This window comes from Cibotium barometz, chromosome 9 (assembly GCF_041138505.1).
Source record: "Cibotium barometz isolate CiBa-2024 chromosome 9, ASM4113850v1, whole genome shotgun sequence".
In the NCBI taxonomy this organism is placed as follows: domain Eukaryota; kingdom Viridiplantae; phylum Streptophyta; class Polypodiopsida; order Cyatheales; family Cibotiaceae; genus Cibotium; species Cibotium barometz.
This window is the reverse complement of record NC_141054.1, coordinates 60,966,791-61,110,969: the sequence shown is the minus strand read 5'-3', so window position 1 is coordinate 61,110,969 and position 144,179 is coordinate 60,966,791. Positions and strand designations below refer to the sequence as shown.

The following is a 144,179-nucleotide window of genomic DNA, read 5'->3' as shown; positions in this document are numbered from 1 at the left end:
ATAGTAGGGCCGCAGGCGACGGTAGCCATTGAGACTGGCTTCTAAAACTGCTGACTATTGAGTGTGCCGAGAAGAAAAGTGCCATCATAGAATTTTTCAATAATCTAGAATGGTCGTGTCCATCAGAGCTTTAATTTTCTGAGATAAGGGCCCATTTGAGACTGGAATAAGAGAACTGGATTTTCTTCTTTGAATATCCAGAACTTGGAGTGACGGTCAACCCATTTCTTCCTTCTCTTCTGGTGGATGACCTTGGTGATGCAAAAACTTTGGGGAAGCGTGTTTCATCCAAGGCAATGAGTTGATCGAGGCGATGCTGTAAGGATTCTTCTGGGCTTAACTTTTTTGAAATTGCAATGCGGAGACTTGGTACTAAGAATTCCATTGGGACCACTTCTTTTGTGCCATATAGTAATTTGAATGGAGTCATTTTGGTAGACTTTGTATGTTGTGGAGAAAGCCCATAAAGATGAATATAGCTTTTCATCCCAGTCGTCGTGATTTTGATTGGCCAATTTTGTGAGAATCTTCTTGAGAAATTTGTTGGTGGATTCAGCTTGACCATTGGCTTGGGGATAGTACACTGTGGATCTTTTATGGATGATGAGATGTTGGGTGACTAGCTGTTTGATGACATCATTGACAAAGTGTTTGCCTTGGTCACTAATCAACTCGATGGGACATACGAAGTGAGTGATGATCATCTCATAGAGAAATTTGGCAGTTGATTGTGCAGTGTTATCCCGGAGAGCACGAGCTTCTACCCACTTAGTGCTGTAATCTATGGCTACTAGGATATACTTGTGACCGGTGAAACAGGCTGGAGGCTTGAATGGCCCAACAAAGTCAAGGCCCCATTTTTGGAATGGTTCTAATGGGAGTAATGGATTGTGTGGCATTCTATCCCTATCTGTTGGCTAGTCGAGACATTGACAGACGTCACATTGTTTGGCCCAATTGTTGCAGGCATCACCAAGTACTGTGAACCACTAGAGTCCTGCTTGGAGGATTTTCCTTTCGGTGATATCTTCGACAAAGTTTCCTCCGCTAATCCCTTGATGTGCTTCTCTGAGCACAGATTTCTGCTTATGTGGTGGTATGCATCCTCGGAGTATTTGGTCAATCCCTTTCTTGTATAGCTAACCAGTTATGATTTGGAAATGCCTGTTTGCAGAGAGCAATCCGCTTTCGTTGATCCCTAGACAAATCATTGTCCATCAACCTCTGGCAATGCATGTTAGCATTTCATCATACCATGTCTAGGGAATTGGTATGACTGCATTAGTTTGTGAATAGCCCGGCATCCAGCAGGTCATCTGCTACTCTCCAATTTGGGGCTTCTTCGAACTCCAGGCGCGGGAAAGATAGTCCGCCACTGTATGATTGGCACCTGGTGTGTGGACTATTGTGAAGTTAAATTCTTGGAGTATTAGTATCCATCTAGCCAATTTTCTTGTTATACTCTACTTATCTACCAAGTACAATAAGGCAGAGTGATCAACATGGAAGGTAAATTTATTACCCACAATACTTGAACTTTGTAACTGAGTAGATCATACCCAGGGCTTCCCTATGTGTGGTGGAATAGTTCTGCTCAGCATTAGAGAGCCTTCTACTGGCATAGTAGACACGCTGGAACCATTTCTTCTCTGCTTCTTGGATGAGTGTATTGCCAATTGCTACATCAGAGGCGTCAATGAAGACATGAAATGATAGTTCTTCCCAGTTTGGGGCTTGGACCATTGGGTGCACTAGATAGCATAAACTTGAGGTGCCGAAATGCAATGTCGCATTCCGTTGTCCAATTAAAAGAAACCTGCCTTGACTGATTTGTGAGAGTTTTTTTTAAATGGACCATCTGTTGATTCAAAGGGACTACTACATGGGCGAGGTATCTGAGCATTCTGCTATGCCATTTAACTTGTCCTAGAAACCTTCTCAACTCTTTGTCATTTGTTGGAGTTGGGGCTTTGTGGATCACCTCGACCTTATCTGGGTCGACTTATGTTCCTTTTTTAGAAATGATGTGGCCTAATAGCATTCCGCTCTGGACGGCAAAAGCACATTTTGCTGGATTCAAGCTTAATTTGGAAAGTCTACATTTGTCCAAATAGAGTTGTAGATGCATCATATGTTGAGATATTTTGCCAAAAACATTAAAGTCATCAATGAATACCCTCATAAAGGAGGTGAGAAAATCAACAAAGATTTCTTGGACCATGCACTGAAATGTAGCAGGAGCATTCTTCAAACCACAGGTCAAGGCATTTAATGCAAAGGCTCCCCATTTTGTGAGATAAAAGTGATCTTTTGTTGATCTTTCTCGGGGCCATTTGAACCTAGTTGTATCCACTGAACCCATCTAGGAATGAGTACATATTGTGGCTTGCCACTGCATCAAGCAAAGAATCTGTGTGAATGGCAAAGGAAAAGGATATGAAATGGTAGTAGTATTTAGCTTTCGGTAATCTACACATACCCTTAACTTCTTATTTTTATTGGGGATGATCATGATCGATGATAGCCATGTTGTCTCTGTACCTGGCATTGGCCGATGCATCTTTACTGGCAAGGGCATTTTGCCTTCTTCTTTTTTTCGGGTTCATTTCCAGAACATTGATTTGGGATTCCGGGTCATAGATTGGCTTGAGTTTTTCTAGGTCTTTTCTCTGTAGTGCCTCTTTGGCCCACTCCTCCACCCAAGTCGAGACTTCCATCCAGACTTTGTGTTGTTCTTGCTAAGTGACTCCTTTTGGCTTGCCCTTCTTTTCCGGGGTCAATTTCTGTGCCACCTCTGGAGTCTTGGACTGCATGGATCTGGTCACCGTCATGGCTGATGATTCGGCTGCTTCTATGGTTGGGTGGTTTGCTGCTTGCGTATCCAGAGCTTCGATTTCCACCATGTTGGACTTCAAGTGGACCAGACACAGAAGTTTGAGCTCCCTCCAATTCTGCTTTATGCTTTTTCCATAGTTCACATTCTAATTTTCGATGACCTTGGCCACAACAATAAAAGCATGTAATGATGGGCCAGTCGCGTCTCTGGGTGAAACATTTTCGCGTTGGTGAAACTATGGTGTGCGCGAAACTAGTCTTGTGTGGCCAGTGGGGCTGGGTTGGTTGGATTGTAGCTACTACTTGGGGTTGCATCACTGGTTTTTGCGGAGGTGCCCTCTTGCCATTGTAGTGGCATGCTTCAGTTGCATGTATGGAAGTTCTGCAAACGGCACACCAAAGGTCATTTAAGTTGTAGTCTTCGGCTCCATATCTCGGATTGCGACACTTCACACACCAGATATTTGACCGGATGGTAGGATTAGGCTTTGCACCTTCAGTGGCCAACTGAGCCATGACTGCAGCCAATTCTTTGGTTGTTTTCTTTGCCTTCTTGCTCTTGGACCTAGTCTTGTGCTCCTCCTCCTCCTCCTCTGATTCGTCATTGGCTGTGGAATCATTCTGCTCGTCCAAAGATTTAGATGAGGACTGTTTGGACTTCTTTGTATTTTTAGATTTCTTCTTAATTTTTACTACACCTACTAATACCCACTCTGCTCTGAGAGCTGAGTCTACTAATTGTTCCATGGTAATGGTAGACAAGTCCACTCCGCCTATAGAGTGTTTGATTTGCTTGTTGAGGCCCTTCATGAAATAAGAATTTAGAATTTCTTCTACATGCTGATTAGCTACATGTAATCTACAGAGAAGTTTGTGGAACTTTTCAACATAATTTTCCACTGTCATTTTCTTTTGGGTCATTCTGGACACCTTCTCCAAGACATGCACAGATGTCTTGTCCTCTTTGAAGCGTTGAAGGAATGCATCCCAGATGGCATCATAGGTGGCGAAATGGGCATAGTCATACTGAGCTACCTAGAGAGCGGCACTTTTGTGAAGTGTGGGCATGAAAGCAGCTTTCTTAAGATTCTGGTCCACTGGTGCCAGGAACATTGACATGCCAAGTTGTGTTAAACATTAGGATATGGGCATCGGGATCACTGAGGACTTGCCAGAGAATTTGGGATACTTTACGGTGACAATTGGTCGTTGCATGTTGTTTTGGTAAGTGAAGGATTGAGGCTATGGGGGTGGTGGTAAGGTTGGGGTGGGGGAAGTTGGTGGTTCTACTAAGTGGGATGGGGATTGTTTATGGTGAGATTCTTGGGGATGAGGGGTGAGTGGTTCTTCTTCTCAATGGGGGGCAGGTTCTTTTGGTTCTGATTCAGCGGGGTGGTTATTAAGATTGGCGAAGAATTTTTGCCGAGCTTGGTTATGCTCCAAGTAGCGTTGTTGGCGTGCTGACATGGGGGACGGGTTTGAAAACAAGGGGGAGAGCTTCAAACACAACGACAACTAGACATCAGGCAAAATGACAGCAATAGGAAGCAGCAACAAGCATCGTGGTTAGTGAAGAAATCGACCTCTTATTTCCTCAGCAACCTACTAAATGGAGTTCATTGGTTATGTGCGCAACATCACCAGACTAACATGGCATAATTAAATCAAAGCAACAAAGACAGCTTACAAGTTACTTGAACAATTATTGGATTGCCTATTCACTTAATAACGGAAGAACACAATACTACAGAGCTGATTTCAATGGAGTTAACAATGACACAGACATTAAGACTCAGAAACATAACACGATGACTCATGTACAATGAAGCTAAAACCCAAAAAGGCAACATTCTTGCCAATATATATATATGTATTAAGAAAAGGAATGATACAAAATCGGGAGCAGCCAACCTCTGAAAGGCTTAGGACTCATCCTTTTATACTACTTGCTTGCTACATCTGTCTCAGTACTAAGATTTCTTTTGGTGGATGGTAAGATGCACCAGTGAGGCGTGTAGGAGGTGCCGTTGAGTAATAATGATCTTTTAACTACCATCCGACTATCGCTGCGCAGTGCTGACTTGCAATTGTGGCAAGGCGACTATCTAGCTACTGCTGCTTTGCCGGTCTTCATTAGTCCGTGCCCGCCCTTAGCCTATGGCTAACAAAAATCTTTTCTGTTGATCTTGTGTCGCTTTCAAGACACTTGAGCTTTAAGAGTAGCTCGCACAGTAATTTGGATAGGGTCCTTGTTAGAATCCAAACGAATCCAAACGAATCCAAACGAATCAAATTCGGAATATGCACGTCTTTGTTAGAATCCAAACGAATCCAAACGAATCATATTCCGAACCAGATTCGGAATATGCACGTCTTTGCTTCTTGCGATGACGAGTAAATTTCCGCTCAAAATCTTCTCTTTGCCTCTTCTCACTCAAGAAACTGAGCTTGAAGTACGTTTACTTGATCTTAGATGGTAGGTGGTTTGTGGATAGATTGCCATTGTAGAAGAAGCAAGTAAAATAATATGGAAATGTAGAAATAAAATAGAAAAGGTAGCAAGCTTATCTGACTCCTGTGTATTTCTAACATGACCCAAATTCAATACTTGAATTTTTCATGCTCTGATCATGAAGATTAGAATATTTCACAAATTTGATAATCGAAGAAATAAACCATAAGCATCATAGTACAATTCAAGAGCATGAAAATCAAAGAACACAAGATTGGGTGCAATCTCCCCCATGATGTGCCACTCCCACACGCGGTATTTAAATCATATTTATAAATTTAGCCCTTGGAGCCATAAATAGCATAGCTTTGCCAAAATTGAGCCTTTACAAAATTGAACCTTAGTCTAATGTTTTTAAAGTATCTCATAAAAAATAAACCTTGCCCAACATATGTACAATGGGTCAAACCATACAAAATCAAATATTTAGCACATGTGTGCTTGACTAGATAATTTCGTCCAATGTCAACCTTGGTTGTTCCAACTCATGATCTATACTTGACATAGTCTACAATGTTAGATCACAAATACTTTGGAATCACTCACAAAAATAATTTTAACAAATGGAAAACATTCACTACCATGCTTCACACATGAACCATGCATCACACATAATTAATTGGATTCACTCCCATGACAAAATATTCTAAAAAATCTCACTCCCATGATAGCTAACATCTGACAGGTCTCTAGCTGTCAGCCCAGAGTTCATAGGCTTCAAACAAGACAAAATATATTCTTTCACAACATCAACTGATTAATCCAGACACATAGCTGACAAGAGTTGACTAAAAAATTAGAGCTTTTTGACATAGACCTGATTCAACAAACCCTAGATCCTCACTCACATGAATTTCTTCAATAATCTCAAACCAAACAACAAAAAGTAGAGTATAATCAACTCATCCATCCAAACACATAAGGGGCCTCTTGCATAAAGATGATTAATGAGCTTGTCTCAACAACAACCCTGATACATGGGGTTCAAACTATAAAGAGAGAGAGCCTCAAGAACAAGGGGAGTCCACCACAGAAAATCCCATAAAAACTCTTCAAGTCTTTTTCTTCAATTCCACAAGAACCAGTAACAAAGGGCTCTGCAACCACACTCTGCAGGCCTTCACCCTCAACCACAGCAAGAAGAATTTAGCAAAGCCTTGGACCCACCCAAGTTTTAATAGAGCTGCAACACCCAGAGGTCCTAGGGCACCACAACTTCCTACAAGACCCTCAATCTCTTACACCCTTTGCTTTGGATAGATCCAAGCTTCTTTAGTCAATTTCCACGCGTCTTCTTCCCAAAAACAGAACAATCACAAGCAAGCTTCTACAGAGCTCTCTCACCAAAAGACCCCTTGGTTTTCTCACACCACTTCTCTCAAACCATGCTCTCCCCAATGCAACTCTTTTCCACAATGCTTCCCCACAACTATGTGCTTCCTTGTCGGCTATTCTCCATTCCCTACACATGCAAAAGTTCTCCCTCCACTTAACTCGCATGACATCAATTAGTTCTATTTATAAGGTGGTCAGGCAAAGACCACTTATTTTCCTAAGGTTCTAACTATACTCGACGGGTTTATCTTATTTCTAGGGTTTAGGCAAGCACATCTATTGGGCACAATGGTCTTGACACCAAAAAACCTATCATAGTTTGCCCAACCCCCCTTGGTTATGCTCAACCACATGTTGGTTCACCAAAACAATCCTCAAAGAAAATTACATCCAGGTCTCAAGAACTATTTGCTGCATCAGCTGTGCTGCTGCAACATCTGTAGAGCCAGTCCCCACTTTTCAAAGGCTCTATATGATACGATACTCTTCCTCAGTTCATATTGTGAAACCCTTCTGCCTTGTTTCTGATAGGGTTCACAGCTTTTGCACCAGTGATATACATCTTTTCTCAAGCTAGGCCAAACATTCCTAGCTGTCAAAACTTAAATAAGTGTTAGCTTTAGGGCAAAATGTCCTCCACAGACACCTTCATGGAAAGAGGCCAAAATAACAAATATCTCCTCCTTGTTTGGAACCCTCTCCTCAAAATCAAGCCCTTGCCTTTCATGTACAACTAATCATTCAGAATGATGTACTGCAAAGCTTTCCTTATGAAACCATATTTTTGCCTCTTGGATAGATTTAAAGGTGCATGGCGTGTATGTAAGAAATCTTCAATCTCTTGCGATTTCTCTCTTCCAACATAACTGGGATGGGTAACAGTGATGGCAAACATTTCCAAGTCCTTGCCCAACCCTCCTTTTGCTAATGCATTTGTAGCTTGATTTAGCTTCCTCTTCACATGTTGTGTTTGCACTTCCTGGAATCTGTGCAGCATTCTCTTTATCTGAAAATTCCATTCTTTCAATTTAGGATTTTTGGCCTTCCAAACAGCTTGAAGAAACCATCCTCTGCACTCTCTTTTCCCTTCCATTTGCTCTGCACACAGTCATGATTGAAGAATACCATCTATATCCCCAAGAGCAACATTCCCACTCTAGAAAATCCCATCCCCAAACCTACAACTAAAGTACCATCTGAATGTACACCCACCCCCCCTAAAGAAGCCCACACTTCCCATCGCCCATAGCCCATAGCTCCTTCTTCTATTCTTCTCCCAGACCACAGTTACCATCATGCCAAAAAGAAGCCCACAACTTACGGAGACCATCCACAATCTCAAAGCAATTTCATCGATGAAGGACAAATATCAAGGGACGCTAGCCAGTATCCTTACAACAAAGGGACAAGCCACCAGCAACCACATAGAAAACCATTTTTCTCACCGCACTAGAGATCATCGAAGTACAAAAATTCACTCTTGGATAGCCTAGCAATCAAAGTTCGAGGGACAAAGATAGTTACTATGAAATGAAAGGGCAAAGAAACAGCCAACCTGCACGAGGAAGATGCATTACCAATAACACTAGCCGAAGAGTGCAAAGAAGACAATATAGTTCTGAAGGTACCAACAACACTACAATCTCCAAAGGAGGACAACACAAGAAGGCACATATTCAAGGATCATGGGCAACACCTTTGCTGCCCATCTCGGTACTCCTACCAAATGTAGCGGGTATATCACTAAAAGAGGCAGATCCATCCTCACCACAGCCAGAAGAGAGAAGCCCCTCAACAACCAACATAAGAAGGTTGCAGTTGTTGGAAGCACTGGAAGAATATTCCACGACTCTCCAGAAGCACTATGACCAACTGCAAGATCAACTATTCACCATCATGATGTCCTCCAATGACCAGTCAAGCAACATGGGAAGAAGTAAGTACTACACCGGGATTCCACTTCTAGGAATCAATCCCCAAAATTCATCTCCCTCATGGAAGGCATCCTTCAAATTCCGCCTTCCGGATCTTGAAGTCTAAGGTGTAGCTACCAAGACCCCATAACATAAGAGGCTTTTAACATTCCGAAAACTGTCACAACAATTTTGGGTTTGAGTCATTGGATTGGGAATCCGACTCACCGGGCGTGCCAAGTGTTAGCCGTAGGCTAAGGGCGGGCACGGACTAATGACGCCCGTAGGCAGTATCCGGATAGCCGCCCTGCCACCACAGCTGCAAGTTAGCACCACCAGCAAACAGCCGGATGGTAGTTAAAAGGTCATTATTACTTAGCAGTGCCTCCTACACGCCTTGCCAGTGCATCTTACCATCTAGGAGAAATCTTAGTACTGATAGATGCAGCAAGCAAGTAGTATAAAAGGATGAGTCCTTAGCATTTCAGAGGCTGGTTGCTAATTTTGTATCATTACTCTTCTTACACACACACACACATATATATATATATATTGGCAAGACTGTTACCTTTTTGGCTTTTAGCTTCATTGTACATGAGTCACCTGTTATGTTTCTGAGTCTTGATGTCTGATTGGTTGTTAAATCCATTGAAATTAGCTATGTAGTATTGTGTTCTTCCATTGTTAAGTGAATAGGCAGTCCATTAATTGTTCGAGTAACTTGTAAGCTGTCTTTATTGCTTGATTTAACGCCATGTTAGTCTGGTGTAAGCTGCGTGCATAACCAGTGAACTTCAGTAGGTTGTCGAGGAAATAAGCAGTCGAGTTTCTCGCTAACACTTTTACTTTTTAGGATTCTGATGGCAAAAAGGATGCACACGTCATACTCGCATGAATAAGCCAGCTTGATGATTGTTTTTCTAGAAAGAAATTTTCTGAGAAGATAAGGGCTACTAATGATTTAGTAGACAGTGCAGCTCTTTGGTGGAATGTTATTAGACAAGGCAAACGTAAACCAAAGTCATGGAAAGAATTCTAGAAGCTGATCAAGAAGGATTTATTTACTCTGTCGTATAAGAGTAAATCCAGATAGCAATGGGATATTTTTAGATAGCTCAAAAAGGAGAACATATTAGCCTCTGTTATGACAGATTTTGGCAAACTTTATTGCAACTTCAAGCTATAGAGAAAGTTCATGAAAAAGAGAAAAGGAGGAAGTTTATAGCAGGTCTGAAGCCAGTCATTAGAGCAGAAGTGAACATGTTTCATCCTCGTTCTCTTAGCAATGCCATGTCTCTAGTAAAATAAACTACAAGAAGAAAATTGGATTTGAGGGACACTACAGTGACAGATTCTCATATTCCTCAATTTTCTCGATCTAAACATTTTGAGAAGTTTCAGCAGAAAGATAAAGCAAAGAAGCATAATGGTTCACAAGTGAATGGGAAGAAAACTGAAACTGCAAAGAAGACCAACAATGGAGATTGAAAATCTCATGCGATTACGTGTTACAGGTGCAACAAAGAAGGACATTATGCATATGAGTGCCTAGAAGAGAGAAAGAATCGAGTTGCAGTCATGAACGTGGTTGAAGACGAAGACAAAGGCAACCAACCTAATTAAGAGGGTACTACCAATCATGATTTCTACCACTAGAGAGGTAAGCCTAAAACTCATATTTATGCATTGTTCAATTTTGTAAATTAAAAAAAACTATATTTAAAATTCAAATATATTGGTCAAGATAATTCAATGAATGATATGTACTTTCTACACGTGGAAGAAAATACATATTAGACCATTCACTATTAGGACTTGAGTGAACTAACAACAATGATGCACATATATTTTTCGGCCGATCTCACCGAAGAACTTATTGTTATTTCACATTCAACCTTTAAACTTTAACACCATTTAAAACACTTTCTTCAAATTATTATCGTGAGAGATACTTGTGTTGGTGTCTATGAAAGATACTCTGTTGGTGTCTGTGAAAGATACTCATGTTAGTGTCTGTGAAAAATACTCATATTGGTGTATGTTAAAGATACTCCTTGGATATCTGTGAGATGGATAACTTATCACAATCTAGTGTTGAGAGGGATTCTATCTGGTTGTGAGACAGATATTATATCATGACTCTCTTCACTTGCTAATATGCAACTCAGGGATGTTAAGGTAATTAATTTATTATTGGGTAACCCAATAAGTGAAAAGATATCTTGGGTGACCAGTGTGATTAAAGAATTATTTGGTTTTGTGAGTGAATTCAACCAACTGTGACATGTGTGACGCGTGTAAGAAATGTGTGAGTTGGATTATGAGTGAATTTGTGATCAACTCTTTTGAATTAATTCTTGATGAGGGTGACCTTAGTTGGTTGTGAGTGAATCCAACCAGCTGTGACACGTGTGAAACGTGTGGTATACTCTGTGAATACGTGTGACACGTATGAAAACATTGTGAGTGAATCCAATGTAGGAGTTTGATTGTGAGTGAATCCGATCAACTCTAAGACACATGTAACACGTGTAAAGGTTCTATGAGTTTGATTGTGAGTGAATCCGATCAACTCTAAGACAAGTGTAATGCGTGCAAAGATTATGGGAGTTTGTTAATCCCACTTTAGATTAATAAATATGCTCCTCCATTTGAGGACATTAATAAGTGTCATGCAAAGGCACTATAAAAGTTGTACATGATGAGATATTGGCCACCCAAGGCCTTAGTTAAGTTTTGGATGCCCAAGTGTGAATAAGGACCAATTATTTATAAGGCATTTTCTCATAATAAATGGACCCAATCCCCCTTTTGTGCTATTGAGAGATCTTGTTTGCGTCTTGAGAGAGAGCATTCTACCACTTATGCCTCTTCTATACTTGTATGTTGCATGCTTGTGTTGGAATGAGAGAGAGTGATTACCTTATGTGGTGGTGCGAGCAACTCTACGGTGACAACGTGGAGGTGGAGCTTGGAGAATCGGAGCTTCTCAAGTGAGCTTGGAGGCCTCAAGGGACACAAGTTCTCGAAGCATTGGTAAGTGCCCTATGACAATTATGTTCTATTGCTCTTCCCTAAGGTGAATGCATTGAGTTTCCTCTTGGAGAGGTGTGGTAGCCCATAACATTTTTGGTGCCGCTGTCGAGAAAACACCTTTGTTTCTTCCATCCTCTTTGAGTTTTAGCTCCCATTACATAAGATTCATCATTGCCTTTGCATCTTGGGGGGGTCACTATATGTAGAATACCCCTATCGCGTGCGTTCAAGACCTATATTTTAAATCCTTTATTTGTGAATTTTTTTATCCATATAATATCCCCTTTTCTTTATGAATCTATAAATTTTTTTGAAAAAATTTTAAATCATACCCCTATGTAAATATATTTCTGTAAGTTTCATAAATTAAAAATATGCTTCTGTTGAACGCACGTGATATTTATATTTTTTTGTGAGTGACCCCCCCCCCCCCCCCCCCCCCCCGAGCTTTGCATTCTAGTAGTGCATTGTGTAGGAAATGAATGGATAAGATTTGAGTGGAAGTGAAAAATTGTGAGAAATTGGTTGTGTTTATTGTGTATTTGTGTGGTGGAGTGGTCTTGGAAGAGAGCTCCACTGTTTTTTCTAGTCAATTTTGATGTTTGCATCACCGGAATCGTCAATGTGAACGAGAAGGGTGGTGTTCTATTTTTCCTTCTTTTCAAAAATTTACAAAAATCGCAAAAAATAAGGAGCCATTGATGGGTGAATGCATTGAAAAGATGCAGGGGAGAAGAGAGCTTGAGCTCTTGCAAGCACACACACACACTCACAAAACCCTAAAAGAGAGCACACAAGGTGAGAGGCTGAAAATCTTCTTCTTCTTCACTCAACACTCAACACACCATATACAAAGATAAGAGTACACACCATATGAAATGGTACTCAACCAGATACATACTGGGTTCTCTATAGTGTGAACCCAACTAAATGAGCTGGCGCTATAACTATGCCAGTCTCTCTAGAATGGCTCACATAGCCTGTCATCCCACTGGCCGCATATCACCCATGATCTCACCAACCATGCCAGTGGTGTAAGTGTGGGGCCTATCCCCTAGGCGGGTCATCAGTGTCCACCGCCTCACTAGATGAGCTCGATATCTCAACACTCCCCCTCGAGCTCAACTCCATCTCATGTACACCAAGCGAAGCCCTGAATCTGCAGAGCTTCTCTGTACCCCAATGCTTTAGTGAAGATGTCAGCGACCTGATCCTGTGTGCTGACATAAACAAGGTCAATGTCTCCTGCCAAAACCTTCTCTCTGACAAAATGATAGTGGACCTCTATATGCTTTGTGCAAGCATGAAAAACTGGGTTCCTGGCCAACTGTATACTGCTAATGTTGTCACAGAAAATGACAACTTGTCTATCCACTTATAGACCAAAATCTGCAAGTAGCTTTCTCAATCAAGCTACCTCACATATTGCCATAGCAGCACCTCTGTACTCGGCCTCTGTGTACTGGATAGAGCAACCGTAGGCTGCTTTTTGCTGCTCCAAGTCATAGCAGCACTCCCCAAAGAAAACATGAAGCCACTAGTAGATCTTCTATCTGAGATACTACCAGCCCAATCAGCATCTGTGTGCCCATGTACACATATCTCTGTCCCAGTTTCATAAAATAGTCCACAATGTAAAGTAGACCTCACATACCTCAGTATGCGTCTTAATGCATCCAAATACGGCTTCCGAGGAACCTGCATAAACTGACTCACCAACCCAACAGCATAGCTCAAATCTAGCCTGGTGATCGTCATGTAGATCAAGCTTCCTACTATGCGCCTATACATAGTAGGATCCTCCAAAATCTCTCCTGAATCTGCACTCACAACTTGCCATTTTGATCCAATGGCACTGAGATATAGGCTTACAGCCTGTCATACCATACTTGGACAATATGTCCAAGCCATACTGTCTCTGCAGTAATCCAATACCATGTGGTGACCTAATCACCTCAATGCCCAAGAAATATCTGAGCTCCCCCAGATCCTTCATCTCAAACTTCTGTCTGAGCAAGATCTTTACATCAAAGATCTCTGCATCATGGTCCACCGTAATGATGTATCCCTTTTGCTCAAGGGAATACCCAATAAACACACATTTTCAGCTTTTGGATCTAGCTTAGTTCTCAGCTCATCTGGCACATGCACATATGCAATGCATCCAAAGACTTTCAGATGAGAAAAATCAGGTTTTCTGCCAATAAACCTCTCCTCTGGAGTTACATCATGTATGGCTGCAGTTGGAGTCTTGTTCATGATGTAAACTGCTATAGAAACAGCCTCAACCCAATAGTTATGCGGCATATTCTTCTTTTCCATCAATTCTCACGCAATCTCAACAATGTGCCTGTTTTTCCACTCAGCAACTCCATTTTGCTGCGGAGTGTATCTGCATGTAAACTGTCTCCGAATACCATTCTTCTTCAAAAATTCAGAGAACTCATTGGAGAAGTACTGTCTCCCTCCATCTGACCTTAGGCACTACATATTTCCCTGTTTGCTATTCAACCATAACTCTAAAATTCTAAAAATGAGTGAACACCTCACCCTTCTCCTTCATGAAGTATACCCACACTTTCCTTGTGTAGTCATCAATAAATGTCACATAGTACCTGCAGCCTCCCATAGACATGGTCTTTGTAGGACCCCATACATCTGAATGCACAACATCTAGTGCATTTTTTCTCACATTTTTGTTACGTGGAAATACATGCTTTGTTTGCTTTCCAAATTGGCATGCTTCACATATTTTCTGCATACCTTCAACTTTAAACTTTGGCAGCCCCGTCACAATTCCTTTAGTCTGCATAGACTTCATTCTCTGCACATTCACATGTCCAATTCTTTTATGCCAAATGTCTGTGTCTGCAACAATTCCTAAACCATTTGCAAACATCTCAGCACTCACTTCAAGCATGTTTACATTCAATGTAAACATTCTGCCCACTCTATTGCCTTTTGCAACTAACTTGCACTTGTCTTTAAAGTCTTTAACATAACAACCATCAGGGTTAAACCGAACCTGCAAAACCCTACTCAATCATCTGGCCAACTGAAACCAGATTCTTTGTTACATTCGGAACATGAAGTACATCTGCAAGGTACTTCACTTTGCCATCCTCCATAGACAATGGCACATCTCCAACAACATGGGCAATTGGATGAGCAGTGTCATCCCTTGTTTCCACAAAACCTGCTCTTTCAAGGTTTTTCATCTCCTTGAACTCCCCCATGACTTGTCATGTGGTTCGAAGCACCTGAATCAACGTACCATACATCATCTTTATGTGCTGCTTCAACATTTTCAGACATGGCATTAACGACATGCTGCATAACAAACAACCTTTCATTATCCTCATTGTTTCTGCTCGAGGATGCATAGTTGTTTTGCTGCAATTTCCCATTTTGCATGTCAGCCTGCTTCTTATAACAATCTGCCTGCACATGTCCAGGCTTACCACAATAAAAGCATCCACGTGTATCATTATACTGCCTTTGCCGATTTCCACGACCTCTTTGACTCCCCCTGCCTCTGAATTGGCCTCTTCCACTCTCTCGCTCGCTCTCTCTCTCTCTCTCTCTCTCTCTCTCTCTCTCTCTCTCTCTCTCTCTCTCTCTCTCTCACACACACACACACACACACACACACACAGAGATTAACAGGGTATTTCCATATCTACTTGAGGCTATTTCCATATCTATCCTTGGTTTTGTTTAATGGAAGGCAGAGAAGATAGTATAGAGCCTTCAAATCAGGAAGGATGTACTGTTGCGCATTTGATGGTTGCAAGCAACTCTTCACAGGCACATTTCAAGCATGTTCCCATTCTTCAAGAAGAAATCAGCTTCTCGCGCTGAAGATGAACAGGATGCAGTTAGAAGGTATGAAGCTTTACACGAAGAGGGAGCATCAAAAAAGGCATCAGTTATTTACAGACATTGAATTAAGGAAACAAAAAGTGCAGAGCACGTAGTTGAGCACATTTTGATAGAGCTAAAACCTTATGGGAAAAATGACAAGGCAAATATCGTTAAGCAAGTCAGTAATGAACAGATTCTACCATATACATAGGACAAATCAAAAAGTCCCTCTCTTTTGGTCTCTGCAACAATCAATAGCTCATTACAGGTGTTGAAGACTCCACAATCCTCGAATGAATTATTTTTGAAGCGCGGCACTCTAACAATGCTTATTCATGGATTAAATCACGTTTTCAGATATGGTGACAAAGAACTCAACCTTCTTCAAGATGCAAAGCTTCTTAACATTCACCCAAGAAACCTTTATGCTATGGTAAGTAGAGCTAGTAGTGATGCTCATGCTTCTCCATTGCTACTAGAAGCATGTAAAAGAAAGAGTTTCCATTCTAGGCTAACTGAAGAGGTTAAGGAAATAGTAGTGAAATTTTGGACGAAGCATACAAGGGTGTCTCCAAACAAGAAAGATGTTTGTCGGCTTTGAACTGGCTACAAGCAATCAATCGAACATCCGATACACTTGTTGGATGAATCTTAGGTACATACCTCCACTGTGGATAAGAGCGTAGTTTGTTATTCATGTCTTGCATATCATGGTGTAAAGGGCATGGATTACTCATTGAAGAATGCTATATAGCTCACAACACCCTGGTAAAGCACATTAACTAATGCACAGGGCTATTTTGCATGATTATGTAGTAAATAGCAGTCTCTACGAGCTATATAGCATAGTTAACCAACTACATAGCACATGTTGAATGACCATCCCTAATATAGCATGATCATGTAGTAAATAGCACTCTCTACGAGCTATATAGCATAGTTAACCAATTACATAGCACATGTTGAATGACCATCCCTAATATAGCATGATCATGTCATAAATAGCACTCTCTATGAGCTATATAGCATAGTTAACCAATTACATAGCATATGTTGAATGACCATCCCTAATATAGCACACGTCATTAAATCCTAGGGTTCTATTGCATAGCCATGTACTAGTTATATAGCATTGAACCAGTTATATAGCATTTGTACAATGATGTATAAGTCTAAGATTCACAAATAGCACTGTGCACTAGCACTGTGCACGGGCTATATAACTGAAAGAATTACTCATAGAGCACATGATCACTCAAGCATAGAGATATGATGCATATCAATGTTTTATGCAGCACTATCATTGTACCATCTTTGTGCTATATAGCTCACAACACCTTGGTATAGCACATTGACTACTAACCCCAAGGCTATTTTGCATGACCATGTAGTACATAGCAGTCACTACTACTACGAGCTATATAGCATAGTTAACCAGTTACATAGCACATGTTCAATGGACCACCCCTAATATAGCACACATCATTAAAGCATGGGGTTCTATTGCATAACCATGTACTATATAGCACTCTCTACAACACACTCAATCAGATATATAGCACTGAACAAATTATATAGCATTTATACAATGATGCATAATTCTAAGATTTACAAATAGCATTGTGCATGTGCTATATAGCTCACATGTACTACATAGCAATCAGTACGAGCTATATAGCACAGTACTAATGCATAACCATGTACTATATAGCTGACCTGTTTTGTGAATAGCATTGTGCATGTGCTATATAGCACTGTGCATCTACTTATCCTCATCTACAAATGCTTCTTGGTCTATGTTCCCGCTCATTCGAGAAGCTCAAACCTTTCTTTGTGTGCAAGCTAAAGGGCTAGAACACATGTTACTGTGTGTACCACATACAAATGTTATACCTAAAAGATGCCTTCAATCGGACGTGCGCATATGCTTTTGGCTTTCATGGAAGCTTGTGCAAATGTCATTGTATTGTTTGCAAATCAGTGGGGCAGCTAGGGAAAATGTGTTGCGCACGAGCACATCATGTCTAGAATTACATAACTATGGGAATCTTGTCTATGCAAAAAGAAGGAGGATTCCACATACCATCAGTTCAGATGTATCATGGGGCAATGCAATAAATGTGGTGTTAAAAAGCTACGCTTGTGTCCACATGAAGAAAAGGAGACAACAAAGATAGTCATTGTTCAGGTCTTTTGAGGATATTCAAGTTCAAAATAGACATGAAGTAACCAGACAACAAAAAGTGTTGTCCATCAGGCAGGTTGTTATCAAAGAGTTATTAGTGATGCTGAAACACCACACATCAAAGTTCATTAAGCATAACTTCAGGTACAAATGGCAAGCTGATCAGTATAGGGAGTGTCTCAAGAATTTCACTACAGATGTCATAGTATCTGTAATAGATTTTGCTGAGAACTACTCATTCAAACAACAAAATGAAATACAGTCTATGCATTGGCACTCAGATCAATGCACAATCCTTGTTCACATTACATATAGGCATAGTACAAGCAATGACCAAAGCATAATCAAGGAGATGCATTTCTATATCTCTGATGTGATAAGAAGCATGATACTCTCTTTGTGCAACATTTCTTCCAACTTCATAATTGGTTGCTTGAAGACCAGGGTTTGAAATTTCAAAAGCACTCGGTGTGGTCTGATGGTGCGGCTTCATAGTTTAAAGCTGTTGCCCGACCATTCTATTTTGTTGGTTGCTTTTACAAACTGACAAGTGTGGTTGCTTTTATAAACTGACAAGTGTGGAGATGACTTGGAATTTTTTTGCTTCAGGCCATGGCAAGGGAGAACATGACGGTGCTGGTGCAGTAGTGAAGAGGACATTAACGCACGAACTATTGAGATTCAAGCTCGATGTCAGCTTGTGTCAGTGGCACTATGTGCTGGCGTGTTAGGTAGTAGCATGTGTGAGACACAAATGACCGCGTCCAGCTGGTCATAGTTGTGTGGACAGTAGCTAGGGTTAGTTGTGTGTGGACACAACACAAGTAGTGTGTTGTAGCTTTTGGGATTATGGCTTTATGCATTTGTGTGCGAAGGGACATGGCTTCCCTCTATGGTTAGGGTTTGACTAATACATTAGGGTTTGCTCCTGTGTGTGTGTTTCCTCTCCCTCTACCTCTTTTTCATCATGGTATCAGAGCCTGGTGCTCTCTATTAGGGTTTATGAGTGAGTGAGAGAAGAGGGAGAAGAAGCTGTGAAGAAAAGCTGTGGAGCTTGCCATTGGAGCTGTGAAGCTTGGAGCACACCAATTTTCACCAAATCTCAGAGCTTGGCCTATCAGGTAAGGAAAACTAAACATCCTTGAGTGGATTGCAGGTGCAAAATCACAAACAATATCAGATTTGAGTTGCCTAAAGCAAAGAAAATTTTCTGTTTTGCAAGCTCTCCATTGAAGCTTGATAGTGGTGAATGTATGATGCAAATGGTTGCAAATCTGGCAAAGATTCATGTATTTGGAAATGGGAATGTGTTGGCAACTCATGTGCAAGCCCTAGAGTGAATTTGGAGCAAGTGTGATGCATTGAAGTGATTGGAAAAATACTGTTTTGAAGCCCTCACAAAAACAGTGAATAGAGGTTCATTTTTTATGCAATTGGAGCCGGTTTTTTGTAAAAATCATCATATTGATGGCTTAGGTGCATGCCTAGGGGTGTTGGGAACTCCCATATAGCATCATTAGCCACAAACAACTCCCCAAATTCCCCTAATTGCAGGCGGCGCAGCTTGGAGGCTAAAACAGGGCAGAATTTACCTAATCTTGCATAGTTGAGGTCTAATACAAGCTTGGGTGGTTTATTATCTTCACAATTCTCTTAGTAATACTGTGATTCACACAAAGAAGGATGCTATGTGGTTTGTTGGAGCAATTATGCATTTGGGGGCCAATTATGAGCTCATTAAGAATGCGACAAACTGTGATTAGTGAAACAGATGGTCGTTAATCGACTAATTACTCCCTTAACTTTTACAATTGGTCTAATTCCTTTTACATGGAGTTAGTAGACATCGTTAGTAAGCTAATGAATTCCTAGTCTCTCAATTTAAGCAAGAATTGAAGAAATTAGAGCACTTTTCCTACTGGTTTTATTGGTTTTTCTCAAAACAGAGAAATTTATGGTATGTATGCACCTTGGTTGGTGTTAATATGCAACATTGAGCTTTTGTCGGTGTCAATGCAAGTTATCCACACTTGATTGAACCACTATATTGCAATTTGAAGCATTTGGAAGCCTTGGAAAGCGCGCCAAAACAAGGTACTTTGGATTGCGGATGCCAGTTCAATTTGAATGCAATCAGTGTGATTTTCTACATCAACAATGAAGTTGGTTGAGTACTTTGGAGTATCTGGGACACTTATTAGAGTGTGGTTGAGCTGAGTAAGGCTTATTTATAGAATTGGACATGTGTAGAAGGTTCATTTGAGCAAATATGTCAGACAACCCAGTACTACAGATTGTAGGTGAGAAGATGGATAGAAAGAACTTCCAAGCATGGAAGTACAAGATCAAAAGCTTGCTGAAAGGAAAAGGATTTTGGAATCTTGTTACAAGTGCGGAGCCAGAGCCGACGGATCTACCCCGACAACCTACACAACAAGAAGTTGTAGCTCATAAACAATGGTCAAAGAGAGCATACAAAGTTTTGAATTACTTGTCTATATGTATCTCGGATGCTATACTCATACATATACATGATGCTGAGAATCCCAAGGATACATGGGATACTTTGGTAAAGCTGTTTGATACAGTCTCAGTTGAGACAACAGATTCACAATGTGAAGTGGAAAGGAAGGAGTATTCATGATTATGTACAAGAGATTAAGAAGTATGCTGATACATTGGCAACTATCAATGCCCCCATGCCTGATGATGATTTGGTAGACATTGCCTTGCATGGTCTTGGCAAGGAGTACAAGTCTTTTGATAAATCTATCTATGTTCGGAGTATAGGTTTACAAGATTTTGATGAGTTGGTTTCACTCTTGCTTGTTGAGGAAATCAAACTCAGTGACTCTTTTCATGATGCATCTACTAGCCATGATGATCATGGCAGGAATTAGGCTTTCTATTCACAAAGGGGATTTAGAGGCAAGGGGAGATTTGCATCACGAGGTCGTGGTAATGGTCGTGTATGGCAGGATAGGACACCACAACAGAATTTTCAACCTTCATATGGTGTTAGAGGAGGTCGTGGATATACACCTCAAAGAGGTAGAGGTAATCCTCGTGGAAGAGGACGTTGGCAAGGCCAACAAGCATCTATGCAAAATGTGAAATGCCATTACTATGGAAAGTTTGGTCATATGGCACGTGACTGTTACCGCCACAAACAAAAGATTTGAGAGGGGGTAGAGCACAACATGGTGGAAATTATGCAAATAGTGGAAATTTTGCACAACATGGTGAAAATTATGCAAATGGTGGAAATTTTGCATCAAGCAGTCATGATGGTAGTGCAAATCACTTGTTTGCCATGAAACGTGTCATGGGGTCTATGATGACACATGGTGACAATGATGACACTTGGTATATGGACTCTGGAGCATCAAACCATATGACTTGTCATGGCAAATGGTTTGAACATATGAAGCCAATGGATGTGAAAGGCTATGTGGAGACAGTGATGATTCTCAGCATGCTATCACTCATGTTGGGAGTGTACCATTAGTGATGCAAATGGTTTGAACATATGAAGCCAATGGATGTGAAAGGCTATGTGGAGACACGTGATGATTCTCAGCATGCTATCACTCATGTTGGGAGTGTACCATTAGTGATGCACAATGGTGAAACAAAGTCTATGTCGTCAGATTTCTTATATGTGCCCTCTATTACAAAGAGTTTGGCCTCACTTGGTCAAATGGTTGAACAAGGTTTACAGGTTCGTTTCAACGAGCATGGTTGCTTCGTTGAGGATTTCAAAAATGGATGTAGAGTCATTGCCAAAGGCAAGAAAGAAGGTAGGTTATTTAAATTGGATGCTGGGATTCTTGAGTTAAGATTGGCTACGTTCTCTAAAAGCCGAAATGTGATACAAGACATTGAAATGTGGCATAAAAGGATTGATGAAAAACAGGTAGAGGGAGAGGAGACACACCCACAGGAGCAAACCCTAATGTATTAGTCAAACCCTAACCATAGAGGGAAGCCATGTCCCTTCTCACACAAATGCATAAAGCCATAATCCAAAAGCTACAACACACTTCATGTGTTGTCTCCACACATAGCTAACCCTAGCTACTGTCCACATACTATGACCAGCTAGACGTGGTCATTTATGTCTCACACATGTTACTACCTAACATGCCAGCACATAGTGCAACTGGCGCACAAGCTGACATCGAGCTTGAATCTCAACAGCCCCTCTCAAGCTCATGATGTACTGCCATAGATAAAGATGTAGATGAGCTTGGGCTATCAAAGCTCTCAACACTCCCCCTTAAGCTCATCCCATGTACTCCTAACATAGTACGGAAGTACTCAAAACTTCTCCCTCCTAAGTGGCTTTGTAAATATGTCGACCACCTACTCTTCAGTCTTCACATAATTACAAATGCACTGTACCATCCAACACTTTCTCTCTGACAAAATGATAGTGGACCTCTATATGTTTGGTCCGCGCATGAAAGACTGGATTCTTGGCCAACTGTATGCTGCTCATGTTGTCACAATGAATGACAACCTTACCATCAATAGGCTCACCCAAATCAGTCAAGAGACTCTTTAACCATACTCCTTCACATGTAGCTATGGCCGCTCCTCTGTATTCAGCCTCTGTATTAGATAAAGCAACAGTAGGTTGCTTCTTACTGCTCCAAGTCACCACTGCACTTCCAAATGTAAAGGCATAACCACTAGTAGACCTCCTGTGTCATACGAGCTACCTGCCCAATCTACGTCTGTGTAGCCGTGTACATCCAAGCCTTTACCATGCTCTAAAGAAGACCATAATGTGCAGTGGTCTTTACATAGTGCATAATGCGTCTCACTGCATCCAAATGAGGTTAAAAACATAATAATTATTGTTATTTATTATTTATTTAAAAAATTAAAAAAGAGGAGAGAGAGAGAGGGGGGGGGAAGAAGAAGAAGAAGAAAAGTAGCAAGAAAGAGAGAGAATAAGGGTGTAAGAGGGTGCATGAAAACATCCCTCGAGAAGAGAACCGTGAACAGAACCTAAAAAAGGAGAAGAGTCGGTAATGCAATAGAAGCCGAAAAAGGGCCCTCAATCGGGCGGCTATGCCACTCCCTCGAGAAGAGAACCTAAACAAGGAGAAGATTCGGTAATGCAATAGAAGCCAAAAAAAGGCCAAGACTCAACAGGGCTATGCCTCTCCCTCCACAAGGTGCAAAACATGCCTACAAACGAGGTAGAGATGCTCACATCAATGTAAAGCTATATCCCATGGTTTGCATTGTACGACAAGCCACCGATCATTTATCAACGTACATGCCATACTGGGGTCCTAAATTATTCCATTCTCATGGACATAACCCAACCTCGTTCATTAACTAGCCCCTCTACACATCAACATTGTATTCCCTACCTCAAACCATGTGTAAGAGTCAAAGGAAGCAGATATGTCAAGGAAAGTAGTACATTGGATTTTTCACTAGAAGGTCCTTCTACATGGACCCAAGTTTTTCCCAATGCCCATGCACGACACCTGTAGACATAGCAATAGGCATCTATATCTCAAGCACCTGCATTAAGCGTCAAGCACCTGCATCATTAAGCCTCATCATTGAGATAGTTGTCTAGGTATGTTTCTAAATAGGGGGACCATGGCAAGCACAAGCCTGGCCCATAGTACAACCCATCACTTGGACCTTCTTCAAATCAGTAGGAATTTGTGGGGGCCTCTTCTTCGACACCACCATTGATCCACATTGCCTCTAGCCCTAATTCTTGTACTAACGCCAAATCTCTCAAGCCACAAAGGCCGCTTAGTGCCATTGAAACTATGGGGATCAATAATCTACTGATCTTGATTCTCCAAGAAAAGGGGTGTCAAGAAAATGTTAAAGAAAGTAGCAAAGAGAGTTGAAGAAAGAAATTGAGCTAGATAAATCTGCAAGCTGGAGGAGTACACACATAGCAACACACGTGCCACCCATTGTCCATACATTACACCATGGGTGCATCACATTGTTTTTCATCTTGCATCTCATAGCACACACAAACACATGCACATTCCTCATTAATGTCGACCCTCTAGGTACATATTTGGATAGGGGGACCATGGCGGCGGGGGTGTAAGCTTAGCCCATGGTTGACCCAGAAGCCTCGACCTTACAAGTTCCTCCAAAGAGCTTTAATGCATGCAACCTCTTCTTCGACTCCACTTTCACATAAACACAACCTCACCCTAGTCTAAATATTTACCATGAAGAAGCCTATTCTCTAAGCATCATGCTATGAGATCCGAGTATAATCCCCTGCCGAGGCTGAAGAAGAATCCTACCATCTACCCATGCCAATCATTTCATGATGGTGATCTTGGCCATGAAGAATCCTACTCATGCTATGAGATCCTAGCATTATACCTTGTCAGAACAATATTTCATATACCACCATCTACCCATGCCAATCATTGCATGGTGGCCCTGGTCCTCATTCTGTCAATTATAGGGTGCGGACCGCTTTCCACTAACTCCCTACTTTTGAAGAGTCTACGCCACTTCCACAATTAGAGGAGGAGGAATCTCATGAATAACCTCTCTATTGCCTATACCTTTAATGCGGCTTCACCAAGCTACCTACCACGAGGACAACCCACAACTTCTCACCACTTTTCCCTACCTGCGTGTTAACCACTCCATAGGTTATGGTTTCACCCGCCCGACCTACAGTAAGGTGCTTTGCCATCTTACTCGCTCAAATGGACACTTAACTTTTGTAAGATAGTATTTGAACATATAAAGCAACCTTATCCTATGCTTAATGTCAAAGAGGGAAATTCTACAAGATTCGTGTAAATAGGTGCTCAAGGCTAATAAGGTTCAGGGTTCCCCATCGACCAAGGGTATAGTGACCATTCCATGAGGAAGCTTGAGTGTTGCAGTTCTTTTCTGCTCTGATTACATAATCAGTGGGGCTGTAATCCATCCCCTCCCAAAGGATGATGCTCTCTTTCACTATACTTGTTGCAGCAGGGGTCACATAAAATTTGCAAGATGCAGGTTTAGTTCCAAATAAATTCAGCTTTAAAACAACCAACGGTCATGGATTGGGAATTGTCAATACGTTAACAGTTGCTGTAGCTATAAATTTTTCTCATGGAACTCGAGCTTAAGGCTAGTGAGTCCCACTATTAGTTCTATTTTAAATACGTCGAGCACGAATAAAGATATGATTTTGGTATCGTCCAATCATAAAAACCTTGTCTTAAGCTTATGTGGAAGAGTTTCCATGGTCGCACCAAAATGTGAATTCAATCCTCGGAGCACTCGACAAGCTCTGGGAGGGGCTCATATTCTCAGTCCTTGTGTTCTCCATCTAACATCTCTTTTGCTACAAGCTTTATAGATATCAATTGACGTGTGTGTCAGACTCATTGGCAAGAATGCCTCGACCCATGGGGGATGTCTTTCCTATTTTCAAGTTTATTTTCAAGGATTGGTTACTTTTGCGTATTTGATTGTTTTTTTATGGATTTGCATGTTGCTAAGCTACCAATTCAAATAATGCGTGAGAAAATATGAAAAATTATGAAATGCATGAACACAATTAACTACCCCACTCTAATCCACCTTAATAGAGCTTAATGCTTATGTTTATAGAGTGAATTCCACTCATAATCACAATTGCTAAGCTATTCCTTGGCTTAATGCAACAAGATTAAATCTTTATGGACTCTAAAATCATACAAAAAATGCCAATTAACTAGGGTTTTTCCTTCTAGGATATAAAAATAAAATATCCTTCTAAGATATAAAAATTGAATGCTCTAATGCAAATAGACTTCAAAACAAAATCAAAACATCAAACTAACACATCTAAGGCTCTAAAACCGTATGTTTTTGGATTGTGACCTCCTAATCAACACCATGAAATATTGGGTAATCCCAATAGCTTGGAGTGGATGGCTAAAACGGAGCTAAGCCCCGGTAGTAGCATCAAATATGTTGAAGTGAAGAGCTTACCTTAGCCTTGTCGAAGCATGTATGATTATGGCCTTACCTCTGAGCTTCCCCGTAACCATAACATAAAGAGATATGAGTACATACTATATGGAAAAGTACTCTCCTACTATAACTTACAAAGGTCCGTCCATGGTGTGAACCCAACTACATGAGCTCGTGCTATAACTATGCCATAACTCTAGTACACCAAAGTAATTATCAAACAACATGTAAACCACTGACAGTATATCGCCCATAATCTCACCAACTCAGGCAATGACATAGGTGCAAAAGCTATCACCCAGGTTATCCGTAACACTAGTTGAGTTCGATATCTCAACATTGTCTAGGTTAACATACCCATTCTCCATGTTCTGGCTATCACCTAGAAGAGCTAGTGCCAAGTTGTGTTGGGGGTGATGCAATAAATCCTAGTCCTATTTCTACTCCTTCTACTTCAAGCTCGTCTTTCCTACCTTATTGTAGGTGTTGTGTTCACACTAGAAGAGTAGGATTCGCTACTCACTTCAAGGTGGATAAACTCATTGTTCACACTAAAGACTAGGGTGAACTCGTTCACTTTTGTGAATGCCATGCGTTATTCACTTTTGTGAATTGACATGTAGAATACACACTTCCCTGCAAAATACAAGTTTCTTCCCTCTTTGTTCTCCTTCAGCATAACATTCACAAATGCAATGGTACGCGCAAAAGTCATATAGAAAGATGGGCACTTCAGCATAACATTGAGAAACCATAAGAGGGAAAGCTAGAAATCAGACCACAGTTTAAGATAATGGAAGGTGTGGTCCATTAGAAAAATATAGATAATGTACACTACCAAAGCCTATGATTTTTAGCCCGTAAGTACCTTGAGCCAAAATGAGGTGGTGCAGTCCAACCCTTTGCCCTTTCTCGACCATTAACTAGCATTACGAATGGGTTAACATTGGCTCACGTCTATTCCTTATTATTGGGTGGTGATTGAATAGGCGAATCCTTATTATCCCATTAGCTCACATCTAGTCCCTTGGATGTGTGGGTGGTGACAGAAGCAGTTTGATTAGAGAGCAATCGACACTCCAACTGATAATGAGAATGATTAATTTAAGATTGAAACAAACACTAAAACCTTAAAATCATATGCTTGTGGCTTTTTAATGCATACCGAGCATATCCAATTTTTCTAAAGATCCATACTCCAAGGTTATGATCATGCTGCCTTTGCAATCTTTAGAGTGGCTTTGCATGTGACCTTTGCCTTTACATTTCTATTGAATTATGGAATTTTTCCTTTAAACCAACCTATGAGAGGCGGGTGAGAGGCACTCTTCCCATGACATTGAGCTTTCATGAAAATTCCAACCTTATCTCCTCATTTAGTTTCTTAAAATTCCACATTAGGCTTTGCACCCTTACTCTGTTAATGACCTTAACATCTTTTTTGTTTCTATAGGGAAATGGCACCATCCTCTGCACTTTATTACACACTAACACGTGAACATTGCATGGTGATTTGATGTGGTAGGAAATCAACTCTTGCATTAGTGTTGGGTTTTTGGGCTCCTAATGCACCAACAGTACACACCAACCGTCTTGATCCTATCCTTATTCTACATTGAACTATGTAATGGCAATCATACTTTTATTAGTATCTTGATTCTGGAAGAAATCTAGGCAAGTGCCATTGGTAACGAAGTGCAGAGGATGGAGTGTACACAAAAACAAAAAACAATTTAAGAAAATCACAAAAAGAGGAATAGTGGTGTCAAAGAAACTAAAAGAGAAGGGAGAAATGTCAAAGAATGTAGTGAGCTATATAGTATGTGTCGGATGTCAAAAGGAAAGTAGACAAGGAAATGTCAAAGAAGGCAGACTTGTGAGAGAGGACAATTTGAAGAATGCAGCATAATAATGAAGAAAAGGTCCCATAATTTACCCCTCAAGGCCATGGTGAACCCATCAAGAGTTTTTTCATGCCCATGTGAACTTGCTAAAGACATGACCAAGAGAATCTCTTCACGAAAAGGCTCCCATATCCTTTGTCAAGAAAGAAGATGGAGGCCTCAATATAAAAGAAGGCAACTCACCCTCAGCTAAAGAAGTAGCATACCAAGGCCTCTCTACCTAGTCTAGCGCCCAACCACCAAAATTGCATCTGCAAGAAGTGAAACCCTTAAACCAATGGCCATGGCAGAAATGCAACCTAGACCCTACTCGCAATGCAGCACTTGTCGTGACTTCGACTCAATCAGCCTAGTAGGCCATGCCACAACAAGCACACATACAGACGGTACCCACTATTGGAGTCCAAGCTTAAGCACGGAACAAGGTTTTGATAAGGAGATTATGAGACTATTCCATGTACCGAAGTGTGCAAGGCTACCCTTTTATCAAGACCAACACTGAACTTGGAAACCCACAAGGGAGACAAACCCAATCGGCAACCTTATCACACAAATAATGGATTCAACAAACATGCTTAGGATGACACAGATGCAAGTGGCAGTAGCAATTAGAGTGTCAGTGATCCAATCTTAACACTCGGAACTGGTAAATTGGGCTTTTTGAGAATCAAACGAAAGTAAAATCTTTCAGCTTATGCCTCGATGCCAACGATGGATATACCTCAAACGAGAGGTCAAAGACTTCAACACTCTAACAGCTGCTCTGTACTATGGATTTCACACCTAGCGGTGGAAGATGGAGCGCAGCGCGACGATGCACAACTCTACTCAATTGAGCGAAAAGAGAGAATTAATTTGAGACTTGATAGTTCATATACATATCTAAATTTAACGTGTAAGAAATGCGAGAAAATAAACAGGTGCTACCATGTTTTCTCTTGGATTGAAGGATGTTTAGCTTCATGACCATTTGTACACTAATCCCAGTTCTTTGATCAATGTAGCAAGTTAGCAATTGAGCTACATGATTATGTGATGGAAGCCATTTCACACACACAATTGACTGGCACCACTCCATTAAAGTCTTCTTTGCACTCTCATCATCTAGGCCACCTCAAGTTGAAATGGAGGGAACACATGTAGAAGAAACGACAATTAAGGAAATAGGTGTATCACTGTTGAATGAGCTCAACCAACAATGGCGAGTGGGCCCAGCCAGGGGTCTACTTGTACCCACAAAGAGACATGATTTGGTGTGTAGTGTATAGGTTGTGTAGGTAAAATCTATTTACCCATTCCGTTAACATAAGCTTTTCAATGCTTGAGATGTGTCCAATAAGATAGTGAGCATTTGAGCATATGAGCCCTTACAGCTCATTAGAAGGTTATACATCAAAAGTGATTGCAAGCTCTCTTCTAACACAATACAATTGTCTAATAAGATAGTGAGCATATGAGCCCTTGTAGCTCATTACATGGAAATGCATCAAAAATGATTGCAAGCTCTCTCCAAACACGATACAATTTCCACGTGATCTAGTTTCTCTCTATATCCATGCTAGCGTGTCATGACTTCCGTTTCTTTTCTCTTAATATATCGCGAATAGGACTCTCTTTCTTATATTCTATGGCTTTGATCTTCCTCACAGCTTAGCTCTGCTCTCGAAAGTGATCACTCTATGTCTCCTTCACTTTCGCATCCCCTGCATAAGGCAATAGAGCTCCTAAGATTGCTTGACCAACTAATAAATACTAACCAAAAATATGATGGCAACATGCACATAGGCCTTATTCAGCAGCTTTATTAGTTGTGTAATAAAGCAGTTTGTTGCAAGGCTTGAACACTGGACTCAGTGTCCATTGTTTTTGCCTTCTTGTTCGTAGTGCAATCATTCTCTTTGTCCTTCTTATTTTGTATTTATTCAGGGATAAGCAACACCACATTCAACAGATACAGCCGACAGGGTTTGAACTCAAGCACCCGCCTCGGGATTTGAACTTGAAACACCTTACCAACTTGGCTACACAGCTGGGGACACAAACGAGGTGCCTTTTCTTTTATGTGAGGTGCATTTTAACTGTTAAACTTCTCTACATGCCCTTGCCATTTTTTTTTTAACGTTGTGATCAAATATTTCTCTTCAACCTTGTTCAACAGTAACTTGTGCAGCTTAACAGAATAAATACCGAGCAATCATAGGTAAGCTATGCTAACATACTGGCCTCATAGTGAACAACAAGAAGGATGTAAAATAAGATCTTTAAAGATCCTGCATAGACGTCTAGTAATGTCTGATACATTCCTGTGTGTGTAAAGAAGTGTTTCCTTGATGGATAAATATCCTAGATATTCAATGCCATTCATTCCTCAAAAGGGTTCGAAAAGAATTCAGGACATAATTTCATGATTAGTGCTTGGCCTCCAATACATCCCCAAACTTTTCTAAATACCAATTCATGTGGGTTGTTGCTGAGTAATGCAGTGAATGTTGCCACCACCAAGTACAAGCTCTCTGCCACTGACCATAACAACCTGGAGCAGGTGTTGAGACATTGGGTCAAACCAACAACCAAGCAAAAGCCAAGACATAACCTTGCAGTACTAACAAGATATATCTTACCTTGCGATCGGGAAAGGAAGCACTGAGAACCTCGAAGGCTTCCTTATCTCGCTGTTCGTCTCCAAAAGAGGGTGCCACTAAACCTTTGTTGACCAGAAAAAAGTTTACATAAGATGCAGCCAGGCGTGTACCTGCTAATCTTGGTTTCCCATCACCAACCTGAAGCCAACATAGCCCCAGATGTCAGTGTGTTAGGATACCCTAAGCCAATTGATTGCAACAAAAACTATCAATCACAGTACTAAACCAGGCCAAAGGTCTACGCAGACACTTTTTTCCCTTGTGTGTGTGTGTGTGTGTGTCTGTGTGTGTGTGTGTGTGTGTGTGTGTGAATAAAAATCATAGTTCTCTCTCGCATAATGCTTTCAAAGCTTTAGTACATGATGCTATCTCTCCGCTTCCTGCTCAGTTGTTAGATAATAATGACACTGCTTGGTTTCGTTTTGTGCAACAAATGCAAATAGACAAATTATGGATAATATTGCTAACGTATATCTAGCAATGGAATATGCCAAATATACTTATCAAGATGTCCTTGTTATATGCAAGTGGATGTAGCAAAAGCCTTTGATACAGTTCAATGGGACTACATAGCTGAAGACCGAGGTCGTGGCTGTAATGGGCTTTGGTCATAAAATGCGACAAGCTATTTTTTGGTTATATTAGGATAGTACTACCCAGTGTGTTTTGGGTCACGATCTCTCAGCAAAGGGGACATTGCAAAAATCTGTGCGTCAAGGTTGCCCTCTTAGTGCATTACTGTATGCGATTGCCACACATCCACTTTTGATGTATATGGATGTCTTGACTGCATACGCGCAATTACATGGTCTGTAGTTACCCAATGGTTCGCATTTTGTGGCCAAGGCAAGCCTATGCAGATGATTCTTTGTTCGTGCATAAAAATGATCCAAATGATCTCAAGTGCATCATAAGAACTTTGGAATTATTTGGTAAAGCAGCTCAACTTATATCAACTTTCCTAAGTCTAAACTGCTTCTGTTGACTTCTTGTGACTCGACTTATATCAACTTTCGTAAGTCTAAACCGCTTCTGTTGACTTCTTGTGACTGCCATGCACTGTTATGGCCAGGACAAATTATTTCACCAAGCCACCTAGTTAGACATTTGGGATATCCATTGACATGGTATATGTCTACGCACGATACCATTCATTGGGTATTGAACAAATTGAAGGCCAAGTTAGCATATTGGAAGCTGGCCTTTGTGCATCTCAAGATTGTTCAATTGATCATTCTGGACTATGTGCAATCTTACTTGCCATTGTTAATTTGGCATAAAACTGATATTGATACTTTTATGTCTAATCCCTTGGAATTGTTGTGGAAAACCAAGCATCATACGAGAGCATTGCATCTTCTGAGATGATCTTTGGTCTGCACACCTAAAATGCATGGTGGACTAAATGTACTTGATCTATGTTATCATCTCTTGGCAAGAAAGGCCACCATGATTCCCACTTTTTTTCAACTTCGGCAGCCATGAGACTAGAGCTGGCACATTTCTCAGAGGGAAGTAGTGCTTAGTAAATTTGAAGGAAACATTTCGGGATGCCCTTATGCATCTTCCCTTCTTTGTGATTGGAAATTAGCCTTGTCTTCTATTCATTGGCATGGTAGAGATGCACTGATTGGGGATTCTCTTCGATTAGAAAGTATTCATTGGTCTTAGGTGTTTCCTCAACCACTTGCGATACAGGAGTTAACACTATGGCGGATGTCATAACAGATGAGGGATATGTGTTGACTTTCTCACAAGCTTGTCCGAAACATAACTTGGGTCTGCATCACATGCGAGTGTGGGAAACCTGTTACTACATTGTTGTAACCCATCCCACCCCTGGATGATCCTCAGGACAGACTTCATGATTGACAACTTATTGGTCATACCAGTCCTCTTTGATTGGATGCACTTTTGGCAAGTAATGTGTACAACTTGTTGCGTCCTTCCCCGTGGATCCAGTCTCATGCTAATACTTCATGGGGAATGCATAAGAATACTAAATGAAGGAAACAAAGGCTTCGACTAATCTAGGGTTGTAAGCTACTTCTCAAATAGCGTCTATTCTTATGGAGCTGCCTTGTGGGAATACTTCCAGTTCCCATTTTTCTGGCAAAACGACATATCTCCAGTGATAGATGATGTGGATGTGGACGACATCCAGAGTCTGTTCTGCATCTTCTTTGGCATTGCATGGAGTCCATGACTTTCTTGCAAGCACTGACTCACAATCTCCAAGGACGTTTTCCATCCTTCAAAGGAGGAAAAATCTTTTCGATTTTTGGTGTTTTGCTATCTTGCATGGCTGGATTTGACACTTTCATAATCTCAATGAGATATTGGGCACTCTGGACTATTTGGAAGGCTAGGAACCATACTATGTTTCGACAACCTTCTCTAGATGCTCATGCTTTCTTTTGAGCCAATCTTCACCAGCCCCTACATGATTGTCGACAGCTAGAGGCTATTGATACCCGACAGTTTGAGGTCTTCTTCCACTGTTTCTAGCTTTCTTCATTCTCCTTGAAGTACATCCTCCCCATGTGCATTGCTCCTTGGTAATGATTTTTTACATTTTTTTAAAGTGTGTAAATGAAAGCAACATCAAAACGAGTACGTCACACAATCAATCAAGAAGGGGAATCATCATAAGGAGAAAGGGAGCTACACATACAAGTATACAAATCATTACTTTTATCATTTGCTTTGAGAAAATCAAAATGACCCTCAAGATAGAGCTTTGTAAGTCAATATATAGTTCCTTGCCATTTTATTTTTGTTAATAATTTCCTTGAAAAGATGATCTGCTATCTCTCTATTTTTTAAATGATTTTTCTTTTCAAATTTGCATAGAATCACCATAGGTCAAATAGTAGTACACACTTTTCTTTTCTTTTTGTAAAATCCACTACTTCTATTAGGTCAAATGTATAGAGAGAGAGGTGACCTCCCAAGGGGCAAAGGATGGGTGTGACGTGGAGAAGCTGCAGATATGCCTATAGTGTGATATGCATTAAATAGAGTTGAACGAGCATGCCATATGGTGCAATTACCCACACAAGCCTTGGGGTTGATCAGAAGCAGCGGCAATAGCTATGAACAATATTGACAGCCAACAGGCAAGCAAGAGGGAATAGCTGCAAAAGTAGTAGCAGTGAAAGGCGACAGCCAGCAAGAAGAGGCAACGGCCTACAAGAATAAGCAACGGCCCACAAGAAGAAAGAACAAGTGACGGCCCTTTGCAAGAAACAAGCGATGGCCCTCTCTCTAGCAGCAACAGGCAACATTCGTCTCACTCCACACCCACCACAGCAGGAACAGTTGACGGCCCTTTCTCTCTTCTCACACAAATACGCGCACAGACACGACCTCGTGCGCGCGCACACACACTTCTTTTTTTTAGTGAAACCACTGATTTTAATTAACTTAATGTAGAACTGCTACCACCCACAGTGGATGGAAGCTAGAAATAGTGGGAAAACACTTCTAAGATATGCAGAGAACTGTCTCTTATATGATAGGCATCATATAGAGAGGTATGCAGCGAATGCCTGAAAAATGCATACGTATCTAAGGGGGCATGCATGAAGGTCTAATGATTCCTATCATGCCAAATAGTCCAAAAGGCAGTAAATCTGACCCAAGCAAAGAAAGGGGCATATACGTCCAGCGATGAGGGAAACTTCCCAAAGAGCCAAAATTGCTTCAAGAAACGTTTTGATGGGAAACGAATCTGCAGGCATGTCGACAATACCGCAATGAATTGCCTGGTAACCGAACACTGCCATGATAGGTGTGACTGCAGTAGGAGCAATGCACACGATGCGACAATGCAATGCGTCGTTTTGCCAATGTCATCCCCACCAGTAACAACCCTTAGCAGACGACGCCACATGAAACTTTTTGCTTCAAAGGAAGACCATTCTTCCATATACAGTGTAGGCACCGAGTCCAGCATCTGAGAGGTTTATCAAGTCTCCAAAGCTGATTGGCACGTTGCTTTATCCACGGTGGGGGAATCAATAGCCTATAGGCCTTTGTTGCTGTTATTTCCTTCATAAGAATGGCAGTGTAACCACTCTCTTGCCGATCCAGTTTCCAATCATCCAGACGATTCTGCATCTCTAGCATGGGGGGAGGCAGGAAGGGTTGAAGCAACTCTCGTAGTCTATGCCAAATCGGCCGGGAGTGCATACCCAAACCATAGCGCCTATTGGCCAACGGAAAAGACATAAAAGAACCATCAGGTTGTATAACATCCTGCAAATGTTTGACTCCTTTACAAGCAAGAAAGTATGCTTTTTTGGGTTCAGCCACTGCAAGGGGCGTTTGAAACATACGACTCCAATGCACACTTTCAATGCCATGTTGTTGCCCTCCTGAGGAGGTCTCCCCGACCACCACATATATTGCAGGATCTCTTGCCAGTCTGTGATCAGACGGTTGGAAAAAGGGCTTCCAAGAATTGTACCTTTGAAACAGCCCGTGATAAAGTTCCATATCATGGTCTCCCAGTTGCCAAATGCATCAATCTGCACCTTGGTGCACATTTCAGCCAACCATAGTTGCCATGAAACGCGTTTCAAAACATATGAAATGCGTTTGAAATGAGTTTCAAAGTACTCTTTTTTTTTATGAATAAAAAATGTGCCCTACATTAAAATTGTACCTGCCAAGTATAATATCTTTTCGTTTGATGCGCCATCTTCATCTGTACCCTCACACTTGGGTTTTCCTCGAGAGTTGTGCCCTGGTTCAGCCCCAGGAGTCGGGACTTGTGTGGCCCGCTATTCAGGTTGGTTTCTTCCTATTTTTATGATTTTGTGCAATTTCTTTGTAAATTTCAGATTCTGAAATTTGGGATTTTTGCATCAGCTTGCCCCAAATCTCTCCCCTTTTGGCAAAATGCCGAGGGCAGGGGATACTGCGTGGACCCATGTAACCCCCGTTGGCAGATATGGGGGTTCAGGCACAGAAAAATAGAAATGCAAGCACTGTGACAAAGTATCAAGTGGTTCTACACTCAAGATAAGGCCCATTTCTCAGGATTGAAGGGGAAAGGGATTGGTCCGTGTCCTAGTGTCCCTGCAGATTTGAAAGCCTCTCTTCAACCATGGAAGAGAGAACAAGAGGCTATGCAAGGAATGGTGGGTGGTGGTGATGATACCCAAGATGATTCAAAGGATGAAAGCAAAAGGGCCAAGATGGAAGAGGTTCCCGATATGCAGAGTCAGGTTGATGCCTAGTTCCAACACCATTGGTGTTGGGTCTAGCTCCGCCCCTCGAGCCCTCACGTCTTCCTTGCCCACCAAGCCTACTTTGAAGAGGGCAAGCCTCAAAGCAAGGTTTCACAAGCAAGCTATCGTTGAGGGTACCCGTGAGATAACAAAGTTGTTTATTCAATGCGCTTTGTCATTTCACATTTTGCGTACCCCACGCTGGAAGAAGGCCATGAGAGCTATTAGCCACATTGGGTATGAGTGGGAGGGCCCATCTTACGAGTCTTTACGCTCCACACTTAAAAAATGAGAAAACTAGTGTGCAATTAGAGATGGAGTCTCTCAAGGAAACTTGGCAAAAGTATGGTTGTACAATTTTATGTGATAGCTGGACAGATATGCGCAAGAGGAATGTCTACAACATCTTAGTGTCCTCTTGTAAGGGCACAATGCTCTTGCGTGCCATTGATGCTTCGGTTCCAAGGACAGTTGTGACACACACTTTCATTTGGGGACATTTGCACCAAGCTTTATTAGAGATTGGCCCTCAAAATATAGTACAAGTGATCATAGACAATGGATCAAATTGTGTCTATGGGCAGAATGTTGGAGGATGAGTTCCCACAGACTGTGTGGACACCATGTGCAGCCCATAGCTTGGACCTCTTGATAGAGGATGTCGCCAAAGTGGGGTGGATTTCCGACATCTTCAACACATCTCAGAGCTTGGTAAAGTTTGTCACCAAGAGACCAAAGGTCCTTGCCATGTATTGTGCCCATAGTGATTTGGAGCTGCTAAAGCCCTCAAAGACTAGGTTTGCTTACATGTTTATTGTGGTTGAGAGGCTAGTGAGAGTCCAATTGGGACTACTCCGCACAGTTGTGCCACAAGAGTGGATGGCATGGGAGGATCGGGAGCAACCCAAGGCATTGGCTTTTGTGCGCACAGTCATGTGAGAGAATTGGTGGGATGAAGCCAAGGCACTTGTGAAGGCAACTCAGCCCATTTATAGTGTTCTCCGCATAACAGATCTGGAGGGCAGCACCCTTGGACTTTTATACGAGTTCACAGACCGCATTGGAGAGGCACTTGACCACAACACTATGCTACCTACTGCGAGGTATAGATCTGCTACTTGCTTTGTTCAATTTATTTCGTACATGGTGCCATGTGGTGCTCATTGCTACTTATAATAGACTTTGATAGGGTCTAGGACATCAGAGAGGTTTGGAACCGTAGATGGGATTGGTTTCACAGACCAATCCATGCGGTTGCCCATATACTGCACCCTCTTTGGCGGAATGAGGAGCAATATAACAATGAGGAGTTGGAAGAGGGTTGGCAGGAGTACATCTAGAGATGGACAAGAGGTGACCTTGCACTCTTGAGGCAACTTGAGGACGAGCTTCTAGTGTTTCGCAATGGGGGTTTTACTTTTGGGAGAGAAACTGCAAAACTTCGCGAGAGAGAGCTTCGTCCAGTCTCCTGGTGGGAGAAATATGGGACACACACTCCTACTCTGGTAAGTACTTTACTACTTTGTAAACACTGAAGCGGAAGTTCCGAAGTAGGCTATCTAAAGTTTCTAAATACTATTTATGTCCTCTTCATGACAGAAACGCCTTGCATTGCGGATTCTCTCACAGGATTGTAGCTCCAGTCCTTGTGAGAGGAATTGGAGCACATGGGCCCTCTTCCATACAAACAAGAGGAACAGATTGTCCATTGCTCAGCTAGAACACTTGGTCTTTTGCCATTGCAACCTCCATCTACTTGAGCAGCGAGGCAATCCCATCGAGCCGCGCCAAGTCAATGTCGACAATTTCGACATTGAGAAAGTGAAGGACATTCCTGCAGAGGAGCGCGACATCTATGCCATGCTTTACGAGGAGTTGTTGGCACCAACTCGTGTGACACGAGCACAGTCATCGGTGGATGGAGCTTCTACGAGTGCTGCAGCTTTAGAGGCTGATATTGAGGCATCATCTCCTTCTGATACAGATTCACACTCATCAGAGGAGGGAGATGATATTGCTGCTGATGATGATGATGAGTCTTGACTATTGAGGCTTTTTACTATTTGTTGCCTCTAGTCTAGACTCTAAACTTCACTCTTTTGACTCTTTTTACACTCCATGGTTTTTGTATTGGTCTTTTCAGTTTTTGTTGACAGTTGCCAGTTGGACATCTTACTTATCATGATTCATGAGACATTTGTATTGGAGTCTTTTGGACTTAGTGCCATTTGAGTTTTGAAAGCACTTTTGCAGAATTGTATGTCATCTATCATCTATCCTTTTAATTGATTTTCTCTCTTCTCAAGTTTCAACAATCATTGGTCACTCAATGTTCACTTGCAGCTTGCAAGTAGCAAGCAGTAGTAAGTACTAAGTAGGCTGCAAGAATCAAGATACATGATGATACATCATATTGTTTTTGTTTTAAACATTTATCCATACTTTGTTGGTTGCCTGGGTGTTTTTTATGCATAAAACTTTCGTATCTCCTATTTTTTGCAACATGTACCCCAAACCCCAGCCTTTCCCCCCCCCAATGAAACGTTTTTGAAATGCCTGCCAGGCTGTGAAACGTTTCAAACGTGTTTCATGAAACGCCTAACAACTATGCAGCCAACACTTTTGTCAATGGTTGCATTTGGGCAGCGAAAGTATGGAGCATGGTAACTTTCCTCGCAATCAGGTGATAGTGAATGTTCAGGATGTTGAGTCCTCCATGCATTTTAGGAGAGCATACCAGCTCAAATTTCAGAAGGCAGAGTGCTTTTTTATCAGTTTGGATTTTCCATAGACATTACACACACACACAAAAACAAACATGCATATAAAATACATAATAAAAAAGGTTTGAATTATTCAGAATTATGTCCTTTTCATAGTCATACAAAGTGCTATTTACTCTATAGAAATCTATATATTCAAGAAAAATCAAGAGTGTAAAGGAGATTACTTACAACTACTCCACTAGCCTCTTCTTCTGTCATGTAAAGTGGGCCCGGTACATGTAGCTTGATTATTTGCAAAGAGCGCCCTTTCGCATCTCTGCTTTTAACCAAAATGTTGTATGCATCCATGGAGCGCTGATATTGAGGATCATTCTTGTCATCTGTCCAGGCAAGCATCACTACACCAGGTTTCACAAAGCAACAAAAGTTGTCAACATGACCATTTGTATCTTCATCACCTGCATTCAGCAAGTTGTTTCAGTCAGAGAAATGACATCGAGCTTTTGTAAACCAAGACTAGTTCAAACCAAATATCTGTCCATAGAGTAACAAACCTTCTAATAACCACACACGAGAGATTATCGACCACTTTTTGACACCAATGCTGACATAAAACACGCTGCCCAATATACTATGAGATCCGTGGGCGGTTTCACTGTCAGTTCCATGAGGGGTTTCACCCACTTTCCAGGATCATTGACTTCTTGGACCAGTGCTACCTAGGGCTCTTCCTGATCGAGCTCCACGGGCACAAGGACACATTCTTGAGAGAGCTTAAGCCCCAACCACCCTGTCCCCTCCCTCGCCAGCCATCACTAGCTTCTTCTAGAACAAAGAGGAGGACATCCACATAGTGGGTGCGATTCCGGGTTATTTGTCCTGGCCTCAGAGTGCCCCAGGTGTTGACTACATGGCAATGCCACCGGAAGAAGATTCATCACCTACATTTGTTCGAGGAGCGGGATCTTATCTCCCATACATATCTATGTTTTTATGTGAGTAAGTGATATGGGTCCTCCACCCAGGTTGTCTCCCGAAAAAGATTTCTAATAAGTGTTCGTCATGTATGTCAGTTTTCATGTGTTTGTACCGCCTTGTGTTATAAAAGACTCCAGTATTTCAATTTATCCATGTTTAGGTCAGGGGGGGGGGGTTGTTGTTGACTTTGTCAGGGACTGATGTGAGTGAAAGTCGTGATGGTCAAGCTCTTTTGGCACCTGTTCCCTAGACCTGAGTCTCTACGCATCCATGCTTGTTAAGCCTCTGGAGTCTGAGACACGCTTGTTGAGCCTATAAGCCTGTTGTGCCAAGCTCACTGGCCTCTGATCCACGCTTACTAGCCTCTGAGTCTATAGCACGAAACATGATTTCCACAAGGCTTTTGACACAGTCCCACAGGCCAGATTGATGAGGAGACTGCAGGACATGGGAGCACCGACAGAGATGCTTTGGGGGATCCTCACACTCTATGAGTCTGTCATTGGCAGAGTGCGGGCCCCGGGGGGGGATCAGAGGACATACATAGCACTATCGGGGTGAGACACTGCTGTCCCTTATCTCCCACTTTATTTGGGCTCTACATTGATGAGGTGTCTAACTACATAGACAAACAAGGAGGTCCAGGAGCACTTTTGGCAGGAGTTTTGATACCCATTCTATTGTATACAGATGACATTGTCCTCTTTTCTCACTCACCACAGGGGCTGCAGAGACACTTGGATGCATTACATGCCTTTTGTGAGGATCGGGACCTCACCGTAAACCCTAGGAAGACCAAGGTTATGATCTTTAACACCTCCTCACAGTGGATACGTAGATCTGCAAAATTGTTTACATATAGTGGGGAGCTAGTAGAGCATGTGACCTCTTATGTATACCTTGGGATCACTTTTACTAGGCCGTGTTTCTCTATGCGGATGGCACCCGAAACCAAATTGATGCGCGGCTATGCAACCTTGGGCTCACTTGAGAGGCAGTGCTCACAGATACAGTTTTAGGAGCCGAGGATGCAGCTCTGGCTATTTGACACACTAGTCACACCCGCACTACTATATAGAGCTACCATTTGGGGTCCTAATTTATACCACAAGAGGAGACAGAGGAATGAGCCAGCTGAGACAGACACAAAGGATGTATATGATGTGTGGAAGCCGATGGAGAGGCCACTAGTAATGATGATCTCATGCATGATTAGAAGTAAGCGATCAATGCCACACGAGATTGTGCGGGCGGAGATAGGGGCTGCACCGATCGTAACGCAAGCTATTTTCCAAACAGTGGCATACTAGACAGATACCTCAGGCTCGCCCTAGAATCTTTGAGACAACTAGCACTAGACAGAGACACGTAGTGTTCGTATGCCCAAGTGAGCACTTGGTTTGCTATGCATGGCATGCAGATGGAGGCACTCCTTTCGTTCCAGTATAGCATAGAGGTGCCGCACAAAGGTCATCAAGAAGGACATCGTGAGACTCGATACTCAGAGGACTTGGCACCCACCCGTCCAGCCCCTTGGGACGAAGATGGCCTTTTACAGGGACCATTTTCTTCGCCTAACAAAGGACAGCTTCATCACGCACCCGCACTACATGGACACACATCTGTCATTTGGGGTGCGATGTGCGATTGGACAGATCCGCACCTCATCCCATAAGTTGAGAGTGGAGACAGCCAGATATGGGACAAGGGTAGCTGCACCAAAGGACACGATCTGTCAGCTTTGTCACACAGAGGTTGAGACAGAGACCCATTATGTATGCAAATGCCCAGTATACTATGAGATCAGGGGGAGGTTCCACTGCCTCTTCCGAGATGGATTTGGACCACTTTCCAAGATCATGGATTTCCCAGACCAGAAATGCTTGGCACTTTTCCTCTTGGAGCTTCGCACACACAAGGCGTCCCTTTTGCGGCCTAGACCAGCGATACCCGCCAGAGGACCAAGACAGAGAGCTCTCACTGACTTCTTCAGAGACTAGAATGACGAGGGTAGATTCACCCACTACACCCGACCTTCAGGTTGCTATGGGAGCCGGCCGAGCGGAGTGACACTAGACAGAGCCATTGAGCTATGCAAAGCCCGATGCCCTCGACCTTGTGGTCCCTGCCCACGCCCGCATCACTACAGGAGAATCAGAGCCATCGTCTCCCACCACCACCACAGGACTTTCTCCCACCGGCCCAGCTTTACTACATTGGGTGCAATGTTGCAGCATCCTATGCAGGATATTTTAGGGTGATATGAGAGCTGCACACTTTTTGTTTTGGGATCAGATCTGACATTTCAGCTCTTATTACTTTCTTTGATTATTATTTTTAGTACCCATGATGATGAATTTCATGGACATGATGTAACCTTTTGGTCTCATAGGTCATTTTGGCCTTTTGTAAACGTTAATACAACTTTCTTTCTTTCTTCTCTCTTTTTTTTTCGTAATGGTTGATTGATTAGATTACGAAAATGTAATACAAAGCAAAGGTTGCATGACCAGCTATACAAACGTGTACATAGAGGCCGTCAGACCCCACACACTAAAAGGCCACATGAGGCATGCCCACTGTACGAAAAGCATGTAACCAAGGGTCAGCCTGCGCCCTGGTGATAACATGTGCATCAATCAAAGAAGAAACTTGCCAAAGCAAACACGTTGGACATGACCTTTCACCCGTGATAGGCTAATTGTGAATCAAAGATGAAAGCATTTCGCATGAGCCAATTATGCCAAAGACCCAACCATCAAAAGAAAACAAAGAAGACCTCATGTTGCTGATTGTTTCCCCCGGGCTGATCATGTCCAAATACCCATTGCCTGGGTGACAAAGTGTGTCCAGTCACCATTTGCCACACTGAAGAGATGAACTCCCATATCTATCGAGCCACCAGGTAAGAAATAAACCTGTGCCAACTAGATTCTGGACAAGTATGGCAGAAGAAATAGTTGCTGTTCGAAAGTCTCGGACGCCGAAGGGCAGTGGCCAAAGGCAGACCCCCAACCATGACTCGCCAAATAAACACTTTGCCCTGAAAAGGAAGCTGGGAATGCCAACCACAAAATAGGATGCACTTCCACCAAGAGGTCGTTTTCTTAACATTCCGTACTTTATTAGCTTTTTTTGCAAGCCATTTCTTCTCTTGGAACAAAAGATGATATACAACATTAGTGAAAGCCTTCAACAGCCTGGTCTTGCGACCCAACACCCAATGATCCCATGCATGAGAAGAATCCATCCTAGGAAGGTGCCCCAGAGACTGCACTTGTTGCTGCAACTGCAACCAAATACACCTGTAACCTCGGGGCACACAAAATCTATGACGAGCACGACAGAATGATAACATTCACAGCCGCCCGGGCAACAAACTATCAGACATCCTCACAACACCCAGTCTCGCCATACGATTGAATTGCCATCTACAATTATTCTTCTCTGGCCAAGTACTCACTCGAGAGGTGGCCAACACCTCTCAGCAGGGATTTCTCGTCTTGACGAGAATCTGGAGGTCTCCAAGAAGTGAGCCGTAACACCTCCTGCCATGATTTAACCAAATGATCCAGCAAAGGAGAAGCAAATACACGCACAAATTGTGAAGAATTTAGAACATCCCACCAAGATGCAACAATCCGCGTCTTCCCATGCACAATACCCACATCCTCCAAAAATGCAATAGTTATCATGTCTATACATGGCTGGGAATCAACACACATAGCTTGGAGTAAAGTCCACCTACGGGCAAAACAGTGTACCCAAACATCCAACAGAGCTACCCCCCCCCCCCCCCCCCCCCAAAAAAAAAATCTCTTCGAGGTGGTAATATGCTTTCATGAAACCCAAGTCAACCCTGGATTACTGCCTTTCTTTTTCCACAACATGAATTGAAGCGGTTGGGTGAGAGCTGTCAAAGCCTTTCGATACCAAGGAAGTAAGGGCAAGAAATAAGAAAGCATAGCTAGCATAATGACCTGTGCCACTTTTAGCCGGGTGTGAAACAGCCATACCTGAGACTTCCAATACACAAACTTATTCCCAATATGGCCTGAAATTCATTCTAAAAGTTGTTTGTTGGTGACATCCACCCCGATAGGATAGCCCAAGTGACGTACAATGGTCCCACGCGGCACAACATGACCCTGCCAACCAAGCTCCTGTAAATCTCTCTCTGTGAAACTAAGAAGGGCTGATTTCCGGGTATTTATATACAACCCAAAAGCTTTCGCAAACAAAGACCAAGCTACCATTCTCTCTCAACGTTGGCTTTGTTGGCTTTAAGAAACATAAATGAATCATCAACCAATGCTTGACCCACCAATTGCTAACACAAAGGCAAAGTTAGCCCAACCACCTCCCCCTCCTGAGCCAATTGAGTAAGCAAAGTAAGCATGGGACGGGTAACCAAAGCAAATAGCAACCCATACTGTGCAGGGTGTATCAAGTCCGGCAGAAACTTGTGCAATCTGTTTGCCAAGACTTTAGAGAAGAACTTATACAAACAACCCATCAAAGAGATAGACCTCCAATGTTTTAAAGCAAAGGGAGAAGGCATCTTTGGCAACAACCGAATCACCCCCACTTTCCAAGAATCAGGCATAGCTCCAAATTGCCAGATCTCCTGATAAATGGATGTCAATGGGCCCTTCAACTAATCCGCACAGTTGGAAAACAATTCATTAGTAATGCCATCCCAACCTGGACTCTTGTCTTTGGGCAAATGAGCAAGCACAACGCCAACCTCCTGCTCTGTAATATCAGCATCTAAAATATTGGCCGAGTCCAAAGATACTTGATGTGCACCAATGCTAGAATACTAGCGCGTGCTTGATGAACATCATTAGATAACACCTCAGGAGTGCCCAAAAGCTCCTGGTAAAACTGAACACACAAATCAATGATGTTATAAGGCTCTGAAATCATCTCTCCCAATGAATTTTCAAGCCTCACAATATTCTCTCTAGCAGAAGAGGGATGCAACTAAGCATAAAATTTATGTGTCTAATAATTATTATCCTTAAGGGCCTCGAACCGGGTAGATAACTTAGCCCTCGTATAACCTACCTCCTGCCATGCAGCAACTCTACGAAGGAGCCAAGTAACAACAGTATCCACTCTATCATTCCCTGGTGATATAGCCACCTGAGATTGCAAGGCTCCCGGTAAAGATTGCAATAGTGTCATCACTTGTCTCCTTTTCGAGGCCTGATGAATACCATACTGACAAGCAAGGCGTCGAACATTAGACAAAAAGCAATCCTAGGCTGACATTCCCTACTGTATAAAACATAGCTGACAATTATCAATCAATTGTAGCATGTGTCCATGAAAGACCTCATGATCAAGAAAGCTATGATTGAAGTGCAAAGGCAACCTCCCAAGCAAAGTTTTATAAACATCCACATGCTGATATATTATGTCCAAGACCACTCGGAAATGATCCGAAAGAACATGTTGCCTCTCCACATCCACTTTCAATATCACAGGCAAAAATAAATCATCATGCATAACATACATTCTATCCAGCCTACTCTAAGTACCAGGATACTCGCGAGACTGCAAAGTAAAGCCAGAATCATAAGGATGCAGCCAGGACCAAATGTCCTGCTTAAGGACTAGAGACATAAAAGAGTCCCAAACCCGCCTTTCCGGATTATCCATTATAGAGTGAGGCGAATTAGCTTGATCAGCAGAAGAGGAGATATTAAAATCCCCCATGAGAAAACTTGGTTTTCCTAACCTCAAACATTGGTGTAGATCCCGCCAAAGAGAACAACGATCCCCTTCTGTATGGGGAGCGTACACACCAACCAACCAAATAAGTTCTTCTTCATAAGTGACCTCCACAACCATAAATCTACCACGTACATCTTGATACACAACAGAAGGTTGAAAACGATCATGGACAATCATCATCACCCCTGACTTGGTGGAAGGGTGTCTCTTGAAGAAAACATGAAAACCTCTATGTATAAATCCACCACCCGCCTAACTATGTTGTTTGTGCTCAACTGCACAAAGAACATCCCATTGATTAGACAACAATGTTTGCCACAAGACATACTGCTTCTTACAGGAGAAAATTCCGCGCACATTCCAATGAATCAACTTCATAAGGACAAGAAACAAAGTCAATGAAAGCGAATCCGCGGCCTACCCTGCCTTTCATTAGCAGCCAACGCTACACATACATCACCCATATAGTCACCCAAAACTACAAAAGCATTTTGCAAAACCCCAGAAGATGGTTGACCGGATGAAGAGGGCTGATTCCATTGTTTACCTCTTTCATTCGTATACCTTCTATCCCAAGGGGTGACAACACGGCCTTGTCTATCAAAAGCATGAGGAGAAGAAGGCTCATTAGCCCTGGTAGATCGAGGGCACAAATTATATTGCATAGGAAGAGATGTCCCTGGACACAAGGCTCCCGAGAATGAGCACCACCCTCACGTGAAATAGCCCAGTGACCATAAGTAATAGGAGGATTATGCAAATTCCCAATTTCCCCTTGGCCGGAACCCTGATCCATCTTTTTGCCTTTACAACTAACCACATCTTTCCAAGGAGCGTCCTCTTGAACTACTTGTTTTCCTCTATCCTCAACCTAGTGTACATCATCAGTATTGCATGTGTCCTCCACAACCATGTAAGAAGCCTCTTTGCCCACCTAAGACTCCACCTCAACAGGCACTCCCTGATCTTTGTCATTGAGCTTGCACTCAACCATGAAATGCCCCAATTGACCACATTGAAAACAAAATGCTATAACACCCAAAAAATTGGGGGAAATGCCCCAATGCCAAGTGAATGTTCATGTATCACCAAAATACCTACAAATGTCTATAATAGACATGCAAATAATGTCAAATTCTACAAAATCTAGAGCATTGATGCACCAAATCTGATGAAATCAATGCCAATGTTGCAATTTCAGGCTCAATGGCAGCCAATTTGCTAATTTTTAGCAATTTCTGAATTTCTGAAAGTTTTGCGAAAATAACAGTAAAATAATGGTTGCAATCGGCACAGTTTTCAAGGAGAACGCGACAGCTTCAGTTAACGGCTTCAACAAGTCAGGCAGCTTCAGTCGGCACACAGCAGCAGCAGGGCAGCTTCAATCGACACCTTCAGTTGGCACACAGCAGCAGCAGGGCAACAGTAGCGCACAGCAACGGTAGGCAACAGTGAATGGCGGTGCTGGCTCTGTAACGGCGACTGTGAAGGGCAATAGGTGCAGGTCGTTGGCAGCGCATAGCAGCAGGTACTTCTTGACAACACTGACGAACATAAGAAGGTGTGTGCACTTGCGTGCGATAGGCTGATGCATGGAAACCCCAGGCAATGAGCAACATGCTCTGATACCAATGTTGGGTAGGAGGGCAGCTAGCCTACACACTTTTTTTTTTTTGTAAAACCAGTTGAAATTGCATTATATCATAAATGTACAAAAGGGTTTGACATCAAAAGGATGTCTGAACCCTAGAACTTAAAAACAGCAGTAAAAAAGTTCTATGCAAAGATCAGGGCAGTGCTCAAGAAAAGAGCCTGTGCCCTATCCATCAGAAACAGTAAAAGAAAAGCTGAACACAAGAAACATCCAAATCTTCCTCATGCACGGCATCATATAAGGACTGCCGCAATGAGGCTCGGAAGAACTCATAAGGGTGCTGAAGGGGTGAATTCAGATATGCATGATTTCGCTGTAGCCAGAGGGTCCATAAGGCCCAGTATCTGATCCAATGGAAGAAAAGAGAATACTGTGACAAAGAAGCTGATAACATGCCAAACATCCAGAAAAACTTGTAAAACCTGTGTGCAGGAAATCTGAGAGAGAAAAAATAGGAGATCTTGTCCAGAAGGTCTCTGGAATATGAACAAGACCACAATAAATGCGGAACATTCTCAGTAGTATGATGACATCTTGGACAAAGAGGAGAGGCAATCCTTCTTTGAGCCAATTTCACTCCCACTGGAAAAATACCGACAATGCATCTCCAGAGAAAGAGTCTCTGTTTCAATGGCATTTTCAACTTCCATATCAATGTCAGTTTTGCTTTCCACCAAGCTAAAGACTTATCCAGATGCCAAAGAGAATTAGCATGCTGAGCAATCCATGGAGGAGGTAATATCAATCGATAAGCCTGTATAGAAGTCAGTAGATGCAAAGGTTGAGAGGATAATCTTGAACTTGAAGACTGAAGATGCCAATCTTGAAGCCTGTCTCTTACATCCAATGTTGGAATCGGAATGAAAGGGTGTAAGAGATCTGCAATAGCTTTCCATATAGATCTATGATGCATCCCAAGATTGTATTGTTGGCATGCTGCCGGAAAAGAAAGAATTTGCCCTCTAGTATCCACTACGTCGTCAATGAACCGGATGCCTAACTTCATAAGATTGTAAGCTCTGATTGGTTGTTGTACAGCAAGGGGAGAGTAAAAAACAGCACTCCAATGTATGCTTTCCATTCGAAGCGAAGAAGCTATAGAAGCAGGATGGGGAGACCATTTGATGCGAGAGAGCACTTTCTTCCAATCCTGAATCAAGGAAGTAGAAAATGGACAACCATGGATTTTACCTTGAAATTTGCCAAGCACTACTTCGGATGGATCAACCAACCAACGACCATAAGCATTTGTGCGCATCCGACCACACAAAATTGCCAACATGATAGACCAAGGCTGCTCTTGTTGAAAAAAGGTTTTGAGCATAGTGATCTTTCTTGCCAGCACATGAAATTTGATGTTTATAATATTCAAACCACCATGCATTTTTGGCGAGCAAAGCAGGTCCATTTTGAGCAACCTTAAAGCTTTTTTATGAAGCTTAGTTTTCCAAAAAATCTCCATGGCTTGAGACATAAAAGAAGAAAGATCTCGAGATGACCAATGTAAGAGAGGAAGGTAGAATTGGACATAAGCCAGAACAATGGACTGAACAATTCGAAGCTGTACATGTAATGGCCAAGTGGAGATCTTCCAATATTCTAATTTGTCCTTAATTTTGTTTAGCACCCAAGATATTTGTTGCTTATTTCTGATTTTCCAGCCAATGGGATAGCCCAAATGTCTTACTATGCTTTCCGGATAAATAATATGGCCGGGCCACAGGATAGCATGCCAGTCACAATGCTTGAGAGGTAAGAGTTTTGATTTCTGAAAATTAATTTTTAAACTAGCTGCCAACCCAAAATCTGAAAGAGTATCCATCAATAGACGAAGCTCCAAAGGACTGTTCTTTGGCATGAAGAATGAATCATCTGCATATGCCTGTGCAATGAAAGGCCGTGAACCAGAAATCTGAAGCCCCTCTAACTGTCTAGTATCAACCAAATGATCCATGTAAAGAAGCAAAGGATGCGAAGCAATAGCATAGAACAGAGCACTGAGAGGGCATCCCTGTCGAACTGATCGTTCTAGAGTCCAAGACTCAGACAAATGTTTCCCTATAAAGCATTGAGCAGTGGAATCTGAGTAAAGCCAATATATGACATTAACTAGCTTTGGCCCAAAACCAAGTTTAGACATGATTTGAGAAACATAATCCCACTGCACCGTATCAAATGCCTTTGCCACATCCACCTGCATGACCAAAACATCTTGAGGAGAGTATTTTGCATATTCCATAGCAATGAGAGTATTGGAGATATTATCATGTATATGCCTTCTTGGAACAAAACCATATTGCCTGGGATGAAGTCCATCATTAAGGATATCCTTTATCCGGTGTACCAACATTTTAGCAATAAGTTTATATATAACAGGCATCAAAGTGATAGGCCTCCAGTAATCCATTGTCTCACACAGAGGTTTTTTGGGCAGAAGCTTAACCAGACCATGCTTCCAAGCTGAGGGAAGATGTTGATGCTGCCAAGCTACATTAATGAGCTTCAAGATTGGACCCTTCAATTCAGCCCAGAAGGCTACAAGAAATTCAACCGTCAAACCATCCCAACCTGGGGATTTATGTTTACCCAAATGCTTGAGAGCTTCATCCAATTCAGTATCTGAAAAAGACATTTCTAGCATTGAAGCTTTTTGCAAAGAAACAATAGGAGAAACAAGCTCAATAAATCTGCTCCGAGCCAATGCAACCTGAGATGTAGAAGAAGATGGTAGAGAAAAAAGAAGCCAAAAATGATCCAGACATTGTTTTTCTAGCTGCGATAAAGTCTGGGTCCAAAGACCATCCGATTTCCTGACTCTCATGATAGATTGACTTTGTCTATACGTGTGTAAGTTTCGAAAGAAAGATTTCGAGGAGCAGCCCTTATCTAGCATAGGTTTAACTCTAGCCCTTGTCTGCCATTTGGAAAGCTTGCGTTTATCATTAGCATCAATTATGGAAGAAGCACAAGACAATGAATTCTGTTCAGAAACAGAAAGAGATCTTTGATGGCTAATCTGTACCAAGGACTGCTTGTATGATTTTGCCCACTGGATATGCTATCTGGTTTCTGCCATGTACCATCTTCCATATTCCTTAATGACATTTTGAATACGATGTACAAAAGAGTTCCAAGCAAAATCCAGATCCTCCTGAGCATGAGATAACAATGGCTTACAAGCCAATCTGATCATTTGCTGGAATTTTTCATGAGAAAGATATAATTGATTGACCTGCAAATGTCTGACTAAAGAGAGCTGAATATCATCCAAAGGCATACCAAAAGAAAGGTTGAGCCAGAGTGGAGTATGATCAGATAGTTGTTGAGAATAATCAGTCCACATTTGACATGTATAATCATCATATTGCTGAGCATGAATAAGATACCATCTATCAAGCCTGGCCCAATATTCTGTAAAAGCATTATGATGATATGTGAATCCCAAAACCGAAGGGTGAGTTGCTGTCCATAAATCTGCAGTATGAAGAGATGAAGTCATATGTTCCCATCGCTAGATTTCAGAGGGAAGCATATGGGATTTATGTGTGGTATTGTCCTCCAGTGAGGAGAATTATTAAAATCACCACAAAGTAGAGCATTTGAAGACCAAGGATATTGGTTTATGGAGTCCCACATTTGAGCTCTGGAAGCTGAAATTTGAGAGGCATACAAGGAGCCTATTTCAAAAATCTCTCCATTGATCATGCATTGGATAATCATCCATCGGCCACAAAGATCATTATATGCTACACAGGGCTGCAGATCATGTCTGGCTAAAATGCACAGCCCAGAGAATTGTCCAGATCTTGCATAAAATATATCATAGCCTGAAAAGAACCCATGCTGGCCAGCAAAAGAATGCTGATTATGCTCTTGCAGACACACAACATCTGGATGAGTATTATTTATATAATGCCATAGGCATAGTTGTCACGGTACGAAAATACGATACGGTACGGTACGATACCGTACGGGAATATTCGGTACGATATGAAATTTTGGGATACGGTACGATAAAATACGGTTTTTATTTTTTACACTTACAAGCTATGGAGCTTCAAGCTTGAATGTGAGGGAAGGTTGGGAGGGCAGGAGTCTACAGTGCTTGAGAAACCAGTACATGGATATGTGTCTCTCCCGGTTGGATCTCCCGATTGTCTCCAAAAAAGAACCTGGATGGGTAATGCAATACCAAAGGTCTCCCAGTGTAGCGTTTATGACTAAGGGACCGTCCTTGCACAAATACGAGGAGTGCATCTAGGGTGATAAGTTTAGGGACTCTTCTCTAGATCAAAATGGCCATGTCCAAATGTTCTCCCTTGTGCATAACTTGAGAATCTAATTGTCTAGCCTACCTATACCAGGGATCCCCAAGTGATGTAGCAAGATTCTCTCATCCTACCAATCAAGTGTACACTACCAGTCTACCTCGCCAGATTTTTTAGGTCTCTCCACAACCCCATATGGAATACTGAGTGGACACGAAAGTTGCGAAGTATTGCGAGCATTTGGGATCTTCGTAAAGCAGGGTTTCTATTTTTTTTAAGCATTTGGAAAAAAAATTTCAAGGAAAAAAAAAATTTGGGGGAAAAAAAAAAAACCTAACTCGTACCGTACGATATCGTACGAATTCGTACGGTATCGTACCGTACGACTCGTACGTACGAATAGGTTCGTACGCGTACGAGAAACAACTATGGCCATAGGAGCCTCCATTTATGCTGATTGCAGAGGCCCTGTATATTATAAGAAAAACATTTAAGAGAAGTACGCATGAAAATATGTACAAGAGATGAGCAGTCTTCAAAGAGAAAGGGAGGCATCAAGCCTCTGCCATTGCCACAGGGTCTTGCTGACCCTCAGAGTCCAACTCCCTGACTAAATCATCTTCTTCACAAAGTGGAATACCCTTCTTAACTGCATTAACCCATGCCTTTGAGATGGGGCTGTCCGAAGAGGTAGAAGGTTGACCAGGAGATGGAGCAGAAGCATCCCAATTGCGAGATTGGAGAGGTCTTTGTTTGAGAGGCACCGTCTTCTTTGCATTCTGCCAACCCTCGTGAGAAGATGAATTATTTTCCACTAGCTTGCTTTTTCCTTTATCCTTGTTTTGAGCTGAAATGGCTTGGTTCCCTGTATGAACTGAAGGCTTTGCTCCTTTAGCTTCAGTCTTTTCCACATAAGTCTTTTGACCTCCTTTATTAGATGGCGGAGGAATGGCAGCTAGAGGAGGCGGATGAAGGATTGAGGGACACTCAGAAGCTAGATGCCCGAACTTGTGACAAGACTGCAGTTTGAGAGAGCTTCTTCAGAGGATGCACAAGAGAAGGCAACTTCATCTTGTAGGTGAGTTCCGGAGCAGGGAATCCATTCTCTTCTACTTTGTTGAAAATCCTCATTCAACATATCAAACACATAGGAAGCATCTTCCGATGAAGGAGCTGAGGGGGGCAGAGTTTCCCTCAATTGTCTTTTAGGTTCAGGGGAAAGAGCTCTTTTGACATAAAACTTGCTTGTTTCTGCCATCGAGACTATTCGATTCAGCAGAAGGACACAGATCAAAAAAAAGGGGACAGCTCTATGGAAAACTATCTTACACAGGGAAAAAACAGAGACCTGTTGGAGGTGCGCACACACACACACACACACACAGTCCTATACACGTACACAGGTCGCAGAAGACAGGAAGAAGAGCAGATTGGCGATGAGAAGACAGCGCAACTGGGAACAAGAGAAGGGAGCGAAGAGAGCTGCAGGGCCGACACAGTCCAGGAAGGAGCCCGACACAGTCCAGGAAAAGGCGCCTCACCACACGTGCTCACCCAGAGGGGGCGAGCGGATCGTCTAGGGAGCAGGCGAGCAAGTCGAGGGAGCAGGCGAGCAGGTCTCCACCGCCACCGTCACACCTCTAAACACACACACAAGCCTACACACACACACACACACACACACAGCTCGAACAAAAAACGTGAGGGAGAGCGTGCTGCTGGAAACGTACTTGATAATGTTGTAATGAAAGTACAAAAATAAAAGTACTAAAAGCCTAGGGCTAAGTGCCCAACAGACAAGAGTGTGTTCACACAAGAGGGCTAAGTGCTCGAACAAAAAACGTGAGGGAGAGCGTGCTGCTGGAAACGTACTTGATAATGTTGTAATGAAAGTACAAAAATAAAAGTACTAAAAGCCTAGGGCTAAGTGCCCAACACACAAGAGTGTGTTCACACGGGGGAAAAAACCTGTGTCCAACCACAGGGGAAAAATGTCCGTGAGTAAGCTCGGTTCACACTTGAACTAGCCGGGAGTGGCCAGGTGGGCATGACCAACATCTCATCCATGAGGTACATCATCCTGGATACAAAATAGTAATAAAGAAAGATAACAAAAATCTAGAACTATAAAATCTGATATAGGTATATGAGCAGAGAGCTCTCATATCACCCTAATACATCCCTCATGGGCCACTGTGACATGGTGCTCAAGGTGGTAAAACTGAGGCAGCGCGAGAAGGTCCTGCGATGATGGGAGATGATGGCCCGTAACCTCCTATGGTGGCGTGGCCGTGGGCAAGGGCCATGGGGTCTAAGGCGTTGAGCTCTTTGCATAACTCAGTGGCTCTGTTGAGTGTCACACCTCTCAGCCGAGCTCCTGCACTGGCCTGTGGTCTGGGTATGGTGGGTGGATTGGCCCTCGGAGTGCTAGTCTGGAAGAAGTCGGTGAGAGCTCTCTGTGCTGGTCCTTGAGCAAGTACAGTTCATCTGGATCTCACTAAGGGCTCCCTGTGTCTGCGGAGCTCTAGAAGAATTGTCCCAGTCATCTCTGATCCGGGAAGTCCATGATCTTGGAAAATGGTCTGAACCCAGCTCGGAAGAGGCAGTGGAACCTCCCCTGAATCTCATAGTATACAGGGCATCGGCAAATGTAATGATCCTCTGTCTCGGGCTCTGTGTGACAAAGCTGGCATATCCTGTCCTCTAGTGCGGCCGCCTTGGGACCATATCTGGCCATCTCCACTCTCAGCTGGTGGACGAGGTGCGGATCTAGCCGATCATACATCTCATCCCAAAAGATAGGTGTGTGTCCATGTAGCGTGGGTGGATGATGAAACCATCCTCTGCCAGGCATAGGAGGTGATCTCTGTAGAAGGCCATCTTTGTCCCTAGTGGACGACTCGGTGAACTCCATGTCATCTGAGTATCCAGTCTGACAATGTCCTTCTTGATACCGCTCTGTGCGGTTGAGAGCAAATGACAGGGCCTCTATGCTGTACTAGAACGGGGAGTGCCTCCATCTGCATGTCGTGCATGCCAAACAAGTGCCTACCTATGCCTACCAGCACTCAGTATCTCCCTTGAGTGTCAACTCTCTCGAGGACTCCAGGGCTAGCCGGGGATTATCTATCTAGTGGAAGCTCCCATAGCCTATGCCAATATGTCATTGTCTGGGAATAGAGCCTCTGTCACTATCGGTGCAGCCCCCATCTCCACCCGCACAATCTCATGTGGCATTGATGGCTTACTCCTAATCACGCGCGAGATCATCGCCATTAGGGGCCTCTCCATCGGCTTCCACCCATCATATACCTCCTCTGTATCTGTCTCGGCCGGCTCTCTCCTCTGTCTTCTCTTGAGGTATAAGCTAGGACCCCAGATGGGGGCACCATACAGTACTGCAAGCTCTCCACTATGTAAACTGTATTTGGAGGCCAAATGGCCTATAGGACAAGAAAAACATCCATATTACATTCCACTTTGGGCATCGGTGCCATGATGGCATAAGACAAAACAAAACAAAGGAAGAAGACCTGCTTCTGGGGGAGCTCTTAGGACTCCTAAGAGCTAAAAATTACAATGGGGTCCATTACATGGGTTAAAAATAGCTATAAATCTAAGTAGGAAGTGGATTTCCTCCTTTCGGGGGTGGGGTATGGAACTCTCCGATGACTGCTTTCCCACCTCTGTATACTACCCATATTGATGGATTCTAGGCTTGGCTCTGATACCATGTTAAAATTACAGCAATGTGAATCAACATCATTAACCAAGTGATTAGCAAATAATTAAGACGTGATTAGTGAGTAATTAACTAATAGTTTAATGTAGGCATGGATAATCAAAAACCAACAAATTCTCATTAGGTCAATGCCTCAATTTATAGTGTTTACATCCAAGCATCTAATCCCACTGACTTCTCCTTGATTCACTCCACCTCTTTTTCTTGATTCTCTCCACCTCTCCCAGAATATCTCCACACTTCCTAAATCTTCTCATGCTACCCTTTATTCTCTCCCAGTAGATTCTTCTCACCTTTTCACAGGTTCTTTCACATTTACACATTCTCTTTTACAGCCTCTAACCAAGGGCTTGTTCCCGCACACACCCTATTCACTTGTATATTTCAACAGAAAGTTGGATGTCGCCGAAAAGAATTATTCAGTATATGACAAAGAGCTTTTGGGTGTGATCACAGCGCTCAAACATTGGAAGCCTTTTCTTTATGGACACGCTTTCACAGTGAAAACAGACCACCAAGCACTTAAGTGGCTTCAGACTATGCCAAGTACCCAGTGGAGTGATCGACAGGCCAGGTGGAGTCAAATATTCCAACAATTTAGAGGTATGATTGAATACATCCTTGGTAAGCATAACCCAGTAGCAGATGCTCTCAGTCGAAAGTCCACCATCCAGGCAATCCAAGAATCTACCATTCTCGAAATCACGGGGAAGGACTTGGATAGTATGAAAGACCAATATGTCGACTCCCCTAATGTTGGTACTCTGTATAGATTGGTGTCATAGGTCTCGCACCGTCATTGGGCACGTCGCTCGGTGATGATCACTCTCCCATCTCTGTACACTGCCCATTCCCTTGCCTTCCGTGCATCCAAGATGCGTGGCATGCACTCCCTCCTGTGTGCCAGTTGTGCTAGTGTGAGATCGTCTTCGAGGTAAGTCTTTTCTCCTTTTAGTGCCAACCTTTTGATAAGGAATGCTTGCCTCGCCTCCAACCCCGCAAACTTGAGGATGAGTGCGCGTTCCTTGGTGGTGTCTTTGCCCACCCTCCATGCCTCAACAAAGGGGGTATTAGGGATTTCCATCTTTCTACATAGTGCTATGGAGTCTTCTTTCGGCGAGGCTCCTTCCTTCCATCCCACCACTCACATTCAATGCCCTAATCTTCCTTCTTTTCTCCTCTTCAAGTGTGTCATTGATGATGTTTGGGGATGATGGTGGGTTCCGTTCCTTCTTGGCAACCTCAATCCAGCTGCCCACTTCTTCCACTTGTTTCTGTGTCTTCTTAATCATCTCAGCCCATGTGGTTGCCTCGTTTGCCTTCTTCTCCTCTTGTTCCTGGAGGGTCTTCATTTGCTCTGTAAGTGTATTCAGCTCATCATAGAGCGATGGCTGAATTTCTCCTTTTTCGAATTGAGTACGTGCCCTCAAGGTCTCATTTTCCACTTTAAGGGTGGCGACTTGGGCCTCTAGCTCCGTGATTAGTGAGGCATGGTGGCTGGTTTTTGCGTCCAACATTTGGACCATTTCCTCCTGCATCTTGCTTAGCTGAGTTTCCATGTGTACCTCGATGTCTACCTTCCACCTATCCATCTCCTCTTTCATGGAGGCACGCAACCCACGCATAAGGTCATCACTATCCTTGTTCTCCCTAAGCTTCTTTTGTAGGTGCTCAATGTCCGTATCCTGCATTTTGCATCCTTCTCTCATGATGGTCAGGCATGTTTTGATATGGGGGTCGCCGATGTTCTGTGTGCTTGCCCAAATTGAGCTTTATTTCCTCTCCTTCTCACCTCTAGTCCTTGTTTCCTGCAAGCTGTCCATGTTGGACTGAAGGGGTCCCCGTTCTAGTACTGATTCTCGTCCTCAGCTGGTGGCCCCCATAGGTGGCCAGCTGCAATTGGGGAGGTAGGTACAGGCGACAACAGGAGGAGAGAGGAGGCAAAGGTTCGAAGAGAGGCGGTGGCAAAAGTGGGGCAGCGAAGAGAGAGAAAGGAAGAGGGGGCAATGAAGAGAGAGAAAGAGAGACCACCAGCTGTGAGGAGGGGCAGGGGGGGGGGTCGGGGGGTCGGGGGCTTGCGCAGCACGAGCAGAGGGGAGGGTGAAGGTGAGGGTGAGGGTGAGGAGGGTCGGCTAGAAGGGTGGGTGAGAGAAAGAAAGAAAGAAAGATATATTAAGCGTCTACTAAAGACCCAATGGGCCTATGAGACCAAAGTGATACAATAATGTCCATGGCATATCTCATCATGGAATGGAAAATAAAACAAAAAGAAAACATAAACGTAGCTATCTCACTGGGGTGATACAAAACTGTCCATGGAAACGAGTAGCGAGGGCGAGAGAGAGAGAGAGAGAGAGAGAGAGAGAGAGAGAGAGAGAGAGCAGAGAAGGCGAGGAGGGTTGGTGAGGGCTAGGGGTGGGCGAGGGGGTGAGCAGCGAGGGCAAGGACGGTAGGCGAGGGGGGTGGGTGAGAGAGAGAGCGGCGAGGGCAAGACTCAAGAGGGGTGGGCGAGGGAGAGAGCGGCAAGCAGCGAGGGCGAGGCGGGTGGGCGAGGGGGGTGGGCGAGGGGGGGTTGGCGAGAGAGAGAGTAGCGAGCAACGAGGGCGAGAGGGGGGGGTGCTCGAGAGAGAGAGCAACAAGCACCAAGGGCGAGGAGGGAGAGAAAGAAGAAAGAAAGAAAGAAAGCTATATTAACGTCCTTTGGAGGCCAAATGGCCTATAGGACAAGAAAAACATCCATATTACATTCCACTTTGGGCATCGGTGCCACGATGGCATAAGACAAAACAAAACAAAGAAAGAAGACCTGCTTTTGGGGGAGCTCGTAGGACTGCTAAGAGCTAAAAATTACAATGGGGTTCATTACATGGGTTAAAAATAGCTATAAATCTAAGTAGGAAGTGGATTTCCTCCTTTCGGGGGTGGGGTATGGAACTCTCCGATGACTGCTTTCCCACCTCTATATACTACCCATTTGCCATTCTTCCTTGCTTCTCTAACTTTGACCAACTCTGCTGGTCTGTTCTTAAGTTGTAGTGGGGTTAGTTCATCGGCTATGCATACCTTTGTCCCTCGGAGCGACCTTGTCTGCTTCATGACTGCTATTTTTTCGGATTTGTCATAATATGTGATCTTTGCCTGTGTGCCCTTGACTGCAATGAATGTGGGATCCCCTAAGTCCACGAAAGGGACTACTTTGCTCAGTTGTGCTTTAAGAACATCTGTTTCTAATATGTAATCATCTCCAAGCTCTAGGGCAATGTTTTCCCTATCCCAGCTTAGGGGAAGCCCACCTATTCTGATTTGATTCTGTATGTCCTCGACCCTTTCCTTTTCTTTAATTACTGATATGACCTCTTTAACAAAATGTGTTGAGTTTGATGAATTTACCTTTAATACATGATTTGTCAATTCTGCTTGTAATGTCTCGGTCATGGGGTTATCTCTTGCTTCCTGTTGCTGTGTCTTCATGGCATGCATTTGTGCTTTCAATTCACTGATTTGTTCATCTTTCTTGATAGATTCCCTCTTTATGTTTGCCATTTCTCCTTCAATCTTCTTCAGCTCTTGCAGGAGGTAAGACTCCCATGCTGATGGTTTGGCTATGGGGGGAGGGACGGATGGAGCTGAAAGGGATATGGCTGCGGCGAAGGTCTTCTTCTTCTCGATCTTCTCCATCTGTTGCTATATGCGAGAAGGGGAGGCTGTCATGAAGTGGCCTCCTAGGAGGGTCCCCTCTCCCCCCCTAGGGCTGACTTTTTTGCCGAGAGGAAGAGGCTGTGCGCGCGGAGAAGAAGGAGACCAAGTGCGGCCTTGCTCTGCAGATCTCAACCGCACTCTCACTGTGTGAGGACTTAACTTAGTGATATCAATGTGTGGGAGGCTGTCATGAAGTGGCCTCCTAGGAGGGTCCCCTCTCCCGAGAGGAAGAGGCTGTGTGCGCGGAGAAGGAGGAGACCAAGTGCGGCCTTGCTGCAGATCTCAACCGCACTCTCATTGTGTGAGTACTGTGAGAGAGAGAGAGAGAGAAAGAAAGAAAGAAAGATATATAAACGTCTGCAAAAGGCCAAAATTGGCCTATGAGACAAACAAGTAGTACAATGATGTTCCTCCAGTCATCAAGAGGAAAATGTGGAGTGAGAATAAAATGTACAAGTATGACAACACGACCATAGAGGACTCAATGGTGGTGTACAAACGAGAGGGTGTGGATGGAGTACTGGTGCTACTAATGCATCTCTATATGCTGAAGGGGTGATACAAGTGCATGGTGACAAGATGGCTCATCATCAGAAGTGCAACAGTTGTATAGTATTAGAACCCAGTAGGATGATATTTGTCCTACGCCGTGACCCCATTGTACATCCTTAGTCCAGGATAAGTCAAGCACGAGCTACGTAGGTCATTCCTCAGCCTTAGCGAGTCAGTCAAGTCCCTTAACCCACTTGGAGAGAATCATTCATGCATATAGAGTCAGTAGAAGCCTTAGGGTTTGCATCAGAAAGCACTCTGCATCCTGCACAATATGCATTCATATGCCTGTGCATCATTTAGAACATCCCAGAAGCCTTAGGGAATTTACTAGGATTTATCTGGTATTTTTCCCATATTTTATAGTATTTATTTAGCATTTATTGTCATTTATAAATATAAACTTTATTAAATGACCAGCCAACTTGACCAACCTCCAGTTAGTATAAATAGGCTTGCATAGGGCTTAGTTTATCATTCAGTCTTTAGTGTGCTAAGAGCTTTCCTCCTCAGCCCTAGGAGTTTCCCTTGCCTTCAGCACTAGACTAGTCTCATCCAGCCCTTGGAGTGCTTGAGTTTGCTTCAGCCAACCTTGGTTCTCCAACGCATGCATCTTCAGCAGCCCTGCAGCCATAAGCGCATCAGATCAGCCCCAAATCAGCATAAGACCTGCGTTTTTTGCATGTGAACAGCCGCCTACTTTCAGCATCTATTCAGGCCAGTATTCAGCTTGCGTTTTCTGTCCAGCATCAGTATTCAGCAAGCGTTTCAGTCCAGCCTCAGTTCCACGCCAGAAAACAGCCATTCAGCCCTGCGTTTGCAGATTTCCAGCAGCCCCTTTCATGCGTTTTCAGTCCCACTGCAGTTTACATCAGTATTCAGCATCATCCAGTCATACACCAGCCCTTTGGTGAAGGTAACACAGCATTCATAAGCATTTACAGAATTCTAACATAGCTTAGAACAGTCCACCATCTCCTTTTCTCAGCCTCAGGTGTGCAGCCCTTCCTCATGCCCTAGGGAAGAGTGCATAGGCTCAAGATCAGGTCACCGAGTGTTTCTACAGCCGTGTACAGTTCAGCCAATCTCGGATCCTCCGAGATCTTGCGTTTGGCTTATCTATAGTCCACAGTCATTCTCTCTAAAGAAATAAAGCAAATACTATCTCGTTATCGGGATAGGGTGCCCTTCAGTGGGTAATTCAGGACCCAATCTGGTGTACAGTTCTCGTATCTCTCTCTCATATCTCTTTGAAGTTTGAAGTATTAAAGTGGATTGCTAAACTCACGAAACTCAGGATACAGAAGACGGTGTGAGCATTTGTGTGACAGGATCTTCCAATACAAAGACTTCCGCTGCATATCACATTGGTATCAGATTCACATTGTCCACACACACCGTATCCTAGCGTGGGGGCATCCTTGGATGGTTAGATTGCGTTCTGGCACGACCACCGACTTCAGCATCATGTCTACAGAAGAGAGTACTCATCAGCCGGAAGACGTCTCCCCCGAAGGAGACCATGTTCTTCCACCTACAGCAGACACCATAGCTCTTCTTAGAGCTCAGGACCAGCTGCTCATGGAGCGTCTCCAACTCTTGGAGGCAACAGCAGCACGTCCTTCTACACCTCCAGCAGCACCCGACTACATCTCCCTCTTCTTTCAAATGGAACAACAAAGGAGAGAGGATGAGGCCCGAAGGAAAAGAGAAAAAGCAGAAAGACGGGACTATGAGGAACCCAACGCAGGATCGACGAAGACAAGCGTCAAGCTGAACTCGCCGCTCGAGAACACCAACATGAGCTTGATCGAGAACGTATGTTACTCGAGCACCAACGGGAAAAGGAGGCCATACACTTGAGGTATCAGCTGCTCTCCTCAGTCTCCCCAATCATAGGTGTCACCAGCCAGCAGTCCGCAACAGCATCAACCACCATCATTCGCAGTCAACCAAACTTCAGTAAGTATGATGGTAAGTGTGATCATTCATCAGTTAATCAATTTATTCATCTGTTTAATGCTCATTTTCCATTAGCTAGGATCACAGACCCACAAGACAAAGTCCACTTAGCGGCTCCCCATCTCACTGGTGAGGCAGTCACTTGGTGGCAGCATTGGTTTAGTATTCATACAGACCAGGCCACAGGTGTCACAGCCTTTGACTGGGACATCTTTGTCCACGACCTGAAGACCAGATTTCTCCCGCCCCAGTACATGACCGGTCTGAAAGACGAGTTCTATGGACTTAGACAGAACGGATCCCCAGTGCTTCAGTTTTCCGGTAAGGTTATTACTTTAGCACAGCAGTTAGGGTTATTTGAGCAGGCTAAGATGGAGCAATTCATTCGTGGATTGGACTCTTAACATTCGGTTCACAGTTCGTAACTTTGAACCAAGTACATATTACCAGCCTCCCCAGCTCCTCCAGCCCCGCCTACTACCTCAAATGCAGTTCAACTTTTACCTTCCATACATCCTATGCCATCCGTGGTATTTGATGCTAAGCAGGAGGGTGAGAGCGATGCTGCTCAGAAGAGCCTCATCCAAGCTTATGGCTCTGCTCAGGGCCGACAGTTTATAGTCCTTTTCGATATGGGTAGTTCTGAAGACACCATCTCTCCCCAGTTGGCTAATAAATTGAACTGCACCTTAGTCCCATATCATCTGGATGTGGACGGGTTTACACCTGGTCTTCGCACCCACATTTCCCAGAAGGCACAGCAATTTTCCTTTGAAGTTCAGAAGGCCTCATTTCAACGAGATTTCATCGTCTCACCTCTGTTGGGGTGTGACATGATCTTAGGAATTCAGTGGTTCCGTCAGTATGAGCCTATTCCCAATTGGGGACAGGACACTTTTACTATTTGTAAAGGTTTTCCTGAGCCTGTCATGATTCGTGGGGATAGAAGCATTCTTGGCATCCCATTGATTTCACATCTCCAGGCCACACAAGGTATCCGCAAGGGAGCAGAAGGAGCACTCCTTTATGTTCGTGCTCAAACAGCCCCTCCCTCATTAGTAGCATCCGTTACATCTTCAATCCCTCAGTTAGCAGACCTCCTATCCAGACACTAGGACATTATGCTTAGGGACGATCTCCCGCCCAGTCTCCCACCCTCTCGCCTTGAGGACCATCACATTGATTTGGTCCCTAGATCAGATCCTCCTAGCAGGTTTTCCTATCGTCTTTCCAAGACTTTAGAGGGCGAGTTAGAAAAGCAGTTATCTGAGCTTCTCCGAGCCGGATTCATTCGGCCTTCTTCCTCCCCATTTGGGGCACCTATCCTATTTGTCCAAAAGAAGGACAAGTCTGCACACCTTTGTGTAGACTACAGGGCATTAAACAAACTCATTAAGAATAAGTTTCCTATGCCCAGGATAGAGTACATTTTGGAGCGTTTAGACGGTGCTAAGTTTTTCACTAAGATCGACCTCAAGAGTGGTTACCATCAGGTCCGCATTTTTGAAGCTGACATTCCAAAAACAGCTTTTCGGACAGAGCGTGGTCACTACGAGTTCGTAGTCATGCCTTTTGGGCTTACAAATGCACCCGCGACGTTCAATAAGATGATGTCTAGGATTTTCGCAATCCACATTGGGAAGTGTGTTTTCATATTCCTTGATGACATACTAGTCTTCTCAACCACTACGAAGCAGCATGAGAAAGATGTGGAGAAAGTCTTGCAACTTTTGCGAGATAATCAACTCTACATAAATGCCAAAAAGTCTGTCTTTGGTGTTAAGGAAATTCAGTATTTGGGCTACATCATCGATTCCGATGGGATTAGATCGGACCCATCAAAGGTTCAGGAGATCTTAGATTGGGACATTCCTAAGACCGCCCAAGAAATCCGTTCATTCGTAGGTCTTTGTCAGGCCTATAGTACCCATGTCCATCAGTTTTCCAACCTTGCAGCACCTCTTACCGACTAGCTCAAGGAGGTGAAGACTCGCAAGCAGAAAGTCTCAGTTACAGGTAAGGCACTTGATGCATTCCGTGCACTCCAGAAAGCTGCCTCAGAAGCACTTGTATTAAAGTTAGCATCATGGAACGAACCTTTCGAGGTCATCACCGATGCCAGCAATGTAGCCATAGGTGCAGTCCTCCAGCAGGACAATAGACCCGTGGCATATTATAGTAGAAAGTGTTAAAATTACAGCAATGTGATGAGCTATGGTGGATCAAATACTAGAATCAACATCATTAACCAAGTGATTAGCAAATAATTAAGACGTGATTAGTGAGTAATTAACTAATAGTTTAATGTAGGCATGGATAATCAAAAACCAGCAAATTCTCATTAGGCCAATGCCTCAATTTATAGTGTTTACATCCAAGCATCTAATCCCACTGATTTCTCCTTGATTCACTCCACCTCTTTTGCTTGATTCTCTTCACCTCTCCCAGAATATCTCCACACTTCCTAAATCTTCTCATGCTATCCTTTATTCTCTCCCAGTAGATTCTTCTCACCTTTTCACAGGTTCTTTCACATTTACACATTCTCTTTTACAGCCTCTAACCAAGGGCTTATTCCACCCTATTCACTTGTATATTTCAACACCTCCCCTCAAGTGACCTAGCACACGTAACTTTTGGTCTCATAGGTCATTATGGCCTTTTGAAGACGTTAATATAACATTTCATTTCATTTCATTTCTCTCTCTCTCTCTCTCTCTCTCTCTCTCTCTCTCTCTCTCAGATTTTCACATGGCTCTTCACTCTTTGGAGCCTCACATCTTCTCTTGTCTTCAGTCTTCTTGTCGTGGCAGCTTCTCTTCACGCGTCCATGTCTTCCTCTTCTTTCAGTCTTCTTGTGGCAGCTTCTCTTCTCGTGTCCATGTCTTCCTTCAATGCTTCCTTTAGATCTTCTTCTCGGTGTGGATCTTCCTCTTGGAAAGAGATGTTCTTCTTTCATGGCTGGGGCCATGAGCTTGTCCGTCAGTTCTTCTTGCTCCATGTGAGCAACATGTTTAAATATTTTGTTGACAGTTCTTTTAGGCTTTTGATGTTTATCTTGTGTCATTATGCAATGCAAACCCAAATCTATGCGGGAGGTCTTACCTCTTGCCTTATTCTGGACAAGGGCAGTGTCTGATCCCATTTTTACACTGATGTAATGTGCCCAATACATAATGCATATAGCATTCATTCTCATGCACATACCCAAATGCAACTCTCGCTGTGAATAATCTTGAATTTGAGTGTGATTTGCAGGCATTAACCAAGGGTTAAATGCAAAATGATGGTTACCACAAATTTATCAGCATAACTTTATCAAAAATTACATTAAATCAAGGGTAACCAATTTGTACGGAATGGTTGGAGTATCAAACCAACTCTGAATTGCAATCTGAAGTTATAGGGATCTGTATCAAATACCTAATGGTTAATTTGAACCCTCAATTGCACCAAAATACAGTGATTAGCACAGATTAATCACTGATTAGCAAATTAATCCTCTGTTTTGTGTGTAGAAAACAGAGTATGCGGGGAGCCCAGATCTTGGACCTTAGAGTTCAAATGAGCTCAAATCCTTTCAAGGCCATCAATAGTAATTAGTCTAGTAGAGGATTAAGCCAAGAAACACAAGATTTGACCAAACATTGAATGCTTAATCTCTGCTTTACCAAAGTCACCTGCAGATTTGATGAAGAGCTTGGATCTCACTGTAGACTTGATCAAATCAATTTCTGACTTCACTAGCTTGTAGAGAATGCTTGAAAACCCCTGGAGCTAGAGGAATTAGACCAATTTGATTTCATGAAGTAGAAATCACTGATTTTCTCCAAAAAAAAACGCGCCTGCAATTCGTGCTGCCGACCGGCGTTCTGCGCTGAGATTTGTCAATTCCTTTGGGCTGTGTGTAGGCCCTTGAGTCTAGAATGGGTACCTAAAAAGACTTGGGCAATGATTGAGCCTACAAGGAGAGAGAGCTCCTCCACTTGCTGGGGGTGCAGAGGTTAATTGAAAAAGAGATGAAAAAATTAAATTTCTACTAATCCTAATTAGCAAAGTAATTAGCAAGATAATGGACTCACAAATTGATGGATTCTAGGCTTGGCTCTGATACCATGTTAAAATTACAGCAATGTGAATCAACATCATTAACCAAGTGATTAGCAAATAATTAAGACGTGATTAGAAAGTAATTAACTAATAGTTTAATGTAGGCATGGATAATCAAAAACCAACAAATTCTCATTAGGTCAATGCCTCAATTTATAGTGTTTACATCCAAGCATCTAATCCCACTGACTTCTCCTTGATTCACTCCACCTCTTTTTCTTGATTCTCTCCACCTCTCCCAGAATATCTCCACACTTCCTAAATCTTCTCATGCTACCCTTTATTCTCTCCCAGTAGATTCTTCTCACCTTTTCACAGGTTCTTTCACATTTACACATTCTCTTTTACAGTCTCTAACCAAGGGCTTGTTCCCGCACACACCCTATTCACTTGTATATTTCAACAAAAAGTTGGATGTCGCCGAAAAGAATTATTCAGTATATGACAAAGAGCTTTTGGGTGTGATCACAGCGCTCAAACATTGGAAGCCTTTTCTTTATGGACACGCTTTCACAGTGAAAACAGACCACCAAGCACTTAAGTGGCTTCAGACTATGCCAAGTACCCAGTGGAGTGATTGACAGGCCAGGTGGAGTCAAATATTCCAACAGTTTAGAGGTATGATTGAATACATCCCTGGTAAGCATAACCCAGTAGCAGATGCTCTCAGTCGAAAGTCCACCATCCAGGCAATCCAAGAATCTACCATTCTCGAAATCACGGGGAAGGACTTGGATAGTATGAAAGACCAATATGTCGACTCCCCTAATGTTGGTACTCTATATAGATTGGTGTCATAGGTCTCGCACCGTCATTGGGCACGTCGCTCGGTGATGATCACTCTCCCATCTCTGTACACTGTCCATTTCCTTGCCTTCCGTGCATCCAAGATGCGTGGCATGCACTCCCTCCTGTGTGCCAGTTGTGCTAGTGTGAGATCGTCTTCGAGGTAAGTCTTTTCTCCTTTTAGTGCCAACCTTTTGATAAGGAATGCTTGCCTCGCCTCCAACCCCGCAAACTTGAGGATGAGTGCGCGTTCCTTGGTGGTGTCTTTGCCCACCCTCCATGCCTCAACCAAGGGGGTATTAGGGATTTCCATCTTTCTACATAGTGCTATGGAGTCTTCTTTCGGCGAGGCTCCTTCCTTCCATCCCACCACTCACATTCAATGCCCTAATCTTCCTTCTTTTCTCCTCTTCAAGTGTGTCATTGATGATGTTTGGGGATGATGGTGGGTTCCGTTCCTTCTTGGCAACCTCAATCCAGCTGCCCACTTCTTCCACTTGTTTCTGTGTCTTCTTAATCATCTCAGCCCATGTGGTTGCCTCGTTTGCCTTCTTCTCCTCTTGTTCCTGGAGGGTCTTCATTTGCTCTGTAAGTGTATTCAGCTCATCATAGAGCGATGGCTGAATTTCTCCTTTTTCGAATTGAGTACGTGCCCTCAAGGTCTCATTTTCCACTTTAAGGGTGGCGACTTGGGCCTCTAGCTCCGTGATTAGTGAGGCATGGTGGCTGGTTTTTGCGTCCAACATTTGGACCATTTCCTCCTGCATCTTGCTTAGCTGAGTTTCCATGTGTACCTCGATGTCTACCTTCCACCTATCCATCTCCTCTTCCATGGAGGCACGCAACCCACGCATAAGGTCATCACTATCCTTGTTCTCCCTGAGCTTCTTTTGTAGGTGCTCAATGTCCGTATCCTGCATTTTGCATCCTTCTCTCATGATGGTCAGGCATGTTTTGATATGGGGGTCGCCGATCTTCTGTGTGCTTGCCCAAATTGAGCTTTATTTCCTCTCCTTCTCACCTCTAGTCCTTGTTTCCTGCAAACTGTCCATGTTGGACTGAAGGGGTCCCCGTTCTAGTACTGATTCTGGTCCTCAGCTGGTGGCCCCCATAGGTGGCCAGCTGCAATTGTGGAGGTAGGTACAGGCGACAACAGGAGGAGAGAGGAGGCAAAGGTTCGAAGAGAGGCGGTGGCAAAAGTGGGGCAGCGAAGAGAGAGAAAGGAAGAGGGGGCAATGAAGAGAGAGAAAGAGAGACCACCAGCTGTGAGGAGGGGCAGAGGGGGGGGGGGACGGGGGGACGGGGGCTTGCGCAGCACGAGCAGAGGGGAGGGTGAAGGTGAGGGTGAGGGTGAGGGTGAGGGTGAGGGTGAGGGTGAGGATGAGGAGGGTCGGCTAGAAGGGTGGGTGAGAGAAAGAAAGAAAGAAAGATATATTAAGCGTCTACTAAAGACCCAATGGGCCTATGAGACCAAAGTGATACAATAATGTCCATGGCAATCTCATCATGGAATGGAAAATAAAACAAAAAGAAAACATAAACGTAGCTATCTCACTGGGGTGATACAAAACTGTCCATGGAAACGAGTAGCGAGGGCGAGAGAGAGAGAGAGAGAGAGAGAGAGAGAGAGAGCAGAGAAGGCGAGGAGGGTTGGTGAGGGCTAGGGGTGGGCGAGGGGGTGAGCAGCGAGGGCAAGGACGGTAGGCGAGGGGGGTGGGTGAGAGAGAGAGCGGCGAGGGCAAGACTCAAGAGGGGTGGGCGAGGGAGAGAGCGGCAAGCAGCGAGGGCGAGGCGGGTGGGCGAGGGGGGTGGGCGAGGGGGGGTTGGCGAGGGAGATAGTAGCGAGAAACGAGGGCAAGAGGGGGGGGTGCTCGAGAGAGAGAGCAACAAGCACCAAGGGCGAGGAGGGAGAGAAAGAAGAAAGAAAGAAAGAAAGCTATATTAACGTCCTTTGGAGGCCAAATGGCCTATAGGACAAGAAAAACATCCATATTACATTCCACTTTGGGCATCGGTGCCACGATGGCATAAGACAAAACAAAACAAAGAAAGAAGACCTGCTTCTGGGGGAGCTCGTAGGACTGCTAAGAGCTAAAAATTACAATGGGGTCCATTACATGGGTTAAAAATAGCTATAAATCTAAGTAGGAAGTGGATTTCCTCCTTTCGGGGGTGGGGTATGGAACTCTCCGATGACTGCTTTCCCACCTCTGTATACTACCCATTTGCCATTCTTCCTTGCTTCTCTAACTTTGACCAACTCTGTTGGTCTGTTCTTAAGTCGTAGTGGGGTTAGTTCATCGGCTATCCATACCTTTGTCCCTCGGAGCGACCTTGTCTGCTTCATGACTGCTATTTTTTCGGATTTGTCATAATATGTGATCTTTGCCTGTGTGCCCTTGACTACAATGAAAGTGGGATCCCCTAAGTCCACGAAAGGGACTACTTTGCTCAGTTGTGCTTTAAGAACATCTGTTTCTAATATGTAATCATCTCCAAGCTCTGGGGCAATGTTTTCCCTATCCCAGCTTAGGGGAAGCCCACCTATTCTGATTTGATTCTGTATGTCCTCGACCCTTTCCTTTTCTTTAATTACTGATATGACCTCTTTGACAAAATGTGTTGAGTTTGATGAATTTACCTTTAATACATGATTTGTCAATTCTGCTTGTAATGTCTCGGTCATGGGGTTATCTCTTGCTTCATGTTGCTGTGTCTTCATGGCATGCATTTGTGCTTTCAATTCACTGATTTGTTCATCTTTCTTGATAGATTCCCTCTTTACGATTGCCATTTCTCCTTCAATCTTCTTCAGCTCTTGCAGGAGGTAAGACTCCCATTCTGATGGTTTGGCTATGGGGGGAGGGACGGATGGTGCTGAAAGGGATATGGCTGCGGCGAAGGTCTTCTTCTTCTCGATCTTCTCCATCTGTTGCTATATCCGAGAAGGGGAGGCTGTCATGAAGTGGCCTCCTAGGAGGGTCCCCTCTCCCCCCCTAGGGCTGACTTCTTTGCCGAGAGGAAGAGGCTGTGTGCGCGGAGAAGAAGGAGACCAAGTGCGGCCTTGCTCTGCAGATCTCAACCGCACTCTCACTGTGTGAGGACTTAACTTAGTGATATCACTGTGTGGGAGGCTGTCATGAAGTGGCCTCCTAGGAGGGTCCCCTCTCCCGAGAGGAAGAGGCTGTGTGCGCGGAGAAGGAGGAGACCAAGTGCGGCCTTGCTGCAGATCTCAACCGCACTCTCACTGTGTGAGTACTGTGAGAGAGAGAGAAAGAAAGAAAGAAAGAAAGATATATTAACGTCTGCAAAAGGCCAAAATTGGCCTATGAGACAAACTAGTACAATGATGTTCCTCCAGTCATCAAGAGGAAAATGTGGAGTGAGAATAAAATGTACAAGTATGACAACACGACCATAGGGGACTCATTGGTGGTGTACAAACGAGAGGGTGTGGATGGAGTACTAGTGCTACTAATGCATCTCTATATGCTGAAGGGGTGATACAAGTGCATGGTGACAAGATGGCTCATCATCAGAAGTGCAACAGTTGTACAGTATTAGACCCCAGTAGGATGATATATGTCCTACGCCGTGACCCCATTGTACATCCTTAGTCCAGGATAAGTCAGGCACGAGCTACGTAGGTCATTCCTCAGCCTTAGCGAGTCAGTCAAGTCCCTTAACCCACTTGGAGAGAATCATTCATGCATATAGAGTCAGTAGAAGCCTTAGGGTTTGCATCAGAAAGCACTCTGCATCCTGCACAATATGCATTCATATGCCTGTGCATCATTTAGAACATCCCAGAAGCCTTAGGGAATTTACTAGGATTTATCTGGTATTTTTCCCATATTTTATAGTATTTATTTAGCATTTATTGTCATTTATAAATATAAACTTTATTAAATGACCAGCCAACTTGACCAACCTCCAGTTAGTATAAATAGGCTTGCATAGGGCTTAGTTTATCATTCAGTCTTTAGTGTGCTAAGAGCTTTCCTCCTCAGCCCTAGGAGTTTCCCTTGCCTTCAGCACTAGACTAGTCTCATCCAGCCCTTGGAGTGCTTGAGTTTGCTTCAGCCAACCTTGGTTCTCCAACGCATGCATCTTCAGCAGCCCTGCAGCCATAAGCGCATCAGATCAGCCCCAAATCAGCATAAGACCTGCGTTTTTTGCATGTGAACAGCCGCCTACTTTCAGCATCTATTCAGGCCAGTATTCAGCTTGCGTTTTCTGTCCAGCATCAGTATTCAGCAAGCGTTTCAGTCCAGCCTCAGTTCCACGCCAGAAAACAGCCATTCAGCCCTGCGTTTGCAGATTTCCAGCAGCCCCTTTCATGCGTTTTCAGTCCCACTGCAGTTTACATCAGTATTCAGCATCATCCAGTCATACACCAGCCCTTTGGTGAAGGTAACACAGCATTCATAAGCATTTACAGCATTCTAACATAGCTTAGAACAGTCCACCATCTCCTTTTCTCAGCCTCACGTGTGCAGCCCTTGCTCATGCCCTTGGGAAGAGTGCATAGGCTCAAGATCAGGACATCGAGGTGTTTCTACAGCCGTGTACAGTTCAGCCAATCTCCGATCCTCCGAGATCTTGCGTTTGGCTTATCTATAGTCCACAGTCATTCTCTCTAAAGAAATAAAGCAAATACTATCTCGTTATCGGGATAGGGGGCCCTTCAGTGAGTAATTCGGGACCCAATCTGGTGTACAGTTCTCGTATCTCTCTCTCATCTCTCTTTAAAGTTTGAAGTATTAAAGTGGATTGCTAAACTCACGAAACTCAGGATACAGAAGACGGTGTGAGCATTTGTGTGACAGGATCTTCCAATACAAAGACTTCCGATGCATATCACACAATGTGTGTGGCTGGGCTACTGGTGCCAATCTCTGGAAGAAGTCAGTCAACTGGGACTGTCTTCCTCCGCTATGATGTGCGGGTGTCTGAGGTAAGATCTCCTTGTGTCTCTATAGTGCTAGTAGTAGTCTGCCTGGCTGTCTCTGGTCCGATCTCTCCCAGATCTGTCTAAGTGATGTGGTCCCTCTAAATACCTCAGGATAGCATGCCCTGATCTCCTCCAAAGCACCACACTGGCAAACAAAATGCTCCTCTGTCTCTACCCCCGTCTGGCATAATCTGCAAATGCGCTCTGCTCGAGGGATGCGTGCTGCTCTCCCAGTCTCGATCGATGAGACCCTTAGTCACCCAATCGCTACTCTGGCTCCATGTGATAAGTGGACCTCCAAGTATCGTGGTCGCTGGATGAAGCCGTCTGTGGAGCTGCTCAATAGTAGAGCATCTTCGTCGGGAGTGGCTGACTAGGAGATAGCCAAGTCTCCTATATGTGGCCCTGCCAAATGTCATGTCTCATGACTCTGTTCCGCTCTGTCTGAGAGAGGCGTCTGTGTGGTGCAGCTAGGTCATACTGTAAGGGTGGTAATCTGTCAATATCAATCCTGTGTGATGATATCCACTGTACCACCTGGGAGTACCATGACCAGGTATGTCCCTCCTCAGCAAGCTGTCTGGATGCCTCAAAAGCAGCCCGAGATACCCGATTTAGTGGGAGCTCCCGCATCCTGTGTATAAAAGATATAGTGTGGAACATGGCCTCTACTAACATAGGTGGTAGAGCAAACTCCGCTCGAAGGATATCATGTGGTACTGAAGGTTTGCTGCGGATCATCCGTGAGAGCATCAAAATCTGAGGGCGCTCTATCTGTGTCCATGAGGATGTAGCCAATCCTAGTGCCCATACTGCTGCTACATACATCAATGCTGGAGTAACTAGTGTATCAAATAGCCACCCCTTAGTACGGGGCTCCTGGAAGTGTGCCTGGTGACACTAGCGTTCCAAAATTGCTAGTGTTGCGTACCCTCGTGTCACTCTGTCTCTGGCTGCCTGTGCCATAGAGAATCTCCCTAATGAGCTGGTAAATGTGACCCCAAGGTATACATATGAGCCCACCACCTCTACCTGTCCCCGGGCTAGTGTAAGGATAGTTTGGCATCTGACTGCTGCTAATGTATGAAAGACCATAACCTTCGTTTTCCCAAGGTTCACTGTGAGTCCTCGCTCCGCACAGAAAGTATCCAGGGCCTGTAGATGCCTTTGTAGCCCTGTCCGAGTATCCGACACAAGAATGATATCATCAGCATATAATAGAATGTGTACAGTCGTACCTGAGATGTCAATCCCAGAGCCTCCTCCGTGTATGATGTAGTCTGCTACCTCGTCGATGTATAGGCCAAAGAGTGTCGGGGAGAGAGGGCAGCCCTACTTCACACCAATGGTGCTGGCAATCATATCTGATAGTCCCCCTGGGCATCTAACTCGTCCAAACACTTTGCTCATATAATCTGTAAATCCCCCACATCATGTCGAGGGGTATGCCCAGTGTCTGTAAGCGGTGGAAGAGACGCTCTCTCGGGACTGTGTCGAAGGCTTTGCAGAAGTCCACAAAACAGCAATAGAGTCTCTGTCTCCGTGCCCGAGTTTGGTCAATCAGGCATCTCAAGGTGAAAATGTGATCAATAGTAGAGAAGGCTCACCGAAAACCTGCCTGACCAGGGGCACGAAGCCCCTCCCTCTCAGCGCGTGTGCTCAATTCTGCCTCCAGGATAGCCCCATAGAGTTTGGCCAAGGTATGACCAATCATGATAGTCTTGTAATTACCGGGGTCCAACATGTCCCCAGCTTTGTGGATCGGTACAATAGTGTGCATCGTCCACTCAGCCGGGAAACCTTCTACCAAAGCCCTGTTACGGTAAGCAATAAAAGGAGAGAGTGTGTCAGCTGCATAAATGAAATGCTCACCCTGTAAGCCGGTGTGATCCTCAGCTCTCCCATGTTGGAATCTATGTATAGCTCGAGATACCATATCGGTAGTAAAGAAAACCAATAAGGTCGGTGGAGTCTCGGTGGGGCGAGGGATGAGTGGCTGGTGCGGAACATCATAAAGCCCTTCTGCATAACTCTGCCAGCGTTGAGGATCAGTAATCGGGGTGGGGGGGGCGTGGCTCTCTGAGTCGTCGCCAAGCAGTGGCTGCATCTTTGCTCATGAGCATGTGGTAGATGTCCCAGTATTGAGCCTCCTCATATGTGTGTCGCTTACGGCGTGTAAGAGACCGCATCTGTCTACTAGCCTGCTACTATGTTATTTCCCCTTTCGCTATCTGGGCTCGGAGATGTCGATGAAGCTCTCTGCACTCATTATCATACCATCTATTCTAGGGCATGTCCCCGGATCTAGGTGGCTCCCTGTCTGGAGATGGAGTGGAAAGCTCATTAGGTGGCTTCCCTGTCTGGAGATGGTGTGGCCACCCCTTAGTACGGGGCTCCTGGAAGTGTGCCTGGTGACACTGGCGTTCCAAAATTGCTAGTGCTGCATACCCTCGTGTCACTCTGTCTCTGGCTGCCTGTGCCATAGAGAATCTCCCTAATGAGCTGGTAAATGTGAAAGCTGGGCCATCATTATGTGTGAAAGCTGGTCAGTACATCGATGGGTGCTGTAGGGTCCATACCAAAGAGGCCATCATGTACTTTTGAATCATAAACGTCTACAAGCTCCCGGGTAAAGTGGAAGATGGTGCAAGATGCCTGAGTGGTCGGGGGTGGCAGATCAAGAGAGCTCCTAAGAGAAAAAGCCAAATAAGTATGGTCCGCACAAATGGGGCATGTAGGGATAGTTAAAGAGTCTATCAGGTCTGTGCTCTCCCGCGAGCCCAATATGTAGTCCACAGTGCTGCTGCCTCCTGATAATGGGAAACATGTGAATCTTCCCGATTCTGGCCACTGTGACATCCCGTTATAAATAACGAGATGGTGTCTAGCTCCCAGGTCCAGAAGGTGTTGCCCATAACCTGTACTGTCTGGCCCACTGTCCTCTGACATCCTCGTGGTCCCTACGACTGTACTCTGGGGCTAGCTGCAATGCCTGCTGACCTGACTGCTCAATCTCTGGTCGAAAGAAGTCTGTAATCTGCCTCTGTAGGTGTCTCTCCCTCTCTGATCCCCTCCCTCTCAGGAGACCCTCTCTATGTCTACGCAGCTCCAGCAAGTACAATCCGAGGCATCTCTGATCCTGGTATCTCATGACTCTAGAAAGTGGTCCAAAGCCCTCTCTGAACAGGCAGTGAAAACGGCCTCGTATCTCATAATATACTGGACAGTGACATATGTAGAGAGAGAGAGGGGGGGGGGATAACAAAGCTCAAGCGAGAGAGAGAGAGAGAGAGAGAGAGAGAGAGAGAGAGAGAAATGAAATGAAATGAAATGATATATTAACGTCTTCAAAAGGCCAAAATGACCTATGAGACCAAAAAGGTTACAACAATCGGTGGATCTGATACAATGTCTGTGTAAGAAAAGCTAAAAACAACTAACTGAAACTGAAATAACTACGAGGAAAAGTACGATACCAGGAGCTCCTAATGGATAACATCTGGGAGGAAAACTCCAGCAACAAAGGTAAGCATCATACACATCACTATCCAAAGAAGTCTCTCATCGGTCGATGGCGGATATCCTCAATGTCCTCCATGGTGAGTACTCTGACTGGACCTCTCCCATGCCGTGCTAGTATGGTCCTGATCCTCTGTTGTAGTCTCCGCCGGTGTCGAGATGGGCCTCTCATCTTGGGGCGCCTGGACCGCCCCAGCTCTATAGCTACGGAAGACCCCAAGGGCCTATGAGACCAAAAGTAATACAATGGTACCATGGATATACTGAGCCATGGAAAACTGAAAGAAAAAGTGAAATGAAAACATCTGACAATACATGTGATCAACAGATGATCCTGTGTAGAGTGAGATAGGCCGTGATCAGCTAATGACGATACCCGCCTCAGCCAGAACTGATCTAATGGTGGAGTGAATGTCAGGCCTCTGTGATGGGAGCGTGTCATGTCGACAGAAAACCTCACAAATCTGTCTCTGTGTGGTGGAGGGACCTAATGCTCTGGGTCGGGGACGTCTAGCTCGTAGAATGGATCCAGCTCTCTCGCTAAGAACTCCTCTGGGGCGTGGAGCTGGAGCATGGGTACCGGTGGTGGGCTCTTTTGTCGTAGTAGAGGTACTCTTGTGGGTAGTGGATTCTCATGTGGATGTGTACCACAAAGAAATCTGTGATGGCTCTCAGTGAGGTGTCGTGTCGGAGCCGGGGCTGTCTCTCAGCATGTTGCCTCAACACTACATCCCTGTGTTGTCTGAGCTCCATCAAGTACATGCCCAAGCACTTTTGATCCTCAAACTATATCACTCGTGTCAGTGGTCCGAATCCCTCTCGGAAGAGGCAGTCCAATCTCCCCCGTATCTCGTAGTAAGCCGGGCAACTGAACATATAATGGGCCTCATCCTCTACTTCTCCTATGGTGCATATTGTGCATGTCCTCTCCTCATGTGGGATATCCTAAGCTATGCCAGTCTACTTTGAGGTGGTTGGAAGATACCCTGAGCTAGCCGATCGTGATACGCATAGCATGCGACATGTGTATCTGTATGTATCCCGGGATCTCAAAGAATCCATCCTCGGAGAGTCTCAAGAAGTGATCTCTATAGAACTCACACTTCTTACCAATCATTGACGGAGACACCCATGTTTGGTGTATGTGTAGCCCGAGTAGATCTAACCGGATGATTCGGTTGATCTCCTGTCGTGAGAGATCAAGGTAGGGGGAATCCAGGCTATACTGAAACGGGGGGAGACAGTCCATCTGTATGCCATGTGCATGAAACCAGTGTACCATGCATGTGTCGGTAATGTTGGTGGTCGTGCCGCTGAGGAGGGCAGTCCAGCTCGTCTCAATCTCTCCCTCTCCCTCTCGCACTATAATTGCATACAGAACTCTAGTGCTAGTCGTGGAAGGCGATCTTTGTCAAGCATGTATACATGCTGAATATAAGTCACAGCCTGAAAAGGGCATCTGTAACCAGTGGGGCCACCCCAAACTCTACATGTAGTGTTGAGATTCAAGCTCGATGTCAGCTTGTGCCAGCTGCACTAGGCATGTTAGGTAGCAGCATGTGTGAGACATAAATGACCACGTCCAGCTGGTCATAGAGTGTGGACATTAGCTAGGGTTAGTAGTGTGTGGACACAACACAGCGTGTGTGTTGTGTATTATGGATTATGGCTTTATGCATTGTGGGAGTTGGGGTTTCCCTCTATGGTTAGGGTTTGCAATATACATTAGGGTTTACTCCTGTGTGTGTGTCTCCTCTCCCTCTACCTATTTTTCATCATGGTATCAGAGCCTAGTGCTCTCTATAAGGGTTTATGAGTGAGTGAGAGAAGAGGGAGAAGAAGCTGTGAAAAAAAGCTGTGAAGCTTGCCATTGATGCTGTGAAGCTTGGAGCACACCGATTTCTATCAGATCTGAGAGCTTGGCCTACCGGGTAAGGACTACAAAACACCCTTGAGCGGATTGCAAGTGATTCAAGCACAAACAAGGCCAATCAGGGTTGCCCAAAGCAAAAGAAAATTCTGGTTTTTTGCAAGCTTTCCATTGGAGCTTGAAAGCGGTGATGTATTGTGAAAATAGATGCAATCTGACAAAGGAACATGTATGTGACAAGCATTAATGTATTGGCAACTCATGTGCAAGCCCTAAATTGAATTTGGAGCCAAGATTGGTGCATTTATGTGAGAGGAAAATCACTGGTTTGAACCCTTCACAAAAACAGAGAAATGATGCTCATTGTGGATGCAATTAAAGGGAGGTTTTTGCAAAAGTCACTACATTGATGGATTGGGCACATGCCTAGGTGCGTTGGGCATCTAAATGTACCATCAATTATCATTATAATCTCCTCAAATCAACCCTACAGCAGGCGGCACAGCCAGATATGCAGAATCAGAGCAGTTTTTCACTTTTTTACTAGGTGGAGGCCAAAAATCAAGTCTTGTGGTTGACAAATTCCAAAATTCTCTTACCAATTGTGTGGTACATACACTTGAGAAGGTTGCTATATGATTGGTTGAAGCAATTATGCATTATGGAGCTGGAAATGAGTTGATTAAACAGGCTGTCTACTGTGATTAGTGAAACAGAGGGTGATTAATTAGCTAATTACTCTCTCATCTTAAACAATTGGTCTAATTCCTTTTACAGGGAGTTAGTAGACATCAATGCTAAGCTAATGAATGCCTGGTCTCTCAATTTGGACAAGAATCAAAGGAATTAGAGCATTTTTACTACTGGTTTTACTGGTTTTTCTCAAAACAGAGAAGGGAATCTGACAAATTTGGTATGTACGCACCTTGGTTGGTGTTGATATGCAACATTGAGCTTGTTTAGGTGTCAATGCAAGTTATCCACACTTGATTGAACCACTACATTGCAATTTGAAGCCTTGGAAAGCGCGCCAAAACAGGATACTTGGATTGCGTATGCCAGTTCATTTTGGATGCAATCAGTTTGATTTTCTACATCAAAAGTGAAGTTTGTCGAGTACTTTGGAGTATCTGGAACACTTATTAGAGTGTGGTTGAGCTGAGGAAGGCTCGTTTACAGATTTGGACATGTGCGGAAGGTGCATTTGCATTGAGCAAATATGTCAGACAACCCGGGTGAAAAGTTGGATAGAAAGAACTTCCAGGCGTGGAAGTACAGGATTAAAAGTTTTCTGAAGGGAAAAGGTTTTTGGAACCTTGTTACAAGTGCGGAGACAGAGCCGGAACTACCCCGACAACCTACACAGCAACAGGTTGTAGCTCATAAGCAATGGTCAGAAAGAGCATACAAAGTTTTGCATTACCTGTCTATATGTATCTCGGATGCTATACTCATACATATACATGATGCTGAGAATCCCAAGGATGCATGGGATACATTGGTAAAGCTGTTTGATACAGACACTAGTGCTCGCAAGTCTCAGTTGCGACAACAGATTCATAATGTGAAACGGAAAGGAAGGAGCATCCATGATTATGTACAAGAGATAAAGAAGTATGCAGATGCATTGGCAACAATCAATGCCCCCATGCCTGATGATGATTTGGTAGACATTACCTTGCGTGGTCTTGGCAAGGAGTAAAGTCTTTTGATACATCCATCTCGGTTCGGAGTACAGGTTTACCAGATTTTGATGAGTTGGTTTCACTCTTGCTTGTTGAGGAAATCAAACTCAGTGACTCTTTTCATGATGCATCTACTAGCCATGATGATAATGGTAGAAATCAGGCTTTCTATTCACAAAGGGGATTTAGAGACAGGGGGAGATTTGCATCACGTGGCCGTGGTAATGGTCGTGGATGGCAGGACAGGTCACCACAACAGAATTTTCAGCCTACATATGGTGCTAGAGATGGTCGTGGATATACACCTGAGAGAGGCAGAGGTAATCCTCGTGGTAGAGGACGTTGGCAAGGCCAACAAACATCTATGCAAAATGTGGAATGCCATTACTGTGGAAAATTTGGTCATATGGCACATGATTGTTTCCGCAAACAAAATGATTTGAGAGAGGGTAGAGCACAACATGGTGGACATTATGCACAACATGGTGGAAATTATGCATCAAGCAGTAATGATAACAACGCAAATCACTTATTTGCCATGAAACATGTGGGATCTATGATGACAAATGGTGAAAGTGATGACACTTGGTATATGGACTCTGGAGCATCAAACCATATGACTTGTCATGGCAAATGGTTTGACCATATGAAGCCTATGGATGTGAAAGGCTATGTGGAGACAGGAGATGATACCCAACATGCTATCACACATGTTGGAAGTGTACCATTGGTTATGCACGATGGTGAAACAAAGTCTATTGCAAATGTCTTGTATGTGCCTTCTATTACAAAAAGTTTGGCCTCAATTGATCAAATGGTGGAACAGGGTTTACAGGTTCGTTTCAACGAGCATGGTTTGCTTCGTTGAGGATTTCAAAAATGGATGTAGAGTCATTGCCAAAGGCAAGAAAGAAGGCAGGTTATTTAAGTTGGATGCTGGGATTCCTGAGTTGAAATCAGCCATGTTCTCTAAAAGCCGAAATGTGGTACAGGACATTGACATGTGGCATAAAAGGATTGGACATGTGAACATACAAAGGTTAAAGAACATGCAGGCAAGAGGCATTGTTAGTGGGCTGCCTAGATTCAAGTATGATGGGAATATGCATGTTTGTGATGCCTGTCAGTTTGGAAAGCAGGCGAGGTTGCCGTTTCCTAAGAAGTTCATAGCGATGTATGGGGTCCTGCACAAAACCCGTCCATTAAAGGTAGCTTGTATTATGTGACATTCATTGATGATTTCGGCAGAATGACTTGGATTTACTTTCTCATAGAGAAAAGTGAAGTGTTGGGAAAGTTTATGGACTTCAAAGCTTTTGTAGAGAAGCAATATGGCTCTTGGATAAAATGTTTGAGGACAGATGGAGGTGGTGAATACACCTCACATGCTTTTGAGCACTTCTTGAGAAAGCATGGCATAAGAACGCAGTTAACTTGCAGGTACACACCTCAGCAAAATGGTGTTGCTGAGAGAAAGAATAGAGTCATTTGTGATGTGGCCAGGGCGATGCTTAATGAAAAGAGCATGCCAGACTATTATTGGGCAGAAGCGTGTGCCACCACGGTGTATGTACTTAATAAGACACCCACAGCAACCATACATGGAAGTACGCCAGAGATGCGGTTTACAGGTTTTAGGCCAGACATTGGACACCTCAAAGTGTTTGGTTGCATAGCTTATGTACATGTGCCTGACGAGAGAAGGAGGAAGTTGGATCCTAAGGCAGAAAAGTGTAAGTTTGTTGGATATGTACAGGATCGCAAGGCATATAAATGTTACATTCTACAAACTAGGCAAGTAGTTATCTCACGTGATGTGGTGTTTGATGAACTTGCTAGTTGGTACAAAGCAAAGGATGAGGGTGTCATTGATTCCCTTGATGCTGATGTGCATGTGAACTTGCCACAAGCAAGTTCTATTTCTATGTCTGGGCCAGCAGAGTCTCAGAGTAGCACTATACGTCCATGGTCAGGACGCTTGAGATATGAGAGTGTGAGCACTGGGAGTAGTGCTGTGGATAAAGGGAAAAAGAAGGTTGAAGGAATTGGCATTACAGGTAATGAGTAGTCAAGTTCAAAGAGTTTGGATGAGGAACTTAGCATACCAGTTTTACGCACACCTGGTGCAAGGCAGGATAGATATGTGCCTCCACATGCTAGGGTGACAGGTGTTTAGAGTGATCCGCATGCATTGCGGAGATCCCAAAGGGTCAGGTATCCAGTTGACAGGTTGACATATGGTGATTTTGCTATGCATTATGCATATATGACCTCTTTGGTGAAGCATGTGGAACCTACATGCTATACAGAAGCTATTGGGAAGCATGTATGGGAGAAGACAATGGATGTTGAAATGGACGCTTTGGTTCATAATGAAACATAGGATTTGGTTGCCTTACCACAAGGCAAAAATGTTATTGGTTGCAAATGGGTTTACAAGGTGAAATGCAAGTCAGATGGTTCCATTGAACGCCATAAAGCGAGATTGGTAGCTAAGGGTTATGCACAAATCCAAGGCTTGGACTATGATGAAACATTTAGTCCAGTTGCAAAGATGGGAACAGTGAGAGCAGTCATTGCTATGGCTGCAGCAAATGGTTGGGAAATGCATCAAATGGATGTGAAAAATGCATTTCTAAATGGTGATCTACAAGAGGAAGTTTATATGGCACAACCAGAAGGATATGTACACCCGAGGTATCCCACTCATGTATGCAGATTAAAGAAAGCATTATATGGTTTCAAGCAAGCACCTCGTGCTTGGAGTGATAAGATAAGCCGATATCTTATCTCCCTTGAATTTCAAGTTTCTTCAGCAGATTCTTCACTCTATGTGAAGAAAACAGATCATGGGATTGTCTTACTTGTCATCTATGTGGATGACTTGATTGTCACATGAGATCATGCTACAGATGTTATGCATGTCAAGAAGGCATTGAGTGGGCAGTTTGACATGAAAGACTTGGGTGAATTGAGATATTTTCTTGGGATTGAAGTGATCAAAGACCATGCAGGTACATGGTTAGTGCAACGAGTCCATGGAAACTCGTCATGGAATACTAAGAACATAAAAACATGGGAGCAACATCAGCTCCGAGTAGATGGTATACCACTCTCCAAAATGTCAAGCATGGGACTCGCAAGTATGGCCGAGAGGTCTCTGAAACCGGCCTCTGATAGAAAACCAGAGTGCGGTAAGAGCTAACACCCGTCCACTTGTAGTCTAGATGAAAAACCAAACACAGATTGGAGCTAGAGTGCCCAAATCTGAATACACAACGACACCTGTTGGCCCCAAAGCTTGGCGCCCCTTGCGGTATTTCTTTATTCCATTATAATAATATGTATGGCTGAGTACAAAACAAAAACCAGCCAAGAGTTTACACCTGTAGTCCAATCTGACTGCCCACAAATCCTTCTCAGCACAGAGGATCTATGCACACAGATCTGTGTCCTCAAGCAACACACTGTGCCTCCCTCTGATCAGCCAAGTTCACAAAGCAGGCCAGCCATGGGCATACATCTGGCATAACTCATAAGCATGATACATCTTCTCAGCTCAACATACATGTGCTGTTCAATCCCTGTCTTAATCCCTTGTCAATCTGCTATACTCCTCCTCTCACAAGGAGCCAGATAACACATACCTGTAGCAGACATCAAGCAATAGAAAGAGAGATGGATGAACAGAGTCAAGGCTTACCAAGTTCAGCTCGTGAAACAACTCTGGAGGAAGCAACAGCACCAATCTGTGCCTGCAGGCACTTGAACCCACAATCCTGCTTCACACGTGTGCTTGCACTTGCCTGTATCTTCCTCCTGATGCTCACTCCTATGCTGTCCTTGAAAGTACAGATCTGAAAATCAGCACTGTACTTGATTGTACCGCCTCGGGATGCGTGCCAGGCGTTGTACTTGCAAAAACAGCCTGCTGTCCACTTCTGTACCAGCCTGAATCAGAGTACACAGGCCTGTCCAGCACCTGTCTACACCACCTGCAGCACTTGTACCTTCTGTACCAGGCTGCCCGTACACTGTACGGCAGCCGTACCAGGTGTACCTGCTGAAAAACAAGCTGTGCAGCCTGCACAGGCCTTCTGCGCAGCCCCAAACAGCAACTGTCCTGTGCGCCGCCAGCAGCAGAGGAGAAAGAGAGAAAGAGAGAGTGTCCAGCACTGGCCGTACAGTGCTGTACGGCTGGTTCCTTCAGAAAAACAGCAGCACCCTGCAGCAAAACAGCCGCCTTCTCCTCTTCTTCAGCTTTCCCACGATGGAACTCTAGCGCATGAAGGAAGCCTCCCCTTTTGCTACACGACTCCCCAAAAAGGGAGGAGAGAGAGTGAAGAGAGAGAAAACCTCCTTCCCAAGTTAATCCCTAGGGCCCAACTTAATAAGTTCCCTAGGGCCACTAAGGCCTAGGGGCAACTTTTATAAACATTAAAAGTTAATGTTTTAATGTTCCCCCTTCACACCTAGGGTTGTCCACACATCTTTAAACACTGTCCGGGCACCCCCCATGTGAATCATAAAATATTCTGACCCTGCAACCACCATGCCCACACTTGTCCTGCTCCATTTTCACAGGGCCATGACATACCCCCCTCTTGAAAGATGGCAAGCGTCCTCGATTGCATTCTGGTGATGCATCAAAATATCCAAAGTGAAATATACAATATGGCAAGATCAGCGTCCCAATCTCTCTGAGCCATACACATGTATCAACATTCACTGCAAACCAATGGCATAGTAATAGTCCAAGTTGTATACCACTGTGAACCATACATATCCACAAAAATCTCCATGTGACTAGTACACATATATCATAGAAGTCCCATAAACAGATGTACTGTCAGCCTCAGTACCTTCGGATGAGATAAAATCTGCACCAAGCGACCTCTAGATGTCATCTGAGCCTGTCTGTATCAAGGGAGTGGAGGTGCTACCCCCCTCTTGAGCATCAGGTAATGCTCCAGACCCATGCTCTGCTGAACCTGAATGAGCCACAATAAGAGTCGGCTCTAACTCAAAGGCATCGAGAGAAAGCTGCAAAACCTGAGGTGAATCTGTTAAGTCACCTTCCGCCATCCACTTCGCATCCATCGGTGAATAGTTCTTGAACTTCACAAGATAGCGACGGGAAACTTTACCTCGTACCTTCCTTTCTTTATGTGCCAGTATCTGCTCTGGAATCAGAACCTCATCAAGTTCCTCAACTTCCGGCTGAGCCTCATCTGATACATCCTCAGGCACATCCCCACGGAAAGGTCTAAGAAGACTCACGTGAAAAGCATTGTGAATCCTCCAGTGATCTGGTAACTTCAAACGATAGGTTACCTCACCAATCTTTTCCAAAACCTGAAAAGGCCCATAATATCGCATACTCAACTTAGGGAATAAGCGCTCTTTACCCTTCATCTTCTTGAGTCTAGCCTTTTCAAAACGCAAAAGAACCCAATCACCCAATGCAAACTGCAAATCACGTCTGTGACGGTCTGCGGCTTTCTTTTGCTTCTGCTGAGTTTTCTGGAGGGCCAACTTAACTCTCCGATAAGCTTCATCCAAGCTCTCCACATACTGATCAGCCTCAAAGATCTTATCCTTTGTATGCAAAATGGGCGGTACCTTCTTCCCTCCTTCTACAATCTCAAAAGGCGCCTTGCCTGTCGAGCTATGTACAGTGTTGTTATATGCAAACTCCACTAGAGGAAGATACTTTTCCCATTGTTGCTTGTGCTCTGACACATAACACTTGAGAAGATCCAACACTGTAGAGTTAGCCTCTTCTGACTGACCATCTGTCTGTGGATGAAATGACGATGAAAACTTGAGAGTTGTACCCATGTTGTCAAACAACCCTCTCCAAAACAAACTCGTCATCCGTGGATCACGGTCACTAATGATAGACGTAGGCAAGCCATGATACTTGAAGATGTTCGCCATGAACAACTTCACCATATGATCCACTTTAATTGTCTTCCTCACGGGAATGAAATGAGCCTGCTTACTGAACCTGCATATGATAGTCCAGATGCCATCATTTCCCGTTTGTGTCCGTGGAAGATCAAATACAAAATCCATGGCAATGCTCTCCCAAGGTCTATCCGGAATAGGTAAAGGCTGTAATAACCCTGGTGTCTTCTGACGGTCAAACTTTACCTTCTGACATACGATGCATTGCCTCACAAAGGCATCAACATCTCTTCTCAAGGTTGGCCAATAAAAGAAAGTCTCCACTGCTTTGACCATGGCGTCAATACCTCTATGACCTGCATACGGTGGAGCATGACTTTCAATCATAACCTTGAGTCGCAATGGCCTGGTAACACACAGTCTGCCATGCATCAATAAAAACCCATCTCTGAGAGTGTAATGCTCATGCCGCTGACCCTCAGACATCTGATCATACAACCTTTCAAAATCCTCATCATGGGCATACTGCTCTTTCATTTCATCAAGCTCATGATGATAAGCAAGTGAAACTGCAGAAACCTGTGGCTTGCGTGACAAAGCATCTGCCACTACATTCTTTTTGCCTGCCACATGCACAATCTGGAAGTGAAACATTGACAAAAAGTTTGCCCAACGCATATGCTTCTCTGAAAGCTTAGTCTACGTGAGGAAGTAACGCAAGGTCTGATGATCTGTCTGAACAGTGAAATCAGCCCCAAGCAAGTAGTGTTTCCATGTAGAAAGAGCGTGAATTACAGCCAACATCTCTTTCTCATACACCTGTAAATGCTTCTCAGCATCTTGCAAAACTCTACTCTCATAGGCTATCACATGTCCCTCTTGCATGAGAACTGCACCAATGCTACTTCCACATGCATCACACTGGACAACAAAAGCCTTTCGGAGATCCGGTAACACCAATACTGGGTCCGAAGTAAGCTTTTCTTTGAGCTTTTTGAATGCTGTAATTTCCCGATCAGCCCATCTAAACGGAGTTGCTTTCTTCGTCAAAGCATGAAGAGGCGAAGCAATTTCAGCAAAGTGCCGTATGTAACGCCTGTAATAGGAACACAATCCTAGAAAGCTGCGTACATCATGCACGGTCCTCAAAGCTGGCCAATTAAGTATTGCTTCCACCTTTGCTGGATCCATACGGACTCCATGACCAGACACAATATGCCCCAAGAAATGTATCTCCTGCAAGAAAAACTCACTCTTCTTGCCATTAACCACCAATCTATGGTTTCTGAGTTCTGCAAACACAATGGCCAAATGCCTTCTATGCTCTTCCTCAGTTCGTGAATGCACAATCATATCATCAAAGAATGTGCCCACAAACTCTCTATGAGGCCTGAAAATCCTGTCCATCATTCTGTTAAATGTGGCAGGCGCATTCGTCAAACCAAAGGGCATAACCAAAAACTCATACAACCCAAACGTGGTTCGGAATGCTGTCTTATGCACATCCTCGGGTCTAATGCGTATCTGATGATACCCGCTTTTCAAGTCAATACGACTAAAAACTGTGGAGCCCTGTAAGCGGTCCAAGATGTCATCGATCCTCGGTATGGGGAATCGATTCTTGATGGTATTCTTGTTCAGCGCCCTGTAATCTATACACATGCGCCAAGAACCATCCTTCTTCGGCACTAAGAGCACAGGTGAGCAAAAGGGTGATGAGCTAGGCTGAATCAACCCCTTATTCAATAGCTCCTGCACCTGACTCATAATCTCTTCCTGTTGGGCTGCACTAACACGATACGGCGGTCTATTCGGTGGAGTACTACCAGGAATCAGATCTATGGCATGATCTTCTGGCCTCTCAGGAGGTAATTCTCCTGGCAATGACTCGGAAAAACAGTCTTGAAACCCACTTAAGTTGTAAGTATCCACCACCGCATGTACCCTGTGGCACCATGGCATCCCCAACAAAACATCACAGCCATCCAAAGGCATGATGAAGAACTCCTCGCTGTCCACATAACCCTGCAAATGAAGCCGAAGCTTCCCAATGATAGGAGTAACGGGTTCTGCATACCCTGGACAAGCCATATTAGCCTCATGTAATGGCCCCATCTCCTCTGCGCGAATCCCCAATCGGCCAGCCAAATCTGGTGAAATGAAGTTGGCTCTAGCACCTGTGTCAAAGAAGATCAAAGCATTCTGATCTCTCACTTTGCCCCATGCCCTGCACAACTCTGTAGCTTCACCACTTAGCTGCTCACCCACAAGATCAGGAACTAAGCCTGCAGAAGGCTTTTGTTTCTTTGGCTTGGGCTCTCCTTTATTGTCAGGGTCCTTCTTGGACGTTCTTTTGGGACAATTGAATGACATATGTCCCTCTTCAGTACAGTAAAAACACTTTTGAGCATCTCTCAAAGCCTGTCTTTCCTCAGAAGTCCTTTTGGGCATTGGCAACTTCTTATACTTTGTCTCTGAAGACCCTTTAGTATCTCGAGAAGCATGCCCAAATTTTTCAGCTTTCTTGCTCAATTTCTTACTGCCTTTAAATCCAGATGAACCACCTGTGAGTAACGCATTAGCTGTCATAGCATTTTCAATCATCTGTGACATGTTCGTTACTCTTGTCTTTATACAGTAATCTCGTACCTCCTTGGGCAGCCCACAACAATATTTCTCTACCTGCTCAGATAATGGCACGGCACGATAAGAAGTCACTGGGAGTAGAGCTTCCCAAAACTTCTTATTATAATCCTCCAAACTATCACACTTTGAAGCATCCAGCTTGTGCCATGCTGTCATAACATCCACCTCAAATGTAGATGTGAGCCATACAGAAGAGAAGACCTGTTTGAATTGAACCCATGTAGTGGGTGCTATGCCCTGCAAAAGAAGAGTAGACCACCACTGCAAAGCATTGCCCTTGAGAAAAGTGGCAGCTTTCCTCACCTTCGAGGACTCTGTGTAATTCCCACCAGAAAAAGCAGCATCAAACTGCTGTAAAAAGGTAAGTGCCTTCAATTTATCCTTGGCCCCACTGAAAGTGTCAAACTTCACTGCAGCTCCCCCTTCCTTGTAATCCTTCGCCTTTCCCATAGGCGTTAGATTATCATATGGAAGTGGTTTTGTGAGATTGCTGCCCCCAACATTCATACCCATCATTGGGTCAACATTTCCCATTCCAACACCAGGCATACCATACATCCCAGCCATGTTTCCATACATTCCACTATGCATACCTGGCTGCATGCCACCAAACATATTGCCTTGCATCCCAGGTTGCATGCTTCCAAACACATTTCCTTGCATACCGGACTGCATACCACCATACATATTCCCTTGCATGCCAGGCTGAAAATTGGCTCCAAAAGGCCCATACATACCCATGCCTCCCTGAGGATAACCCCCAGTCATGGATTGAAACACCGAGCCACCACCAAAATACCCTGGATGCATGTTCTGCTGAGGAATAGGTGGCTGTCCATAGAAGGAACTCTGTGGGTTAGCACCAAAAGCATGCTGCATATTCGGAAACTGTGCAAGAGATGGATCCTGTGGAGTGGTACCACTATGACCATGAGAAAGATTCTTCGAACGAACCTTCTTCTTCTTTTTCTGGGGCTCTGTGCGGGGCTCTGAGCGAGATCTCAAAAATTCAGCAAATCTCTCACTCTGAGTGAGCTACATAAAAGTATCCATAACACTAGCCAAGCGATCTTTGAACCGAGCATCATCATCCTCTTTACCATGCACATCTTCTGGCTGTGTTACATCCTCATAAGGCTCAACATCTGCAGCCTGTTCTCCTGCAAAAATATCCTCAGATACATCTCTTTCAGGAGAAGACTCTTGCTCTTCTTCTTCTTGATAGAAGTACTCTTCCTCTGTATCAGACATGATTGCTGAATTTTCAGCGATGGCTTTCTCCAAAGCAACCACGAGCTCACCCCCTTCAGAAAGTTGATGATTGGTCCCGGCAACGGAACCTTGAAACCGGCCTCTGATAGAAAACCAGAGTGCGGTAAGAGCTAACACCCGTCCACTTGTAGTCTAGATGAAAAACCAAACACAGATTGGAGCTAGAGTGCCCAAATCTGAATACACAACGACACCTGTTGGCCCCAAAGCTTGGCGCCCCTTGCGGTATTTCTTTATTCCATTATAATAATATGTATGGCTGAGTACAAAACAAAAACCAGCCAAGAGTTTACACCTGTAGTCCAATCTGACTGCCCACAAATCCTTCTCAGCACAGAGGATCTATGCACACAGATCTGTGTCCTCAAGCAACACACTGTGCCTCCCTCTGATCAGCCAAGTTCACAAAGCAGGCCAGCCATGGGCATACATCTGGCATAACTCATAAGCATGATACATCTTCTCAGCTCAACATACATGTGCTGTTCAATCCCTGTCTTAATCCCTTGTCAATCTGCTATACTCCTCCTCTCACAAGGAGCCAGATAACACATACCTGTAGCAGACATCAAGCAATAGAAAGAGAGATGGATGAACAGAGTCAAGGCTTACCAAGTTCAGCTCGTGAAACAACTCTGGAGGAAGCAACAGCACCAATCTGTGCCTGCAGGCACTTGAACCCACAATCCTGCTTCACACGTGTGCTTGCACTTGCCTGTATCTTCCTCCTGATGCTCACTCCTATGCTGTCCTTGAAAGTACAGATCTGAAAATCAGCACTGTACTTGATTGTACCGCCTCGGGACGCGTGCCAGGCGTTGTACTTGCAAAAACAGCCTGCTGTCCACTTCTGTACCAGCCTGAATCAGAGTACACAGGCCTGTCCAGCACCTGTCTACACCACCTGCAGCACTTGTACCTTCTGTACCAGGCTGCCCGTACACTGTACGGCAGCCGTACCAGGTGTACCTGCTGAAAAACAAGCTGTGCAGCCTGCACAGGCCTTCTGCGCAGCCCCAAACAGCAACTGTCCTGTGCGCCGCCAGCAGCAGAGGAGAAAGAGAGAAAGAGAGAGTGTCCAGCACTGGCCGTACAGTGCTGTACGACTGGTTCCTTCAGAAAAACAGCAGCACCCTGCAGCAAAACAGCCGCCTTCTCCTCTTCTTCAGCTTTCCCACGATGGAACTCTAGCGCATGAAGGAAGCCTCCCCTTTTGCTACACGACTCCCCAAAAAGGGAGGAGAGAGAGTGAAGAGAGAGAAAACCTCCTTCCCAAGTTAATCCCTAGGGCCCAACTTAATAAGTTCCCTAGGGCCACTAAGGCCTAGGGGCAACTTTTATAAACATTAAAAGTTAATGTTTTAATGTTCCCCCTTCACACCTAGGGTTGTCCACACATCTTTAAACACTGTCCGGGCACCCCCCATGTGAATCATAAAATATTCTGACCCTGCAACCACCATGCCCACACTTGTCCTGCTCCATTTTCACAGGGCCATGACAGTCTCCCTCAGCTATGTCGCATGGAAAGGTAGCTCGATGGCGGTGGAGCATGTCCTAGATCTAGAGCTGATGAGGTGATCGTGGCCGATGGGGGGGTCGAGGGAGTCGGGCACGCTGGAGTGCAGAGGCTCAATCCGAGGTAACTCCTCTCGGGTAAGGTAGGCGTGGAGGGTCCACAAGATCCACTATGTCGGTGTCCTCCACGGTCCACCTCCTGGGTCCGAAAGAAATTGGTGATGGTTGGCTGGCGAGGAAGAGGGCGGGGTGGCTGGGGGCCGAGGCTCTCTCAAGAAGGTGTCCCTATGTCTGCGGAGCTCAAGCAGGAAGAAGCCCAGGCAACGCTGGTCCTCGAAGTCAATGATCCTGGAGAGTGGACCGAATCCCTCACGAAATAGACAGTGAAACCTCCCGCGGATCTCATAGTATACTGGGCAACGGCATATGTAATGCTCCTCCGTTTCAACCTCTGTGTGGCATAGTCGGCAGATCCTCTCCTCTCTGGGTCTCCGTATGAGCTTCCCGGCTCTGAAGATGCGCTCAGCTCTACTTGTCTCCACTCTGAGGTGGTGGGATGAAACCCATATCTGGCCAGTCGCAATCCGTATGGCATGGGACATGTGAACACTCAAGTAGCCTAGCTGCTGGATGAATCCATCCTCAGTGAGTGTGAGGAAGTGATCTCTGTAGAAGTGCATCTTCGTGGGGAGCTCCGGAGGTGTGATCCATGTGCAATGTGTGTAGAGGCTGAGAAGATATGACCAGATAACCTGGTTGGTATCCTCATGAGACAGCCGGAGAAAAGGGGAGTCCAAATTGTATTGAGGCTAAGAAGATATGACCAGATAACCCGGTTGGTATCCTCATGAGACAGCCGGAGAAAAGGGGAGTCCAAATTGTATTGAAGGGGACGTAGGCAGTCCATGCAGAGCCCATATACTGAGAACCAAGTGGAAACTAGTGCATACCATACTCCAAAGTTCCCCTCAAGTGCTAGCTGTCTGGAGGACTCTAGGGCAAGCCTCGCGTACCTGTGGGGATCCATGTGACTAATATGCGATGGAGGTGTGACTGTCTGGAAGAGTGCCTCCACTACCATCGGGGCTGCAGCAAACTCTGCCTGGATAATCTAGCGTGGGACTGATGGTTTGCTGCGGATCATACGGGAGAACATCATGACCTGGGGCCTCTCAACTCGCTACCAATCCTCATCGGATAAATCTGGTCCCCCCCAGAAAGCTGCTCCATACATCAAAGCTGGTGTGACGAGGGTGTCAAAAAGCCAGCCCTTCGTCCTGGGCTTCTGGAAATGTGCCTGGAAGCACTGCCGCTCAAGTAAGCTCAAGGCTGCATATCCCCGCGTCACTCTGGCATGTGTTGAAGCATGGTAAAGCGTGGGCCACTGAAAGTGACACCAAGGTAGACATAGGATGAGACAATCTCCACAGGATCCCCTCTATAGGTGAAGTTCAATCTGGATGTGAAGGGGCGAGAGGTATTGAAGAGCATTACCTTGGTTCTACCAAGGTTACAAGAGAGGTCCCGTTGAGTGCAAAAGTCATGTAAGGCATCCAACTGTCTCTGAAGCCCTTCGGCTGAGTCTGAGAGGAGGACGATGTCATCTGCATAAAGTACTATGGGGATCAATATGCCTGCCAGTGTGGGACCAGCCCCACCTAATCCATCAATGAAGCTCGAGATCTCATCAATGTAGAGGCCGAAAAGAGTGGGTGATAGAGGGCAGCCCTGTTTCAACCCAATAGTGCTGGAAATCTCCTGTGATGTACCTCTTGGGACTCTCACTCGTTCGATAACGGACTCATAGAGGGCGATGATGCTCCAAACCATGTCAGATGGGACTCTGATCTCCTGTAGACGGTGTAGGAGGCGGGCTCGGGGTACAGTATCAAAAGCTTTACGGAAATCCAAAAAGGAGCAGTAAATCCTCTGATGTCATGCTCTACCCTCCTCGATGATGGCATGGAGGGTGAAGATGTGGTCAAGGGTAGAATAGCTCCTCCGAAAGCCTGCCTGCCCTAAGGCTCTGCATCCCTGGCTCTCTGCAAATGAACTGAGCTCCGCCTCTAGCACTGATCCATAGAGTTTGGCCAATGTGTGGCCAATCATGATCGTCCTGTAGTTATTAGGATCAAGTGGATCTCCGGCTTTGAGGATGGGGGTGATGGTGTTGGTGGACCAAGAGGATGGAAATCCTTCGCAAAGGGCTCTATTGAACATGTAGGCTAGTAGAGGCACCAGACTATCATGGGCATGAGAGATGTACTCGACAGTGAGTCCCTCATGATCTTGGGCTCGCCCATTGCGTAGTCTACGAATGGCCTTGAGGACCATGCCCTTTGTGAAGAAGGTGGAGGTAGTGGGGCGGGGATCTAGTGGTGGGGGTTGTTGGGGTAAAGGCGTTATGCCCACCCTTATAGTGTGTACAAGCCCATAAGTTATAGTACATAGTACACTTAGTACTTTTAATGTACTAAGTGCACTATGTGTACTAGTGCAATATACATGTGTGATAGGGGAGTCACACACTCATGCCTCATGAGTTGACTTATCCCCACAACTCTCTCTCTCTCTCTCTCCCTTGCTTCTCTGTGTATGTCTCCCACATGACCTAACCCTAATCCTCCCACATCAACTGGTATCAGAGCTGTGGTCACCAGGTTCTCCTCCCTCTTCTGCTCTGCTGGTCGCCTGCTCTTGGGCCCTGCTGATTCCTGGTCGCCCTGCTCCTTGCAGCACAAAAGGGGCTGGCCAACCAGCTGCCCCAGCCAGCCCACGTGGCTGCCCAGGCTGCCCAACCACAACTGGCGCTAGGCGAAACTAAAACGAGCAGCGATGAGCATCAGGAAGAGCAACTGCATCAACTGGTCGTAAGCGTGGAAGGTCGCAGGCTGGGCGTGAAAAGGCAGCATAAGCGGGCGTCCATCGCATACCTGGTATCCCGCTACCAGCGATAAGGAGTGTAAGGCTGGGCGTCAACACAATTAGGCGAAGGCGCCAGCGCTAAGCGAAGCGAATACTAGGCGAAGCGTGAGCGAAAGCTGGCGCTAGGCGAATACGTGGCCGCACGGGGCTGCTTGTCAGCAAGCTTGTTTTCGGTGCCTCCCCCCCCCCTCGGTAATGTTTTCGGGACCGTGAAGGAGGAAGACGCCATTGCTTCTGTCCATGAAGCTGCTCGCCTTGGCATCATCAACTTTGACACTTCTCCGTGCGATTCTGTAACCCCTCAGGAGAACCTTCCCATGGTGCGCTGAAGCTACGAAGCAGAGAAGAAAGACCTCCTTTGGTTTTTTTTTTTTTTTTGGAATCTCTTGAGGCTCTGCAGAAAAGGGGAAACCAGGAGTTTTGTCACCCAGCCGTCCCTACCTGCACAGCTGCAGGAGCATCAGCATCAGCATCAGCACCAAATTCGCCTGCAAATTGAAGAAAAAATCAGAAATTATAAGGTATTTTCCTCAATTTTTTTTTGGGACTTGCAATTGAGCAGGTGCAATCATTAATTGAGCAGATACAGGCGCTGAATTGCTCAATTTTGAGCAAAATTGGCAAAATTGGGTGACATTGGTCACAATCAGGATCAATTTGCAGGAAATTGGTCACAATCAGGATCAATTCGTAGGAAATTGAATGTCGAAATTTGGGGATTTTGATGTAATTGTGCAATTAAGCACTCATACATGCTGTATGATGTGAAAAATCGCACATTTGGGATAAATTGCAGCAAATTGCAGTGCAAATCAAGGGGCTTTTGTGCCGATTTGGTTGATTTGCATGCAGGCAATCGCATTTGATGCTGTGGATAATGTGTTGATGCCTTACAAGCACTCAATGTGCCTGTAAATCAAGGGGCTTTCATGTATTTGATGTATATGTGGCCAGGGGGAAGCATCGTGAACACTCTGGATGCCTTCATGTGCGTCAATGTACCATGTATGATCAGCAATTGATCTTAAATCAAGGGGCTTTTCAAGTTTGTATGCTTGTTGAGCTTGGCAAAGCAGCAGGCAAGACATTTATGCCTTGAATCCTCAAAAATCAGCTTGCAGTCAAGGGGCTTTTGCCCAATTTCTGTTCGGGACTGTTGTATGCAGTGTTCGGGACTGTAAAAGTCTGATTTTCACTCATTTGGACAGCCAGGAGAGCATTTATTGCTATTGTACCTGCTGGTACAGATTTGGCACAGCTTTGTGCAAGTTTTGGCATGGCTGTACACTGTTTTGAGTGACCAAAAGGTTCAATTTCAGCTGCTGTACTTGCCGGTACAGGTTTGGTACATCATTGGTGAGCACTTGGTACTGCTGTACAGTACTTTGGAAGAGCAACAGAGCACATTTAAGGTGCTGTCCAAAATCTGCAGCAACCAGATTTTGGTGTTTTCATCACATAAAGTGGGAGAAAAGTTGCATTCTTGCTTCCGCAGTGGGAGATAAAGCTTGGGAGAACATTTGTGAGCACTTTGTGTGCTTAGGGTGCAGTGTTTGCACATCAAATGTGGCAGAGATTGCAGGACTTGTATGCCCAACAAAGTGCCTCAAGCAAAGTGTATTGGTTGAAGAAACTCATAGGTCTTCAGATGAAGGAAGGGGCGTCTATGACAGCCCATCTAAATGAGTTTAATGGTATTGTCAGCCAGGTCATTAATCAAAAGCTGGCAATGGACGATGAGTTCAAAGCCACTTTTCTGTTATGCACTTTGCCAGAGAGTTGGGACACATTCAGGACAGCCACTAGCAATTCGCATGCTATGCTGTCATATGCAGATGTTGAGGGTGCTCTTCTTCAAGAAGAGATGAACAGGAAAAACAACTCTGTTGGAAAGTCCAATGCAATGAATGCACGTGGGAGATCCCAGCAAAGAGGAAAAAGCCAAGAAAGGGGAAGGAGCAAGTCTCGCTCCAAAAAGGATTTGGAATGCCATTATTGTGGCAAAAAGGGACACATTAAAAAGCAATGCTACAAATGGAAAAATGATCAAAAAGAAAAGGGAAAAGGCAAAGACAAAGAGAAGGATGAAGCCAAAGATGTAAAGCCAAAGGGCAAAAGTGGAGTCAAGATTGAAGAAATCAATGTGTCACATGCAGGTGGCAGTGAGGATGAGGTCCTATTTACTTCTTCACTTGATGCCCATTCACTTCTTACAGGTGGTCATGGTATGCACTCATGGATCATTGATTCAGGTGCCTCCTTTCATGTCACAGGTTGCAGAGACTTGTTTGTCAGGTATACTGCTGGCAATGAAGGAGTGGTTTATTTGGGTGATAACCATGCATGCAAGATTCTTGGCAGAGGTGATGTGAGGCTTGTATTTTCAGATGGCTCACAGCTTATGCTCCATGATGTCAGGCATGTGCCTGAGATCAAGAAGAATCTGCTTTCTACTGGACAGCTTGATGATGCTGATTATGTTACCACATTTGGTAGTGGAAAGTGGAAAATTAGTAAGGGCTCACTGGTTGTTGCCAGAGGCTCTAAGGTGGACACTCTTTACTTTATGCATGCAGGTGTTTGTCACCATGCTAATGTAAATGCAACCGAGCTGCCGGAAATCTCTATGTGGCATAGCCGGTTGGGACACATGAGTGTCAAAGGAATGGAGCAATTGTCTCGTTTGGGTTACTTGCCTTCTCTAAAGTTTTCAAGTTTTCAGTTTTGTGAGCATTGTATATATGGTAGGCAACTACAGTGCCCCCACAAGAAAGCTCTTGGATAGAAAGATGCTCAGTTAGAGCTTGTGCATACAGATGTATGTGAGATGCCTCAGCTTTCTTTGGGAGGGGCAAAATATTTTGTGTCTTTTATTGATGATGCCACACGCAAGGTGTGGGTTTATCCTCTTCGTTTGAAGAGTGATACATTCTCAGTGTTTCAGAAGTTTGTTGCTCTTGTTGAGAATCAAACTGGCAAAACACTGAAGGCTTTGCGTTCCGACAATGGTGGAGAGTATATGTCCAAACAGTTTCAAGACTTTTGTGATGCTAAAGGCATCAAGAGGGAGCTCTCTACTCCTTATGATCCTCCACAAAACGGGACAGCAGAGAGGATGAACAGGACCATACAGGAGAAGGTCCGTTCTATGTTGTCACATGCTGCATTACCTCATGGTTTTTGGGCTGAAGCTGTTATGACAGCCGTTCACCTTATAAACAGGTCACCTAACACGAGGCTTGGTGGGAAAGTGCCAGAAGAAGTATGGACAGGGAAGCCTCCGTCATACAAGCACTTGAGAGTGTTTGGCTGCGTTGCGTACGTGCACATACGCAGGGAAATGCGCACCAAACTTGATCCAAAGTCTCACAAATGCATATTCCTAGGATATGGTGACAGAGGTGAAATGGAGTATAAACTTTGGGATCCCATGAATAGAAAGATCATACGCAGCAATGATGTCATTTTTGATGAAACATGCATGTATAAGGAGCCTGCAAGGCAACAGGAGCCTGGCAGAGTCATCTTTGATGATGATGGACATCATGGACAACAACAAAGGGCTGTAAATCAGCCATTACAGCAGGAAAACCAGCCCTTAAATGGTGCTGAAAATGGTCCAAATGGACAGCCAGATATGGCAGAAGATATCCCTATGGATATACCACAGTTGGAGGAGATACCGAACATGATTTTTCAGCCTTATGGCATGGAACAGGAGCCACCAATGGGTGATATGCAGGCTGGACAGCAACCTGCAAATGATGGTCATTGGGTACGGAGGTCCACAAGACCCTCCAGAGCCCCTGACAGGTTTGTTCCAGGGGTTGACTATTTGATGCTTACTGACTGTGGGGAGCCCTCATGTTATAAAGAGGCTTTACAGAGGGCAGACAAAGCTCTATGGGAGCGTGCCATGAAGTCAGAGATGGATTCTCTGCATAAAAATGGAACTTGGAAGTTGGTGCATTTGCCTGCAGGCAAGAAGGTTTTGCCATGCAAGTGGGTATACAGGCTCAAAGTTGCACCAGATGCAAAGCCAAGATACAAAGCCAGGTTAGTGGCTAAGGGCTTTAAGCAGAAATATGGTGTGGACTTTGATGAGATCTTCTCTCCAGTGGTCAAAATGACCACACTTAGAGCTGTGTTGGCTTTGGTTGCGCATGATGATCTGGACTTGATTCAGATGGATGTGAAGACTGCTTTTCTTCACGGTGATCTCCATGAGGAGATATATATGCAGCAGCCAGAGGGTTATGCAGTAAGTGGAAAGGAGAAGCTTGTATGCAAGCTGAAAAAGAGTCTTTATGGACTCAAACAGGCACCAAGGGAATGGTATCATAAATTTGATACATTCATGAAATCTCAGAAATTCAGGAGAAGTGACATAGATCACTGCTTGTACACCAAAAAAAGCTTTGGATGGCAGTCTATTGATCCTCATCTTGTATGTTGATGATATGTTGATTGCCGGGAAATCTCGTAAGGAGATGGATACCTTGAAGCAGAGGCTGCATCAAACCTTTGATATGAAGGATTTGGGTGATGCAAATCACATTTTGGGTATGCGGATACTTCGGGACAGAAATCAGCATGTGTTGTATTTGTCTCAGAAGGAATACATTGGCAAAGTCTTGCAGAGATTCAATATGGACGGGGGGAAGAAGACTAGTACTCCTTTGCCTCCATATGTGAAACTCAGTGCTATGGACAGCCCACAGTCGGATAGTGACAGGGCTGATATGGCCAAGATTCCGTATGCTTCAGCTTGTGGCAGTCTCATGTATGCCATGGTTGCTACTAGGCCGGACATTGCATTTGCAGTGGGAGTGGTTTCTAGATACATGGCCAACCCTGGCAAGAAGCATTGGGAAGCAGTGAAAGGTGTCATGAGATACCTGAAGGGCACACAGGATTTGTGCATTTGCTTTGGCAAACAGGATGCATTAGTGCATGGTTACACGGATTCGGATTATGCCGGTCATCCAGATAACCGGAAGTCTACTACCGGTTATGTATTTACATTCACAGGAGGTGCTGTGTCATGGATATCCAGGATGCAGAAGTGCACAGCCTTATCTACTACAGAGGCCGAGTATATTGCAGCCACAGAGGCTTGCAAGGAGGCATTATGGCTATCTCGGTTAGTGGTTGATTTGGGTTATACAGGGGATATTCCATTGTTGCATTGTGACAGTCAGAGTGCCATTCAGTTGGCAAAGAACCCTGTCTTTCATGCAAAGACGAAGCATGTGGATGTGAAGTATCACTTCATCAGAGAGGTGATAGAGAACAAGCAAATTCAGCTTGTTAAGATTCACACGGATGACAACCCGGCTGATCTGTTGACAAAGAGTTTGCCTCCGGAGCGGTTTGCTCATTGCAGACACTTGATGGGCATTGGATGAGGCCATTTTCAGCCTTGATATGGCCTTGTATATTATCATGTACATGCTGATTTTTTCTTTTCCTTTACTTAAGGGCACTTTGCCTTTAAGTGGGAGGTTGTTGGGGTAAAGGCGTTATGCCCACCCTTATAGTGTGTACAAGCCCATAAGTTATAGTACATAGTACACTTAGTACTTTTAATGTACTAAGTGCACTATGTGTACTAGTGCAATATACATGTGTGATAGGGGAGTCACACACTCATGCCTCATGAGTTGACTTATCCCCACAACTCTCTCTCTCTCTCTCTCCCTTGCTTCTCTGTGTATGTCTCCCACATGACCTAACCCTAATCCTCCCACATCAGGGGTAGGGGTGGCTGATGGGTGGAGGGGGTTGGGGGGGGGGGGGGGGGGGGGGGGGGGGGGGTGGAGGGACAAGTGCTGTGCAGGTAAGAGTGAAAGAGAGGTAGGCATGGTCAGCTTCAAAAGGGGGTGGTGGAATGATAAGGTGTGCCAAAGCCGGAGATCCCATAAGGTAGTCGACAGTGCTAGTACCTTCTGAGTAGTGAGGGAAGGAGGTGAGGGTGCTGGAGAGAGAGAGAGAGAGAGAGAGAGAGAGAAGCCGAGAGAACTGTGGGTGATAGTGAGAGAGCTGTTTTAGGGTTTCGAATTGCTGGCTGCTGCTGTTGTAGGGTTTCGAATTGCTCTCTTATTGCTGTTTTAGGGTTTTGGATTATTGTTTTCTGTTGTTCTAGGGTTTCAAATTGCTCTTTTACTGCTGTTTTAGGTTTTTAAACTGCTGTTTTTTGTTGTTTTAGAGTTTCAACTGCTGTTTTAGGGTTTTGGGCTGCTGTTTTAGGGTTTTGGGTTTCTGTTTCTAGGGTTTTGGGCTGCTGTTTTAGGGTTTTGGGCTGCTGTTTTAGGGTTTTGTACAGTTGTATTCTGCTGTTTTAGGCTTTCAGCACAAAGAGAGAGAGAGAGAGGGAGAGATACGAGAAAGTGGGAGAGATGTCAACTCTGAATGAAGATTTCATTACCAAGACAATGCTTTGGGTCCTGACATTGACAAAGGCGAGACAAAGGATGAACTTCGTGAGCTAGGCCTTTCTAAGAGGCCTAAATGTTCTGGCAGTGACAATAAAGATGAGGCTATGGTTGTGGCAGCAACCCCGAAGACAAATATGCCCTTCTTGGGTGATGGGTCGTGTTGGGTGATGGGTCAAACAACGTTTGTAATGATGCACAGGTGGATTGGGATCTCTTGTTGGATTTCGCGAATTTCCTTCTTCAGGAATATCCGAATATGTGGAACATAATGAATCAAAGGCAATAGATATCCCTGAAGAGGATGTTTTGGAAGTGTGAATGGACACGCCCCGTGTTTTGCAGGTGTTGGCAACCTTCCATGAGAAGGCTGTAATTTTCTTTTTCACAAGGCGCTTGCCATCAATGCATATGATCCTTCAATGGTTGACTTCCCTTCTACAGTCAGATGTGGTAGATGAAATTTTTGATGGAACCAGGGGGTTTTTTGAAATTATGTTTAAAACGCCTAAAGCTCAGCAGTTGGTGCTTCAGAAAGTGCCTTTGTTTTTTGAGGGCCAGTTGGTGCATGCTGTCCCATGGAGACCCTTGGCCGAGTTTCAGGAAATTCTTAGGTTGCTTTGAAGGTTTTTGCACTCTAGTTGATGTGGTTTATGCCTATGTATTGAGCAAACACAGTGGTACACTTGGGTTATATTGCGATTCCCGCCTTGATTTAGTTACACTACCTGTTTGTACACATTTGTGACAGCCATGTCTGGGAATACTAGTGATTTGTTTGGCGTGTTGTTCGTTGAGGATAAGTTGGATGGCACCAACTATCCTATGTGGACATATATGATGCAACATGTACTAGTCACAAAGAATTTGTGGGTCTATGTATCAGGGGCTGACGCCAGGCCTATTGCTCTTGCACGAGCAGCAAATGCTTCAGGCACTATTGATGCAGGGGATGATGTATCTTCAGGTGGTGCTACATCTTCTACACCTTTGCCACCTACTCCTGAACAGCTAAGATGGGATACCAAGGATGCTCAGGCCCATGCGTTGATTGCTCTCTTGTGCCGCAGGCACATCGTTCTGCACATTTGTTCCTGCACCACCGCAAAGGGTGCTTGGGATACCTTGGCGGAGTTATATTCAAGTCGCAATGAGGCTCGTGTAGCTTACCTTTGGGGCAAGCTTGAGATTGACCGCATGCTTGAAGGTGACTCTATCGATCAGTACCTTACACATGTTAAAGACCTTCGAGAGCAGCTCATCGACATTGATGAGGTCTTGACACATGGCTATCTTGTTCAGAAAGTCTTGCGTAATTTTCCCTACTCTTATCAGACATTTGGGACTACATTGCGGTTGTTGAGTGGTAATGCGCCTAATGTGGTCACTTTTGACCACCTTGTGACTCTCTTGCACTCCACCATCAGATCGATTCTTCTGGCTGAGGCGGGTATTGTCATTAGTTGACCATAGCATATCTCACACTACACAAGATCATCTGATGATCACATGTACTGTCAAATGTTATCATTTTACTTATTCTTTCAATTTTCCATGGCTCAATATATCCATGGTGCCATTGTATTACTTTTGGTCTTATAGACCCTCGGGAGTACGTGGGAGTCAACATTCGGAGGCGAGACCTCCACATCACGAGGAGTACGTGGCTCCGGAGGGGTAGCTGTCCTTTTAGATCCCATCTCCGACAGATTCTCAACATCGTCCGGAAGGACGAGGATGCACGATATCTTTGGGTGCGGCTACAACTTAGCAGTGACAGAGTCATCCACACTGCTGTGTGTTATTTTGCACTGTGCCACTCCCCTTACACCGCTCATCATGGCCAGTCACAATACTTACCATTATATGGGGATATTATGGAGTTCTCATAGCTGGGGGACTACTCTTGCTTAGGGACTTCAACACCAGGACGGGGGGTCAACAGATCCCACTACTCGATCTCAATGACCCTATCCTACAGGAGCTGGACATCACTAACATGGGGCTGCAGAGATCATCACAGGACCGTCAATAGAGCCCTTTGTGAAGGATTTCCACCTTCTTGGTCCACCAACATCATCACCCCATCCTCAAAGCCGGAGATCCACTTGATCCTAATAATTATAGGATGATCATGATTGGCCACACATTGGCCAAACTCTATGGATCGATGCAAGAGGCGAAGCTCAGTCCATTTGGAGAGAGACAGGGATGCAGAGCCTTAGGACAGGCAGGCTTTCGGAGGAGCTACTCTACCCTTGACCACATCTTCACCCTGTGTGCCATCATTGAGGAGGGTAGAGCACGACATCAGAGGATTTACAGCTACTTTGTGGATTTCCACAAAGCTTTTGATACTGTACCCTAAGCCCACCGCCTCCACCATCTACGGGAGATAGGAGTCCCATCTGACATGGCGTGGAGCATCATCGCCCACTATGAGTCCGTCACCGGACGAGTGAGAGCCCTAGGAGGTACATCGCAGGAGATTTCCAGCAATATTGGGGTGAAATAGGGCTGCCCTCCATCACCCACTCTTTTTGGCCTCCACATTGATGAGATCTGGAGCTTCACTGACAGATTAGGCGGGGCTGGTCCCACACTGGCAGGCATATTGATCCCCATACTACTTTATGCAGATGATGACATCGTCCTCCTCTCCGATTCAGCCAAGGGGCTTCAGAGACAGTTGGATGCCTTACAGGACTTCTGCACTCAACGGGACCTCTTGATTAACCTTCGTAAAACCAAGGTAATGGTCTTCGATACTTCCTGCCCCTTCACATCCAGATTGAGCTTCACATACAAAGGGGATCTTGTGGAGATTGTCTCATCCTATGTCTACCTTGGTGTCACTTTCAGTGGCACATGCTTCACCATGCTTCCCGTAGCACATGCCAAAGTGACACGGGGATATGCAACCTTGAGCTTACTTGAGTGGCAGTGTTTCCAGGCACATTTCCAAGAGCCCAGGACGAAGGGTTACACCCTAGCCTTGATGTATGGAGTAGCCTTCTGGGGGCCAGATTTATCCGATGAGGATTGGCGGCGAATTGAGAGGCCCCAAGTCATGCTGTTCTCCCGTATGATCCGCAGCAAACCATCAATCCCACACCAAATTATCCAGGCAGAGTTTGTTGCAGCCCCAATGGTAGTGGATGCACTCTTCTAGACAGTCACATACCTCCATTGCATCAGTCACATGGATCCCCACAGGTACCTAAGGCTTGCCCTAGAGTCCTCGAGATAGCAAGCACTTGAGGGCTACTTTGGAGTATGGTATGCCTTAGTTTCCACTTGGTTCTCGGTATATGGACTCCACATGGACCACCTACCACCCCTTCAGTACAGTTTGGACTCCCCTTTTCTCTAGCTCTCTCATGAGGATACCAACCGGGTTATCCAGTTAGATCTTCTCAGCCTCTACACCCATTGCACATGGCTCACACCCATTGCACATGGAGCTCCCACCGAAGACGTACTTCTACAAAGATCACCGAGGATGGATTCATCTAGCATCCTGGCTACCTTAGTGTCCACATGTCCCATGCCATGCGGATTGCGATTGGCCAGATATGGGTTTCATCCCACCGCCTCACAGTGGAGATAGGTAGCCGAGCCCGTCTCTAGAGCCGGGGAGCTCATATGGAGACCCAAAGAGGAGAGGATCTACAGACTATGCTACACAGAGGTTGAGATAGAGAAGCATTACATAATTCGTTGCCCAATATACTATGAGATCCACAGGAGGTTTCATTGTCTGTTCATGAGGGATTTGGCCCACTCTCCAAGATCACTGACTTCCCAGACCAACGTTGCCTAGGGCTCTTCTTGCTCGAGCTCCGCAGACACAAGGACACTTTCTTGAGAGAGCTTCGACCCTAGCCACCCGACCCCTCTCTCGTCAACCAACCATCACCAGCTTCTTCCGGACGACCCAGGAGAAGGACACCCATATAGTGGATCCCACGGACCCACCTCGGGACTCGCCCCAGACCCACCTTGTCTGAGATGAGTTACCTCGGGCCGGGCCTCCACATTCCACATGATCTTTCTTTCCTTCTACAAACATGTCATGGGACTCTTCCATCTGCCATAGTTGTTCACCTATGTACTACAGCACCTTCAAAGCATACCTTTCTTCAGTTATATTGTGTGGAACACCAAGCATCTTGCCCTGGGACACATTCAAAGAGTCTATGCTCTTAGACCTCATTGGGAGGCTTATGATATCACACTTGACATTCAGAGAGGACTTTTTGAAGGTTGTGGTATATTTGGCTTTCTCTACTTGGTGGCCTTGCCACCAACCAGTGGAGATTGATCGTCGGTGTGAGCCCGACATGCCCGAGGTGTGAAGGAGCTTCAAAGACAATCTACCGGTCGTCCAAATCCTATTGCTTCCTTGCACTCCCATAAGCAATACTCAAAGACGGTCTACCATTGCATATGGGAGTGCAAGGAAGCACACAGGATTTGGAGTGCAATAGCCCATCTCCTTGGAAGGACGAGGAAGGATGCTTACACTTCTATTGGTTCTATCATTTGGCTGACACAGTCGGGCCCAAAGCTTAGGTATGAGGGGAACACCGAGGATTTGTTAGAAGTCATCTCCTGTCCAGTTTTATACACCGGGCCTTTGTTGTGGGTGTGCCCGCCCTTATGAGGTGTTTTATCATTTTTCCCCACTCTCCGCATTTTTCCCCTATTTTTCCCATTTTAATGTGGCTTGGGAGGCAGCCCATGTGCTGGCCGACTGCTGAACTGGTCCACGACTGCATCTGGGAGGTGGCCGACTGATGGTGATCTGGCCGACTGGAGATGTGTCTGGTCGTGGAGTTCTCAGGGCCAGTCGGCCTGCTGTAGGCAGCCGACTGCACATGTGGGGGCATATAAATAGGCCCCCAGCCCCCATACCACACTTGTATCATTTCTCGGGATCTTCTTGTGTACATAGAGCAGAGTTACACGCCTACATCTCTCTCTCTCTTGTGCTGTTTTTATGCCTGCGTTTTTGCTCTCGTGTTCCCAGATCTGGTCATCATCTCCGCTGCGTATTCTGACATGGTATCAGAGCCCTAGGCTCTAGATAGTTCTTGGGATTTGTGTGAGCAAGAGGGGGACTGTTTTGTGGCTGATTGGTGGACTGTTTTGGGCTGATCGGGAAGAGGAGAAGCAAGAGGAAGGCGGGCTGATTTGCTGGACAGCCACTTGCAGGTTTTAATTCTTCTTTGTTCCCACCCACCCACCCTTTTCAGAGTACATCCCCGCTATGGCAGATCTGTTTGAGATGGCCGAGAGACATGTGAAGATCCCGACACTCCCCACGTTCCCGGTGGACCGTCAGTTGGACGGGAACAACTACGGCATATGGAAGGTGATGATGGAATCTGTTCTGGAGTCTTACAACCTCGCCGATTTCGTCGTTGTTGGTGTTCCACGGCCGGAAGTAGAGGAAGGGGAGTTACCGTTGATCCGAAAGGACCGGGAGGCCCAGACACAGATGTGGGATCGTGTCAACGCCAGGGTCCGTTCGTTTATTTTCCTCAACTGCACACCACAGGTAATCAATCGTGTAAAGCACATGACGCTGGCCAGAGGTATATGGCAGCATTTGGCCTCACTTTACAACAGGGTATCGCCCATGAAGAGGATTTCCTTGGAAGTACAGATGCGGGTTATGAGCCCTGCAAAGTCGTCGACGATGCGGGAGCATATTAACAAGCTGCAGGCTTTTCAGCAGGAAGTTCTTCAGGCTGGGAAGGAGATATCGTCAGAGGACATGGCCATAACGTTGCTGTCGCACTTGCCCTCTTCGTACTCAGCATTTTACTCCTCTTTGATTACCAGTGGCAGGCTCAGCACCATCACGTGGGAGGAGCTTGTGCCCATGGTCCTGGACCAGGAGGAACGATTCACGAACCCTCCTCAGGGTGGAGGTTCAGAGGCCTTAACTAGCCAACGGTCGAAAGGCCGTAACTCGGGCAAAGGGAAGGCTTCATCGGAGAAGTCTTCTGAGAAGAAGTCCGACACTAGCCGCGAGAAACTGAAGGCAGAGAGGACCTGTAATGATTGTGGCGAGAAAGGCCACTACTGGAGGCAGTGTCCCAAGCGAAAGACCGAGAAGGGTGAAGACTCCTCAGCAACAATCATGAAGACTCCGGCTTTTGTGCACCTGGAGGTGATGGACACCGATGTTTCATTTTCTTCAGGCACGGAGGAGATTGGAGGACTCTCCGCAACGGATACTCGGGAGTGGATTCTCGATAGTGGTGCTTCCAGGCACATGACTCCTTCCCGTTCCGGTTTACAGGATCTCTGCAGGTGTTCTGGTCATATTCTTACTGGGGATACGTCTACTATCCCAGTTCACAGTGAGGGCAGGATGGAGATAGTTCCCGATGGGCCATGGCAGAGGGGGGAAGCATTCCTCCCAGGTGTTGTATGTTCCGGCACTTGGTTTTCATCTGTTGTCAGTGCATCAGGTTTGCAAGACTGGTGTACGGGTGGATTTTGATGAGCATTTTGTTGCTCTCCGGGACAAAGCAACAGGCCAAGTGGTTTGGGAAGGCAGAGTGGAGAATGGAGTTTACAGGCTTCAAGCACTCTCTCTCCCAGGTCCTCAGGATTGTGATGAGTGGCAGTCTGGTAATGGCTACTCAAGTGTGGATACGCTGCAGGTGCGGGCTTTCCGAGACCAAGTGGTGGATAGCTTGCCAACAGATGGCAGCAGTTGGCAGGAACTTTCCAGTACTGATGTTGGTAGTTCTTGTGTTCGTGAGTCAGAGGAAGCTGAACAGGTCACTTATGCTCTGATGTCTCGTAGTGTTCAGGACATAGAACCTCCAGTAGATGAGGATGTTCTTTCCACGGGGACCTTTCGGAAAGCCAGGCAGGTGGCAGGTGCTTACTTGCAGACGGAGGTGGTTTCTCCAGGCTTTGTGGTTCCGGATTCAGAGGGGGTGGATGACAGGTTTCATCAGGTTTCCAGGACTTGTTTGTGCACCGTAACAGGTGTTGATCCTTGTGAGCAGTGTGATGTCTCTTTGACTCAGAAGCTGTATGGTTCATTGATCTGGTTGATGGACACCAGATTGGACGGGAGCTTCCTGATGAGGCAGTTGAGCTCATGGTTGCGGATGACTCTTTGGGAGGCAGGATTGCGTTTCCTGTGGTTTCTGACAGGAGGGGGATTGTTGGATGGAGTCCGACTCCACGGTTGGAGTGACTCAGATTGGGGAGGAGATCCGGACACGAGGGGATCTACTTCAGGCCCAGGAGCAGTTTTACGGAGCAGTTGGAGACAGTCATCTTTTGCCTTGTCGAGAACAGAGGCAGAGTACCGGGCTGTTTGTGATGCTGCTTGTGAGGTGGTGAGGATGCAGAGGTTGCATTGCAGGTTTGGGCTTCCACTGAAGGAACCTATGGTCATCCAGAGGCACTTTGTTCGTGAACAGATCGTTGCTGATGACATCTTGCTAGAGTTCTGTTCGACGGAGGACAGTACGATGGACCTCTTCACGAAGTCGCTCTCTCAGGACTTGCTCGGGTGGCACCCCAGCTCCCTGTGGTTGGTTTCACAGCCAGGAGCTGAGAGGGGGTGTTAGAAGTCATCTCCTGTCCAGTTTTATACACCAGGGCCTTTGTTGTGGGTGTGCCCGCCCTTATGAGCCAGGAGCTGAGAGGGGGTGTTAGAAGTCATCTCCTGTCCAGTTTTATACACCAGGGCCTTTGTTGTGGGTGTGCCCGCCCTTATGAGGTGTTTTATCATTTTTCCCCACTCTCCGCATTTTTCCCCTATTTTTCCCATTTTTCTGTGGCTTGGGAGGCAGCCCATGTGCTGGCCGACTGCTGAACTGGTCCACAACTGCATCTGGGAGGTGGCTGACTGCTGGTGATCTCGTCGACTGGCGATGTGTCTGGTCGTGGAGTTCTCAGGGCCAGTCGGCCTGCTGTAGACAGCCGACTGCACATGTGGGGGCATATAAATAGGCCCCCAGCCCCCATACCACACTTGTATCATTTCTCGGGATCTTCTTGTGTATATAGAGCAGAGTTACACGCCTACATCTCTCTCTCTCTTGTGCTGTTTTTCTGCCTGCGTTTTTGCTCTTGTGTTCCCAGATCTGGTCACCATCTCCGCTGCGTATTCTGACAGGATTTGGTCATTATGATCCATCACGGAGTTGCTCAGCGATGTTGTCTTCAAGACATGCCGGAGTCAAGATACATCCCTCCAGCAAAGAGGTTGGACAGTGCATGGGAGATTATTGCTAGGGCACATTTGGAAGGCTAGATGCACTAAGGCCATTGAGGGCACTTTGGTTTATGAGTCACACTGCATTTGCAAGATTTGGAGTGATATCATCCACACCCTCATGGCCACTTGGGCCAAAATCCAAGGATCTTAAAGAGCATGGCAAAAAGAAAGCACGGCCAATTTATGAGAGTGGGATTATAGCATCTTTTTCACTCCCACTCATATGGGACCTTGTTGGCAACACAAGGTGTTATTACATGGACACTAATCTACGAATTAGGGACCTAATCCAACGGGGTTAGGAAGCCCCAAGAGTAGGGATTAGTAGGCGGATACTTGGCTAGGGTTTCTAGATTGATAAAACAAGCTTAATGGCATTTTATAGCAAGTTAGCTATTTATGGTGTAGTTATCACTATATAAGTGAGAGCTTGGGTTATTATGAGACACAATTGTGTGGATGCACCACTGAAGGTCTAGCTTGGACCAGGAGAGCAGACGTGCTCATGCCATGCACATGATGAGTAGTTGGCGTGTCAAAGGCTTTCAGGCAAGCTTCGGTGGTATGGGATGCCGGAGTAAGACACAGGCCTATGGGATTGTGCAGGAAGCCCTAGCCTTGGCTCGGGAGAGGGGAGATCAGTGGATGCCAATTGTGGTTGGGAGGTGAACTAGCCTGCTATCTCATGATTTGGTTTAGGACTAACCTTGTTTTAAGCTGTGTTCAGGGCAGATTTTGGAAAGAACTTCACACAAGCTACCGGATTGGTTGAGATTTCCCCCTAGTTTGGTTTGAAATCTCCCTTTTCGATATTTTTTCATACTTAATAGAAGTATGAAAAAAACATAGAAGAAGAAAAAAAAGTGAATATAAATTGTACTTTGAGAAGGGACTGGGGCCTCATGTAAAAGACTATGTATGGTCTAGATTTAATGTGGGCTACTGAGACTTTCTAAGCAAGTGATTGGTTCTGTTAAAGCTCCAAAAAGGAAAATCTAACGAGGTAAGAAGTACAATTGGGGTGAAGCAAGGCTATCCATTGTCTCCTACTCTCTTTGGGTTGTACATTGATGAGGTGGCAAATTTAATTGAGGCATGGAGGAGAGTAGTGCTCTACTAGGGCAAGTGCTGATGATCATGTGCAAATTTGCTCTTTACTTGAAAGACTTCAAAAGCAAATCATAGCACTTGAAGCTTTTTGTGCCCAAAAAGACCTGGAGATGAATCTTAATAAAATCAAAGTAGTGATGTGCAGATATACTGTTAATTAACACTTACACATACCTAAGGGTGGTTTTCTCTAGCCCATGTTTTACCATGCAGACAAAGAGTCTACGTTTTGACTATCGTTTGCCTTACTTGAGGTTCAATTAGTTTTTCAAATAACCATTTCTCGATCAAGTTTCCCTTCCCAGACCCCTTCCTAGATATCTGCTTCAGCTACCTCCATTGTGGAGTTAACAAAGCAGTCCAATGCTTTACAAGTTGCCTAGTGTAGGGCAAATTACAGGACTATCTCTCAACGAATCTACGTGGGCAAACTGTCACCATTCCAATATAGCCTCGATGCCCCCAACCCTGATCTCACCAAATCACAATATACAAATGCAAATTCTTCAACTTCGTGTCTTTTCCACTTATTAGATTCAATTGATGAGCACTAAAGAGATTGGTGGCTAGACACATAAGCTCCTAACCTCTTTCTATAATAACATAGATAACTGTGCTCTTGGTAGATACATCAGTCCTGGAATCTCTGGTACTACATGTGCCCGCACACTCAAGACCTTTATTGCAGGCCTGCAACCTCCCAAAGAAATCAAAATTAATATTGCAGTTAGACATTCCAAGCCTCCAACCAAACAACCTACGACAGTCACACAATGCCGCCGGCCAATATTCAAAGATACATCTTGCTACCCCACGCTTCATACTTGATCCAAAGACTCTTATCGTACCCACAGGATTCACACAGTAGTGGGTCAATGAAAAAGAAGAATTCAGAAGTTAGCCGAAAGATTTTCTTCTAGTTGGCCAATGCAAAATTAAAAAGACTAGAAATTATGGCTCAAAAAAAAGGGACAAAAAAAAATTGCTTTCAAAAAGGGGGTCATTGGAGCACAAAAAAAGGTATGATGTGGGTGTTTATCCACATGCTCGCGGGAGGGAAAAAGTGGCAGAGAGAGGAGAGGAAAAGGGGGGAGGCAGGGAGGGTGAGGTTGAAATCATACCATACAGACCATATGGTAGCCAAATGATCTTATCCACGCCCAGGTAATCCCTCAAATGAGCCTCAATTTGCTGCTGTGTCGACAAGGGGTTGCGATTAGGGTTTAACAAGCACTCCTCGGTTGTGATGCAAGTCCCTATAAAAGGGGAAAAAAACGCACTTTGTCACAAATATTGTGCAAGTAGCACTTGAAGTTTCTTCATCAATGCTTACTCAAAAAAACAGACAGTTTCTTGAAAATTTGTTTACTAATGGAAAAAAAGAAAAAAAAAATCAGTCTTCGTTGATTTTACTATCCCTTTTGGTTCTATGAAATTGTTGACTTATATGGACAATTAAGAAATTGGGAAATCACAGAGCTTGCTTGAGCAACAAGAGCTTCACTTGAATCTGACCTAAGAACTGCACCTAAGAATGGAATAAAATGACACTAAAACTTTACCTTGTGGTTCATTAACGCACAAAGGAGGACAGTAAGCGAGTCTATGCATAGCATGCAAGAGTGAGAACTGATTTATGATCTGCAATCATTGTAATTACTCATTCATTCATCAATAATATACAGTAGTCTTTCTTTCTACTTCTATAGGTCATCATTCACATGTGATTAGTGTTAACCTCACTTGCTTAGCAAAAATCATCATTAATTAAGCTTCCGCATTAAGTTAGCATGTTGTAATTTCATATCATATGTTCATCATTGAAACTGAGACGGTTTTAAAAAAGTGTGCCGATGCATGTTAAAGTGCCATAAGGTACTAATTGATGCAAGTGAGGATGGCAAAATGAGGACTTGCATGATGGGGTGAATGGAAAACGTTGATACGGAGGTGTACTCTTCTGATCCAGATGTTGTGATTGCATGCCCTTGGTCTTGGCTCTCTTGCCCTTGGTCTTGGCTCTATGCACCCTTGTCTCTCAATGCTTAACTGACCCTTACACTTTGCCTTTATACAGGGATTGTGTTCATATTCAGGTCGGCCAGCCCTTTTCAAGCCATACAAAGTCATCAACGATGTAATAAAATGTGTTCATAGTGTGCCCAATACTTGTCCCAACCATTGGTGTGTTACTTGGGCACCTATAGGACTGTCAAAACTGCTCCAAACTACCCATATACAGCCTCTCTTTGCCCTTAAGGCACTGCAAGGAATAATCACGTCTATGTGGCACTGGATTAAGGTGTGAATGTAACAGAAATAAATTAGTTATACAAGCCTACAACCACTAAGATTACCTAAGTTCAACCATACCAAAATGATAACTTGTGTGGCCACTGATTCTTCTCCAGAAGTCCATGAGAACTCAGTGTGACCTACAGTCCTTCTCAAAAAGTCTATCACAACCCTAAAACAGCATCTCTCAACCTCTCCACCATCAAATAAAAATAGGAGCAAAATACTCGGATCTCTAAAGGATCGGTTCTCATTTCAGTCCCTGATCTGAAAGACTCTATTCTCTTTTGCTGCAAGTTTCCTGCAATAAATGGTCCCCAAATACGCTCACCCACACGCATGTCATGGCCCCTAGGGTGCACATGACACCACACGCTTAGATGAGCAGATATAACACCATTTTTTAGCAGGACCTAGTAGAGTCTGTGTAGGTCAGCTTTGAGTATGAGCCTTTGAGCATGGATGTAGAATTGAGGCACAACTAAAGAGACCCTGAAATCTTTGGATCATGGTATGGACCCAGTAGAGTCTGTGTCGGTCAGCTTTGAGTATGAACCTTTGAGCATGAATGTAGAATTGAGGCACAACTAAAGAGACCCTGAAATCTTTGGATCATGGTATGGAACATGATAATAAAGTTGTAATCTTTTTAAGCGCTGAAAACATGCTTAAAAAAGGGCCCAAAATGTAAACTCAAAGTCCTCAGGCATCGATTGAAGATTAGGCCTCTTACAAAGGATCGATAAGGCCAAATGTAAGAATTTTTAGATTCTCAAAATGTGGTGTAAAGTGACGCACCAATTTTAACACAAGGGCGCATGGCCTTCTATTGCTAGGAGTTTCTGCTTTGAGGCGAACGTTTGTCTCTTTCTCTCCTTATCTTCCTTCTTTCATGCAAGAAAGGCATCCGCTTACCCCCAAACCTTCTAAGCAACCCTTTCCCCTCACATTTTTACCACTTTACCGTGGGCTGGTTAGTAAAAGGACAAGATCAGCTCCAAGCAGGGGTGGATACACATGGGAATTGTGGAACAGAGCAAGAGGGCCAATGTGATAGTAATTACTTTGTCCATCACCAAGTGCATAGTTTTCTCCATACGACGTACGACACCATATCGTACGGAATACCGTACGGACTCGTACGGATTTTTTGAGAGAAAAAATTCCCCGAAAATCCCCCCCCCCCCAAAAAAAAAGGGAGTAATGGTCTTGTTTTTGCTTGTCTATGGCTCTTTGAGCTTTCCTCTGTACCATGATGCTTCCCTCCTTTTTAAAATACTCCATATCTCGAAATTGGAAATACCTAAGTTTATAAGTAATTTTTTAAAACACACGATGAGATTCCGGTAGTTCTTCCTCCACTCTTGCAAATGAGGACGCTCCGATTGCCTTGTCACAGGAGCTTAGAGAGCCCGAGTTTGATAGCGAGGGAAACATCCTTAGTGAAGATGACTTCTACAAGCGCTCCGATGGGCACTCTTCTAATGGAGATGATCCTAGCGAGAGCTCTGATTTTGATAGTGATCGCTTCTCCATCTAGTGTCTAGCCCCAACCCTCTAGCCTCCCTTTTTTGTGCACCACTTTTTGTACTTACTACTACAGCTACGTGCGCCTAGAGCAGCTCGCATTGTATGACTTAGGCTTTAACCTAGCATCTATGTATGTTTTCAACTTGGTTTTAATGGAATTTTGGTTTGAGTCGTGTGACAACTTGTCTTCTCTTTGAAATTGAAAATACTAAAGTTTGTAAGTATTCTTTTAAAGACCGTACAATAAGAATTTTTTTTATATCATACCGTCTTTTCCCGTACAATATCGTATCATACAAACCGTACAGTATCGTACCTGACAACTATGACCAAGTGGCTAGCAGATAGAACCAGTTAAGGCCTTTTGCGTAAACAACTTAAACAAGCAATTCATGAGTTCTCCCATCTTTAGAAGTATGTCATATTTCGGTGAAATTATCAGTCAATGTACATCTAGCATTACTATACCTTCATAATATTCAAACTTCGAATTGAGAGAATACTTGCACTTATTTAACAACAAAAAAACACAAGCAAGGAAAACAAACACATCTAGCATTTGTGTTTGTGTACATTTTTTAAAGCAATTCAGTTTAAATTGTCTTTCTATTATTTTGTCATTCAAGTTTCCCCAAACATCTCAACCTGGCAAGCCATAATCCTCATTGACGTCTACCTATCTGTGCCTAGAGTAAGAGGGTCTCTTTGGGAGGGGAGAACAATGTGAGAATTAAAGTCTCTCTGTCGGGTGCAAGCCTTCCTCTAAATTTTCAAACAAAATTCTCGTAGTGATCAAGATTTTTTGACGCTTATATACATATATAAGTATCTTTTCATACTTTCAGACGACCTTTTATTAAAATTATAAAATCTGTTTTTAAAAGACTGACCTCTCTACAATCTGAGCCCTACCATGGAGTTTGAACTCGACTCACAACATGAAAATTACAACACAACTGGCAATCCATGGTTGAGGTATTTTGCATTTCACAATGCCATAAAATGGAGCTAGCACTTTGAGGCACAAAATTGTGAAGCAGCTAAAAGCCTCATACTAACCATGTTGCAGCAAGCTAAAGCATAAGTAAGCAGAATAGCAAGAAGTATAGTCCCAAGCAAGGGTAATGAATCTAACCAAGCACGACCTAGAATGTTTCAGTCTTTTTTTAATTTAAGCTATTTGGCTACAAACATGCATCACACTTGGGGTTTCGGCTCCCCAAATGGATGGAATGGAGAAACATGAAACGCCACCTTGCCCTTACGCAATTCATCTAATGAACCAACAAAGACATCCAAATAATCCAAACACTGCTCTAGTTGTGAATGGTGTTGAGACGTCACCTTCTCCATCTACATGTATGCTGCCTCCTTCAAGAACCAAACTTTGAGAGTACCTTGGCACTCTCTCTAATCCAAGTATCTGCACACAAGTGTTGCTTTGGAAAATTTTCTCAGGAAAACTTCACACCATCTCTGAAAGAAAAGAAAGAAGACTTTACCTTCCTTGCAACAAGGCTATCGAGACTCCAATCCGAATAGCAGCCTTCATTGATTCCTGAAAATCCCGACACTCTAAGATGAAACTTGGCAGCCCCAAAAAAACCCCAAAAAAAAAACTCATGAACTCGCAATAAAGTATGAGGTATACTAGCGTAATTCTACCTCCCCAAGAGTTGAATGTCCAATGTATGCCGGCCACATCCCTAGTTTTCTTTTCAGTGCCTTCAAACGACCTGTCTCGCACAACAAACTTTGAATGGACATGACATTGATTAAAACTAAATTGCACCACTTCAAATATTATTCCAACCCTTAAAAAAAACTGCACAAAATAGGCCTTTTATACACTCTGAAAAACAAACGCGAGAGAGAGAGAGAGAGAGGGGTGTCTGTGTGCTTACAGTGGGGCCTGTGTCTCTAAACCAGGAGTCATTCATACTCATCTCTACGACCCTGATTGAAAGGGGTAGCTGGCTGCGGGCATTTTGCCACTGCGATGTAGTGCAGAAAGACTATATATTAGGTATGGTTTATGCCTTGATTAGAAAAGATAACAAAATTCAAGTGTACATCAAATATAGTTGAAGCTTTAATCAAAAGCATGATGCCAAAAAAAAAAAATGCTCGACCTCCACCTTGTAGCACCCCCCCCCACCCCCCCCCCACCCCCCACACAGGGCCTCTCCACACCTCCTCCCCGGACTTCACCTTCACCCTGCGCACCCCTCTCCCTTGTGGCCGACCCCCCCCCCCCTCCTTTCTTTGCCCCCTCTCCACCTTAAGCAACCCACCAGCCCCTTCTCCCACCTTCGCCTCCCTCTCTTGTTCCTAATCCCACCCCCCACCCCTCCCTTCTACCCTGTTTGCATCCCACCACCGTCCTCCTCCCTCCCCGGCCTTCACCTTCACCCCGCCACCGTCCTCTGCCTCTCTGAACCTCCTCTCCCTAGCCTTCACCTTCCCACTGTGAACCGCTCTCCCTTGCGCCCCAACACACACACACCCCCCCCCCTCCTCCTTCCCCTTTTCTCCGTCTCCTCTCCCCCTTAAGCAGCCCCCCAGCCACTTCCTTGTTACGTCCCAAGGCTAATCGCAGTTAAAACCTTCAAGTTAGGTTAACCATAGCCTAGGGGTTGGGCTTTTTTTTTTTAATCCTTCTATTGGTTAAAAAATAGCAGCCCAAGGGCTAGATGTACATACTCAGCACCCTCAAAGGAGGCAAAATACAAACGGGGGAGCGGTGTTGCCCTCAATGCCTGGCCGCTCTTGGACGCAACAAAGAACCCAAATAATGACTTTCCCCAAACCCAAACTAGTGCCACTCCTAGAGACTCGGACTCTACCCTATCCAAGAAGTCAACACACATGGGTGCCAAAAAAGAAAAAATTTATAGGTTCACTAGGCTCTAATTCCAACTGTAGAACACTTGTGCCTATGTGCTAGGGTTTTTTAGAGATAGAAAGAAGAGTGTGGAAAAATCACACACAGCACACACAAGAGTCCTAAACTTGTCTGTATTATATAAAAGAAGAGGATGAGTACTGAATCTCTAGTACAATGGAAAACGTCAGTGACCTACTGTATAGTCTTGGCTAGCACTTCACCCCCAGAGAAATGCTATGTGAAGTCCAACACTAAGGAAGCAAATGATTATGACAATTTGGCTACACACACACACACACACACACATATATATATATGTATGCACCAATGCTATTGGTCGGTATGTTGTCGGCCACGTCCAAGACTTGTCATGGCATCACTACCACATGGCACCCACGCTTGCCCACGGGCTTGTACATGCTTGATGGGGAGAAAACAGAATTCGGGTTAGAGTTCATTCATGGGAGACATACACAGAGAAGCAAGGAAGAGAGAGAGAGACAGAGTTGTGGGGATAAGTCAACTCATCAATTTTAGTGTGTGACTCCCCTATCACACATGTATATTGCACTAGTACACATAGTGCACTTAGTACATTAAAAGTACTAAGTGTACTATGTACTATAACTTATGGGCTTGTACACACTATAAGGGTGGGCATTATGCCTTTACCCCAACAACCTCCCACTTAAAGGCAAAGTGCCCTTAAGTAAAGGAAAAGAAAAAATCAGCATGTACATGATAATATACAAGGCCATATCAAGGCTGAAAATGGCCTCATCCAATGCCCATCAAGTGTCTGCAATGAGCAAACCGCTCCGGAGGCAAACTCTTCGTCAACAGATCAGCCGGGTTGTCATCCGTATGAATCTTAACAAGCTGAATTTGCTTGTTCTCTATCACCTCTCTGATGAAGTGATACTTCACATCCACATGCTTCGTCTTTGCATGAAAAACAGGGTTCTTTGCCAACTGAATGGCACTCTGACTGTCACAATGCAACAATGGAATATCCCCTGTATAACCCAAATCAACCACTAACCGAGATAGCCATAATGCCTCCTTGCAAGCCTCTGTGGCTGCAATATACTCGGCCTCTGTAGTAGATAAGGCAGTGCACTTCTGCATCCTGGATATCCATGACACAGCACCTCCTGTGAATGTAAATACATAACCGGTAGTAGACTTCCGGTTATCTGGATGACCGGCATAATCCGAATCCGTGTAACCATGCACTAATGCATCCTGTTTGCCAAAGCAAATGCACATATCCTGTGTGCCCTTCAGATATCTCATGACCCCTTTCACTGCTTCCCAATGCTTCTTGCCACGGTTGGCCATGTATCTAGAAACCACTCCCACTGCAAATGCAATGTCCGGCCTAGTAGCAACCATGGCATACATGAGACTGCCACAAGCTGAAGCATACGGAATCTTGGCCATATCAGCCCTATCTGTATCTGACTGTGGGCTGTCCATAGCACTGAGTTTCACATATGGAGGCAAAGGAGTACTAGTCTTCTTCCCCCCGTCCATATTTAACCTCTGCAAGACTTTGCCAATGTATTCCCTCTGAGACAAATACAACACATGCTGATTTCTGTCCCGAAGTATCCGCATACCCAAAATGTGATTTGCATCACCCAAATCCTTCATATCAAAGGTCTCATGCAGCCTCTTCTTCAAGGCATCCATCTCTTTACGAGATTTCCCGGCAATCAACATATCATCAACATACAAAATGAGAATCAATAGACTGCCATCCAAAGCTTTCTTGGTGTACAAGCAGTGATCTATGTCACTTCTCCTGAATTTCTGTGATTTCATGAATGTATCAAATTTATGATACCATTCTCTTGGTGCCTGTTTGAGCCCATAAAGACTCTTTTTCAGCTTGCATACAAGCTTCTCCTTTCCACTTACTGCATAACCCTCTGGCTGCTGCATATATATCTCCTCATGGAGATCACCGTGAAGAAAAGCAATCTTCACATCCATCTGAATCAAGTCCAGATCATCATGTGCAACCAAAGCCAACACAGCTCTAAGTGTGGTCATTTTGACCACTGGAGAGAAGATCTCATCAAAGTCCACACCATATTCCTGCTTGAAGCCCTTAGCCACTAACCTGGCTTTGTATCTTGGCTTTGCATCTGGTGCAACTTTGAGCCTGTAAACCCACTTGCATGGCAAAACCTTCTTGCCTGCAGGCAAATGCACCAACTTCCAAGTGCCATTTTTATGCAGAGAATCCATCTCTGACTTCATGGCACGCTCCCATAGAGCCTTATCTGCCCTCTGTAAAGCCTCTTTATAACATGAGGGCTCCCCACAGTCAGTGAGCATCAAGTAGTCAACCCCTGGAACAAACCTGTCAGGGACTCTGGAGGGTCTAGTGGACCTCCGTACCCATTGACCATCATTTGCAGGTTGCTGTCCAGCCTGCATATCACCCATTGGTGGCTCCTGTTCCATGCCATAAGGCTGAAAAATCATGCCTGGTATATCCTCTAACTGTGGTATATCCATAGGGATATCTTCTGCTATCTCTGGCTGTCCATTTGGACCATTTTCAGCACCATTTAAGGGCTGGTTTTCCTGCTGTAATGGCTGATTTACAGCCCTTTGTTGTTGTCCATGATGTCCATCATCATCAAAGATGACTCTGCCAGGCTCCTGTTGCCTTGCAGGCTCCTTATACATGCATGTTTCATCAAAAATGACATCATTGCTGCGTATGATCTTTCTATTCATGGGATCCCAAAGTCTATACCCCATTTCACCTCTGTCACCATATCCTAGGAATATGCATTTGTGAGACTTTGGATCAAGTTTGGTGCGCATTTCCCTGCGTATGTGCACGTACGCAACGCAACCAAACACTCTCAAGTGCTTGTATGACGGAGGCTTCCCTGTCCATACTTCTTCTGGCACTTTCCCACCAAGCCTCGTGTTAGGTGACCTGTTTATAAGGTGAACGGCTGTCATAACAGCTTCAGTCCAAAAACCATGAGGTAATGCAGCATGTGACAACATAGAACGGACCTTCTCCTGAATGGTCCTGTTCATCCTCTCTGCTGTCCCGTTTTGTGGAGGATCATAAGGAGTAGAGAGCTCCCTCTTGATGCCTTTAGCATCACAAAAGTCCTGAAACTGTTTGGACATATACTCTCCACCATTGTCGGAACGCAAAGCCTTCAGTGTTTTGCCAGTTTGATTCTCAACAAGAGCAACAAACTTCTAAAACACTGAGAATGTATCACTCTTCAAACGAAGAGGATAGACCCACACCTTGCGTGTGGCATCATCAATAAAAGACACAAAGTATTTTGCCCCTCCCAAAGAAAGCTGAGGCATCTCACATACATCTGTATGCACAAGCTCTAACTGAGCATCTTTCTGTCCAAGAGCTTTCTTGTGGGGGCACTGTAGTTGCCTACCATATATACAATGCTCACAAAACTGAAAACTTGAAAACTTTAGAGAAGGCAAGTAACCCAAACGAGACAATTGCTCCATTCCCTTGACACTCATGTGTCCCAACCGGCTATGCCACATAGAAATTTCCGGCAGCTCGGTTGCATTTACATTAGCATGGTGACAAACACCTGCATGCATGAAATAAAGAGTGTCCACCTTAGAGCCTCTGGCAACAACCAGTGAGCCCTTACTAATTTTCCACTTTCCACTACCAAATGTGGTAACATAATCAGCATCATCAAGCTGTCCAGTAGAAAGCAGATTCTTCTTGATCTCAGGCACATGCCTGACATCATGGAGCATAAGCTGTGAGCCATCTGAAAACACAAGCCTCACATCACCTCTGCCAAGAATCTTGCATGCATGGTTATCACCCAAATAAACCACTCCTTCATTGCCAGCAGTATACCTGACAAACAAGTCTCTGCAACCTGTGACATGAAAGGAGGCACCTGAATCAATGATCCATGAGTGCATACCATGACCACCTGTAAGAAGTGAATGGGCATCAAGTGAAGAAGTAAATAGGACCTCATCCTCACTGCCACCTGCATGTGACACATTGATTTCTTCAATCTTGACTCCACTTTTGCCCTTTGGCTTTACATCTTTGGCTTCATCTTTCTCTTTGTCTTTGCCTTTTCCCTTTTCCTTTTGATCATTTTTCCATTTGTAGCATTGCTTTTTAATGTGTCCCTTCTTGCCACAATAATGGCATTCCAAATCCTTTTTGGAGCGAGACTTGCTCCTTCCCCTTTCTTGGCTTTTCCCCCTTTGCTGGGATCTCCCACGTGCATTCATTGCATTGGACTTTCCAACAGAGTTGTTTTTCCTGTTCATCTCTTCTTGAAGAAGAGCACCCTCAACATCTGCATATGACAGCATAGCATGCGAATTGCTAGTGGCTGTCCTGAATGTGTCCCAACTCTCTGGCAAAGTGCATAACAGAAAAGTGGCTTTGAACTCATCGTCCATTGCCAACTTTTGATTAATGACCTGGCTGACAATACCATTAAACTCATTTAGATGGGCTGTCATAGACGCCCCTTCCTTCATCTGAAGACCTATGAGTTTCTTCAACCAATACACTTTGCTTGAGGCACTTTGTTGGGCATACAAGTCCTGCAATCTCTGCCACATTCCCCAAGCTGTCTTCTCTTCACGAATGCTGAAAAGTAATGAGTCTGACACAGATAACATGATAGTAGATCTTGCCAGCTCATCCATATCTTCCCACTCTTCAGCAGTAAGAGAAGCGGGCATTACAACCCTTTCTTTGATAGGCTTGTGCTGCTTTTTCTGGAGCAACACATTGTAGCACTGGGTTTGCCAAATATCATAGTTATGCGAGCCTTCAAGCTTCTTGATGTGAAGCAATGAAGAGCTCTCACCTGTGGTTGCCATAGCAATATGCAACCTGTCAATGCCTGACTCCCTGCAAAAATGTGCAAACACTGCACCAAAAGCACACAAAGTGCTCACTGTTGTTCTCCCAAGCTTTATCTCCCACTGCGGAAGCACAAATGCAACTTTTCTCCCACTTTATGTGATGAAAACACCAAAATCTGGTTGCTGCAGATTTTGGACAGCACCTTAAATGTGCTCTTTTGCCCTTCCAAAGTATTGTACAGCAGTACCAAGTGCTCACCAATGATGTACCAAACCTGTACCGGCAAGTTCAGCAGCTGAAATTGAACCTTTTGGTCACTCAAAATAGTGTACAGCCATGCCAAAACATGCACAAAGATGTGTCAAATCTGTACCAGCAGGTACAATAGCAATAAATGCTCTCCTGGCTGTCCAAATGAGTGAAAATCAGACTTTTACAGTCCTGTACACTGCATACAACAGTTCCGAACAGAAATTGGGCAAAAGCCCCTTGACTGCAAGCTGATTTTTGAGGATTCAAGGCATAAATGTCTTGCCTGCTGCTTTGCCAAGCTCAACAAGCATACAAACTTGAAAAGCCCCTTGAATTAAGATCAATTTCTGATCATACATGGTACATTGACGCACATAAAGGCATCCAGAGTGTTCATGATGCTTCCCCCTGGCCACATATACATCAAATACATGAAAGCCCCTTGATTTACAGGCACATTGAGTGCTTGTAAGGCATCAGCACATTATCCACAGCATCAAATGCGATTGCTTGCATGCAAATCAACCAAATCGGCACAAAAGCCCCTTGATTTGCACTGCAATTTGCTGCAATTTTGCCCAAATGTGCGATTTTTCACATCATACAGCATGTATGAGTGCTTAATTGCACAATTACATCAAAAGCCCCAAATTTCGACATCCAATTTCCTGCAAATTGATCCTGATTGTGACCAATTTCCTGCAAATTGATCCTGATTGTGACCAATGTCACCCAATTTTGCCAATTTTGCTCAAAATTGAGCAATTCGACACCTGTATCTGCTCAATTGTTGATTGTACTTGCTCAATTGCAAATCCCAAAAAAAAATTGAGGAAAATACCTTGTAATTTTTGATTTTTCTTCAATTTGCAGGCTGTTGCAGGAAAAGGGGTTTTGCTGATGCTGCTGCAGAATTAGTGCAGATGAAGGACTCCTGTGTGCTGCAGAAACGCAGGGAATACGAGGATCGATCTTCTTGAAGCTCTTCAAACAAAACAAAAAAAGTCTTCCTTCTCTGCAGAGAGTGGCTTGTGCGCCTGAAATGGCTGGACAGCACACGTCTCCACCTCGCCTACCTTCCACTCGTTATGCCCCGCTCTCCTTACTTCCACTTGTTAGCAACGATGTCTGCAAGATCGACAACGCGCTGGGAGTATTCCCATTCATTGTCGTACCAGGCGACGACCTTCACTATATCGTCGCCCATGACCATGGTGAGGGAAGAGTCGATGGTCGACGACACATTCGAGCAGCGGAAATCCACTGACACCAGGGGTTCGTCGCATACGGCCAGAAAGTCGTTCAAGTCCTTGCTTGCAGCCTTGTAGCGCTACACGATTAGCGCCTTCACGATTACACGCCTGCGCAGCCTTCGCTTCACGCCAGCTGCCTAGTATTCGCCTAGCGCCTCAGTTTCGCCTGAGTTGATTAGTAGCCTTCGCCTATGTTGCTTTCGCCTAGCGCATCTACGCCCAGAGCTACAACCTTGTCGACTACTCGGGTGGCGCCTGACACGCCTGCGTGTTCACTTGCTGCCTGTTGCGCTGCCTTGCTGCAAGCCTACAAAGTTGTGGAGAGAGAAGAACTAAGCGCCTGATTGTTGCCTGTTGCGCTGCCTTGCTGCGCCTGACTCCTTGCTACCATCAAGGAGAAGAGGAAGGGAGGGATCACTAAGGGCTCTGATACCAGTTGATGGGGAGAAAACAGAATTAGGGTTAGAGTTCATTCATGGGAGACATACACAGAGAAGCAAGGAAGAGAGAGAGAGAGAGTTGTGGGGATAAGTCAACTCATCAATTTTAGTGTGTGACTCCCCTATCACACATGTATATTGCACTAGTACACATAGTGCACTTAGTACATTAAAAGTACTAAGTGTACTATGTACTATAACTTATGGGCTTGTACACACTATAAGGGTGGGCATTATGCCTTTACCCCAACAATGCTATCCTACAAGTGAGGTGTGCCACTCATTTGGTATGGCCGAGTGCAAGTTAGTTGGCACCCCGATGGAGATTGATGCGACGTTGAATGCAGAAGACACTTCTCCACTTGTGGATACGTAGGAGTACAAGAGATTGGTGGAGAGTTTGATCTTCTTGTGCAATACATGGCCAGACATTAGCTTTGCAGTTGGTGTATTGTGCAAGTTCTCAAATCAACCCCAGGAGCACCATTGGAAGGCAGAGACGCATGTGTTTAAATACATCCAAGGTACACTTGGGTATGGCTTTACCTACACCACAGACACGTCTTTGACTCGATATCGTGATTCAGATTGGGTAGGAGATTGTGAAAGCAGGAAGTCATCTTCTAGTAATTGATTTTCACTTGGGTCTAGAGTTACCTCCTGGATCAGTAAAAGCAATCTATAGTGGCAATTTATTCTACAAAGGCTAAGTACAAGGTGGCATGCTATGCTTCATGTGAAGCAACCTGGTCGAGGAGAAAATTTTGGGGGACATGGGTGTGGCTCAAGAGCAGCCAACTGAGTAGTTGTGTGACAATCAAAGTTGCATGCCAATTGCGAAGACCCCCATGTTCCATCCCCACACGAAGCACATTGAGATACAGCATTGGGATATGGTCGGGCAAGATTTGTTGATCCACTTGGTGTTAGACCGAAGAGAGATTTCACCAACGGTGAGGGGCGATATTGGAAATCAATGCTCCACCATCATCATTGTCACTGCGTAGGTGGCAGGTTGCTCTATTTTGTAAAGCCTTTGCCAAAGCTAAGGCAAACAAGCAAACCCATGGTTCATGTACCCAATTGGGATATGGTCGGGCAAGATTTGTTGATCCAACCAACAATAGCCGATTGGTACATTGCCACCACCAGGAGACTATATATGGTCTAGTGGTGGCTCCTATCTAGCATATCTTATCTTGTAGATACTAAGATCTTTCACTACACTAGTGCACCCTTGTATGTGCATGACATCCTTTGTCTAGTGTCTACCAAGATCGCCATCAAAGCTCCTTGCCAGAGCGCATGGGTGGGCAGATGCCATCAGTTTGTAACTTTGGTTTGCAACAGTACTTTAGCGTTATTCTCCATATCTCTTGCTTCAAGTGCTATTAAGATCAAGTTTCACATAGTGTATTTTCTTACACTTTCCTAGGTAAGTTCATTGTCTATGATCTCCTTCTTGGGGGTTGTTTGGTTGTTACATGCACGGCAGTTGATCATGGTAACGCACAACATGGCCTTCTTTATACCTTTATGTGGTGAGATCTTTAGCAACCAATTCACAGAGTAGAGAGAGAGAAGAGAATAGAAGAAAAGTAGACGACAGAGTATTGGGTCCCAATTACCCACTAAAGGGCCCCCTTGCAAGCAGGAGTATTTTCTTATATTACTTCTTTGGAGAAATGTTGTACAATGCTTGAGAACAACCAATATGACTGCCCAACACAAGGACGAGGAACACCGTTCGTCGGCTAAGTATCCACAAATCCAAGGGCCTGCAAAAGACTCTTGGGGGCCACTTATGCAAGTCCAGAATAGCTGTAGGACTGCACATATGCTGGCTGAGAATGGAAGAGGAGCTTCAATGTTAGCCTAGAGAGGGTAGAATGCTGATTGCTGATTTGCTGACTGAGAACTGCTTGAGACTTGCTGATTTGTTGAATGATTTATGCTGAAAAACCAGCGCTTGCTTTTTTAGTCCCGCGAGGAGCTGGTCAGCCAGAAGATGCTGTCGGCCAGGCAGGTCCTACTTGGACAAAAAATGTTTTAAACCAACATTTAATGCTGGTGCTTATTGTTGCTGCTGCCAGCTTGCTGGCCGACTGCACATGGGCCCAAGGCCTAGGCTGCTGTAGACCCAATGGCAGCCCCTTCTGCTGGCCGGCAGGGACACATGATCCCCTCTTGCTGTCAGCTGCCTCTAATAGAGGTTCAGGGCTGTAAACAGCCCTTACCCAGGCTGCCAACTGGTCCACCAGCCATGGGCAGGCCTTTGGCTAGCCCATGGGCATGCCATCCTGACATATATGCTGCTACATGATCCTAATGCAACCCTACTGCTAAGGCTGACTGCTACATGCACCAATCTGATGAATTCTCCAAGTGCGTTAAGAGGACTGACTCCAGATTGACCTCTATGACTCAGAGATTGACCTACGTAGCTTGTGCCTGACTCTCCCTGAACTGAGGGCTCACAATGGGGTCATGGCGTATGACAAATATTCCTAGAAAAAGGAATTACTTCTGTACAAATGTTGCATTGTGGATAATGCCAGTGTGTCACTATGTACCCTAGTGCAAGGTGCATGTGAGATTCCCTCTTGCTCACATTGCCGGCAGGTTCAGGGCTTCTAAGTAGTCCGCCAATAACTGGGGATACTCCTGAAAGAACTCTTCATCCAACCATACTGCTTCATGGGTTCCTCGGTCCTTGAACTTGGTATAAAACTATCGTATTCTTCGACCGGGACCATGTTTCGATCTGTGGAGGAGAATTTACTATGGCACTATGACTTCTCTCTTGTCGATCATATCTCATTGTTGCTCTTCTGATACATCCTGCAATGCTAGACCTACATATTGCTTCAACCAAGAAACATGAAAGACATTGTGCATAGTCCAACTTTCCAGAGACATCACTTAACTTTTGAACGACGGGGAACAGGCCGAAACTTTGGAATGAAAGCTTGGGACAACACTTGCTTTTGCCCACTTGCTTTAGTCGTTGCTTCATGATGCGGAGATATATCCAATCCCCTCCCTTAAAGTTTACATCTCGCCTGGATTTGTTGGCTTGTCGGGTATAAGCTTCTTGAGCTTTGGCAAGGCGCTCCTTCACTGACTCAATAATCTCCGAAAATGTTTCGGTTGTCTTGTTGGCCTCTAGAGATGGTGATACGTATCTCATCCAAAGAGATGAGAACCGGTGACCAAATGCTACCTCATACGGCATCTAGCCAATACTCGATGAGTGAGTATCATTTAGGATTGCCTGAACCAATGGAAGATATTATTCCCATTTTGACTGCTCGTCATGGCAGCATGACTTGAGAACGTCAAAGGCCAGTTGATTATATATTTCTGTTTGGCCATCTGTTTGAGGATGAAATGCACAAGACAGTTGTAACTTAGTCCCAAAGTTGTAAAACAACGCTCTCCAAAAATGGGACGTGAACTTAGAATCTCTGTTTGACGTGATTGTCCGTGGCAAACCATCAATGGGATACCAAAACCGAATGAACAAGTGAGCTATGTCCTCGGTTGTGGCCGTCTGCTTGCATGAAATGAGCATGCAAAACTTACTGAATCTTTACACGATAGCCATGCACTGTGTGTTTCTAGACCTGGCTGATGTGGGAAGAGGGCCTACCAAGTCCATACTGATGTCATAAAAAGGTCTCTCTGGAATAGGCAAAGGCTGAGACGGTTCTTGAAAAACAACCAATCATTCTGTATATTGTAGCGGCCTGGTTTTGAACTAAGGGCCATCTCATACTCACTGCGCTCAGTCCCAAATTCTTTCGAATCTCGATATTGTGCCTTCATGCTTTCCAAGTCTTTGACTTGAATCTCCAGCACAGTGGACTCCTGCGATGTTTGAATCGTGCCTTTACGACTGAGAGCATCGACAACAGGGTTGTTCTTACAAGGGACATATTCAATCATTCCCCCAAATTGTTGGAACAATTGACTCCATTTGGATTGCATGTCACTCCATTGGGCACTAGGCATGGTTTGCAACCATTTAAGTGCCTGGTGATCTGTCTTAATTGTGAAATCTCTCGTGTAAAGAAAGTTTTTCCAATGTTTAAGCGCGGTCATCACCCCCAAAAGCTCTTTGTCATATACGGAATAATTCTTTTCCATGGTATTCAACTTGCAGCTATAGTAAGCCAATGGCCTACATCTTGTTGTAAAACAACTCCAATGGCTAGGTTACTGGCATCGGTAATCACCTCGAAAGAATCATCCCAACTTTAAGACTGGTGACTCAGAGGCAACTCTCTTCAATACTAGGAATGCCTCTAAAGCCTTGTCCATAACAAACACTTTCTAATGACGAGTCTTCAAAAATCCCGTTGGAATGTTGCCTTCTGAACCAGAAACTCAAACTGCTAAGCTTTATGAGAGGTGTGTACATAGACTAGGTGTAAACCCATCCACATCTAAATGCTAAGGTACAGCTCATCTTGTTTGCCAATTGTGAAGAGATGGCATCCTCAGAATTGCCCATGTCAAAGAGTACAGTGAACTAATGTCCCCTTGTAGTGCCATAGGCACAGATGAATGATACTCACTCATCGAGTATTGGCCGGAGGAAGCATTTGGTCGCCGTTTCTCATCTCTTTTGACAAGACAAGTATCACCATCTCTAGAGGCCAATCCGAAACATTTTCGGAAATCATTGAGTCAGTTCTTGCCAAAGCTCGAGAAGCATATACCCGACAAGCCAACAAATCCAAGTGAGATGTCAACTTTTAGGAAGGGGATTGGTCATATCTCCACATCATGAAACAACGGCTAAAGCAAGTGGGCAAGCGTTGTTCCAAGCTTTCATTCTGAAGTTTCAGCCCATTTTCCATCATTCAAAAGTTAAGTGATGTCTCTTTAGAGTTAAAGTTACTGGAAAGTTAGACTATGCACAATGTCTTTCATGTTTCTTGGTTGAAGTCATATGTCGGTCCAGCATTCCAGAGTATATCAAAACAGCAACAACCAGATATGATCGACAAAGCAGAAGTCATAGAGCCAAAGCAAATTCTCCTCCACAAATGGAAGCATGGTTCCAATCGAAGAATACGACAGTTTTTATGAAGTTTAAGGACTGAGAAACCCATGAAGCAATATGGCTGGATAAAGAGTTCTTTCAGAGTACCCCCAGTTGTTGGCGGACTACACGGAAGCCTTGAACCTGCCGCCAAGTTAAGCAGGAGGGAATGTCACGTGTACCTTGCATTGGGGTACAGTGACACACTCGCATGCTGATCAGTGCAAACATTTGTACAAAATAATACCTTTTATAGGAATATTTGTCGTATGCCGTGACCCCATTGTGAGCCCTCAGTCTAGGGACAATTAGGCACAAGCTACATAGGTCAGTCTCTGAGCCATAAAGGTCAGTGGGGACTCAGTCCTCTTAACCCACTCGGAGAATTCCTCTGATAAATCATGTAGAAGTCAAGCACAAACTAGGTCATGCATTAGCAAGCATTTAGATGCATCAAGTTTTGCCTTTGGGCCAGCCCACAAGAGGCAATAAGCAGGCCATAGGGAACCATGGCCGACCTAGCAGCCTAGAAATATATATAAGCAATCACATCAAATCATTATAATCATTCAATAATTCAGCAAAGACATCAGCAATTCAAGCATCAGTCATCCTACTCTCTCCAAGCAATCACTGGAGCAACTCTTCAGCATTTAGCCCGCATATGTGCAGTCCTACAGCTAGCTGGACTTGCATAAGTGGCCCAAAGAGTCTTCTGCAATGCCTCGGGTTGGTGGATACGCAGCCGATGTACGATCTTCCTCATCCTTGCGTTGGGCAATCATATCGCTTCTTCTTAGGCATTGTACAATAGATCTCCAAAGAAATAATATAAGCAAATGCTCTTGTTTGCAAGGAGGGGGGGGGGGGAGGGGCACTTTCAGTGGGTAATTGAGACCCAATATTGTGTCATCCACTTCATTTCTATTCTCTTCTCTCTGTAGCAAAGGAGTTCCAAACATGGGCGGTGGTGGCCATGAAGGCCCAAGAGGAGGTGCAAGCCACATTTGAGTGAATTGAGGTAAAGAAGAAGCGCAAGCCACCGATGAACAAGGAGGAGTTCCTCAATGTGGCCATGGAGGAGGAGAGGAAGAGGAAGTCCGCGCACTTCACGTGCGGGTGGTGGGATGGAAGGAGAAGGATAGCCCGTTGGAGGATGCCAAGGGCATTTGCGGGCCTATGGGAGTGGCCAACACTTCTATTATTGTCGGTGCATGGAGAGTAGGGAAAGACATTGCCAAGGAGCAGCCACTTATCCTCAAGTTCGCATGTAATATGCGGAAGCTTCGGAGAAGGATCGGTACTTCAAAACTCAGAAATCAGCACTCTTTTCGCGACGGAATTAACGCACAAACTGAAAGGAGATGTGCAGAAAATAGAGAGAGAAAGGGGAGATGGAGAGGTCACAGTATTGGGTCCCAATTACCCTCTGTAGGGCCCCCACCACGGATGGTGTATTTGCTTTATTAGAATGATGTAAATCTGAAAACAAATACAGAAACTTGACCTTTTCTTGGCTGGAAAATCCTGCCCTTGACCTTCAGTCCTTCACCCCTTTGCGTTAGCAACTTCTTGGCTGTCCTGGCCCTTGTTTGCTTGGAGCACTTGGTGAATTATGAGATGATTCATTGATTCTTGGCTGGAGTATTTATACTCCCTTTATCATCCAGTCGGCCAGCTTCATAAAGCCCCACGACTAGGTCTTTTTTAATAAAATGTTTTCACATTATGCAATATTTGTGCTTTCACACTAGGTGACTTGAATGTTCGTACATCTGTCAGGTCCTTGGTCTACCCAATAGGGTAACCTCTGGTCTTCTACATGACTTCTATTGGCTTATATGCTTCTGCAATGATGTGAATGATGAATGAATGACACAAATGTTGAATTATGGTTATATATGTTGAAGGGTTGCTGGTCGGCCAGTCCAAAAGCTGTCGGCCTGTTTGTTGGACCAAGTCTTTTTTACAGCATTAAATATTGTAGATGCATTAGACAATTGCGAAGGGTGGTCCGCAACTTCTTATGGTCAGGGCTTGATGGCACATTGGACACTAAGGCGAGAGTTGCTTGGGAAACTATTATCCTTCACAAGTACGAATAGAGATTGAACATCATTGATCTAGAGATTCAATGCAAAGCTCTGCTTTGCAAGTCGGTGGTTAAAGCATTCCTTCCTGGTAAGGATTTCTTCATGTACCATATTCTTAGATGTGTCCCTAAGAGCGGTGGTGACAGGGGCTCATCACATGTTTTATATTCTTTGAGATAGATTACCACTCCCCATTGTTTTTTTTTCATCATCCAGGCTTGGAACAGAATGAGGATTTTTTAACGTCATAGACTCCTAAGCTCAGTAGACGAGGTTAATAGGCAGCCCATTTGTGGAACAACCTTATATTGGCGTCTTCCAGATCATGAGAGAGGCAACTACCTAGCATCTCAGAGGGAGTCATTGACGGATTGCATCGATTGATGGAGCTATACCTAACCACTGGATCACTGATACATTTTTACATGAGTATCATCACTTGCGGTTGGGGTTTTTTTTATGGGACATGTGTCTCCCTTCAGGTGTTGGATTTCCCGAAGGGCAAGAGCAGGAAGAGGGTGTTGCCTTCTACTCCATTTAGTATGGATGGTGGATCGTAGAGGAGAAGAAAATACCATGGTTCCTCTCATAAATCTGCTTCATTTTGTTTGCACAGCTCTAAAAGATCCATGTATACAGACCCAAGTGGCCAAAAGAGTATGAACGCTCACTCCATATACTGCAAATACACTAGGTGTTATGAGCATCTGGAATTCTAGATATGCCACGCCGTGATACTAGCAATAATCTCCAAGGTGGTGTCAATACTCAACGAGGTAGTGTGTATCATAACTGGGGGATATCTTGAAGCAAACATCTTTGAGCTATGCCCCTACTGACAAATATACGAGAATCTGCTCCCCTGTCCTCAAAAAGAAGTTGAGGACCAGACTAAGTCAACCATGCAATATAGCACCCCAAGCAATATAGATAGGATCACTCCCCAATCTGCCCAAGAGTTGGGCTATAGATACCAAGATTCTATGTGCTCCTTTGCACTCCCATAAGCAATGATACACTATCTCGGATGGAGCTCAGCATCTAGGACAAGAGGAATTCACATAAAAAATAAAGCTCCTCTCGTTGGTGGGCAACCTACCATGTAGAAACAACCAAAAGAAGTAGAATACTCGCTCTAGAGTGCCAAAATCAGTGGGAACTCTCTGGGTTTGTCCAAGCATGAGCAACCTGACGTTGCACACAGTGTAGCTGAAGAAAGGTATGCTCCTCATGGGGTTAGTCACATTAGTCCATTCCCACTCACCAGGGTCCCAATGTAGCTAGCAGATAGGGCATCCACCATATAGCCATAGGCACCACAAGACACAATTAACCATCACTGAAGAAGGGTCAATATACCAACGCTTCTTAGAGCGATCCACTACTCTCACTGGATGGATCGCTTGTACAGCATAGCTCCCCTGATTGGTTGAGATCTCCCCAACTTTTGGTTTGAGATCTCCTTTATATTACCTAATAGAAGCCTCTTTTTATGAAGAAAAAGAAAAGGGACATATCTGCTGACTCTCTGTACTGTCTCCCCACCATAGGTAAACTCAGGCAACTGGTCGGCCCACTGCTGAGAGGTGTTAAACACCATTACCTTGGTCTTCCCAAGGTTCACTGTAAGGTCCCTATCCAGGCAGAAGGTCCGTAATGCATCCAAGTGTCTCTGCAGCCCCGCTGGTGTATCAATGTCGTCGGCATAGAGCAATAGAGGGATCAACACTCCTCCCAAGCCTGCTCCAGGTCCTCCTAGTCTGTCAATGTAGTCAGAGATTTCATCAATGTATAGCCCGAAGAGTGTGGGTGATAGTGGGCAACCTTGCTTCACCCCAATAGTGCTTGTGATCTACTCTGACATCCCTCCCGGAGCCCGTACCCGGCCTCTGATTGACTCATACAATGCTAAGACTCCCCATCTCATCTCAGCGGGCACCCCATGTCCTGTAGCCTCTGCATCAGCCTCCCTTGTGGCACTGGGTCAAAGGCTTTGCGGAAATCCACAAAGCAACAATATACTCTCCTCCCATGAGATCTGCCCTCCTCGATGATGGCCCGAAGCGTGAAGATGTGATCCAGGGTAGAGTATTTCCTCTTGAACCCCCCCTGTCCATGTGCCCGATGCTGATGTGTCTCTGCCCATTTGCTCAACTCATGCTCTAGTACCGATGCATAGAGCTTGGCTAGCACGTGGCCAATCATGATGGTCCTATAGTTACTCGGAACCATAGGATCACCCGCTTTCAGGATCGGTACTATAGTATTCGCTGACCAACTGGCAGGGAAACCTTCACAAAGGGCCTGATTGAACAGGTGGGCTAAGAGTGGCTCGAGCACATCCCTCGCATGCGAAAGGTGCTCTGCCACTAATCCATCATGATCTTGGGCTCGGCCATTCTGCAACCTGTCAATGGCGTCGCGGATCATGCTGACAGAGAAGAAGGTGGAGGAGGTGAGTCGGCTCTCTGGTGGTTGGGGGAGAGGTGGCTGTCCGGGTATCTGGTAGAGCGAGGTAGCATAGCATGCCATGTCTCCGATGATTTCCAGGTAGGCTCGCTTCTTCCTCTGCACGAGGCGACAAAAGATCACGCGCGCTTGGCGATGTGTACAGATCCCTTGTGCTTCCTCTTGGATGAAGCAGGCACGGGTTTCCCGGCATTCATCAACGTACCAGCCTTTCTGTGGGACATTCTTGCTTGGAGGTGTGACGAATGGCCAAGTGTGAGGGAAGTACATGGCAGTTGATGTGTGGAGTGTCGAGGCGAACTGTGTTGTGAAGTCCTCTAGCGGTACATGTGGGTCCATGTCCTGCAGAGCACTGTACAAGTGGTTGGCGTAGCGGGATGCGGTCTCTCTGGTGAAGTGGTATCGGGGGTGTCTCTCGGGGCCGCTCGGTGGTGGCATCGAATCAAATTGGCATGCAATGCTGAAGGAAAGGTATGCATGATCGGCAGCTACAGCGATGGGGTGACGTGAGACTATAAAAGACTATGTCTGGTATGAGAGATAATGGTCCTAGCAAGTAGTCCACTGTACTTGCACCGGGTCTATTTGTCGTGGAGCGCGCTCTCGGCCGCTTGCCGTGTGCATGCTTCTGTGAAAAGCATGTGAAGGCTCCTGGACCTGGCCATTGAGCGAGGCCATTGAGTATGGCCAATCCGTGTGCTCCTCCTAGCTCCAACAGATGATCTCCATAATCTGAATCTTCCAGGAAATCCTGTCAAGTCCCAACTCCTCTGGTGCGTTTGTACATGGGCTCATCACACTCAAAAAAGGGCACCTGATGCTGTTTCGTACACCCGTTGAAGTCACCTGCCAACAGTACATCTCCAATTCTAGAATGTGCATGACATCCTCATAAAGTGGGAGGTATGGTGACTCGCCCTCTGCATGGGTGGCGTAGGTGGAGCCTTTGGGCGCGAAGTAGCATATGGCAACATAAATATCACGTGGCCGATTAGTATGTACGCGGATCCACATGAAATGGGCCTCCTCGTCTCTCCTCATGACCTGCACGACATGTTGTAGCTCCTCCCTGTAAAGGACAGCAACCCCTCCAGATCCTGTAGGCTCTAGTACCTCCACGTGACCTTGCTTGAGGGCGGCAAGTGGACTCCCACCTGTAGCCTCTGACCTCTGGTAAGCGGGTGCCCGGGGCCTGGTGTGTCTCCGTATAAAGTACAATGTGTCTGCCTCTGAAAGTCTCCTCAAACATCCCCACATCTGTCCTCATTGCCCCATTGCAGTTCCACACTGCTAATCTCAGGTGTATCTCATAAGCCGTGCCCCGTCATGGGCACCTCTCTGTGATGATCACACGACCATCCTGGTAAACCGCCCACTTGCCCGCCTTACGGGCCTCTAGAATCCGCGGCATGGATTCCCTCCGATGTGCTACTTGGGCTAGTGTGAGATCGTCCTCGAGGTAGATTTTTTCCCCCTTGAGGGCTCTCCTCTTGGAGAGAAACCCTCCTCGTGTCTCTAGGTCTGCGATGTCACGTGCATCCCGCACTTGGATGCCACGTAGACATTTTTGTACAGAAGGTGCAGGACCTGGGATGGTGAACTGGTCCCATGTGAGCCCAGTCCGGGACAAGTCAGCCAGGGATCCATCTCAGTCGTCCGAGGTCAGGTGTGCATTGTCCTGCACATGAGTCCAAGGTCAGGTGTGCACTGTCCTGCACATGAAACAGTGCCAGTCCGCGCTGTGAGTCTCCCTCTGGAATGATGTCAGATGTTCTGTGTATCTAGTTTGCAACTGGATGCCAGACCTCTGTGGGCATGTAGGTTTGCATGTAGAGATGGGGCCAGCCCATAGGGCTACCCCAGTGCGAAGGTTTGCACTTGTAGTGTGGGCATGGGGGAGGTGTAGAACCACCCCCAAGGGGCCAGGAGGGCCCAAGCTGTGCCCACCAGCCATGGCATGGGCTGGAAGGGCTGTCGGCCAGCTTTAGTGCTGCCGGACAGGCAGCCGACAGGGCTAATAACCCTACCCAGCAGGTCGGCCAGGTGTAGGGGGCAGTCCCACACCCATGCGCAGAGTGCCCAGCAGCCTGGTACTGTCCCAGCAGGCATGCGCAGAGTGGCCAGCAGGCTGCCTAGTGTGAAAGCACAAATATTGCATAATGTGAAAACATTTTATTAAAAAAGACCTAGTCGTGGGGCTTTATGAAGCTGGCCGACTGGATGATAAAGGGAGTATAAATACTCCAGCCAAGAATCAATGAATCATCTCATAATTCACCAAGTGCTCCAAGCAAACAAGGGCCAGGACAGCCAAGAAGTTGCTAACGCAAAGGGGTGAAGGACTGAAGGTCAAGGGCAGGATTTTCCAGCCAAGAAAAGGTCAAGTTTCTGTATTTGTTTTCAGATTTACATCATTCTAATAAAGCAAATACACCATCCGTGGTGGGGGCCCTACAGAGGGTAATTGGGACCGAATACTGTGACCTCTCCATCTCCCCTTTCTCTCTCTATTTTCTGCACATCTCCTTTCAATTTGTGCGTTAATTCCGTCGCGAAAAGAGTGCTGATTTCTGAGTTTTGAAGTACCGATTCTTCTCCGAAGCTTCCGCATATTACAGTGGTATCAGAGCCTACTTCAAGGACAAAGATTCAGCAAAGAAAACCAGAAAATTTTTTCGCTCGTGTGGTTGGTTTTTAGACGCCGGTGGACTACCCCTTTCGGAGTGACTTCTGTCCCTCGAAGGACGGTTGGTTTTTAGCCTCCGGAAGCCTCCGGAAGTCTCCCACACAGATAGTGGATGGTCAGATTGCGTTCCGGAAAGGAATTGCATTTTCCCGCTATGGCGAGTTTCGGCGACGAGAGAGAACAAGAACCATGGGACCAGAGTGCACCAGGCAGCCCAGCTAGGGCACCCGGCTTGAGTGTCACAGACATGTTCCAGCAGATGATGCGAGCAATCGCAGACCAGACAACCAAGTTGGATGAGCAGAAGGCGCGGATTTTGGCTCTGGAGGAGCGTTCTCGCTCTCCAGCGTCGCATTTTCCATCTCCTCCTCCCTCTCCTTCCGTATCCCAGATACCAGATCCTCGTCACAGGGACCCTCTCGCGGGGTCACAGCCGCAGCCAAGCTCCTTGCTTGAGATGCAGATGCGTGCATTGGAGATTCGACAACAAGAAGACGATGCCATGCGATGAGTGGAACACGAGCGTTACCTCAGAGCTTTGGACGCCAGATTGACACCGGCGGCGCCCTCGAATCATTTTCCCGAGAAAATGAATTTCAGTAAGTATAATGGTAAACTCGATCCCACTACTCTTTATTCATGGTTACATCAATTTGAAGCTTACTTTGCCGCAGTTAGGAAAACAGATATTGACAAAGTGATCTTAGCTAGTTGGTACTTGGAAGGTGAGGCCATTCCTTGGTGGACTCAGTGGGCTCATGCCCACACCAGAGCAGGTATGGCAGCTTATGTGTGGGACGAGTTCGTCGGCGACCTTAAGCAGCGGTTTCTACCGCCCCACTACCTTGAGGGACTCGAAGACGAGTTCAGGGGAGCGCGTCAGAACGCGCAACCAGTCCTTTAGTTTGCCAATAAAATTTCGACCTTGTGTCTACAATTAGGCTTATCTGATTCGGACAAGAAAGGGCAGTTTTTGTATGGCATGGACACGCAAATCCAATGGGAGGTGCGTATGTTTAGGCCAGCCACCTTTGAGGACGCACTCTCGCTTGCGCAGAGTGCAGAAATGAAACACAATGGTGGCAAGCCCAAGACTTCCCAGCCGGCTTCTCCCAAGGCTAACGCCTCGGGGGGCAAAAGCCAGAACCAGATGGGGTCTTCCCCAGGACAGAGCCCGGGAGCCTCTGGCTCCAAGAACTCGAACAATGCGTCTAAGCTTACTCCAGACCAGAAAGCGGAGGCAGGCAAGACAGGTGGCAAGTTGAGTGCTGAGGAGCTTGCTCAGTACAGGAAGGAGGGTAGATGTTTCTTTTGTCACACAAAAGGACATACTTCTCGGGATTGTCCGAAGAAGCCTCCAAAGGCCGCCGCCGCCTCCACAGCTTCCGTGGTGAGCAAAGCTCCCACACAGACCCCAGCGGCTACCCCTAGTTCTTCAACCCCCGGTGCTTCAGTTGGAGCAATTATTAGCCGGGAGCTCGAAGATAAGCAGAAGGGCGCCCATGACCAGGAGTATGAGCGCAACGAATTGCTCAAGTCCTTTGGCTACATATGTGGCCAGAGAGTCGTTGTCTTGTTTGACAGCGGCAGCACGGAGGATGTGATCACGGAACAGGCCGCTAGGCGTGCCCGTTTCGAGCCGACTCCGGTGGACAAACAAGTTGAGGATTTTAGCACAGGTATGACAACGAGCGTCAAGTATGAAGCTCTAGGTGCTAAGTTAGTGATTCAGGGCATAGAGTTTGTGCGTGACTTTATGGTTGCCCCTCTTGTAGGAGCAGACATAATTTTGGGTATCCAGTGGTTTCACAAGTTTCTTCCTGATGTCAAGTGGGACAAGCACACGTTCCAGATCGATTGGAATGTGTCAAACACCCCGGTGACCATTAAGTGTGAGCCAGGTATTCCAAACTTTCCGCTCATAAGCCACTTGCAGGCTAAGCAAGCAGTCAGGAAAGGCGCACAGTGTGCGATGATTTACATCCAGACAGCCCAGACGGTGGCCAGTGCTTCCGAGAAGTACTCGGTTCTCCATGAAAAGTTCCAGAAGATTTTTCTTCGGGACAGTCTCCCTCCCCAGCTCCCCCTGTCCAGACCAGAGGATCACAAGATTGACCTCCTCCCAGGCTCGGAACCCCCGAGCAAGTTTCCGTATCGCCTTTCTAAGGCAATGGAATCGGAGTTGGACCGCCAACTCTAAGAATTGTTGCAAGCTGGCTTCATCCGCCCCAGCGTGTCGCCGTTTGCAGCACCGATCTTGTTTGTCAAGAAGAAAGATGGGTCTTCCCGGTTGTGTGTCGATTATCGAGCACTCAACAAGCTGACTATCAAGAGCAGATTCCCGATGCCTCGAATTGACTATATTCTCGAGAGGCTGAATGGAGCTAAGGTGTTCTCTAAATTGGATTTAAAGAGTGGGTACCACCAGGTACGGATTGTAGAGGGAGACATCCCCAAAACAGCCTTCCGTACAGAACGGGCCCACTATGAATTTGTGGTTATGCCATTTGGATTGACGAACGCCCCAGCTACATTTAACCGCATGATGATGCGTATTTTTCGGGAGTTGATTGGAGAGTGTGTGTTCATATTTCTGGACGACATACTCATATTTTCAGCTACAGTTGAGCAGCATGACATTGATGTGGAGAAAGTCCTTAAGTTGCTGGAAAGCAACGAGCTCTATGTCAATGAAAAGAAGTCAGAATTTTATCTGTTCCAAGTACATTACTTGGGATATATAATTAGTGCTGAAGGCATTCGACTTGATCCGGCTAAAGTGGCCGAGATTGTTAACTGGGAAGTACCTCAGACCGCTTATGACATTAGATCATTTGTGGGTATATGCCAGGCATATTCCACTCACATTGACAAGTTTTCTGATCTCTCGGCAGACCTCACAGATCTGCTAAAGGGAGTGAAAACAAGAAGGCAAAAGATTCGAATGACTCCACGAGCGTTGGAGGCATTCCAGAACCTCAAGGTGGCTTTATCAGAAGCGCCTTGTTTAGCCCTTGCCTCGTGGGACGAACCATTCCAAGTGATCACCGATGCGAGTAACATCGCAATTGGAGGTGTATTGCAACAGAATGGTCATCCAGTAGCTTACATGTCTCGTAAGTTACTGCCTGCCGAAAAGAACTACTCAGTCTATGATCGTGAACTCCTAGCAGTTATTCAGGCCTTGAAACATTGGAAACATTTCCTGTATGGCCGTGACTTCGAGGTTCGCACTGACCATCAGGCATTGCGCTGGATTCAGACGATGCCAAGTGCACAGTGGAGTGATCGACAACACCGCTGGAGTCAGGTATTCCAGCAGTTCGGTGGCATGATTGAGTACCTTCCAGGAAAGGCCAATCTAGTGGCCGATGCTTTGAGCAGGAAGGGACAAGTATCTGCGATTCAGACCACTAGACTTGACCTTGTTGGTACAGGACTAGAAGACATGAAGCACACGTACGCGGATTCCGAGGAATTCGGTACACAGTGGGAACAGGCATTGGATGCCACAGGACCATGCCATTTTCTGATACGCGATGGTTGGCTTTTCTATAAAGGCCGACTATGTGTCATGAAATCATTCCGGGCAGCTCTTCTCCATGATGCCCATGACGCCATTACAGGTGGTCATAGGGGCATGAATTCGACTCTGGAGAAATTAAAACGGCAATACTATTGGCCAAAGATGAGGCGTGATGTGTTTACATATGTACAACGCTGTGACATTTGTCAAAAGGTGAAAGCTCCTCGTGGAAAGAAGATAGGGTTGTTACAGCCTTTGCCAATTCTTGAGGGTCCTTTCCAGGACATTTCGATGGACTTTGTCACAAATCTGCCTCCCAGTCCGAGTAAACGATACGCAGTGTTTAACTATTGTTGATAGGTTCAGCAAATTTGTTATGCTTATTCCTTGCAGGGCCAATGTGACCGCCGAGGATGTTGCCCAGCTATTCATTCGGCATTGGTACCCGATTGGCGGGATTCCTAGAACCATAGTGTCAGACCGAGATGCCAAGTTTACCAGTCATTTTTGGAGGGCATTGTTTGATAATTTTGGTACTAAGTTGAAATTTTCCAGTGCATTCCACCCACAGACAGATGGCCAGACAGAGATATACAACCAGTTGGCCTTTGATGTGCTGAAGTGTTATGTCCACGATCAGCAAGGTAAGTGGGAATCGTTTTTGCCTTTAGTTCAAGCTGTTTTGAATGACTCTTTTTCTTCAGCTATTGGCAGGACTCCATATGAGGCAGCGTTTGGAAGGCCTTTCCAGTCGTTGTTAACCAGAACTTCGTCTTCAGTACCGGAGGCGAACAGAGTGACGGAGTCTTACCAGGAGATCCTAGAGTGCGTTAAAGACAGATTGGCTAAAGCGCAAGAGGCCTACACTCGACAGGCCAATAAAGACCGAAGGGACATGAAGTTTTCGGAAGGGGATTGGGTGTATCTTCGGATTATGAAGCAAAGATTGAAGCAGGTGGGCAAGCGATGCCCAAAGTTATCTTTCAGGAGCTTCGGACCATTTCCCATCCGGAAAAAGATTAATGAGGTGTCTATGCAGTTAAAGCTACCTCCGAGTTGGACTATGCACGATGTATTTCATGTCAGTTGGTTAAAGCCATATGCAGGTCCACCCCCTTCAGAGGTCAAAGACGAAGCGGAACTTGATATTATTGATGAAGCAGAAGTAATGGTTCCAGAACAGATCCTTCTGCACCGTTTCAAGCATGGCTCAGGCCGAAGACTACGACAGTTTCTCACGAAGTTTCAGGACCGAGGAACTCATGAAGCGGTATGGCTCGACAAAGAATTTTTCGAAGACTATCTGGCATTATTGACGGATTATTTGGAGGCTATGCAGCTTCCGTCAAGTTAAGCAGAAGGGGATGTCACATGAATCCCGCACTTGGATGCCATGTAGACATTTCTGTACAGAAGGTGCAGGACCTGGGATGGTGAACTGGTCCCATGTGAGCCCAGTCCGGGACAAGTCAGCCAGGGATCCATCTCAGTCGTCCGAGGTCAGGTGTGCATTGTCCCGCACACGAGTCCAAGGTCAGGTGTGCACTGTCCTGCACATGAAATAGTGCCAGTCCGCGCTGTGAGTCTCCCTCTGGAATGATGTCAGATGTTCTGTGTATCTAGTTTGCAACTGGATGCCAGACCTCTGTGGGCATGTAGGTTTGCATGTAGAGATGGGGCCAGCCCATAGGGCTACCCCAGTGCGAAGGTTTGCACTTGTAGTGTGGGCATGGGGGAGGTGTAGAACCACCCCCAAGGGGCCAGGAGGGCCCAAGCTGTGCCCACCAGCCATGGCATGGGCTGGAAGGGCTGTCGGCCAGCTTTAGTGCTGCCGGACAGGCAGCCGACAGGGCTAATAACCCTACCCAGCAGGTCGGCCAGGTGTAGGGGGCAGTCCCACACCCATGCGCAGAGTGCCCAGCAGCCTGGTACTGTCCCAGCAGGCATGCGCAGAGTGGCCAGCAGGCTGCCTTTTTGTACTATATAATAAAAGAAAACCCTGACACCAACTATCTCTCTCTTCATCTCTCTCCTCTGTCTTAATCATGTTTATTTAGCATCTTGTTCTTAATCAAGCTTAGGATTGTGGATCACTACATCAATGCTCAACATTGGTATTAGAGCATTCAGACTCACCCACTAAGCCTAGTCCCAAGGAGGTACACAGATCCATAAGAAGAATACGGTCAGGGTGGCTGATGGAGTGGTCTGCAACAACAGGCAAAGCTGGAGGAAAGCATTCTCTAGGAGTATGTACACATAACCAGTATATCATTAAGCTCTCATATCAGTTCCAAAGGCCTAGCAACAAGCATCATCACCATCCGCATCATTATCAACAGCATCATTATCACCATGATAAGCAATATGAAGGACATGGATGACCAGTCCGCAACTAGCAAGGCTGTCCTACAGCAGGTTGGCGGCCAGCAGGGCATCCAAATAGGCAGGCGGCAAACACCAGTATGAAGGCCAACAAGTTCGAGCATCACAAGTGTAATGTGCAGCATTTAATGCTGTAAAAAAAGCATTTCTTGTTCCAGCAAACAGGTTGATAGCTTTTGGACTGGCCAACCAGCAACCCTTTAGCCTGTATAAGCATAATTCAACATTTGCATCAATCACATCATTACAGAAGCATAGAAGGCAGTAGAAGTCATGTAGAAGGCCAAAAGTCACCCTATTGGAGTAACCTTTTTGTACCATATAATAAAAGAAAACCTTGACACCAACTCTCTCTCTCTCTTCTATGTCTTAATCATGTTTATTTAGCATCTTGTTCTTAATCACGCTTAGGACTGTGGATCAGTACAGCAAGGCTTCCGCACATGCAACAACTCACCTCAACCTCCACAAGCAAGCATAGTGTTGTGAGCCTCCCGATAAAGACAAGAGACACCTCTTATCCAATCTTGAGAAAATCCCATGCATGGGACAATACCCTCTGAGAAGTCCCAATCCACTCTATCATAGGCTTTCTCAAAATCAATCGCAAGATTGCCAAAGGCTAATTACTTGCCTTGGTCCACTCTATCGCCTCCCAAACCAAAAGATGTTATCAAAGATGCTTCTTCCTTGGAGGAATCCACTATGTTTCAGTAACACTCACTGCAATCTCACGCGCACTCCCTCGGATTTATTATGAAGTCCAAAGCAAAGTGATAAGCCTCCACTGGCAATGGTAGTCTTATCACCACTCCTAGGAATGAGGTGGATAAGACCCTCGGTAAGGAAACGAGACATAGAGCCCGTGATCCACATAACCTGTAATGCCACAATGATCTCATCCCCAAAAAGGCACATCAAGTAATGCACACGTCATCCGAAATCAACCTAGGCAGGGACTCCCAAACCTTCTGTTGTGCCCTATCCCTTTGAGGGGAGTGAGTCTCTACAAATAACAAGTGGCAGTAAAAATCTGAGGCAATCCTCCTGACCATGTCAAGCTGTAAGCAGATCACTCCCTCTGCAAGTCTTACAACTATGAAACATGTTCCCTGTTATTGGAGAGGCCATGGGCAGCAAAGAAATGTCTGTTTAGTCTACCTCCCATCTGAATCCAGAATGACTCCTGTCCATGATAATGAAACTCTACGCTGTTCAAAAGAGTCTTCCAACTCACCCAGGCCTAATGGTGCATAATGCATCCAAGATCCACTGGGCATCAGGGGGTTTCTCAAGTTCACTCTCCAAAGCACACAATCTACACCTGAAGACTGAATCTGCAGGCTCTTCTGAAAGAGACTAACTCCGCAAAGCTTGGCGAATCCTTTTGATGCAATAACCTGAGCAGCTTTTTTAAGTAGCAACTACAACTTGTTTGAACCATTGGGCTCTCCCATTTAGCTTGGACAGAAATATATGCAATCTGGGCAGCCTCAAAACCAGCCGACCAGCCATATGAACATTTGGACGAGAAGTAAGAGGACGCTTATCAAGCTCTGAAAACAGACGAGCCAGCCCTATAGAGCTCACAGGCAGTCTCCAAACAAGTCAACCAGCAACATGGAGTACCTAGGTAACTGTTGTACAATAATTAGCATTTGAACTTCCATGAAGTCTGAAATGAAGAATCGCATATAAGCTTACCTGATCAGCGCTTGCACAGACTGTGACAGGCTCAAATTGATAGATGGCTGTTGCCACTTCGACGAAAGCGCGCTGAGCATGCACGGCATTGTCGCGCCAATTGTCAGGCCGTTCCTGCAAAAACACATAACATCAGATCGGCTACGGAATTTCTAGGGTTTCAAAGCACGCAGTGCAGGAGAGAAAGGGAAAGGGAAGAGAGAGAGAGAGAGAGAGAGAGAGAGAGAGAGAGGAAGTAGGGGAAGGTGTGATGGTGCTGGCTATTTACAGGCCATCCCATCCAGCACTGCTCATGAGGTTCCCATTCTGCAGGCATTCGGAAGCCATGGCCGCGGGGGGTGCCCTCCAAGTCCATGCTTTCTCTTCAAACCAAAATGCAGACCATATAGGACAGTGCTCAGAGAAGGAAACTTCAAACCAAAATGCAGGACAGTGTCACACAAGGAAACTATATACAATGCACACGTAAGATTTTTGTTTTCGCTATTTTCTCAATTGTGAAAAGTTTGTATCTCAATTGTGACAAATCTGTAAAAATTGAGGCACATATATTATATTTTAGCTCAAAATTTTGCAAAATTTTCCCCAAAAACCTTCAAAAAATTTAAGGTCCAAGTTTGGTGGTTTGTTCATAAAAATATTTTCGGGGAAAATTGATCTAGGATACTAGCATGCATACATGCACACCACTTTTCAACAACAATCACAATTCACACTTTTTAAGGTGTTTACACTTACGATTCTCCAGAGTCTAGACACAGCCGCTGTCAAAAAATATGACGGCACTTGTGCATTTCTAATCGGTTCTATGTGAGAATATGGCATAGCGGAAAGAGATACAACAAGAGAAAGTACACTAGACAATGTAATAGAGAGAATGGAGAGAATTTTAAAATTCTGATTATACCAAACAAGAGATAGGTACAATATGATGGTGATGTCCACCCGTGCACTCTAGTGTATAGCTTAGATGGCAACCTAGATAGACTCTGGATGGAGGGCGTAGTGAGAGTATAGGGAATATATGCTCACAAGCATTGGATGTCTTAACTTGTGCCAACTATGTCCATTTATAGTACTGTAGGTAGTGCAGTGGACGTATCTAAGACATGGGCGGCTATGCTGCATTGACACGGCTCACCGCCTGCATATTCATAACGCGTCCCAATCGACCACCGACCACTAATGATCAAATTAGTATCCGATGGAATATTCCCTATATGACGCTTATACCCCTCATCTTCTCCTAACCATCAATGGTCACAACTACGACCCCTTCCAACATCTAAGCTAGGGTTCCCACTAAAGATATGTGCACCAATGGCTGCTCCTCATAATGGGGCCCATATAAATATGCACCATACATCAATGCGAGATACATGCTAAGAGGCGGGCATTGAACATAAACTAACATTCTAACTCTGAGAGCCATAGAAAGAGGGTCATCTTTTGCGGTCAAAAGCTCTCCCAAAGCTAGCACCATAAATTAGAGAGGAAACGGGTAAGATGTCCTAGGATTGCCAATAAGAGGAGGCCGTAAGAGTACTATGTTAACCATCAGATACCTCTTGGGCTAACAAGGACCTTTGGAAACACACAAGGACTTGCCAATGACACAGTTGAAGACATTGTCCACCATAGCAAAGAGATGAGTCGGCATCAAAAAAGAGTTAGAGAGATGCCTAGGAGAGCCACGACAGGGGCCAGGGTGCTTGCAATCAACAAAGAGTGGCCATGTACATGAAGAACGAGCTTTCAACCACCCAAGAAAAGCAATGTCCACCTAAAGCGGGACTTTAGAAGTGTGCAATGCAAAGTCTTGCACCTGCACTTCATGTTGTACCCAAATAGTATGGTATGTCTTGTGTAAAGGCCAGCATCCAATACACTTCAAGATTATATTTGAAACACATCTCATTAGGCCTTAGTCTTGAGTTAGCCACCTAACGGATTCCCAAGGCCAATAAGTGCCATGTATAAAAGACACTTTTACTAATGAGAAAGGGTCATTCTCTTAGGGCTAGTTTGATGTCCAAGCTCTCTTGTGCTCTTGTGCTCTAGCTCTCCCAAGCTCTTGCTCTCGCTTTCATGGTGCGTGTGTGTGTGTGTGTGTGTGTGTGTGTGTGTGTGTGTGTGTTAGACTAGTATGCATGGTGCTAGTGAGGAGTGTGTATGAGAGTTTTCCTACGCAGAACCATTATCTTGAAGCACTTCCTTAGACCAGATTGGAGTAATGAGGACCAGCTCTACCTCAAGTGCTCTTGGTGAGACAAAGGAATGAAGGCTTCTACAACCCCTCATAAGGAGGTGGGTGAGTTACCAAATCCCCCACAACAAGAAGGGTAAGATCATGGCCATCTCTTTCTAGTTTTTGTTGGCATTGGTGGGTGTGTTCTATCACTTTCCATTGGCACCGCTACAAGGACACGGTGGCTTACCCTTGTGGCTGCATTAGCCTAGAGCCGAATTTTGAGTACCTTGTGGTGAAAGAACCGCTTGTGGATTGATGGTGATTGGAGGATAGATTAAGGATTTGTTCGCTTTGGGTTTAATTTGTCCGTTTGCATAAGCATAGGTTGGATTGATTTTGTGTGCTTGATTGGTTTGTGTGGTTGGTTTGCATTGTTTGCTTGCATTCATAGGAAAGAGTTTGATTAGGAATAGTAGTAAGGATTCCATTAGAATTTATATTGCTTGATTAGTTGCATTGCATTTAAGTAACTCCTAGTAGGAAATAACTTGTAGTCATTAGAACTTTATGGTTGAGGCTTTAGCAATGCCGTAAGAAAAAGGATACACGAAGGCTAATGAGAGCATGCAGGGAGATTAAAGGTGGAAGAAATTACTATGAGAGAGGAGTTGATTGTGTGAGCAAGAAGGCAGCCTCAGGTTGGAACTTTGATACTTGTGAATCATTTAATTTGCCTTGTTGATTTCGATAATCTTTTCCCAACTGGGGTGCATCATGTTGCTAATCATTCAGTGT

At 44.9% G+C, this 144,179-nt stretch overlaps 1 protein-coding gene across 5 annotated transcripts; it reads right to left on the bottom strand.

Annotated features, from left to right (window-relative positions):
- Positions 1-28,881: 28,881 nt before the first annotated feature.
- On the bottom strand, positions 28,882-141,628 carry EMB1873 (porphyromonas-type peptidyl-arginine deiminase family protein). 5 transcript variants are annotated; one of them, XM_086803220.1, is made up of 11 exons: positions 141,462-141,626; positions 141,194-141,307; positions 113,483-113,572; positions 113,244-113,331; positions 113,081-113,136; positions 112,923-113,001; positions 108,875-109,009; positions 38,386-38,615; positions 30,174-30,332; positions 30,004-30,085; positions 28,882-29,255 (listed from the first exon to the last, which is right to left on the bottom strand). In XM_086803220.1, the coding sequence occupies exons 1-10, from the start codon at positions 141,546-141,548 to the stop codon at positions 30,008-30,010; spliced, it is 1,116 nt and encodes a 371-aa protein (XP_086659346.1). In that variant the 5' UTR covers positions 141,549-141,626; the 3' UTR covers positions 28,882-29,255; positions 30,004-30,007. The 5 variants fall into 5 exon arrangements, with proteins under 5 accessions (XP_086659346.1, XP_086659345.1, XP_086659349.1 ...); XM_086803219.1 differs by lacking the exon at positions 28,882-29,255 and having other exon boundaries at positions 29,801-30,085; positions 141,462-141,625; XM_086803223.1 differs by lacking the exons at positions 28,882-29,255; positions 108,875-109,009 and having other exon boundaries at positions 29,801-30,085; positions 141,462-141,628.
- Between the last annotated feature and the right edge of the window lie 2,551 nt (positions 141,629-144,179).

Excerpts from the sequence above, each read along its gene's own strand:
- EMB1873 (XM_086803220.1), bottom strand. The coding sequence starts at position 141,548 with ATGGACTTGGAGGGCACCCCCCGCGGCCATGGCTTCCGAATGCCTGCA. Across the intron at positions 113,137-113,243 it reads GACATTCAACTCTTGGGGAG|GAATCAATGAAGGCTGCTAT; the intron begins GTAGAATTACGC and ends CGGGATTTTCAG. Across the intron at positions 30,333-38,385 it reads AAGAGGCTAGTGGAGTAGTT|GTTGGTGATGGGAAACCAAG; the intron begins GTAAGTAATCTC and ends TGTTGGCTTCAG.